Source organism: Danio rerio, chromosome 16 (genome assembly GCF_052040795.2).
Source record: "Danio rerio strain M-AB ecotype USA chromosome 16, GRCz13ab, whole genome shotgun sequence".
Taxonomy (NCBI): domain Eukaryota; kingdom Metazoa; phylum Chordata; class Actinopteri; order Cypriniformes; family Danionidae; genus Danio; species Danio rerio.
The window spans coordinates 46,148,037-46,252,500 of NC_141036.1; the positions used below are offsets into that span (position 1 = coordinate 46,148,037).

At 36.7% G+C, this 104,464-nt stretch overlaps 4 protein-coding genes and 4 long non-coding RNA genes across 11 annotated transcripts; 4 read left to right on the top strand and 4 right to left on the bottom strand.

Annotated features, from left to right (window-relative positions):
* Positions 1-1,113: 1,113 nt before the first annotated feature.
* On the bottom strand, positions 1,114-22,050 carry ndufaf6 (NADH:ubiquinone oxidoreductase complex assembly factor 6). Of its 2 annotated transcripts, none has more exons than XM_087287815.1 (9): positions 21,829-22,050; positions 20,016-20,115; positions 19,777-19,899; positions 17,694-17,750; positions 17,401-17,503; positions 12,314-12,447; positions 7,947-8,048; positions 5,269-5,325; positions 1,114-1,309 (listed from the first exon to the last, which is right to left on the bottom strand). In XM_087287815.1, the coding sequence occupies exons 1-9, from the start codon at positions 22,008-22,010 to the stop codon at positions 1,181-1,183; spliced, it is 987 nt and encodes a 328-aa protein (XP_087143941.1). In that variant the 5' UTR covers positions 22,011-22,050; the 3' UTR covers positions 1,114-1,180. The 2 variants fall into 2 exon arrangements, with proteins under 2 accessions (XP_087143941.1, XP_087143942.1); XM_087287816.1 differs by having other exon boundaries at positions 20,012-20,115.
* A 213-nt stretch (positions 22,051-22,263) lies between these two features.
* nagpa (N-acetylglucosamine-1-phosphodiester alpha-N-acetylglucosaminidase) lies at positions 22,264-56,058 on the top strand. Of its 3 annotated transcripts, none has more exons than XR_015510583.1 (11): positions 22,264-22,456; positions 30,447-30,929; positions 36,908-37,047; positions 37,195-37,303; positions 40,782-40,910; positions 40,985-41,184; positions 43,054-43,101; positions 43,312-43,440; positions 43,597-43,728; positions 50,478-51,647; positions 51,785-52,806. XR_015510583.1 is itself a non-coding variant. In NM_001109715.3 (11 exon segments), coding segments are annotated over 11 exon segments (1,761 nt in total). In that variant the 5' UTR covers positions 22,316-22,370; the 3' UTR covers positions 54,343-54,989.
* LOC147840382 (uncharacterized) lies at positions 37,623-40,358 on the bottom strand. The gene is made up of 2 exons (XR_015511994.1): positions 39,797-40,358; positions 37,623-39,514 (listed from the first exon to the last, which is right to left on the bottom strand). It is a non-coding gene; the product is annotated as an uncharacterized LOC147840382 (long non-coding RNA).
* Positions 55,846-65,351, bottom strand: LOC141378301 (uncharacterized). Its single transcript, XR_015512018.1, has 4 exons — positions 64,113-65,351; positions 64,020-64,048; positions 57,529-57,917; positions 55,846-57,415 (listed from the first exon to the last, which is right to left on the bottom strand). It is a non-coding gene; the product is annotated as an uncharacterized LOC141378301 (long non-coding RNA).
* Positions 65,352-65,370: 19 nt separating this feature from the next.
* LOC147833456 (uncharacterized) lies at positions 65,371-66,602 on the top strand. The gene is made up of 2 exons (XR_015512015.1): positions 65,371-66,493; positions 66,548-66,602. It is a non-coding gene; the product is annotated as an uncharacterized LOC147833456 (long non-coding RNA).
* An 11,649-nt stretch (positions 66,603-78,251) lies between these two features.
* Positions 78,252-87,377, top strand: tp53inp1 (tumor protein p53 inducible nuclear protein 1). The gene is made up of 4 exons (NM_001080036.1): positions 78,252-78,436; positions 81,085-81,413; positions 85,738-86,086; positions 86,691-87,377. Exons 2-4 carry the CDS (start codon positions 81,290-81,292, stop codon positions 86,941-86,943), a joined length of 726 nt encoding a protein of 241 aa, NP_001073505.1. The 5' UTR covers positions 78,252-78,436; positions 81,085-81,289; the 3' UTR covers positions 86,944-87,377.
* LOC147833457 (uncharacterized) lies at positions 85,471-101,677 on the bottom strand. Its single transcript, XR_015511985.1, has 2 exons — positions 101,570-101,677; positions 85,471-86,049 (listed from the first exon to the last, which is right to left on the bottom strand). It is a non-coding gene; the product is annotated as an uncharacterized LOC147833457 (long non-coding RNA).
* ccne2 (cyclin E2) lies at positions 93,416-103,429 on the top strand. Its single transcript, NM_001002075.1, is given in 11 exon segments — positions 93,416-93,434; positions 94,354-94,394; positions 94,482-94,554; positions 94,662-94,712; positions 96,888-97,036; positions 98,210-98,345; positions 98,440-98,586; positions 100,255-100,485; positions 100,573-100,684; positions 100,771-100,928; positions 102,406-103,429. Coding segments are annotated over 10 exon segments (1,179 nt in total). The 5' UTR covers positions 93,416-93,434; positions 94,354-94,380; the 3' UTR covers positions 102,514-103,429.
* The last annotated feature ends 1,035 nt before the right edge of the window (positions 103,430-104,464 follow it).

Below are 104,464 nucleotides of genomic sequence, written 5' to 3' on the forward strand. Positions count from 1 at the left end.
GTCTTGTCACCTAACAGAAAGAATGTACAGCATGGAATATAAAGTCATGGTGCAATGGGAAAAATAATTAATATTGTGTAAGACTCTCTTGCCAAAATGGAGAAAAATCCTTGAGGAATATTTCCAGCAACTTGTTGAATCTATGCCACAATGGATTGAGGCAGTTCTGAAGACAAAAGGGGTCCAACCCAGGACTAGTAAGTTGTACCTAATAAAGTGGCCGGTTAGTGTATGTGTGTGTGTGTATATATACACAGGGATATTTTTTCCTTGCATAATGTAAATGTGTTTGTAAGTGTTGTTATATGTCGTTATTGTTCCCCATTTGAGTTTGTAAATTGATACTGTTAACCAGTATTTAGTGTGGTTTGATCGATGAAAATGCTATTTAATATCTGGTGTAAAAACTTGAATGGCCCAAGTGTAAAATTACATTGTGCATATACAAAGATTTTCTGCAAATACAATAGTTCTAACATCACTGTAAATATTCAGAATCTTACACATCCACTGAACTAAAAGTTAGGCTCTATATGTAACTGAACACAATGTTTGCATGTTTTTTTCTTTCCTTTAGAAATGTGTCTGAATGAGTTAAGCGCAGCAAAGTAGAGCGGCAAGCTTCCAGCAAAATATTCTCTGCAGCTGAAGAGCAGTCGCAAACAGCCAGGAGTTGTTTTCCTGTCGATCAGATAAGAGCTTTTGTGGCAGAGGGATGAATGTTTTTTTATGACTAAATAAATCTCTTGATTGTGTCACTAAAAAATGGCACCTTGCTCCACACTTGAACATGCAATGGGAAACAGAATTGATAGACCTTGCCCCTCAGAAGAGGCATGTGACACATCCCTCACTTATAAATATGTAACACTGTTGTCAATTTGTTCACAAATGCCTGAAATAATTAAAGAGAAAACTGTTAAAATATTTGCTTCAATTCATGCCACCAACACTATTCAAACACTTGAACAAATCCAAACCAGATTCTATCATCTCCCAGAATGTGTCTTGCTGTTATTTGTGGTTATTTTCTGTACGAATACTAATTATTTAATAATCAAACACTTCTTCTAGCTGTACTAGCATGAAAAACGACAGCAATAACTGTCAACAGTAGCTTGATCATTTATTGCAAGAGCTTGGTTCGTTTGACAAGGAGCTCATCTTAAAAAGCAGATGATCAATAGATCTTTCTCCATGACCGTAAATACAGCTGAAGGGGCAGTGTTGGATTCCTCTTCTGTAGGCTGGGGTGAAACACGTCGAAATCGACTTTCCTCACTCTCTGCAGGTAGTCCTCCAAAACAACCTGAGGCACAGAACACAAAGAAGCTCAAACAAGCTTAGTTTAATTACGTCTGAGCGAGCCTAAAGGATGATACATTACTGAAATGCTTTAAAAGTACTAAGAAGAAAGTGAAAGGCAAAAATCAATCAGGTAATATAATATAAAGTGGTGCCATGTCTTTTTAACATATGTATATAACAGATTATTTAAATGATTGAAATATCACTTCAGAAAAATACAAATATGTGAATCTTGTGGAGTTTAATTGCTTCAGTAAGGTCTATTGAGTTTGTACAATATAGCAATGTATTTTTTTATCATCAGAATTTTCATCAATGTCAAAGGCCTGGAAAACTTATACCATACATACACTCACCGGCCTCTTTATTAGGTACACCTTACTAGTACTGGGCTGGACCCCCTTTTGCCTTCAGAACTGCCTTAATCCTTCGTGGCACAGATTCAACAAGATGCTGGAAATATTCCTCAGAGATTTTGGTCTTTATTGACATGATAGGTGCTGCCGATTTGTCGACTGCACATCCATAATGCAAATCTCCTGTTTCACCACATCCCAATGGTGCTCATTTGAGTACAGTGAACTCATTGTCATGTTCAAGAAACCTGTTTGAGAGGATTCGTGCTTTATGACATGGTGCGTTATCCTGCTGGAAGTAGCCATCAGAAGATGCAACAATACTCAGGTAGGCTGTGGCGTTGACATGATGCTCAATTGATACTATTAGGTCCAATGGTGCCAAGAAGATATCTCCCACACCATTATACTAGCTTGAACCATTGATACAAGGCATGATGGATCCATGCTTTCATGTTGTTGATGCCGAATTCTGACCCTACCATCCGAATATCGCAGCAGAAATCGAGACTCATCAGACCAGGCAATGTTTTTTCAATCTTCTATTGTCTGATTTTGGTGAGCCTGTTTGAATTGTAGCCTCAGTTTCCTGTTCTTAGCTGACAGGAGTGGCCCCCAGTGTGGTCTTCTGCTGCTGTAGCCCATCTGCCTCAAGGTTGTACATGTTGTGTGTTTAAAGATGCTCTTCTGCAAACCTCAGTTGTGATGAGTGTTTATTTGAGTTACTGTTGTCTTTCTATCAGCTAAAACCAGTCTGGCCAATCTCCCTTGAGATGGTTGTGCGTGAAAATCTCAGTAGATCTACAGTTTCTGAAATACTCAGACCAGCCTGCCTGGCACCAAAAACCATGCCACGTTTAAAGTCACTTAAATGACCTTTCTTCCTCATTCTGATGCTTGGTTTTAACTGCAGCAGATCGTCTTGACCATGTCTACATGCCTAAATACGTTGAGTTGCTGCCATGTGATTGGCAGATTAGAAATTTGCGTTAACAAGCAGTTGGACAGGTGTACCTATTAAAGTGGCCAGTGAGTATAAATCAACTATTTAAAAAATGTAATGCTTTTTCTCATTTAAAATACATTAATACCCAGTGCAAATGAGGGAAGTGATGCATAATTTAAGCATCAACAATTCTGCATAAAAAGTAAAAAAATCAACTAGAGGTACAGTAGGTCAAACGTGGTGCAAAACACAGTATTATATTCTCCCCAGGTCCAGACTTTGAGATGCCTTGTTTATATCAATAAACAATAGTTTGATGGAAGCGCAAGAGTTTTATTCTGTAAAAAACAATTCCCTAGATGTATGTTACTCTGTTTTCTAGTTGGGTACTTTCCACAAAAGCAAAAAAACTAGACATAAAGAATGTATATGAGCTGTGTAATAATTTACTAACGTCAAGCTTAAAAATAGAAAAATGGTTGGATGCAGCCGACTCTAACAAATACGTATTATTCAGTCACAAGACGCCTTTAAGCAGCTGTTATCTGTGAATAATATACTTTGTAATGTTGTAAGGGACTAATCAGAATCAAGTATTCTATACAGGTCTGTCACAAGACCAATTTTTTTCTTATACACTATATTGCACCAAATTACATTGCGATAAATGATATTATTGTCATTAAGACCATTGTATGCCACTCCCTTTATAATGCCAGAAGTACACTCTTTCAAAGAACACATAATATTTTATTCTGAAGATTATTCATTTAATTTGTCATTTTATCGATTTAATAATTGGAACCAGAATGTAAAAACGTATATATAAATATAAATCAATAAATAATAACAATAATGATAAATGTTAACAAAAAAGTGCAAAGTAAAAACAGACCTCGCATAAAAATATACTATAATAATTTATAATAAATAATATAAAAGTTTTTTTTACTATACTGACACTGACACCTCCAATAGAAATTGAGATGTTGTGCAATCAGTTAAAATATTGCTGATATTGCTTTTTTTTTTTGTATGGACAATATATATTACATCATCAAAAAATGATTGAGGTCATGGCCATGTGTTATGTAATAAGCTGATATATTGATTATTGTGACAGGCTTAATTCTATAAAACTTTTTAATAATAATTCAAAGTTTCTGGATAAAGGTGTTATTAGTTTCAATGGTTGTTACCAGGTAATAACATCAACCCAGGCTCATTCGATTTCGTACCCCTATATACATTTCTGGAGAGCGCCGAATACATCCCAGGAGCTACGTAATTTTGCCATTTTTGTTTTCGTAAATTCACCAGAGGCTGTCGTGTATGCTTTTTGAGATCTCAAATTTCTCTCGCGATTGCCATTCACGCCTGCTCTTCTCACCTAAATCCACCACAGGCCACTGTCGACTGACTGACCAACCAACCAACCCATACCCCCACAAACACCCTCCCCTAAACCCAACCGATAGTGTTTTAAAAAGCACAGATTGACCAGCACTCACTCACTTCCCTAAACCCAACTGACATTGTTTTCAAAAGCAATCAAAAAAAAAAAAAACAGCAGCCTGATTTTTACCACGTTTTCAGATTTTTTACAAGGTTCTAACCCTGTTATTTGTTTTTTGTATTTTTGGCTTTTTTTGTCTTTCTGCCTCCTGGAATCATTTTCACCCTACTCAAACCGCGTCGTCCTCTCCTCTCTGCTTCTCAAATCCTTTGACATACGCGACGAGACACTGGAAAAAACTGGTGCAGCAGAAAATGCACTCATACGCTCCTCTAGCTGCCATCTCCAGAAATGTATATAGGGCTACGTTTCCAGAATGAGCCCATGTTGTAACCAATAATGTACTTTGGAATGTCATAACCGACCAATCAGAATCAAGTACTTCTAAGACTAATTTGTTTCCCACCATATGCCTTTAAGATGATGATTTGTTTCAGAAACAAATGATTGAAAATGATTGACCTCGCTGTTTTAAGTCACAGTTCAGGAGAAGAAAACACATGTAGGCTTACTGACTGACTTATTTTGAGTTTGCCATTTACAATAACACCAAAGGGTTCAAATAATTTCTCCTGCGACTGTGAATGAACCCACACAAAACACAATCCTCAAATGTCAATCCTTACAGTAAAGTTCTTTTGTGAGCGCACAGTCACGATTAACACCAGCCAAAGCAAGTGGAGCGCAATGTGTCACTAAAAGACCTGCGGGGGAAAACGGCTATAAAGAATACGAATGACAGCTAGGCACAGGGACGAGGAAATGAAAGTAGGAGTAGGACATTACAGTCAAGGAAAGTGAATAAAAAATGCTTTATGGGCCATTTGCTTCACAGAAAGCATTTCACCGGCAACCAGGCTGGAATTGGACTGAAAATTACAGACTGCTCCCCTATGCTTTCCCTCGTATTACGCCAAGTTACTCCCTCAGCTCTTTTCACGCGGGCATCCCTTAAGAGAAAAGACTGTAAAAGCATGAAAAAAAGCTTAAGAAGTGTAATCAGAGCATGAGCTGTTTGCGGGAGTCATGTGGGGCGATGAGGATCCGCCTCTTTTAGAAGCAGAATGAGGATCAGCCATGAGCTTCTGTGTCACATCACATTTGTGTGGCGTTGGGAGAAGAGAGAAGCTGAAATTACTCACCGTTTGTAGGAAAGCAGGCATGGCTGAATGTGGAACGCTCTCTGCAAATGATCTAGCCTGTAAGACAGAGTAGTAATGAGTCAAGATATCAAGCTTATATCAAAAAAAGACTATGACGATTGTGCTGTGTGATATATTTACAAGCTCATAATTACGTATAAATTCTATTTTTATGATATGCTTATTAATGCATCCATTTATTGGTTCCTTTGTTTGCGACGTGAGATTATTTTCATCACAATTAAGTACATTTTCCACATAATACATTTAATGGGGTGCTTTAGCCAAAAATGAAAATGAGAAGTAACTGTAGGTTTTTTCTTGAGTCCAACATTATAGATGATTTTCAACTGTGCTCCTTTGGTGATTCATAAAATGCTAGAAAGTCACAAGCTGCTGGCACTTTGAGTGGCAATACAGGCAAAACTAAATAATACTGGCCATACCCTGCTGATAATTTATAATTCAAGTTGAAATAATGAAATATACCTACAGAGTAAAATATAAAAGACAATTATAAATGCATATTATAAAACCCACCCTGTTCAGACAGTACATCTCTGATGTACTGATTCAAATTAACTGATACATCTCTGTCTCATCAGAGACAGTACATCTCTGATGTACTGATTCAAATTAACTGATTAAAGTGACTCTCCAGTAAAAAAAAAATACTGATTTATATGAACTGATCAAAGTTATTTTCCAGTTAAAATTTCACTGATTTAAATGAACTGATTAGTCCAGTTAAAAATTCACTGATACATAAGATCTGATCAAAGTGACTTTCCAGTTAACATTTCACTGATTCATATAAACTGATCAGAGTGAATCTCTAGTTAAAAATTCACTGATTCAAATGAACTAATCAAAGTGACTCTCCAGTTAACATTTCACTGATTCAAATGAACTGATCAGAATGACTCTCCAGTAAAAATTTTACTGATTCATAAAAACTGGTTAAAGTGACTCTCCAGTTAACATTTCACTGATTTAAGTAAACTGATCAAAGTGACATTCCAGTTAACATTTAACTGATTCAAATGAACTGATCAGAGTGACTCTCCAGTTAACATTTCACTGATTCAAATGAACTGATCAGAGTGACTGTCTAGTTAACATTGCACTGATTTAAAAAAACTGATCAGAGTGACTCTCTAGTTAACATTTCACTGATTCAAATGAACTGATCAGAGTGACTGTCTAGTTAACATTGCACTGATTTAAAAAAACTGATCAGAGTGACTCTCTAGTTAACATTTCACTGATTCAAATGAACTGATCAGAGTGACTGTCTAGTTAACATTGCACTGATTCAAATGAACTGATCAGAGTAACAGTCTAGTTAACATTTCACTGATTCAAATGAACTGATCAGAGTGACTCTCTAGTTAACATTTCACTGATTCAAATGAACTGATCAGAGTGACTCCAGTTAACATTTCACTGATTCAAATGAACTGATGAGAGTGACTCTCCAGTTAACATTTCAATGATTCAAATGAACTGATCAGAGTGACTGTCTAGTTAACATTTCACTGATTCAAACGAACTGGTCAGAATGACTTTCCACGTTAAAATACCTCAAACAAATGACCATACACCTTCATTGCCAAAGTAACTGCTCTTGTTAAAATATTAACACATTTTGCCTTGAGACATTTGTTTTTATATTATGCGTTTATACAGTATTTGTCTGCAAACGGGCTTAAGGGGGGCGCAGTGGGTAGTACACTCACCTCACGGCAAGAAGGTCGCTAGTTCCAGCCTTGGCTGGGTTAGTTGGCATTTCTATGTGTAGTTTGCATGTTCTCCCCATGTTTGTGTGGGTTTCCTCCGGGTGGTCCGGTTTCCACCACAAGTTCAAAGACATGTTATAGGTGAATTAGGTAAGCTAAATTGGCTGTAGTGAAGGTGTGTGAATGAGTGTGTATAGATGTTTCCTAGTGCGTAAAACATATGCTGGATAAGTTGGCGGTTCATTCCGCTGTGGCGATTCTCGTACATTATCAGTAGAGTATGGACATTATTTATTGAGTTTAATTAATTTAATATTTATGACTTGTGATTTTTAAATTACAAAGGACTGCAGGTTCAGCTAAAAATCATTTATGGCTAATTAATCTTAACATGTTTTATGGAGAATATGTGCTTAATTGTCATGTAGTTAATCGCACATCACAAACAAACATATCAATAAACAAATGCATTACATAGAAAATCTTTGATTCTTAGATTTTTTGTGGGGGCAAAATGCTAAATGTATTCAGAACTCATCCAAACATTTAACCCGCAGTTACATAAAAAGTATCAACTTCCAGTTTTGCCCTTGCTCGTTTGTAATATTTTAACCGTGGCCCGACTGCACTGAGTTCATTCGACGGTAACCTTGATTCACACCGCCTGACCAAATATGCAAATTGAGGTGAGTAATAGCTGACGAAATCTCTGATTAGCGTTTCCTCCAGATATTACCTGGAACACTCTGTGGACTTTAATAATTTCAGTAATGAGGAGAGGGCAACATTTAAGGGTCATACGAGCTGCTGGTGGAGGAGGGGTGATTTCACTTCTGAAAATTAATCAAGTTGCATAATAGCATGCAAAATGCTTGAATTCTTGAGCAACATACAACACATTTCCCATCTGAGCACAGATAGTAATATAGCTTTTCATACGTGTTGGAGATGGACATGGGCTTGGCTGGCAATGTCATAAACCACATCTCTGACGTTCTGGTCCCTGCTGCCACGGATGAAGTCCTCTTGGGACGCTCCATGCTGGGTGAGAAACAGTGAAAGTGCATTATCAGTAAATTTTAACTCATAGATAGAAAGGGGAGGATGATGATAACAGAATGCTTTCTTTATTCCTGCATATTTTAAGGTGAAATATAATAACACTTCAAGGGATTGCTCTTTATCTCAAAATGGAAGTACACTAATTTAGCAGTTGTTCCAATATTGTTGAACAGACAAGAAGATATTTTGAAGAATGTGGCCTTCTATTCCTATGGAATTCAACTAGGCAGCAACAAAATATTTTGTTCAGCAGAATAAAAGAAAACACTCAAAAAGAACAAATCTCATATGAAGATATATTGATGTAACATTTTGAGGGGAAAAAAAGAGAGATAGAGAATAATTTTTGGAGACATTTATTTTTTGCAATGCATTTACGACTATTATAAGAAATTAAAAACAAAATAAAAATAAAAAACTCACTACATTAGACACTTTTCTAAAGTCCCAACAATGTCCTCGTTTGATTGGTCTAACTCCTGCAAGAATACACTCCTTGTACCCAAATCTCAACACCAATTGTAAACTGTATGGCAACCATTTCTGGATTTCCTCAAAACTGATAAGTGCTACTGTTTGACAATGATTTATTTGATAAATTGATCACACTTTGATAATTACATTTGACAATATGATTTCTTTGATTGGTAAATACCCTCTTTTGTTTGTTATTTATTCACTTTAATTTATTAATTTTTATTTTCTGATTTATCACTGGGGTTGCTATGTGTGTATTTCCTTTGTGCTGGTTTTGTATTTAACCAAGAAAAAAGGCTTAAATAAATACATAATATGTATATGTATTTATATGTATGCATATATACATATACACAGATGAAGTCAGAATTATTAGCCCCCCTTTGATTTTTATTATCTATCTGAAATATTTCCCAAATGATGATTAACAGAGCAAGGAAATTTTCACAGTATGTCTGATAATATTTTATCTTCTGAAAAAAATCTTATTTATTTTATTTCAGCTAGATCAAAAGCAGTTATTAATTTTTTTAAAGTCATTATTAGACCCTTATTATTGGACAAAATTATTAGACCCTTTAAGCTTTATATTTTTTGATAAGAAACAAATCTTCATTATACAATAACTTGCCTAATTATCCTAACCTGCATAGTTACCCTAATTAACCTAGTTAAGCCTTTAAATTTCACTTTAAGCTGTAAAGAAGTGTCTTGAAAAATATCTAGTCAAATATTATTTACGACCATCATGGCAAAGATAAAATAAATCAGTTATTAGAAATGAGTTATTAAAACTATTATGCTTAGAAATGTGTTGAAGAAAATCTTCTCCCCATTAAACAGAAACTGGGGAAAACAACAAACAGAGGGGCTAATAATTCAAAGCTCACTTATTCACTTATCAGTAGCATAAGGTTAATAATAATTCATTATTTTACTAATAATTTTGAAAATTAGATTAGAAAAAAATTAGAATACATTTATTTTAATAAATAGTTTTACTTTATCGCTATCCAGTGCAAATAGCAATCATTTTCTGACTTTCGTATACAGTTGAAGTCAGAATTATTAGGCTTCCTGAAATATTAGTAATTTATTATTTGAAGTATTATAATCCATTTATGCCACCTCTCCTTTAAAAAGTGTTTTGGCTTGCTTTGATGGTTTGCGTTTGTGCTTTTTGCTAGTGTTTTCAATAGTTTTGATATCCCTGTTTGTTGATATTGTTTGTCCTTATTTAATTTACACTGTGCTGTTGTTTGAATTTTGTTGCTGTCTGTTCTTACCCTTCTGTTACCATTCCTTTCCTACCCTCGTGTTTGTCATATAGGTTAGAAAGGTTGGTAGGTAAGTCAGTCAGTCAGTCAAGTGACATGCATATCAACACGTTCGTTTACTTAGATCAGGGGTGCCCAAACTCGGTCCTGGAGGGCCGGTGTCCTGCTGTTTAGTTCCAACCCCAATCAGACATACCTGGGCTAGCTAATCAAGCTCTTACTAGGCTTTCTAGAAACATCCTTGCAGGTGTGTTAAGGCAAGTTGGAGCTAAAATCTGCTGGACACTGCAGAGTTTAGACACCCCGGCCCGGGCCTACATTAGGTAAGGGCAGCTGTGTCCAAACTCGGTCCTGGAGGGCCGGTGTCCTGGGGAGTTAAGCTCCAACCCTAATCAAGCACACCTGAACCAGCTAATCAACTTTTTTTAAACTGCATTTATTCCAACCGAAATAAAACAAATAAGACGTTCTCCAGAAGAGAAAAAGTGTCTTAAATTATCTTAAATTAGTATGCTGGATGAGAGTGTGAAAAATCTGTATGCAGCACATAACAGATTCTGTGTTTACGACTGCATCTCAAGACTTCTTCAAAGAAAATATTTGCTAAAATTACACTTCTTTATATTTGTGAGCATCTCGTTCCAAACAGAGATATAAAACCCCTCTGAGTGTATGTGATTGTGCTGCTGAAGGAACACTGATAAATCCATGTGATCAATAAACAAATACTGCAGAAGCTGCCATTTAGTATCTATTTTTAAAGGAAAATTGTTCCTCAAACAAAATCTGGATGGCAAAATAAAAGCACTAGCAGGTAAACAGCAGCATGAATAACCAGGTGTAATTGTAAGCTATCATTACTGATCTGTCCTGATTCTCGAAAGTGGCATTTTACAGCACACAAACTGTGACAAAAACAGTCCTTACAGTCTATCTAATATAAAAAGCACACACAAGTACAACCTGTGCTGTAATAGAAACACATTTGGCTAATCTTGAAAGCACTTGCACATTGGCATTGTTTCCGTTCTGACGGTAAATATTCTTGCAATGTAGATAAACCTTCAAAAGCTTTTGCTGTCTCCTTTAATTCAACATGAATTACTGAATTATAGGTTCACAAAACCTAATCCAAACTGTACTGTCTCAATGTTTTTAATTCAATAAAGGGAGTTAACTAGAAATGACTACTAAAGACAATAAGTAATGCGTGTCAATCAAACGATTAACTATGCAGCAGCAAAAACAAACAAACAAATAAATGTAAAAAAAAAAGAATAAATAAATGAATGAATGAATAAATTAATTAATAAAAATAAATAAATAAATGAAAGAAAAAAATTAATACATGAATAAATAAATAAATAAATAAATAAATAAATAAATGAATAATTAAATGAATCACTAAATAGATAAATAAATAAAAATGAATAAATGAATGAATAAATATATATTTTTTAAATTATTTATGAATAAATGAATGAATATATAAATAAAGAAATAAATGACTGAACAAATAAATGAAGGAATGAATAAATTAATGAAAAATAAAAAATTATAAAAATGAATAATTAAATTAAAGGAATAATTAAATAAATAAATGAATGAAATAATAAATATGAATGAATAAATAAATAAATAATAAAAATGAATAAATGAATGAATAAATTAAAATAAACCAATAAATAAATAAATGAATGAATAAAATGAATGAATGAAAAATAAAAAAATATAAAAATGAATAATTAAATTAAAGGAATAATTAAATAAATAAATAAATGAAATAATAAATATGAATAAATAAATAAATAATAAAAATTAACAAATGAATGAATAAATCAAAATAAACCAATAAATAAATAAATGAATGAATAAAATGAATGAATAAATAAATAAAGTAAATATTTAAAAAATAAAGGATTAAAAAAACAAACAAATAAATGAAAAAAATAATAAATAAATAAAAATAAACAACTAAATGAACGACTAAATAAAAATCAACAAATAAATGAATGAATGAATGAATGAATAAATAAATAAACGAAAACAGAAATGAATAAATAATTGAATAAATGAATGAATGTTCAGGTGAGTAACCTCAGAAATCAAACAACCTGTTCTCCAAATTTACAGTGAAACAACAGCGCCCCCTTTTGGCGAAGGCGCGTTTATACCGCAAAACAATCAACGTAACACAATTTGATCTTAATACTGTACAATGACTCTAGCTGAGATTAGCGGAGGATAAACGACAGATCATATTCGTTTCTTTTGTTACACTAAAGCCGTGATCGTCTAAATCCCGATTCTAATGGCTTGTTCAGGCTGCAGTGGTGGACAGATGGCTGAAACAAAGCCCATGGGTTTGGGCTTAGCAGCTGAGAGGGCAGTGGGCAGCTTCACAAACAGCACATGGATTGTGTTTCGTCCTCCTGATGTCAGGAGCATGGAATTACAGGCAGCTTCAGAGATGACGGCAGATGTGCTCACCAGCATGCAGATGTCCATGGGCAGGTAGACCTTCCGCCTGCTGCTGTTAAATGGGGTCGCCCGCAGACAGGTCAAGATGCCCTGGGCTTTGCCAATGTGGCTCGCGGCGTGATCAGCATGAACATTTTTCACACCTATGTAAACATATGCACAAAACACACACCTCAATGAGACCATTTCAACTGATTGGAGTTATATTGATGATTTATAAAGGTATCCCTCATGATGGATAGATGGATGAATGGACGAACGGATGGACGGACGAAAAGATAGACTGACGGATAGACAGACCGATGGATGGATAGAGAAAGACGTATATCTGTCTGTCCGTCCTCCCATCTCTATCTATCTATCTATCTATCTATCTATCTATCTATCTATCTATCTATCTATCTATCTATCTATCTATCTATCTATCTATCTATCTATCTATCTTTCTATCTATCTATCTATCTATCTATCTATCTATCTATCTATCTATCTATCTATCCATCTATCCATCTATCTATCCGTCTAGATAGATAGATAGATTGATAGATAGATGGATAGATGGATGGATAGATAGTTTGGTTGGTTGGTTGGTTTGTGAGTGAGTGTGTTTTTAAATTGATTTTAAAAATGCTTGAGAATACGATATGTCTTTCTGTGGCTGTCAAATTGCTACTTCTGCATTGTAATTGTAACACACTTCTGTGTTATTGTTTTATGTGAGCAGCTCAGATAAAAAGCATTTTCAGTTTCAGTCACCATTAATGTACATTTCAGAATACAAAATATGTCAAACATCTCCCGAATATTGTAATGAAACTGTCTGTTGTCAACAAAAGAGACACATTTCAAACAAGTTTGCTTTTGTTTTTCGGCAAATGTGCATTGTTGGAAAGCAAAAAAACAAAAACACCACAAATGTTTTTGCAACTTTACAATTACAGTATTAAATATGAAGGACAATTATTGTAACAGTAATAATAATTATTATTATTATGAGATGATATGTTATCATATGAGATGACAGTAACAGGGCACCGATTATGAAAATCAGACAGAACTGTGTCTACAGTAATTTTGGAGTGATATAAACCCAACGAGTCTCTTTTTTTTTTTTTTTAAATCTCCTGACATTAAAGAAATCCAAATCCCTTCCATTTTGAGGCCAACCGTAATTTGACATAGGAGGGCGGTTTCCCTGCCCACTGAATTGACTGACATGTCTGAATAGTAACGTGTATAATCATATCAGCAAGACAGGACACGCGCAAAGCAACTGGGATTAAAAGATCTGTTTAGCTCGCTGTGATCATCAATCAACATCAAATGTGATCAAGAGTGAGTTTTACAAATTTAAAATGCTTTTAAAACAGTGCATGTGTGTAATGAATTACATCGATTTTACAGTCTTTATCACCGCAGCCGCATGTCAGTACAATTATAAAAGAAGAAGCTTCAATCCCGGTTTGTGGACGTTAAATCAGGTTTATTTTGTAGGCTAATATAACGGATTTCCACACAGCAGTGGATATTAATGTGTATCCTGTCACATTTGCCATGCAAAAACAGTGCAAAGTTAAATGCATGCGGTGTGTGTGTGTGTGTGTGTGTGTGTGTGTGTGTGTGTGTGTGTGTGTGACTCATTGTTCTCATCGACTCATTAACTCAACAACAAATACAACAAATAATCATTGGGAAAGTTCTTACTGTAGTATTTCTCATAAACATTACGTGAGATCTGCTCCCAATATGTCTGTCTCTGTGCTGATTATCTGACGCAGCCGAGATTGAGGCACACTTTCTGAGAACTGCCATTAAAGTCACAGGCAACAAAAACAGCTACAAGATGCTCAGAGCTGACAATTACAATATTCTTAAAGGTATAATAAATACTCTGATTGTGTTTTGAGCTGAAACTTTAGAAAGACATTCTGGAAACACAAAAGACTTATCTTAAATTTTAAAAAAGGGGTAAAGTAGGAGTCCTTTAAGACATTTTTAAGACCATTATGAAGGACATTTTAGACTCATAAAGGGCTAAACGCTAAGGAATCTTTCAGATGGCCAGATGGAAAAGATTTTATTTGCCCTATCAAAAACAATTTCAATATAATAAATTTAATAATACAATAATAATTTAATAATACATTTTGTTTTAGCCAAATATTTAAAATAATGTGTAAAAACAAGCAAGCTCTACTTGTATCCATACACTTTTTTCCACAACATAAACTTTCTTTAAAATAAAAAATAATAAACAAATTTTAACAAAAAAAACTACAATAAACTTAATCTACACACAATAATCTGTCCAGGTTTGTGTCCTCAGCATTAAATTCATGGATAACTTTTAAACAAATGTTATTGTAAACAAAATAATTAAACATTATGGTAAATAGAGTTAAAAATAAGTTTTATTGAGATGAATTGTTGTATGGGTCTTGGTCAGATTGGGTAGAAATACATGAACAAAGGAAAATTAAGACCTGTTTAAAAAATATTTAAGACCAACAACTAGTGGTGGGCCGTTATCAGCGTTAACGCGAGACTCTTATCGCGCGATAAAAAAAAAAAATCGTCATTAATCTATCCTCAAAGTTGGGTTTGGGAGCTGGGTCTATTCTACGCAAGCCGTGATGACTTTCACCTTGATATTTTACTGCTGATGTATACCAGACTGGTGAGCCGTATGACAAAAAAGTGCCCTTCCGAATCAAATCAGCAGGATGCTTGACTTTAACTGCAGTTCGGCAGTTTCACATTCACTTATGAACATTTCATTCATGCCCCTGTGACAAACTGGGGTATAATGCCTGTTTCACAAAGCAAGCATCAGTGGCACATGAGCAGAGCGTGAGCAGCGTGTGTGTTTTCAGCGTCCATGTTAACAGATTAGAGCTTTTATACAGCACGCAGCAGCAGCGCGTCAGAGCGAGGCGTGAACGTCGCCGAAGCAGCAGTGCAGCGATAGTTTCAACGCTGGGTCTATTTTTGACACGCTGCTCACGCTCAATTAAAGTGAGTGCATTGATAATGACCAAAACACATTGAATGACAGTAAAAAGTAGCAATTTTACCCAATAAATGCATCAATAATGTCAAATGGTTTATATATAGTCATTCAAATGAACTTAAAACGATTAAAAACTTTTATTTTTTACATTTATTTTTATAACTTTTATTACATTTATTTAGGCCCGAACTACAAAACCAAATGTAAAACAATTTTTGTATCAGTTTTGCTTAAGTTGCACACTAGTGTTGTTGGAGAGGGGAAATAGAATATTTACGGGATTTGTAGTCCATAGCGAAGTGTATTGTGGGTAGTGTAGTTCGACACACATGCTGGATTATGTGAGCTCGCTGTGTTCTGTGCAGCTGAGCAGAGAAAGAAAGTTTTAATCGGCTTTGTTTTATGTTCACTCGAGTTATTCCTACCGGGAGCTGTTTGCTCTGTGAATCTGACAACACGAAAATAAGTAAAAGAATGGCATGCATTGGTTACTTTTGTCCGTCTCATCCTCTGCACGAGCATACATTAACGAGCTGTTATTCTGCCGCTGGACATCACTGAAGCGGAGAAAGTAACACTAGTTTGATCATGTATAAATATCATTATAACTATATTGTATAAATATTATTATAACTAGGTCTACAGCAACCGGATAATCAAAAAACTTTTAAACAAATGTTATTGTAAACAAAATAATTAAACATTATGGTAAATAGAGTTAAAAATAAGTTTTATTGAGATGAATTGTTGTATGGGTCTTGGTCAGATTGGGTAGAAATACATGAACAAAGGAAAATTAAGACCTGTTTAAAAAATATTTAAGACCAACAACTAGTGGTGGGCCGTTATCAGCGTTAACGCGAGACTCTTATCGCGCGATAAAAAAAAAAAATTGTCATTAATCTATTCTCAAAGTTGGGTTTGGGAGCTGGGTCTATTCTACGCAAGCCGTGATGACTTTCACCTTGATATTTTACTGCTGATGTATACCGTAAACCGGATAATCAAAAAACAAATGAAATGATATCACAGGCGATTGTCTTCTGACTGTAGACACTTCTCATATAAGTTAGCTTGAGAAGCATACGGTACTATTTGATCTATAAAATTTGTAAAATAAACATTTGCAGATTAAAATTTAGATTTTGTAATTTAAGACATTTTAAGACTTTAAGGTGCCGTGGACACCCTGAGTAGTCAACATTTGAAGTAAATCAAAACCTTTCATAAAAGTTGTCCGAAAGCTATTGAACAACACCTATTCCTGTCATATAGGACAATTTAAAAAAAAAACTTTTTGACCCACTTCAACTGATGACTACTGTGTGTGTGTGTGTGTGTGTGTGTGTGTGTGTGTGTGTGTGTGTGTGTGTGTGTGTGTGTGTGTGTGTGTGTGTGTGTGTGTGTGTGTGTGAGAGAGAGAGAGAGAGAGGGAGAGAGAGGGAGAGAGAGAGACAGAGAGAGAGAGAGAGAGAGAGAGAGAGAGAGAGAGAGAGAGAGAGAGAGAGAGAGATAGAAAGAAATAGAGAGGGAAAGAGAGACCCTGGATCACAAAACCTTCATAAATGTAAATATTTGGACATTGAGATTTATAATGTCTGTCACCTGAAAGCTGATTAAATAACATTCTAGAGGATGTTAGGATAGGACGATATTTGTCAGAGATACAATTATTTGAAAATCTGGACTCTGAGGGTTAAAAAAGAAAATCTAAATATTGAGAAAATCACCTTTCATATTTGTCCAAATAAAGCGCTTCTCAATGCACATTACTAACTAAACATTGAGTTTTAATAAATTCACAGTAGTAAATCTACAAAAAAATCTGCATGGAACTTGATCTTTACCTAACATTCTGATGATCTTTGGCATAACAAATTTTAACATTGACAAAAAAAGAAATATGTGCCGAAAATCAGCATATCAGACCTGGAGTAAACAATTAACTGAAAAAGCTAAAATTAGAAATACATTAAAAAGAAATCATCAATTTTATTTTAATAAATAAAAAAACTGCCTGTCATACAGATGAATGGCTACTTTGCAACTATTGCTTTAAGCAAGCGATAAAGAAAAGGCAGCTCACCGAGTGTTTCCAGCAGCAGGTAAAGCAGAGAGGACTGTGTGTTTTCTCCATAGGCTTCCAGATCCTGAAGGTTCCGGTACGCTCTGTCCTCCATGTCTTTTTCCTTTTGAAAACAGAATGCTTTAATACCACTGCCAGAGGACAGACAGACTGCATAATGTGCCTCACTGAATGACAGATTTCAAAGTAGAATTAGCCATGCATGTCTCTCAGACAGCTGTCAGAGTTAGTTATTTTAAAAAGAGATTTGCATTAATTTCTTTACTGGTATAAATATATAATGAATAACTTACTCTTTCAGATACAATTCTCAACATCCACCTCCTTGTCAGTGTGTGTTTCCTTACCGCCTGTGAACACAAAGCAGTTAAATGTAGTAAAAATAATAATTTCTTACAGTTATATAGTGCTTTTATGGACACTAAACGCGCTTTACACTTTGGGTGGAAATCTCCTCAACCACCACCAGTGTGCAGCATCCACCTGGATGATACTACAGCAGGCATATTGCGCCAGACAGCACACCTGCTGATTGGTGGAGAGGAGACAGAGAGATGAAGCCAATTATAATATGGGAATGGTTAGGATGGACAGAGGCCAGTGGGAAAATTTGGCCTACTCTTTTTTAAAGGACATCCTGGGGTTTTTAACGACCACTGAGAGTCAGGACCTCGGTTTACCGTTGCATCCGAACGCTCACTGAGCAGTATACAGTCCCCTTCAATATATTAGGGCGTTAGAACCCACACAGACTGCAGGTTGAGTGATCCCTGCTGGTCCCACTAACACCATTACCTGCAGCAACCAAGCATTCCCGTGTGGTCTCCTATTCAGGTACTGACCGGGCACAGCGGAAGAGGATGTGAGAGTTGCAGAGAGCTAGCTACCGGCAGTATATCAGAGATCAATATTTTCACGAATGTTCAGGTCCTAATAACACTTTAACAGTTTAGAAATTGGCTCGATGTATGGACAAGTTTTTCATATTGTGCTGTACATAAAAATAAGAAAATTGCTGCACAGGTTTGAAACTGTGAGGGTATAAAAAAATTTTTTTGGATCAATATATTTTTGTAAAGTTAATCAAGGCTGCATTTATTTGTTAAATATAAGCTAAACATTAATATCATGAAATATTTTTTTTACAGTTTGATACAATAAATTATATTTAAATATATTATTAGTAATTAAATATATATTCCTGTAATGTCAAAGCTGAGTTGTCTCCAGTCTTAAGTGTCACATGATCTTTCCGAAATCATGATTTTATGAGAAGTTATGAAAAGAGTGAAACATGAAGAATAAGCCAGGGGTGGATTCCTAAAAGCAAGGTTAACGTACCATCTGCTAAACCCTGAACTCTGGGTTGATTAACTTTACTTACGCAAGGTATATTGGCTCCAGAATTTCCCCTGGGATTAAATTCCGTCAACTCAGAGTACGCTAATCCTGAAAAGCGTGTCACAGCCCTTCTTTCTTCTTCTGTCGTTTAACGATGAGTCACACTCATTAAGATTATCACCACTTTACTAATTGATATTAAATTGATTGATTGATTCATTTTTTTTTTCAGCTTAGTCCCTTTATTAAGTTGGGGTCGCCACGGCGGAATGAACCGCCAACTTATCCAGCATATGTTTTTACACAGCGGATGCCCTTCCAGCCGTAACCCATCTCTGGGAAACATCCATACACACTCATTCACACCCATACACTAGGGACAATTTAGCATTCAGCATAGCGGATTTATCTTCATCTTAAATCATTCATTCATTCATTTTCTTGTCGGCTTAGTCCCTTTATTAATCTGGGGTCGTCCCAGCGAAATGAACCGCCAATTTATCCAGCATGTGTTTTACTCAGCGGATGCCCTACCAGCCGCAACCCATCTCTGGGAAACATCCACACACACTCATACACTACGGACAATTTAGCCTACCCAATTCACCTGTACCGCATGTCTTTGGACTGTGGGGGAAACCGGAGCGCCCGCAGGAAACCCACGCAAATGCAGGGAGAACATGCAAACTCCACACAGAAATGTCATCTTTATAAAACATTATTTTATAATAGTGTTTTATTGCAAATTTATATTAAATATAAAGAAATATATTAAGAAATACACACATGTATAGCTCCAGAGCTGGTTATGTTTGAGTTGCAAATTAGTTTCTATGGTAACATATACACCCTGAAAGCTACCTCAGTTTTTGAATCTGAAAGCTGAGGTTATTCACTTGCACACCATTAAAAATGTATCCAGGTATTTCGCATAACCTGTTTTCTGCGATACCCCCATAGCTTTTATAATGAGGCACGTTAAGTATATAAATTGTGAAAAGCCCTTTTATTTTATAAAGAAGAGTGAAGACTCACCCTCCACAGTTCTGCACTGACAGGCTGTGCTGGAGGGTCATCTCTGTAAATATCCTCCACGGCACTCTTCCAGAATTGCATTCGCATCAAACCAATAGTTTTGTGAGAAACGGAGTCTTTGATCTAAAAGAAAATAAGCAATGTTAAAGCAAATACAGATGCTTCAACAGTGCATGCACAATTAAAACTTAAAATAAAAGAGTCTGTGCATTATTGCACTCATTAGCTGGAATACCTGCCTGTGCCAGTTCTACATTAAATGCCCTCAGTGCCAGTGCAGAGCGACGAGCAGCTTCAGGAAGAAGCAGTGAACACAAAAACCCCTCATAGTCTTTCTTCCTATGAGTGAAAGTAAGATGTCAGTCCCCTTAAAACCAGCATAAACCATTATTTTATATTCGTATCCCCTTAATGGGCTTTGTGATAGAAGAGTTTATCTTTTGTGAGTAACAAATTACAAATACTCAAACTGCTGTAATCAAGTAGTTTTTCTCAAGAATTGTACTTTACCAAGTAGTTTTAAAAATGTCTACTTTTACTTTCCCTTAAGTACATTTTTAGTGCTGTATTGATACTTTACTCCACTATTTTCCTCCAACCTGCAGTCACTACTTTCATTATTTTTTTGTCTATGATGATTGACAAAGTAGATTCCAGTCCAATCAAATTGCATCACACAGAAGTTTGTTTAGACTGCATGTCACTGATGTGATGATGACGGATGCTTACTGTATGATGACTGAAATGGACTTAAATAACTAAATGCACTACAGAATGTTTTCAGACACAAAATGCATGTAAACACATCAATCTTTCAAAGTGTAATGCTCACTACTCTTGAGTTCTTTTAAAAGGGCTGCTTTTTACTCATACTTTGAGTAATATTTACAACAGAAACTTTTACTCTACTAACACTAAATTTTTGAGTAAGTAATAGCACTTTTGCTGGAGTATGATTTTCAGTACTGATAATCTTTGATTGTCATAAAAGATTATCAAATAAACTTGCTGTGTGTGGCATCAGAAGCACAACTTAACAACAAAAAATGTATTAAAAAATGACTGGTGTGCCTGTTAAAGGGCTAATATGTTTCATATATATATATATATATATATATATATATATATATATATATATATATACATACATACATACATACACATACACACACACACACACATATATATATATATATATATATATATATATATATATATATATATATATATATATATATATATATATATGTCAAGTGCTGCACCCATTAAAAAACAATAATGAAAATAACTAGTGTGGAACTTTCTGACACACTATAGTTGACAAAAACACATTCTTTAAAACAAGGTCTAATTATTTCAAGCAATAAGATCAAGTAATAATGAATAACACATTTTAAAGTATTTCATAACCTGTCAAAAAGCTTTCAAACTATTTAATTTATTTAAGCTCAATATATTTTTTTATATATTATTTCATAGATATTTCAATCTCTGGACTAGGGCTGGGCTGAAAAACAATATTATATCAAATCGTGATAATATTTATGTTGATAACAATGATAAGCTCTGGACTTTCTTACTTTATATTGCTTTAAGAACTAAAATGTGATATTAGAGATGTACCAAATTTTTCGGCCACAGAAAATTTATCGGCTGAAAGTATGTTAATTTTTGTGGCTTTAGTCATTGTTGAGATACTCGTATAAATCTGGGAGCATTAACAACTTATATCGAAATATATATCGATACTGTTCAATATGGAAAATAATTATCAAGATTGCATTTTTGCAATATCACCCAGCCCTACTCTGTACAGTTAAATCTTAATTTTAGCCACAACAAAAAAGTAATTAGTGTATATGTTGTCTTTTAAATTATTTTAACTAAATTATATATTACATACTTTTTAAATATACATCCAGATTAATATTATTCTGGTTTTCTGGGATATTGTCTATAGGTTTAACCCTGACTGTTTTGCATAAATTGCAGATTTGTTTGCTTCCATGTAAAACTATATAAAGCAAATGAACCTTTTAACTCAAAACTTACCTTACTATGTCAATACAGTACTGTTCATTGTGCTGTCGTGTCGAGTTTGTAACAGCTCTTGTGCATTTGATCTCTGTTTGCCTCTGTAGACAACGGGGATTGGGAATATTTACATGGAGCGACTTTTTGGTGGTAAATAATCCATTCTTTATGCTGATGCTGGATGCCATAGCACAGCTCATGCATCCAGTATCCTTGAGCTGTACCTCCTCTCGCGTGTGCGTCAAATAACAGCTCCTCTGTATTCAAGGAACGCCGACAGTCCGTTCCGTTTCCATGTAAACAATCGGTTTCCATCCGAACCGAATTAAGATCCGTTTCTGAGAAAGATTTATTATTTTTTTTCCACATAAGACGTGATTATTGCTCATTAGAATGCGATATATAAATAATAACGTGTTTTTTAAACAAGTAAATCATTGACAGTTAAATCACGTGGTTCTCATCATATGACCAGCACACATGCAAGTCCCTTCATTGAGGAGAACGGAAATAGTCGGGACAGTAACTTATTTCATTTGAATGTTTTGTATATATGTCTTATGGCAAAGTGCTTCGTGTATTTCGATCTGTTTTTCCTGTTGCTAGCATGTCTTGGAGTGTGTTTGTGCCAGTGCAAAGATATCCGGTAAGGATTTGTGTTATGTTGCGCAACAATAATGATAAAAATTGATTAAGTTGTACAATATTTTCATATTAAGAAGAAGAATATGAAAACTGTTGTATATTTTTTTATTACTAACTTATTTGCAAATCTCTTGCAATTAACTTTCTGAATGATTCTGATATGTTTCAGTTTCATTATCGCCCAGTCTTTGTCTAAATGTTGTAAGGATAATATACATGACATGACATGTATGTTTGAAATGTAATTCATAACATTTTTATAACATTTAACATTATAATGTTTTTACTTTGTAATGTATCACAAAAATTAGGCTGATCTTAGTGACAAAGAACAAGCAGCAATCATGCTTTGGCCAATTATCAGGCCTACAAAATATTTTTGCTGAAAATCTAGACTTAACCTTTTCTAAACTACTTGTAATGTTGAAATGAATTAATCAAATAATTCAGTCTTTAAAATTAAATTACATTAAAACTGTATTAAAATAAAAGTTGTATATTTTTAATATGACAAGTTTTTAGATTAATGTTGTGATAGGGTAGACTCAAGGGTGTGTAAACAGTAAACAAAACAAACAAATAAATAATATTTAAAATACAGGGTGATTCAAAAAGAATACCACGACTTTGAAAATCTGTATTTAAACAAAGAAACATGCTAAAACCTTGGGTAGTTAATCAATGTGAAGAGTACTTAAAGTTTTTTTTTTCCATCAAGTTTATAGATGTTCAGTATGACCTCCTCCAGACACCCGAGTGACATCAACCCATAAGTTGTGGTATTCTTCTCTATTATCATTATTTAAATAATTATATATATATATAACTAAATGCACTACAGAATACTATACTTTTTTTATTACATTTTTATTTTTTTTTAAGCAACACAGAGCAACATACAATTTCAACAACAATTATAAAGACAAAAAATAAAAGCAAACAAACAAAAACAAAAAACAAAAGTACAAAAGACAACATATTACATCAGTTCCTCCAGTATTATACATGGGTCAACAATGTTACACATATATATCTGGGCCAGTGGGCACAGGCAACATGGTGATCTTGCAGACGATGACAGGGTTATAACTTTAAACTGTTATCCTGGGCATTTAACAAATAATTTAATAAGGGTTTCCAGGTGGCTTCAAAGTGGGCAATGCTATCAGATAGATTGTGTCTTAGTCTCTCCAAATGTCAAGTGCTAGAAAATTCTGAAAGCCAGGATTTAACAAGTGGTTTTGATGCCTTTTTCCATAAATAAAGAATAATTTTGTATTTATTGTTACATTTAGAGGAGATGGAGGGGTAGAATTTATTAAGCTTTACCCTAGAATAATGAAGCCGATGTACCACTTTAAATTGGATTAGTTGGTGCCTTGAGCATGTATTTATGACCTTGATAGACTTTTCCCAGTCCTCATTAGTAATTTGAATGCCTGTATATATATTTTTAATAAATGTTTTATAATAATAATAATTATTATTATTATTTTTATAGACTTTGTAATTCACTTGATGCAACTAGTGGCACAGGAAACTGACTGGAAAGTAATATCAATGTTGATTAGCATGCAGAAAATGATATGAACATAGTATAAACCACTATCTTTATTGTTGTGTGAATGTTTTAATAATAATAATAATAATAATAATAATACATTTTATTTATATTGCATTATTCTCAAACTCAAAGCTTTTCCTTTAGTGGATAGATATATGTTGATAGAGAGATATTTACATATTTTAAATCCTGCATATGTATGTAAATGTTTGTTCTTATGCAGTGCTTGGCATAATTGAGTACACACCATGTTGGAAATGAATATTTTTATCCATTTCTCAGTGAATATAGGCAATGTATTTTGGTGCATTTAAACAAAACAGATTTATTAAACAGATCTATTTATTAAAATAATATTTTAGTCAACAAACATATTTAGAAATTGCAATGTAATACAATTTCATTCAAGCAAAATATTGCAAAAATAAATATAACCTACAAAATTAACATTTTTTTTTTTTTTTGCTTCTCTTAATTTATTTCCTCTTTTAAATTTGTATTTAATATATTTCTATAGCATATACCTTCAGGTGTACTAGTTTTTGGACTGTTATCGTAAGTTATTTTGTTTGATAAGCTCCAGATTTGGCTTCAGTACTGACTAATTTAATGTATATGCACAAATATAATATTGTATAGCTTCTTATTAAAAATATGAATTCAAAAGATAGATTTGTGAGGGGTGTACTCATATATGCTGAGCACTGTAGGTCAGATTTTTAAGCATCAAACAATAATTTTCATATTTTTAAAGAAAAGTTTAACAACAGCATCCCCTGCTGTCTGTTTCTAAACTTGTGGCAGAAGAGTGGAGACTAATTTGCAGATCAGTAATTAGTTTTGTTTGCTTAACTTAAAAAGCACCGTTTGTTTAACTAAAGTTATGTTTTCATCGGGTTCCTTTGCATACAAGCACTTGTACTTCACTTCAACTGAATCTACAGTGAGTTTGCATCCTGCATTTGCATGGCGTAAGAGGATCTCAAAAACCACACACTGAACCCATGCTTGCATAAGCATTGCACAACTGAACATCTGCTGCTCCTCAATTGATTTGTACACTATTCTCAGATAATATTATCTGAGGTTTAGACTGAGAAATATGCAAAACAGCAGGTGTCTTTCAAATGTGCTCGTGCTGCAGAAATCAACCTTGAATTTGACTTAATTCCTAAAGAAAATTCACGTCACAGTAGAGCATACATCATTTAAATACAATACAAAAAATTGCACTTCATACAGTATCCATTAGTTTTTAAGCATCAAATAATTTTCAGTAAGCCAGCTCAAACGCTTCTTTACTAATACAAAATCGCTCTCGTTTAATCGTTTAAGATCCGGTTTCTTTAAAAATCAATGATCTTTATAGCATGATTGATACGCAATATAAAGCGAATCTCAGACTGGACAAGAAGCACTGAATTAAATTAACTTTCGTTGTTCTGCACCATGTCTTTTAAATATTGAAATGTATTTTACCACTAAATTTTTAATGGAGTTCCAGCACTCGCCTGCTGTTCCTGACGGCGCTTGCGCTTTTCGTTTGAACACTTGAACAAACCAAATAAATGCTTAAGTCTATTTAACTGATTCTATTTTAATTAAAATACATTATCGGTGCTGTAAAAGGACCCATGTGAATTTAAAAAATAGTTACACTAACCATTCACCAGTTTATCAGTGGCTGAAAAACCTTTGCTGTGCATAAAACAAAAATAAAAAAAATCTATAATTTCATATTATGCAACAGATACTTTACTTTATATTTGATACTATATTTTAATGTATATCGTCATCAGGATATAAGATAATTTATATTGTGATGTGAGATTTTCGCCCTAGTCCATTTACAATTCTAATGGTTCCCTGGCCTATAACTCCGGGGCTGAATTAATCTTGAGCTGAAAGAGCAAACATGATTCACCATATTGACTATTGTCAATCATTCTATCTTGTGTTATCTCTTCTATAGTGAGTAACACACACAACAAAACCGAGGAGAAAGCACAAGATTGAAAAAGATGGCTTGACAAATTAGTCAATATCATTATGTGCTTGGGGCAGTTGCAACAAGACTTATTCCTTTATTCGGGAATCAGCTAGAGTGATGATATTCATACTACATATTCTCAGTTAAAACCTGAAAGTAATTGGTCATAGGTAGGCCCACAGGAAATCTGCGTGCGCAGAATTCCGCAGATTTCCACAGATTTTTAGTCCATCATTAACTATGTTTTTTTTACTTGAGTAAACGTATGTAACTTTATATTTATTCGGTTTTTAAAAAGATAGTATTTTTGTTTCACTTATTAAGGTTTAGTTATGATACCAAAATAATTCTGCAGGAATCCACAGATGTTTACCAAAATTCTCAGCAGAAATAGCAAAAAACGACTGCAGATTCCATCTGGCCCTAGTCATAGGTGACCAACTTTAGGAAAGAAAAGGTATTTTTTAATGTTTAGGGAAAAAGAAACATTCAAAAATCATTATTTATTTGTATAATTTAAATAACTGTTTTCTAAGCTTCAAAAAGGTGAAGCAATCAAGTGTTAAAGCTAATGTATCTACCTAACATATAGTTTAATCATGGTTGACAGAGTTGTTACAGTTGCAGCATGCTTACCCTTATCACAATATTGATTTAAAAGCTTGTCATATTAATGATGTACAATTTGTATTTTAATACAGTTGTCATTTAATTTCAAAGATTTATTATTGGGTTAATTCATTGCATCATTACAAGTAGTTTAGTCAAGGTTCAGTCTAGATATTCAGTAAAAATATTTTTCAGATTTTTTTGTAGGCCTGATTAATGACCAAAATATGGTTGTTGCTTGTTCTTGTACTTGTCTGCATTTATATGGCCAATTTAACAAATATAACCAATTTACATTTAGTCTTTTTACCTACATGAAAAATGTTGTTATTACATTTTGATAAAGGTTGCAACTGTCCCTGTGTGTTATTGCAACCATCCCCTGGCTCAGGGGCAGTTTCAATATTTGACTTTGTCTGTTCAGGTTTAAGTTTTGCATATATTATCATATGTACACATATTATAGCAATATGGGTGGCTGTCTGATAGATGTGGGTTTATTATATAAAAAAAATTTTGTGACCCGCCATCTTATCCATTAAACGTTTTACGCAGCGAATGCCCTTTCAGCTGCAATTCACCGACCATTGAACTGTCCCCACCAATAATTTAATCCACTTAAAAAATTTTTTAAAAATCTAATTTTCAACATTAACCTAGACTCTCAGAAAGGGTTCAGTCACGTTCTCTCCTTGAGTCCTCCCGCCCCAAAACACATATGAACATTTTGATTGGCTGTGCCAATCAATAAGGTGGTCATAAGGAGCTTTTTTTTCAACGAAAGTGTAAGTCACAAAACACAAGTTCACCACTGAATGAGTCCATCATGATAATGCCGTTAATGCTAGTGCTTTCCTTCGCTTTAATGCATAGTCTAACATTATAGCGGACTGATATAGGCTAGTCTGTGAAAACTAACTGCAGAATAAACAGTTAAAGTATATGATCCAGTTCTCATAATCTGTAGCATGTCCAATTTCGTTGAAACAGTTTGTCAGACAAAATACAGCCTGTGTATAGTAAAGGCATAATACTGATATGAGACGTGTTGTATTTGCACTATTATTAAACTATCCGTCAATAAACATTATTTTAACATTACACTATCAGGCCTGTAGCAGCTTTTTAAAAGGTTGGCTATTTGTTTTCTGAAAAACTGAACCTTTTTGCAGTTATTTGCCTGATTTCTATGAGGTATAAATATTGCATATTTATATTAGTGACATTTTAAGAACTCATTTTTGCTGTAATATCTTGTTGGATTGTTACCATAACCACACTTTTTGATGTAACAAAAAATATTTCCAACCATTTTGTCAAATTGCTTATCACACTATTTTACTATTTTCAATGTTTATTTACAAATGTGCATTTAAACAGTTTTAATAATAAAATAAAATAATAAAAAATATGAAAAGATTCTTATTTTTAAAATACACATTTATAATCATCTATCCTTACATTTTTAGAAATCTGTTAAAACTTGTTTTAAATTAAACACTGAAGCCTACAGGCAAATAACAAACTGGCCAGTACATTAAGCTTTTCTCGGTCAGAATGTAGCCATTTGAATAATAAGAAAAAAATAATAATTATAATTATATAATTAATAATAATTATTCAACTTTTGGTCTTTCGAACCACCAGAACCCCGTCTTGGCTAGGGACCTGAAACGTAATAAATTGTATGAAGAGAGGATTAATTAATATATTTTAAGCAATTAAATAAATAATTGTGTGTGTGTGTGTGTGTGTGTACACACAGGGTGGGCCATTTATATGGATACACCTTAATAAAATGGGAATGTTGGTGATATTATAGTCCTGTTTGTGGCACATTAGTATATGTGAGGGGGCTTGTAAATAACTCATGAAAGAATAAAGATACATTAAAACCAAGCACAACATTGCTTTTCTTTTGAAATTCTCAACAAGTTGATTAAGGTGTATCCATATGAATGGCCCACCCTGTATATACACACACATGTTTGTTTTTGTTAAAAGTGGGGACATTACATAGTTTTCCATTCATTTTATACGGTCCAAAACGTATAATGTATTGCCCTCACCCCACACTACCCCTAAACCCAACCATCACAGGAGACTGTGTGCAGCTTTACTCTCTGATTAAACTCATCCTGTGTGATTTATAAGCTTTTTGCAAAATGAAGACGTCACCAATGTCCTCATATTTCACCTCCTTTTTGAAATACCTGTGTCATACCTTTGTCATTATACAGATTTGTGTCCTGATATGTCACAAAAACACGTACACACACACACACACCCGTGCTCGATTCCCCCATCCCCGCCAATATCAATTGCAAACCTACGCACTTGGTTTATTCAATTTCCCTATAGCACATGCCTTTGGACTGTGGGGGAAACTGGAGCACTCATAGAAAACCCATATGAAAATGGGGAGAACATGCAAACTCCACACAGAAATGCCAACTGACCCAGCCGAGACTTTGAAACAGCGACATTCTTGCTGTGAGTGCCAACTACTGAGCCACCATGTCGCCATGCCATGAGTATAGATTGTTCTTGAAACAGTTTTTGTCTTCATAGCTTTGCATTGCCGGCAGCTAGCTCTCTGCATCTCTCACATGGTCGCCCATTGAAGCTAAGCAGGGCTGCACCTGGTCAGTACCTGGATAGGAGACTACATGGAAATGCTAGGTTGCTGCTGGAAGTGGTATTAGTGAGGCCAGCAGGAGGCGCTCAACCTGTGGTCTGTGTGGTTCCTAATGCCCCAGTATTCACCTTATTCTCAGCTGTCGAGCGGGTGCTGCCATTTGAATCTTTTTGTCTCGTGACTTCCAGTCACATTCACTTCCATTCATTTTTTGACGTTAACAACTGCTCGTTACGCTTCTTGATGTTGCAATTTAATATTTTCTTATTATATTATGCTACTTGGTCTTTGTAGTCATGCAAACATTTGTTTGTTGAGCATGTAGTTTGGCCATTTTCTGCCGTTTATTATTCCTAGTCATTTCTCCCTAGTCAGACTGAATCGGAAGTTCTAAGACAATCGCGAAAACAGGTGCACTTCCGCATTTTAGAATAAGGTCAATAGTGACGGGGACTCTATACTGCTCAGTTGGCGCCGTCTTTCGGACGAGACGTTAAACCGAGGTCCCGACTCTCTGTGGTCGTTAAAAATCCCAGAATGTCCTTCGAAAAAGAGTAGGGGTTTAACTTCGGCATCCTGGCCAAATCTACCCACTGGCCTCTGTCCATCATGGCCTCCTAACCCTCCCCATATCATAATGTCTCCTCTTCACCAATCAGCTGGTGTTTGGTGCGGTCTGGTGCAAAATGGCTGCCGTCGTGTCATCCAGGTGGATGCTGCACACTAGTGGTGGATTAGGATATTCCTTCCCCATTGTGCAAAGCGCTTTGAGTGCCCAGAAAAGCACTATATAAATGTAAGGAATTATTATTATTATAGCTGCTCTTTTTAATCGGCCTTTTCAATGTTACATTCAGTGCTTGTTCATGCTGAATATAACTTTGTTAATAAAATCAATAATTGGGAGTTCTGTACATGGAATAAATGGAATCCAGTCATAAACAAAAAAATAGAAACTCCAATTCTGGTTGAAACCTAAAGTTGTAAATATAAATTTGCACAGCTGAAAAATCAGGGAAAAAATTAAGTCAATATAATAATTTGGGATTGCATCGTGACTCAAATGTTTAAGTCGCTAAAAAGATTCCCACCACTTCTACACATTCTCCAATTTCACCTAACTAGCTTAACACAATTCGTTCATTATTCCTCTGATTTAATCATGTTAATTTTCCTCATTTTCTTGGCAGACATTCCTCGGATGACGACCTCTTGTTACCCTACACCAAATCCCACGGTCCATCTCATTCTCACCGCTACGTGAGGGACTGCCAGCCTGTCGCCCACGGCACTGTAACCCATGAAACCCAGGCAGCAAGCAAACACTCCAACTCGCCAGTGTTGGAGTCAAATATATTCATCTCGGACATCACAGACGACTCTGGCACTCACAGATGGGTGAGCGGGCACATCACAGAGGTGCACGACCCACTAAGATCAGTGTCGGTTCTTGAACCAGGAGGCCCTGGAGGATGTGCGCGCAATCACAGAGAGCTGGTGGAGGTCACTGCCAAAACTAGAAAGTGCCTGGTTGCCCAGAACGGAGGTTACTTTGACACTCATACCGGACAGTGTTTAGGGAATATCATAAGTGATGGGAAACTGGTGAGGAACAGCGGAGGAATTCAAAACGCTCAGTTTGGCATCAGAAAAGATGGGACACTGGTGTTTGGGTAAGCACGCAGCCCACAGTCTCTCTCTCTCTGCAGTCTTTCTCCTGGCCCTCGTGATGTTTTGCATTACCACAGGGTTTGTTTTTGTGTGGAGAGCCAATAACAATACAAAATTGAGCTAGTCTTTCCTGGTCGGGAGCTGGTGTACTTTTGACCTCCCTAAAATGAGTTGAGCTTTTCTATCTGTAGTGCACACTTAAAAGGATAATTTAATCAAAAATTAATACATTTAAATGAATTTACTCACCACCCTGACATGAGTTTGCTTCATCAGTAGAATATTAAGCAAGGCAAGTTTATTTATATAGCACATTTCATATACAATAATAATTCAAAGTGCTTTACATAAACAAGAATAAAAGAAACGAGTATAAAACAATAATAAAACAACAGTAGAGATAAAAAAAAATATTAAAAAGTGTTAAAACATGTTTTAAAGGAACGAAAAAGTAAAGAAAGACACTATAGTGCGATCTGTCGGATGTAGCACAGTGCTCATTCAGTATAGGCACAGCTAAACAGATGTGTTTTCAGTCTTGATTTGAATGTGCCTAATGTTGCAGCACATCTGATCATTTCTGAAAGCTGATTCCAGCAGTTTGGGATGTCGTAGCTGAAGGCAGATTCACACTGCTTTGACTGAACTCTTGGAATTTCTAATTTACTTGATTCTAAAGATCTGAGTGATCTGTAATGTATTGAGTTCCTAGGCCATTTAGTGATTTATAGACACGTAATAACACTTTAAAATCTATTCTGGATGTAACTGGGAGCCAGTGTAAAGACCTGAGGATAGGTGTAATGTGTTCTGATTTCCTGATCAGAATCCTGACAGAAGTGTTCTGGATTTAAAGAAATTCTTAGATGAAAACTGTTCTTGGTTATTTTTAAAGTTTATTTGGAACTTTGAGAGTTGGAAAACGTATAAAGTCAACACATATTTAATGCCCATGGCTCTGGAGTTTTGACTATACTTTAAGGTCTTTTGAAGCAAAACATTATTACCTGGTATTGACACCCTTGGCAATCATCCTGAGTACATTCACATCTGTCAAGATTGCAACTTTCTTGATGTGTAATGACATGTTGAATGAAACAAGTGAGTCAAAGATTCATTGACAAAGACAGAACTATGCTGCCACCTGCTGGTTATAGTAAGATGAAATAAAATCAACTTAATGTAAATGTTTTTTAAAAATGACAAAATATTGGACATTTAAGGTTAGAAAATAAATAATATTTAGAAAAGGCTATGGAAATAAATTAAAATCATACATTCACCGGCCACTTTATTAGGTACACCTTACTAGTACTGGGTTGGACCCCCTTGTGCCTTCAGAACTGCTTTAATCCTTTGAGGCATAGATTTAACAAGGTACTGGAAATATTCCTCAAATATTTTGGTCCATATTGACATGATTGCTTCACACAGTTGCTGCTGATTTGTCGGCTGCACTTCCATGATGCGAATCTCCCGTTCCCCCACATCCCAATGGTGCTCTATTGGATGGATTGAGTCTGGTGACTGTGGAGGCCATTCGAGTACAGTGAACTCATTGTCATGTTCAAGAAACCAGTCTGAGATGATTTGTGCTTTATGACATGGCGCGTTATCCTGCTGGAGGTAGCCATTAGAAGATGGGTACACTGTGGTCATAAAGGGATGGACATGGTCAGCAACAATACTCAGGTAGGCTGTGGTGTTGACACGATGCTTAGTTGGTACTAATGGGCCCAAAGTGTGCTAAGAAAATATCCCCCACACCATTACACCACCACCAGCAGCCTGAACCGTTGATACAAGGCAGGATGGATTCATGCTTTGAATGTCCGAATGAGCCTGTGTGAATTATAGCCTTAGTTTCATGTTCTTAGCTGACAGGAGTGGCATGCGGTGTGATTTTCTGCTGCTGTACCTATCCGCCTTAAGGTTGGACGTTTTGTGCATTTAGAGATGCTCTTCTGCACACCTCGGTTGTAACGAGTGATTATTTGAGTTACTGTTGCCTTTCTATCTGCTATCAGCATCAACGAGGCATTTGCACACACAGAACTGCCTCTCACTGGATATTTTCTCCTTTTCGGAGCATTCTCTGTAAACCCTTGAGATAGATTGTGCATGAAAATCCCAGAAGATCAGCAGTTTCTGAAATACTCAGACCAGCCCATCTGGCACCAACAACCATGCCACGTTCAAAGTCACTTAAATCACCTTTCTTCCCCATTTTGATGCTCGGTTTGATCTGCAGCAGATCATGCTTAAATGCATTGAGTTGCTGCCATGTGATTAGCTGATTAGAAATTTGCGTTAACGAGCAGTTGGACAGGTGTATCTAATAAAGTGGCCAGTGAGTGTATATTGCTTAGTTCACCCAAAAGTGAAAATGTACTCACCTTTATTCTGTTAAAGACAAGAGAAGATATTTTGAAGAAAGCTGAAAACCAGTAACCATTGACTTCCATAGTAAGCAAAAACAAATACTCTGGAAGTTGATGGTTTCCAGTTTTCTATGATGTATCTTCTATTGGGACTATCTTTTATTGAGTTTTGGGTTTAATAGAACTTTTGAATTTAATAGCATCAAAAAGCTAAACAACAATACATTTCATATTATTTTAATATACATTCTGTAGTTTTATGTGTTGCTTTCATTATAGTGTGATCCTTTTATTGTCCATACATTTATCAAACAAAATGTAACATTACAATTTAAAACTTAAAATGAAGTTAACCGTAAAATTATGAAGTCTACTGTAGTAAAATTAGACAAAAGAATGTATACAAAAGTCCCCTGAAAGTGATTAAAATAGCATGATATGTCCATATTCTATATTTAATCTGTGAAACACAAAGGAAGATGTTTAGTAGAATGTGTGTTCATTTGTACAATCTGTTCGCATTAGCATACATTCGTAAACACACAGACGTTTCCTCCACTGCAGGCTAGTGTGTCAAACCTCAATGTAAATACGGGTGCAGAGTTTGGAGGAAGTCGTGGGAACGTAGGGCCCTTAGAACATCTGTTTCCTAAAATAGAAACCTTACAAAAACACAGCAAAATTGCATAACGCACCAGTGCCCTTAATAATAGGCAGTACTTTGGAACTACATGTACCCGGGGTGTCTCAGTCTGTCATTCATTATGACGCTAAAGGTCTTTAACCGCAATGTTCTAGTGTAAGATAAGGTGTTTGTTTGGAAAATTTGGACATTCGTGTGGATGAGCTTAAAGGAATGCAAAACAGAGTCATAAAATATGAAATGGTTCATGTGGCCTGCCAGGAAAACAATGGGTTATTTACTGTGTGTGAAGTTTTTGCTGACAAAAGAATTAAAATATAGTTTTTATAGTTAATATAAGGACAGAACTTCTGGATAAGCGTGTTGTTAAAAGGATAGTTTACTCTATAATGAAAATGTACTCACTATTTAATCAGCCTTAAAGGGGTTTCTAAATCTTTATGAGTTTATTTTTTCTGTTAAATATAAAATAAGATATTTTGAAGAAAGCTGGAAACCCGTAATCGTTGACATGCATAGTAGGAAAAACCAATACCATATGGAAGTCAATGGTTATCCATTCCAGCGTCATTCAAAATACAATTTAGTGTTCAGGAGAAATAAACTTAGACAGGTTTGTGATGACAATTTAAGGAACACTAAATGCTAAAAAATGTTCCCTTTTATGTGAACTATCCCTTTAAAAGATAAAAATGTTATGGATTTAAGTACCTGTTAGCTTCAAGCACGTAAGCAAAACTAAAGATATAATGTTTATATACACATTTACATTTACTCTGTTAAAATAGGTGTATTTTTAATTCAAATGCTTGTCTTCTTACACTGAAATAACGTCAGGCTAGCTGTAATGAGATCAAACGCAAGGTCTTTGTGCATTTGGTTGTGCTAATATTTATACTTTACTGCTCTTCCAGACAATTATTGCCTTTTCAAATCATTTTGTAAAGGAAGTACCTGGAATTTATTAGTTTTGAAAATGCCTTTATTGCTTTTGTCCATAGTGCAGTCTGTCAGGTGTTGTTTTGCTGGGCTGTAGTGTGATGTACAATACTGTTAAAGGGGTAGTTCACCAAATATATTCGAAATGTTAGAAACCTGAAAGCATTGACTTCCATGGCATGAAAAACAAATACTATGGAAGTCAATGGTTACATGTTTTCAACATTATTCACAGTATCTTCTTTTATATTGTGTAAATGATTTTAAGAATTAAGAATTTGGGAGAACTTTCTCTTTAACAACTTTGCAGTTTGTAAGACTCGTTTCAATTAAATAATTCATTTTAAAGGAAATGAATGCTTTTATTCTGTTATTAAGTGCCAGATATTTACAATGTCCAATTTCTATTCCAAATACATGATGTTAATTTTATGGTTCTGTTCATCAATGGACCCTTAAAAATGTTTTATAAGTTAAGTTTAAGCTTGCAGTTTGTAAGGTTTTCTTTATTAAATAATTTATTGTTAAAAAAATTATACTTTTTAAAAAACACTTTACATTTATGAATAGTGCCAGACATTTACAATGTTAAAAAGTAATTGCATTTTGACTGTTTTAATTAAAAAAACTCAAAGAATATATATTTTTTATAGTTAAAGTCAGAATTATTAGCCCCCCTGTTTATTTTTTTTCTCCAATTTCTGTTGAACGGAGAGATTCACATTTCATACACATTTCAAACATAATAGTTTTAATTACTCATTTTTAATAACTGATTTATTTCATCTTTGCCAAGATGACAGTAAATAATGTTTTACTAGATATAATAGCTTAAAGGGGCTAATGATTTTGATCTTAAAAATGGTTCTTAATAAAATCCAAAACTGCTTTTATTCTAGCCGAAATAAAAAAAATAAGACTTTCTCCAGAAGAAAAAATATTATCAGACATACTGTCGAAATGTCCTTGCTCTGGTAAACCTCATTTGGGGAATATTTAAGAAAACAAACTAAATTCTAAGCGGGGCTAATTATTCTGACTTTAACTATACTGTATATAAAAATGCAAATAAATGAATAAATCCACAAATCCCTGCATAAATAACAATAAAGTAATAATTACGCAAATGTGTGTGTGTGTGTGTGTGTGTGTGTGTGTGTGTGTGTGTGTGTGTGTGTGTGTGTGTGTGTGTATATATATATATATATATATATATATATATATATATATATATATATATATATATATATATATATATTAATCTACAAACTCCTGCATAAATAAATATATAAATGTTAAAAAATAAAAATAATTATTTAATCGCACTAATAGTTATTTATATATTTATTTATGCAGGAATTTGTAGATTTATATACATTTGCGTATTTATTACTTTATTGTTTTATTTATGCAGAGATTTGTGGATTTATTTATTCATTTGCATTTTTATTTATTTATTGTTTTTGCAGGTTGCGTCCTCCATGCTATAGAACTCATAACACTACTGGCCAAATTAACTAAACATGCTTACCAGTTAATACCAGTATCAATATTAATACCAGGTGTAAAGCCTTTAAATTGCACTTTAAGCTAAATATTATAGTGTATCTTGCAAAACAACTAGTAAAATATTATATACTGTCATCATGGCAAAGACAAAAGAAGTGAGTTTTTTAGAAATTAGTTATTAAAACTTTGCAAAATTTTTGAAAAAGAAAAAAATTCACAGAAGGGCTAATAATTTTGCCCTAAATATTTTTATTATTATTATTTATTTGTTCATTTAACGGTGTTGACCTCTAACCATAAACTTTAGAACAGTAATGTAAGGGTAATGCTTTTGAAATGTTTCAAATGAGGCACTACAGCTAAAGAAAAAAGAATCGAATTTATCATTGTACTTTTTATACATATTCTTGCCATTTAAAAGTGTCTTGATAAAGTATAGAATCAAGGCCACATCACCCCATCTTACTCTCTCCCTCTTTCTTGTGTTTTGTGCTCTGTATTTTTGTAGTTACCTGTCAGAGGATGACATTCTAGATCAGGAAAACCCCTTCGTGCAGTTGATCAGTGGTGTGGTGTGGCTGCTGAGAAAGGGTGAGATCTACATCAATGAAAGCATCCAGGCAGAATGTGACAAAACACAGGAGACCGGTAAGATTGAACAGGATCCCCTCAGAAGTGCGATTATATAATAAATGTTGTTTATCTACTTCTTAGTCCTGCTGCATTTAAGCACATGCATACTCAGAAGCTTAATAGTGAAGTATTGAATAGAATATTGTCAACTTTATGTTGTAGGAAATTTTAGGCACTTTGTGGATGTAATATCAGCCCGTACGGCAGTCGGTCATGATAAGGAGGGAAAACTGATCCTCTTCCACGTCGATGGTCAGACGGATGTACGAGGGTGAGAATGGACTTTGACCCTGAGCTGATTTCAGCTGTTTATCGCTGTAAACATTGATTCTTACCCAGAAAAAAAGTCCAGAATGATCCTGTCCGAGATTTATTTCTCAAAAAGACAAATTAGAACACTTCTTTATGAATGTTTTCTTTTTAAATTTATCGATGATATTTTGAATTCAGTTTTTATACAGCACAACTTTATATTTTTAATTAAGATGAAATGTTTCTTAAGCAGCAAATCAGGAATTTTGTAATTAGTATTCAACGCTGAATACTAATGTAATGATGCTGACATTTTAACTTCCCTATCATCGAAATAAATTATTATTTTTACTGTCATTTTGATTTAATATATTCAGCATGGGTGCAGCACAAGTTCAAATTAGTCAAAAGTTATCAGTACCTACAGTTGAAACCAGAAGTTTACATACACTGCACTGCCTTTTAGGTAAGTCAGGATTATCAAATTTTTTTCTGTTATGCTTAATAGCAAAATAATGAGAGAGATATTTTTTAGAAATTGTTATAACTTTTCTTAAAAGTCAAGTTTACATACAATAAGATTATTATGCCTCTGAAAAGGCTGAGATGATAGTGAAAACGTTTTGGAAGTTTCTGACTGGCTAATTGACAATTTTTGAGTTATTTGGAGGCACAGCTGTTGAATAGTATTGAAGGAAAACCTCAAACACACTGCTTCCTTGTGTGACAACATGGGAAAATCAACAAGCCATAATCAACAGAAAAGCCTGATTACAAATTGCTAAATTACACTGGGTAAAAGAATAATTTTTGGAGACATGTCCTGTGATCTGATGGAACTAAGATTGAACTGTTTGGCCATAATGACCAGTGTTACAATTGGATGACAAAGGAGAAAGCTTACAAGCCTAGGATCACCATCCCAACTGTGAAGTATGGGGGCGGCAGCATCATGTTGTTGGGCTGTTTTGCTGCAGGAGGGAATGGTCCACTTCACAGCATAGATGGCATCATGAAGAAAGAACATTATGTAGAAATACTGAAGCAACATCTCAAGACATCAGCCAGGAAATTAAACCTTAGCCACAAATGGGTCTTCCAAACAGACCATGACCCTAAGCATACTGCCAAATTAGTAAAAATGTGCTTTAAGGACAACAGAGTGAATTTTTTGGAGTGGCCATCACAAAGCTCTGAACTAAATCCTATAAAAAATTTGTGGGCAGAGTTGAAAAAGCTTGTGCGAGCAAGACAGCCAACAAATCTGACTCCATTACACCAATTCTGTCAGGAGGAATGGGCCAAAATTCCTTCAAACTATTGTGAGAAGCTTGTGGAAGGATACCCAAAACATTTATACAGTTTAAAAGAAAATATAAACCTAAAATAGTAAACGTTTAATACAATTTACCCTCAGACATTTTTTTTTACAAATGGTTATGTTCCTTTTGTGCATGTAAACTTTTGGTTTCAACTGTAGGTACTATTTTTGATAATAATAACAATTTTAGGACAGACTAACAAAGTCCTTATTGTCCGTGGAAATTAGCTAAGATATATATTAATAGGACTCTGATGGTTGGTCTTTAAAAGGCTTATGTAGAATCAATTTGAGCCTTTTCACTGATTTGTTGCTTTGCTTTTTTAAAACAGAAGAACTCACGGTTTAAGGTTTTAAATAACTGCAGCAAAGTATTAGGGGTGAAAGTGCCTGGGTTATCCATGTTTTATGAAATTCAGGTGTTAAAGAATGCATCCTCTTTTGATTCATTTCAAACCTTTCCCACAGGATCTCAGTGTAAGGTCCCTTTGGCAAGGCCAACAGATTTAAATTTTCATTTGTTCCTTGTGCTATTGATTTGCTGACTTTTAATGAGTAGCCGCTGTTTTTAGTTCTATTAATGTAGTGTAATGTTTATCTTAAGTGTGGTGTGGTATATACAGTTGAAGTCAGAATTATTAGCCCCTCTGTTTATTTTTTTCCCTAATTTCTGTTTAACAGAGAGCGGATTTTTTCAACACATTTCTAAACATTATAGTTTTAATAACTCATTTCTAATATCTGATTTCTTTTATCTTTGCCATTTTGATATTAAATAATATTTTACTAGATATATTTCAAGACACTTCTATACAGCCTAAAGTGACATTTAAAGGCTTAACTTGGTTAAATAGCTTAACTAGGCAGAATATGGTAATTAGGCAAGTTGTTGTATAACGATGGTTTATTCTGTAGACCAGGCGTGTCCAAACTACGGCCCGCGGGCCATCTGCGGCCCGCAATCAGTTTTGTGGCGGCCCGCGAGGCTTTTTATAAATATCAATAGAATCTGGCCCGCTATACAAAAATGAACGTAATTCAATAAATAACCACCGGGTGTCGCTATTACATGCATTCAATTAAGCAGCAGTTCATATATATATGCGCGTGTCTGTGTGATGTATGTAAAATTTGGCCCGCGACAACGTTGTATTTTTTGCATCTGGCCCTCGGCCCAAAAAGTTTGGACACCCCTGCTGTAGACTATCAAAAAATATATAGCTTGAAGGGGCTAATGATTTTGTCCTTAAAATGGTGTTTAAAAAATTCAAAACTGCTTTAATTTTAGCCAAAATAAAATTAATAAGACTTTCTCCAGAAGGAAAAATATTATTAGACATACAGTGAAAATTCACTGGCTTTGTTCAACATTGTTTGGGTAATATTTAAATAAAGAAAGAAAAAAAATTCAAAGGGGGGCTAATAATTCTGACTTCAATTGTGTGTTGTAGATTCATTATGCTGCAGAACAAATCACCCCAAAAGGGCACAATAAAATTTCAAAATTCACTTTATGTTAATTAATACATTAACAATACAATAAACAGGAACAACTTACAAAAAAAATACATTAGTTAAAGCATAATATTAAATACAACAAGCATTTTGTTTGTTCCACTATTAATCTTTAACTTTATTTAATTAAAATACAACTAGTTAATGCATGAACTAGCATAATATTAAATGATAAAGAACTTTACATTTGTTGCACTATTAATCTTTGTTCACTTGATTTAAATAAAATCAAACTATTCATTGTTGATTCATGTCAGCCCAGGGTCCGTTTATTAAGATTAACATATACAGATTTTAATTTGCCAATGTATTTGTTCAGAAATTAGTTAACTAAAAACTAAACCATAAAAGGTTTACCAAAACTATTTTAAATTAAAGCTCACTTGTTATACCACTTTAATTAAACATACATAATATCTTTAAATAAAATACTTTTATTATGAATCACTAATTAGCATATCAATCATGTTTGTGTATTCATGGATGAAGCATCTCATTTATGAATTCTCCATTTTTGCAGCTTAGTTTTCATGAATTTCAGCTTTGTTTAAAAAATATATAACCACAGTGAGAATGGTCTGGGCGCATCTGCAGTTCTGGTACAGTTGAATTTTTAGAGTTGTGTGCTTTACACGGGTTTAGTAAAGCACTGTCTTTGAAGGATGAACCTCTGGCAGGTGGCAAAGTTTCTAAAGGATCAGAATGTCATGAACGCTATTAATCTGGATGGAGGCGGATCAGCTACTTATGTCCTCAACGGATCCCTGGCTAGCTACCCTTCAGACCACTGGTGTGTAAATACAACAGCCAAAATATACATAAATGAGCTACAATATGCACCTAATATTTCTGTATTAATTCCAGCAACCCTTCAAAGTGGCGCTGCCCGCGGGCCATATCCACTGTGCTGTGTATTCACGAGAGACTGTGCCAGCCGGAGGACTGCAGTGGGCATGGGCGATGTGTGGAGGGCCAGTGTGTGTGTCAGCATGGCTGGAGCACGCCTGGATGTGCCAATCTTACATGCCAGGCTGAATGTGGAGAACACGGGATCTGTACTGAGAGTGAGTCACACTGTCTATTGGACTAATATTACATTATGGGACATTGTGGTAACACTTTGCTTGAAGCCTTTAATGTAAAAGTTTATACCACATGATGTTAAATGCTTGATTCAGATTGGCTGAACATTTATAGGGCATGCAGTTATTTTCAGAGAAACACATAGCTTTATGATTTCCAGGAAGGTCTTGACAGCACTATTTCTCTATCATGACGTTGAATAATTTAAGTTATTTAATTCAAAAAATAAAATATGTTATTAATAATAAAAATTATTAATATTATATTTAAATTATAAAAAATATAATATTTTTTCTATTTTGTTTGATTTATTTTAATTTTATTTCTATTTTTTAAGTATTTTATTTCTTATTTTAAAATTAAATTTAACAAAAATAAATTTAATAAAATTAATTCTTAGTATGATATTTATTAGGAGCTATTTCTACAACAACTGAAATACAACATGTGAACAATGCCTTCAAAATGTGACTCCAACTCGGGTATACATTATTATATAATAATTAAATGGCTCATTGTCAGTTATTCCTTACATACTTGTGCAATATTTCTGTATTCTTATGAACATAAAATACAATTAAATAATAATTCTAGCCATTGATAAACTAGATTATAATAAAAAATACAATAAATTCCCTGTTGCATTATAAAAATAACACATTATAATTGCACTAATATTACATTATGGGACATTACGGTAACACTTTGATTGAAGTCATTAATATATACAGTTTATACTACAGGCGGTTGAGAGAAAATTAACAGCTATTTCCAAGCAGGTCATGACAGCATTGCAGTACCACCTCACAATGCTGAAGGATTCAAATTATTTAATTCATAAAATAAAATAATGTTAAAATTATTAAAATTATTAATACATATATTTATAGTTTTATTTCATTTTATTTCTTTTCTATTCTGTTTTGTTTTATTTCTTTCATATTATAATTAATAAATATTATTTAATTTTATTTACTTAAATATAATGCATTTAAATGTCGCATTGATGTAAATGTACTCTAGTAATTAAATGGCTCGTTGTCAGCTATTCCTTACATTCTTAAAGCAATTATAGTGTCGAATGATTTAAGTTATTTAATTCACAAAAATAAAATGTATTTAAATTTGTTTTTAGATAGTAACATTACATAAAAATATATATAAAATATGTTTCTGTTTTATTGTATTTTATTTCTATTTTTATAGCTTTATTTCTTTTCATTTGTGTTCTATTCTCTTTTATAAATTAAATTAAATTAAATTTAATTTAATTCAATATAATTTGCCTTTCAGCCACAACCCATCTCTGGGAAACTAATTTAATTTAATTTAAATTAATTTTATTTCATTGAATCTAATGCATTTTAATTTAATTTAATTTAATTTAATTAATTTAATTTAATTTAAACTGGGTGCTCCGGTCTCCCCCACAAGTCCAAATACATGTGCTATAGTTGAATTGGGTAGGCTAAATTGTCTGTAGGGTATGAGTGAAAATGAGCGTGTATGAATGCTTGCCAGTGCAGGTTGTAGCTGGAAGGGCATCCACTGCGTAAAACATATGCTGGATAAGTTGGCGGTTCATTCCGCTGTGGGGACCCCTGATTAATATAGGGACTAAGCTGAAAATAAATGAATGAATGAATAAATGGCTTGTGGTCAGTTATTCCTTATATATGTAATGTTTTGACCATGAAATTGCCAGCTATTTTCAGAGAAATAATCAGGAATATAATGTGAGCTAACACTGCTTCTGTTAAAGTGAATAAAAGCAGATTGTTCTACTGTTTGTTGTTTTGTAACTCTCCTATCTCTCTATCTTTCTCTCCTATACTTGATTTCTTGAACAGACGGGTGTGTTTGCGATGCTGGATGGATGGGTTTATACTGCAGCCAAGGTAAAGACTACATCAGCTTGGCTGTCATACTGGTTCAGACTATCAAATAAAGCTGACCGGCTATTTGCTGTTAGACTCTTATATAAGAGTTCTGTTGGTTGCAACATATCTGCTACAGTCAGCAATGGTCATATATTGATTTTGGACCTGTAAGTTCATCTGAAGTGCCGTCATACTTCTACGTTGAACTGTCTGTGTGTATGTTTGCAGTATGCACAGCAGGTTTGTATGGCGATGGCTGCAATCAGACATGCACATGCGCAAATGGAGGCTCATGTGATCCTGTCCACGGCCGGTGTACCTGTCCTGCTGGCTTCCATGGAGACTCCTGTGAGCGGGGTGTGCAGTCTAATCTCTAATGTACTAAATTGGTGTAAATGGAGTCAAACTTTGCAGACTTGACCTGAGAGTTATCTTACATGTTATAACAAACCATAAAAAGATGTTTTTAATTTTGCAGCAGATAATCTCACTATGCTCTCTTTGCGTTTCCAGAATGCCCCATTGGATTCTATGGGCTGAATTGTAAGCAGCTTTGCCAGTGCCAGGACATGTGCCCATGTGACGCCGCCACTGGAAGCTACAACACCACATACCAGGGAGAGAGAAACATCAGCCTTCACAGAGGTATGATCCAGCTCCTATTAGCACTCACACGACATGCAAACAACACATTCCTGGTGTGACGTCTCTATAGATCAGTGGTAATGTTCACACTTTCTCAGCACATAACTCTCTCTACTTATAGCTTCAGCCATCAGCATTCCTCATTGTCCTTCTATATGTGTGCGTCTGTCCAAACCTCTCTACTGTTGAACATGGCACGCAACTTGACTGAAATATGAGCCTTCTTTCACTGAGCCATGATTTGCTGGAGCTGATTTTCACAAGTGCTGTTCATTTCATTCATCCATTTAATGCAGTAATAGTGTTTTTAAAAAAAGAATTGATTTATAGTTGAAAATAAGTATTGAACACGTCACCATTTTTGTCAGAAAACATTTTTCTAAAGGTGCTGTTGACTTGAATTTTCACCAGATGTTGATGACAACCAAAGAAATCCAAATATGCAGAGAAAACCAATCTAATTAGGTTACAAATGAAGTTATGTGTAGTAAAATGAAATGATGCAGGGAAAAAGTATTGAACAAATGAAGAAAGGGAGGTGTAGAAAGTCAGTGAATGTCCAGACAGCAGCCGAAATCTCTTAGAATTTCTTCAGCAACCATCTGCCATTCCTCAGTGTAAATTAATATGTAAATGAAAGTTGCTTCAGTACAACATCTACATTATCAGGATGATGAAGATGAAACCTGAGTGGACATTTCAGCAAGATAATGATCTGAAACACATCAAAGGAAACACTCAAATGCTTTCAGAGAAAGAAAATCAAGCTGTAGAATGGCCCAGCCAATCACCTGACTTGGATCCAATAGAAAATACTAAATAAAAGTCAGATTTGATAGACGAGATCCACAGAACCATCTAGACCAAAAAAACTCACACTTGACCAATGCATGTAACTTCATTCTCCATATGAGAGGTGTCTTGAAGCTGCCATCATTAAAAAGCCTTTTATATAAAGCAGGGGTGCTCAAACTTTTTTTTTCTGAAGGGCCACAAACCAAGCTTGATTGAGGCTAGTGGGTCGAATGGTATTTATAGTTAGCATGGGTAATTTCCAAATTTTTTTTTTTCATAATGTTTAAAAATGACTATAAATCATTGCTTTATATTAACTAATACAGAATTGTATATAATTTTATAATGAACATATTACATTAAAAAATAAAACCTCATTGATAACAGAATTACGCTAGTTTTTGCCTTGATTTGCTCACCTGTCGAGTGGCAGTATTTACACTTTTTTTTTTAATCTGATTAATTTACAACATTTAATTCTAACATTTAAATACAGTTTGCTTATTTTGTAGCTCAGCAATAAAACAAACAAAAAAAGGTTACGTCAAATTAGAAATAATGATCTCTGCATGTGTTAAAATCATTTGTCCCCAACCCTTTTCATCATTTTCACTGTCAGATGGGATGGTGGGCAAAATCAAAAGGTTACAATGGGCCAACTTTAGCCCTACTCTGAGCATCTTTGATATAAAGTATGAAATACATTTCAGTTGTTCAGTACTTTCTCCTTGTGTCATTTCATTGTTATTACACAATTCATTTTTCAGTTATTTTTTGTTTTATATTTATGTTTGTATTGCTTGTGTTTTTACCAAAATCTGTTTCAATTCCATGTCAACAGCTCCTTTATATATAAATATCATTCCCAGGAAAAAACATGACGTGTTCAATACTTATTTTCCCAGCTGTATGTGTTTGTGTAAAAAACTATTAAAAATAGGTTAAAGCAACATAAAAACATTTGTTCTCTTGACTTTTTGTCTTTACATTTTTTTAGTGTGTAAACTAATGGGGATTTCTGCAATTGTAATAACTCATCAAATTGTTATAATAGGCATTTACAAAGCGCTGTAATACTTTAAAAAAAATCATGAGTGCAATATATATATATATATATATATATATATATATATATATATATATATATATATATATATATATATATATATATATATTACTAAAAAGTAGTAATACATAAATACATAAATAATTCAAATGAGTAGTGGCTTAGACCTGACAACAGCATTTCTTCTGTCACAATTTATTAAGCAAATATTATTGTCATTCTTGGTTAAAAATAACAAAAGTGTTTCATGATTTCAGAGGTTTATATTAATTTTTAGGCTAAACTATGTTTTACAGAGTGTCCACAAGGTTTTAAAATGTCATAAAATGTCTCAAATTTCAAAAACAAAATTTTAGGCCTTGAGTCTTAAATTCGCTGAAATATTGGGTTGTAGATCTTAAATAATTGTAAACATGTTTTTGTTTTCAACAATCCATCTCTATTAAACTTTTAACAAAACTCTATTTATAACTCTATTTACAATATGGTTTCATAATCATCTATACAATAACATTTGTTTAAAAGTCCTCTGTTTCACATTTAATATTCCATTTTTCTAGTAACTGTCACAATACATTGGAAAAAAACTGTCACAGCTTCCAGTTCATGTGGACTTTAACTGCCATTGTTTTAATTTTGTAAAAATGGAAATGTTGCTTTATTCTAAAAAATCAATATCGCATAAATAATTAATGAAACGCAAGCTCTTTTTTTTTATATACTTTTTAATATTTCTAAATTTCCATCGCTGTCTATTCACAGTCACAAATTCAACTACCCTACTGAGACTTGCATGCTCACACATACTCGCACACACATTGTCAAACGGTGTGTGATAAACAAAGCTGCCGGCTGTTTGCAGAAGAGCTGCTGAGAAAAGAGACCCTGCAGAATCACAGTCTACGCAGCAGCCCTTCATGTTGCTGATGACCTCTGTGACAGAGAAGCTATTTGTGTTAAAAAGAAAAAAAAAACTGTCAGCTCATTTTGTCCCAACTCTCTGACCTCTGTCATTTAACGTGAGAAGAAGATGCATCCCCAAGCTTCCCTGCAGAAGAATAATAAAGCCCAAACCCCCTGTGTTCAGCATCAGCCCTTCGCTTGACACCTCGGGCTCATTATGATCCAAATCTGCCATCTGCTGAGCACGTGAGGAGCTTTCTGCTCATCTCTGCCTGTCTTCGGTATGACAGCCTCCTCAATTATTCCCTTCACGTGAAGGATTTCATAGCAGGAGAATATTCAATTTATTCTTTCCTTGATCTATTGAAACAATGTGACAACTGTAATGTTCTGAACTCCAAATGTCATCCCAAAAGACCATATTTTGCAACTTGTAACTGGAAAAATAACTTCACTTTAACAAGGTTCATTTTTCAAATATGAAAAATGTCCAATTCCAAAACGTTTTTTTAGGAAACACAAGTTAAATGAAATCGTCTACACTGTTGTATGTCCTATTTGAAAATCTAAATTGATTAAATTGATTAAGGACAGTTACAATTGATTTTCAACAGCATAATCCTCCGAAACCACATACTAGGAAATTTGGCCAAAAATACGGAGGATGATCAATGTTGTCAGGTGACTCTTCTAATTTGCGTTCTGTTCTGCAATAACGATGATCCAAATGTAATTCCTGTTTTATATTTTTAAATTTCATAGCTTCCAAAAATCCAAAAAGGCCTTCATATTGATAAATAATGTTATGACTGCTGTATGAATGTTAAGTTACTGCTTTTTGTTTCAAAAATTAAACTGTTTGACAACAAGCAGGAAGTGTTCATGGGCCAATGACATCACCACATTGAAATTGTCTATATACTGTATATATACAGTGCATCCGGAAAGTATTCATAGCGCTTCACTTCTTCCACATTTTTTATGTTACAGCCTTATTCCAAAATGGATTAAATTGATTTATTTCTTCAAAATTCTGCACACAATACCCCATAATGACAATATGAAAAAGAGAGTTTTTGAAATTGTTGCAAGTTTATTTAAAATAAAAAACCTGAAACATCACATGTACATAAGTATTCACAGCCTTTGCTCTATACTTTGTTGATGCATCTTTGGCAGCAATTACAGCCTCAAGTGTTTTTGAATATAATGGCACAAGCTTGGCGCACCTGTCTGACATTTTTTGCCCATTCCTCTCTGCAGTACCTCTCAAGCTCTGTCAGGTTGGATACGGAGTGATGGTGTACAGCCTTTTTTAGATCTCTCCAGAGATGTTGAATAGGATTTAGTTCTGGGCTCTGGCTGGGCCACTCAAGGACATTGACCGAGTTGTTGTGAAGCCACTCCATTGATATTTTGGCAGTGTGCTTTGGGTCATTGTCCTGCTGGAAGATGAACCGTCGCCCCAGTCTGAAGTCAAGAGTACTCTGAAGCAGGTTTTCATTCAGGATGTCTCTGTACATTGCTGCATTCATCTTTCCCTCTATACTGACTAGTCTTCCAGTTCTTGCTGCTGAAAAACATCCATACAGCATGATGCTTCCACCACCATGCTTCACTGTAGGGATGGTATTAGCCTGGTGATGAGCAGTGCCTGGCTTTCTCCTAACGTAACCCCTGGTATTCACTCCAAAGAGTTCAAATTTAGTCTCATCAGACCAGAGAATTTTGTTTCTTATGGTCTGAGAGTCCCTCAGATGCCTTTTGGCAAATTCCAGTCGGGGGGTGGCTTCTGTCTAGCCACTCTACCATACAGGCCTGATTGGTGGATTGCCGCACAGATGGTTGTCATTCTGTAAGGTTCTCCTCTCTCCACAGAGGAATGCTGGAGCTTAGACAGAGTGACCGTAAGGCTATTGATCACCTCCCTCACTAAGGCCCTTCACCCCCCAATCACTCAGATTAGATGGTCGGCCAGCTCTAGGAAGAGTCTTGGTGGTTCCAAACATCCTCCACTTACGCATGATGGAGGCCACTGTGCTCATTGGAACTTTCAGAGCAGCAGAAATTTTTCTGTAACTTTCCCCAGCCTTGTGCCTCGAGACAATCCTGAATACTTATGTACATGTGATTTTTCAGGTTTTTTTTTTTTTTTTTAATAAATTTGCAACAATTTCAAAAAGTATTTTTTTCACATTGTCATTATGGGGTATTGTGTGTAATAATAAATAAATAAATGTAATCCATTTCGAAATAAAGCTGTAACATTAAAAATTGTGGAACAAGTGAAGCACTATCAATACTTTCCAGATGCACTGTATATATAATATGGATATGTGTGTACAACTTTTTTTTTTTTTTTCAGTGCTCTACTTTTGTGATGGGCTCGTGTATTGAATATAAGAGCACACAACCTCTGATAGGTGAAGTTTGTCTCTCTCTCATTGGTTATTGGATGCATGCTATCAGAAACAGCCCAATTAGGAGTTGTAAATATAAAACATGCTTTGCGATTTTGAATAAGGTAGGCTCTGACTTTACAGAGTAGCAAAATAATCTTAATGACACCACATGATTGAGGATTTTACAGAAGAAAAAAAAGATGGTTTGACTTAAGCCATGCACTCTGATCATTGGGGCATTCCCAAAACTGTCACTCTATTTACATGCAACAATATATATATATATATATATATATATATATATATATATATATATATATATATATATATATATATATATATATATATATATATATATATATATATATATATACTTTAATCTATACATACACTGTAAAAAATTTCTGTAATTTCTTTACAGTGGCACTGGGGTGCTGGAGATAAAATGTAAAATAATGGCCAATAAATTACAGAAATTTACCTTTGAATAATGGACATTCAATTATAGAAATTTCTTTACAATTTACAGGGTTTTTTTTGGCACCCCAGCTGCTGAAAAAAATTTTAAATTACAGATTTTTTATCTGAATTTATCTTGATGTGTCTTTACAATATAGTTAATTAGAAAATTCACTATTTATTCACTCTGCTATAACAAAATCTTTGGCTATAATTCGAATGCTGTATGGCCTTCTTCGTTGGACTACAATTTTTTTTTAAAGCTATGCTTTTTGGGACACTATAAAAGGCTGGGTTGTTTAAACACAACATTGAGTCAAATTTGAACTAAAACAAGACTATCAAGTCCAGATCACTAAAGACAGGCAAACTAACTTGCAGTTGCGACACAACAGTGTTGCCGTATTTACTTCAGAGAAGAATGTACATGGATTGTCTTTTGTATTTTTCACCATTTTTTCCCTGGTGAGCTGCAGTGAACTGTGATGCTAGACTTTAACGTATGCGTAGTCATGCACAGACTAACATCCAGAACATTTGGAAGATACAAGTATATTCTGGTATCATTCTGTGATACTTTCACTTCTTTTTAATAATGCTGGTTACCATTTAGAATTATTATTAAGAATGATATGAGCAGGGCTAAACCTGTTCTATTGACTCTGTGTCAGTGTCCAATATGAATAATGAATAATTTAGTTGTTTCAATGGGAATCCACATGATCATGGCATGATGATTTCTCTGTACACATTGTGTAAACTAGCAGCTCATCAGGATTTACACATTGAGCAATTATTAAAGCCGCCTGTTCTGCATGTGACTTCTGTGTCAGCTAAACTTTTAATGTTGCAACTTTTTATTTTTATTTTTATTTTTTATAAAAACGCATTTTGATAAAGTGCTTGTACCTTTATGTCTAAAGCCACAATTGGGTCAAAACATTTCGATTTCATGGACAGTACTGATTTAATATTTTCTGCTTTGTTTCCACAGTTTCATGTGAAGTTAGGAAAGGGGTGAAAGGAGAAATATGCTCATGAGGGAGAGTTGTTGTCGTAACAGGGCATTTTATAAAAAAAAAAAGGAAAAAAAAAAAACATTGTTTTGTTCTCATATCTTTCAGCTGGTCACTGCTTGGCTACCCAGATGTGGAGGGAATGGAGACAAGAGGAGGAAGCTCAGGCTCCCAGACCCTATTTATCAGAGTAAGTGTTCAATAAAACACACACACACACACACACACACACACACACACACACACACACACACACACAAACACACAAACACACAAACACACAAACACCAGTCAATATGTGCCCCTTTGCTTCTACTTTAGATATAAAGTCTTCACTTCTTTACACATTTTATTAATTTATACAGTGCTTTCCTATACAAAAATTAGGTGTTTGGTCATGGGATTTTTTGTTTTATAGATTTTTAAAAGTGTAGCATTCAGTTATGTCAAAACAATATAATAAAAAATGTTGTTCTTTAAGCATTAAAAGTGTGAATGCTCAAAAATCTGAGCATAAAAAACCTTCTTAAATTGTTAAAGTGTAACAACACATTAAATATTATATTGGATGTCATCAAATGGTTTGTTATTTATATCAAAAAATATCTTTAAACAAACTTTAGAGCTGTGCTTATTTAAACTTATGCAATTTATTTTTTAAATAAAACATTAGAAAAAATAAAACACACACTTTATTTGCATTTTATAGCCGTTTTATTCTACTAAATTCCCTTTTGGTCAATTTTATTAGATGGAGACCAGAATGCAACATCTAATCTTTCACCCACATTTTAATCAATGTGAAGTATTGAGTTGTGGTCTGAGGGCAGTTGGCATTAAAGAAACAAATCAATTGTGTTTGCGTTCAGTTGAGATTAGCGAGCATGCTTAAATCACCACGACTGATCAAGTTTAACATCAATTATAGCTTATATCTTGTTGTTTTTTTTGTATATCTTAAAGCAGAGATGCCCAAACTAGGGCCTGTGGGCCAAAGTTGGCTCAAGGTAACCTTTGATTTCCATCTGAGAAGAGAGGGAGAATGTTGGGGCAAATGCAGACATTGAATAAACAGAGATTGTCATTTGTTATTTTAACATTACCTTTTTTTTTGTTTGTTTGTTTGTTTTAATCGTTAGGCTACAAAAAAAAGCAAACTGAAATGAAACCTGTCAATTAAATGTTGTGGATGAATCAGATTTTTAAAAGTGTAAACACTGTCAATCAAAAGATGATCCATGAGCAAATCAGGGAAAAGGCTGGTGCATCTTAACTTGTGTATTCAGCATGGAACGCAAGTGTGTTATAAATGGGATTATGTTTTAATTGTAGTACGTTCTGTTAAACAAAGTTGTGTAAATTAACTAGTTGCTTTACTTTTACTTTCCCTTGTGTACATTTTTTGTGCAGTATAGGTACTTTTGCTCCATACTTTCCTTCAACTTGCAGTCACTACTTTATTTTTCTTATCTATCAGGATTAGAAAAATCAGTCCTGTGATTCCTGTCCAATCAAATCTCACATAAAAAGTAATTCGCATCATAAGGAAATTTCTCGCAGCAAACTGTTTGGAAGCATTAAAAGTGTCCAAGAAGATGTCCAAAATTTTTACACACATTGAATCAGAGACTGTTTAGTTGCATGTCACTGATGAGAATAGAACGGATGTTTACTGTATGATGTGTGAAATAGCCTTAAACACCCAGCAGGCACAAGACGTCAACATAACGTCAGATTGGCATTGTACCTCAACCTGGAGATGTAGCATTTTGTTTGGTAATGAAAATCTGTTAACATCAGAACTCAATGTCAGGCTAACGCCATTGTCCAATGTTCAACCTAAAAATCAACTAAATATTAACGTCTAATGATCTCACAGCTTGGCATTGTGTGGACGTTACCACTATGACGTTTATCAAACATTGAATTTTGGCTGCCATACCTAACGAATAAATGTCAGTGTTTGACGTCAGTATGGCGTATGTTGGCTAAACGTTGGATTTTGGTCACTTATTAATACAACCTAAAATTAACCAAATATCAAAGCCATTTGACATTGTTGTTGGTGATCAAAAAAAGATTGTCCTTAGACGCTGGCTAGGCATTGAATTTTGGTCACCACCTGACGTCACAACCCAAATCTAACCTAATATTAACATCTTAAGACGTTATGTGCCTGATGGGCAATAAATAAATGCACTAAGTTTACGCACATCCACAAATTACATGTAAACGCATCAGCTTTTACGAGCATAATACTCACCATTCATTACTCTTGAGTACTTTTGAATGGTCTGCTTTTTACTCATACTTTGAGTAATATTTACAACAGATACTTTTACTCTACTTTCACTACATTTTTAGGCAAGTAATGGTACTTTTACTTGAGTATAATTTTTTTTGTATTCTCTCCACCACTGGTTAAACATCATTTGGGAAAAATGAAAAAGAAAAAAAATTAAATGGGAGGCTGATAATTCTGACTATATACAATAATTCTGATATATATATACTGTATTATTAATACAATTAAATAAATGTTCTATATATTTTAAATATTAATAAAATAGATTATTACCATGGCAACTTTAATGTAAGGGTGCTTTCACCCCTGTGAATCGATTCATTTGTTCTGAAACAGAGATTACAAATGTTACATTGTTGCTCTTTGCTCTTGGTGCGGTTCGCTTTCACATTGCAAAGTTTCTAATCGGACCAAAAGAGCTAAAACAAGTCACGTGTGAGTAAACTCTCCTCACATTGGTCAGAGTGTCAGGGTTTATTTTGCAGCATCCTGCTCAGCTGTCAGGAGAGGTGGTGGTTTGATGGTGATTGACAGGGTGCGCGCGCGCGATGTGTCTAAGGAGAGATGTGGTGGGGAGGGGTGAGAAGGGTGCGCGACGTAGCCTATTTGAGGACCGGGAGGGAGACGCGAGATTACCGGGAGATCATCACTCGTTTGCGGGCATCCGGAGACTCGCGAAACTTCCCGCCCTACTCGTAATTCTCTCTTCATATAGCCGTAAGCCTATTACATATCCATAAAACACTGTGATATAACCGCGCTCGGATCGGATCGCTTTCTCACTGTAATCGAACCGCTCCAGGGTTCGTTTCAATCGAGCCGAGACCACCTCATTCAAGCGATCTCGGAGCGATTACTTTGGCGCGGAACAGAGCACGATTGCCCTGTTCACATATGCCAATCGAACCGCGCTAACTGGGCAATCGAGACACGTTCCGAAACAAAAGTGTAGGTGTGAAAGCACCCTAATATTTTGGTTTATTTACCTTCAGCCCTGCACCCTCAATCATGTTTGATTTTTGGCTTTTCACAAGAAAAAGTTTGGGCACCCCTGCCTTAAAGTAACAGACATGGGGCCTAAAAATATCTTATCTCAACCTACTTGTCATTTAAACCATTCCCTATCTGCATGTTTGAACTAACTCAATTATTGCCATGGAGAAAAAAGATCACTCTGACAAATTCCAGGCCTGTGTTTAGCAGAACAGGCTTTCTGACAAGTCTGAACCAATTGCCCCGACTGTACTGGTAAACAACTCAGCGGCAACAGAGTGGCACAGATGAATTTATTAGTCGGCCCGGCCTTTCACATGCAAGTAAGGGATTGTGTAAAGTTGCCATGGCTGCATTGGAGTGCTTTTGTGGAGGCCGTGGGCATCGGCGGTGGAGTCAGAGGTCAAAGTGCAGCTCCTCACCCTCCGAGTGTTTTGTTTATGTGTGTGCAGACAAAGCTGGCTGGTTGTCTGCTCAATCCTGGCAACGTCGCTGCTGGCCAGCCTCACTGGTAACCTTATCCAGACGTGCAGAAAATGCAAAGCGCGCAGGCAGAGGGCGGACTACTCCTACTTGCCGCTAGGAGAGATCAACGGGGCCACAGAGCGAGGAGAGATGAAGTCTGGGAAAGTTCTGTTTCAGCAAGGGGACTCGGATTCGCAAGACTCTTCATGATGTGTTTGGAAAAGCATGCATGAGCGCGGGTTCATGCAAGTGTGCCATCCAGCAGAGCAGAGCAGCAAAAGCTCTCATTAGTCTGGGGTTTGTTTGCTCACGCTGGGAATCTATGAGCTTTTGGAAAGGCGTAGGATCGGCGTGTTCAAGTAGACAATGAGATGGGCGTTAGTGTCCAAACAGCTGTCTGCGCGCTCACATTCACCCCTGCTGAGCCTGTAGACGCCAGCCAACTCTGTTCATAACATGCCAAGTGCCCTGATTGTGCAGTTTGGACACTTTCAAATGAGCTGCTAGCGATGTAAGAACCAGTTTTTCATGTATGTGTAAAATAGTTTTTCATTGACCTCAATGAAGTCTATCAGTTTGGTCTTGAGGCGAGATCCAGGAAAAAAAATAAAGAGCAATATCACCACAAAGCCTTTTTTGTTGAGATAACGACAGTTGTTCCACCTGTTTCCATAGGACTAGACTACTTTTGAACTATGTACTTTTTTGGCACAATCCTTCCTGCAGGAACTTGCTGAACTGCTATTTTGAAACACAGATTTATTGAATGTTTTTTTTTTTGCTCTTCAGAGGTCATTCAGTTCATTTTGATTGCACCGTCAGCCTTTTCGTTTCTATAAACTGTCAGCCTTATCGGGGTTTTGTTGTGTGTGTCGTCTTTAAACGTGCCACAGAATCTTGACATGAAAAAAAAGAGGCCTGGATTGTTTTCAAGCTCTCTAGTAAAGCAAGAACGCACAAAGTTGCTTTGTTCTGAAGCAATAAATCCAGGCTTTCAGAGGACATTTGTCAGCTTCTGTTTTAGCTCTGAACCATGAGACAAATGTTGTGGAAGAGGAACATTTACTTGGGTTAGTAGTTCCTGTGCGGTTTCCTGTTTACCATCAAAATAGATTTCGACTTGATTTAAGAGTTCGAACACAGAGACAAGGGGAAAGATGAGTTTTAATAAAATGGTCAAAATATTCAAGGTCGCATTACACCACAAATCAAATTTATATTATGGCTATTATGGACGACTAATATTTGTTCAGATCCTCATATCATTTTAATTACAGTTATGCACATTTTCTCAGCTTAGATTTAATGGAACAAAACTGATTTGCAGAAAAATATTTATATAAATTAAATTGAAATGGTAACTAATATACTGTGCTTGCAGTGATTTAAAGGCATAGTTCCAGGGCCGGATTAACCAATGGGCATTATGGGCACAGGCCCAGTGCCCCGTGTGCACTGGTGGGCCCCTGCGAGGGTGGGAAAAATGCTGATTTTGGAGTGTCTATTTAGGCTAAAAGCAAATAGCGCACCTCGTTGGAATAAGATAACTGAGTGATTTTTGCCCATCACCATTTGATTGATAGAGACAAAATAACAAAAGAGTGCGACACACAGCAGCATGAGTGGCGTAGCTAGTAAAGCGCATGGCAACTTGTTTTCACTCGATCATGAACCCGATTCGAATCCAGCGTCTGATGAACTCATTTTTCTCCCCCCTCCCCTCCCCATCCACCACCACATATCCGATTTTGCCTACTCTTCATCACGAGGAAGACAAGTAGGAATCATTAATTAGTGTGTTTATTATAGAAGAATCAGATTCATTGAACTGGATTGGAGAGGTGTTATATCAAAATCATATGCATTATGTAGAAGTTACACATTTAAAATACCTTTAAATATAAATTTTAGAACTGCTCCAGTGAATTTGAACAAGTATTTTAAATTCATTAATTTTCACTAGTTGTATTGATATTTTTTTTTTTCAAAGTGTGCTTTAAATGCTTTAAAAATAAGTTCAATCTCTGTAGACTAGAATTCTTAATCCGGGCCTGGATAGTTCAGAACCTCATATCTTCTTAATTAAGCACATTTTCTCCGCTCTGTTGTTAAAACAAAATTGCTAAGCTTAAAAACATTAAATAGTAATGAATATACTTGGTGATTTAAAGGGATAGTTCACCCAAAATGAAAACTGTCATTATTTACTAACATTTGTACCAAAACGGTAAGTTTTTTTAGTTGAACAGAAAATGAAGAGTTCAGAAGCAAAAATCTGAAGGTGCCATCTGCAATTTTCTTCTAGAATGAGCATTTTTCTAAGCCTCTTATATTGGTGTTCAGTTATTTCATGTTAAAGGCAATGAAAGTAACATATTCTTTGCTATAAAAGTGAAATTACTGAACCTACACATAAGTGCTTGATGCTCATTTTAGGAGAAAATTTCAGATGGCACTTAGAGGTTTTTGCATCTGAACTCTTCATATTTTGAAAAATGTTTCCAACATTCTCCAGAATATCTTCTTTTGTATTGTACAGAAAAAAAAACTGATTTGGAAACACTTGACAGTGGGTAAATGATGAGTAAATTTGGTTGAACTATATCATTAAATGAAAAGAAAACACGTAGATTTATATCACAAATTTAGTTATGTCATAAAATACAATAATAATAATAGTCTTATGAATTATTTTAATCGCTAATAGGTAATACCCCCCCCCCTTTTTTTTTCGTTATTTTGAGGTGCAGCATAAGCTTTCACATGAATATTTTCCCCCAGACTGTTGTGTGATTATTTATCAAGCTAACTACCTTTTCATAGAATGAAAGACGTTTGTTTGCAGCATGACACATTTGACTGTTTATTAACTTCCACGCGGCTCGCTGCCTGCATGCTTTGCATATAATCTTCACTGTGATCGACCTTTATGCTGATCTCCTTGTAAGTGTAAACCAGGCGGGGACAAAGATATCCAGGTTTTTGATGTAGTTTTTGATTTCAATCTAATCAGTGCAGATACTGCACAGGATAGAGAGGGTACTTGTTCGGTCATGATGCTAATCAGAGCGTCCGAGGCTGTTGATTTCGTTATTTCCCAAAAGAAATTGCCATTGAAAGATCCTGCATAATGAAACATTTCAGTATTCCTGCAGTTTTGTATTCATTTAAAGATGCCATCGTGAATTTGATTGTTGTTCGATGTTATTTTGTTATTAATCTATCTTATTCAGAACATCTGATTGCTGTCAGTGCAATGAAAACAAATGATTCATTGCATTTGCTCATTTTTTTAAGGTAAGTGGTTGCAAACTATTTATATAGGCTAAATTTATGAAGTTAAACGTTACTTAATGTAATTTGTTTGTTTAAATTCAGCCTATATAAATTGTGTACAACCACTTACCTTTAAAAAAGATTAAATTCAATGAAGCATTTTTGACATTGAGGTTAGTTATAGTCTAATATACATGCCTGACCTGCTAACCAGAGCGTCTCTTCTGTCCTCATAAATAAAGGTCAGGATGTTTACATTGACCTGTTTAAGTTCCTGGAATTGATGACCTTGTATATAATTGTAATGAATGTGTAAAACTAAATGAATATGAGATTGTTCTTTGTCTAATTATTTTTATATTGCGTACAAAATTGTGCACAAAAAGACTAGTCTTATAATACTGAACATCCTGCCAAAATATTATCTAAAATCCAAATTTCTATCTTCAACGCTTAATTAGTTGATTCAGTTTTGAAGAGCTATTTCAGCTTGTATAAACATTGTTCCCCTTCGGTTGGGGAACTTCAGTGCCATGAATGGGAGGATTCGTATCAGAAGCCGCTTATCTGGAGAGTATTGAACGGGCCAATGAATGAAATTAATTGGCAGCGTAAGCTTGCGCAGGTGTGCGACATCTGCAATCATCTCAGCATATAAGCACACCTGAAGCCAGCAGACGCCATCCTTTTCGCTTCAGATCCTTTCTGAGTGAGTCGATGAGGGTTCCTCTTGCTGATCAGCACTTCAGAGCGAACGAGTGTGTCTCCCGGTCCAGAGTGGGTCTTCGCGGTGGCAGACGGTCGAGCTGGGTTACTCCCTTGCCTGCGGTTCTTTGGGTCCGGTCCTCCAGAGCGGTGCGTATAGTTGCAACTTTCCTAAAAGAGCAACACAGTCGTGCAGCACGTCCTTTTCAGGATGGCGCTCCGACTGTGCGTTTCTGGATGCGGGGGTTTCCTGTCTCCGGATGATGGACACGATCACTGCATTGCATGTTTGGGGGTCCAGCATGTTAATGCGGTGCTCGCGGGCGGTTCATGTCGTCATTGCGATGCCATGACCGTTGCACAGCTAAGATCGCGGCTAACTTTCGCAAGAGAGCGAGCCACCCCAGTTGCCTCCTGTTCTAAAAAAGCAGCGGGCGCTCGGGCAGATCTGAGGGTTTCAGCGGGAGCTAATCCGCCGCCCACGGGCTCGCGGACCTCTCGCTCCTCACGGCGCTCCATCCAAGCTTCGGGTGGTGAGAGTGATCCGTCTAACCAGATGGTAGCTCTCACACTCGCTGACACCGGAGATCAGATGTCCTCCGCGGCATCGGAGGGTGGGCTTTCACTGTCCGACGAAGATCCGGACCCGCTCGCCCCCTCCGGGCAGGTGAGCGCTGTCAAATCGGATCCTGAAGCGGACATGTTAGCCGTGCTTTCCCGGGCTGCTTCGGCCGTGGGGTTGGAGATGGTTTATCCCCCAGCTCCGCGGCCGGACCGACTAGATGGGTGCTACGTAGAGGACCAGAAGGCGAAGCCTTCGAAGCCTCTCGTCCCCTTCTTCCCGGAAGTGCACAGTAGGCTCACGCAGTCCTGGAGGGCACCTTTCTCTGCCCGTGCTGCGAGTGCCTCCGCCCTCACCGCCCTTGACGGCGGAGCTGCCAGGGGGTATGAGGCGATCCCGTCAGTGGAGCGCGCTATCGCGGTCAATCTTTGTCCGCGCGGCGCCTCTACGTGGCGGGGTTTGCCCCGCCTCCCGTCCAAAGCCTGTAGGTTGTCTGCCTCCCTCGGAGCCAGAGCTTATAAGGCTGCGGGCCAGGCTGCTTCTGCTTTGCACGCGATGGCCACCTACCAGCGCTACCAAGCGCAGGCGCTGGCCGAGCTGCACGAGGGCGGGTCCAACCCAAGCTTATTACATGAGCTGCGCACCGCGACCGACTATGCTCTTCGGACTACTAAGTCCGCCGCGTGTGCGCTGGGGAGGACGATGTCCACACTTGTGGTTCAGGAACGCCACCTCTGGCTAAACCTGGCCGATATGCGCGACGTTGACAAAGTTCGCTTTCTTGACTCGCCCATATCCCAGGCTGGCCTGTTCGGCGACACTGTCGGTGAATTCACCCAGGAATTCAAGGCGGTGAAAGAGCAGTCGGATGCGATGGGCAATGTCATCTATCGGCGTGGCCGTAAGCCCGCTCCGCCCGCCGAGCCATCCACCTCCGCTGTTCCTCGCCGAGGGCGCCCGCCAACGAGTGCTGCCCCGCCCCCGCCTGCGCCTCCGGCCAAGCGGGCGCGGCGTTCACCTCGAAAGCAGGCAGCCCCTCCTGCCCAGGGCGCCGTTAAGTCCGGTAAACGGACCGCGAAGCGTCCCTGAGACAGGCCATCCGGAGAAGAGGAAACTTGCTCTTTCCCCGCTGGAGGGCGGGGCCCCGATAACAACGGTACTTTTCAGTGCCACCAAAACATCAGTAAAAGAGCACTTTTTCCCTTCCCCGGATGTGACTGCATGAGTTCTGCCAGTCCGGGACGCGCTGCCTTCCGGCTCGCAGACTCTACGTGCTTCGCCAGTGGCTCACGAGCGCTGGGGGGACGGTCTCCCTTCCCTCAGCCCTCCAGCCCCCTCTCCGGAGTCAGGGTGCGGAGCCAGAGCGAATCGCTCTCCTCCAGCTTTTCTGCGGGACCCTCGTGCTTCCCGGATCAGCACACCCACTCCGCGCTGCCCCACCGCTGGTACGTCAGCGATTGTAGCGATGACTCCATTAGCGAGGGCTCTGCCTGCCTGGTTAGCGCGGGCCAGCCCCTCGCGGTGGCTCATACGCACAATCAGACTCGGTTACGCGATTCAGTTCGCGAAACGGCCCCCCAAGTTTACGGGCGTGTATTTCTCCAGGGTCAACCCCCTGTCCGCCCCTGTCTTGCGAGAGGAGATTGCTGCCCTCCTGGCGAAGGGTGCAATCGAGCCGGTGCCTCCAGCCGAGATGGAGAGTGGGTTTTACAGCCCATACTTCATCGTACCCAAAAAGAGCGGTGGGTCACGGCCAATCCTAGATCTGCGCGTTTTGAACCGCTGTCTGCACAAGCTGCCGTTCAGAATGCTCACGCAGAGGCGCATTCTCCAATGCGTTCGTCCTCGGGATTGGTTTGCAGCCATAGACCTGAAGGACGCGTATTTCCATGTCTCCATTCTTCCACGCCACCGCCAATTTCTGCGGTTTGCGTTCGAGGGTCGAGCGTGGCAGTACAAGGTCCTCCCCTTCGGGCTCTCTCTGTCTCCGCGGGTCTTCACCAAACTCGCGGAGGGTGCCCTAGCGCCCCTTCGGCTCGCGGGCATTCGCATACTCAGTTATCTCGACGACTGGCTGATTTTAGCCCACTCGCGGGAGCAATTGATTGTGCACAGGGACGAGGTGCTTCGGCATCTCCGCCTACTGGGGCTTCAGGTCAACCGAGAAAAGAGCAAACTCGCCCCCGTGCAGAGGATTTCTTTTCTTGGGATGGAGCTGGACTCGATCACCATGGTAGCGCACCTCTCCGAGGAACGCGCTCGCCTGTTGCTGAACTGTCTGAGGGAGCTCGACAGCAAACTAGTGGTCCCACTGAAGTTCTTTCAGAGGCTCCTGGGGCATATGGCATCCGCAGCCGCCGTCACGCCGCTCGGGTTGCTCCATATGAGACCACTTCAGCACTGGCTTCACGATCGGGTCCCCAGACGCGCATGGCACGCGGGCACACACCGGGTCTCGGTTACTGCGCTGTGTCGCCGCGCCCTCAGCCCTTGGAACGACCCCTCGTTCCTACAGGCCGGTGTGCCTCTAGGACAGGCGTCCAGCCATGTTGTTGTTTCAACAGACGCTTCCAACACGGGTTGGGGGGCCGTGTGTCGCGGGCATGCGGCTGCGGGCCTCTGGAAGGGTGCCCAGCTGCATTGGCATATCAATCGCCTAGAGCTGTTGGCAGTGTTCCTCGCTCTCCACCGCTTTTTACCGGTGCTGGAGCGGCAACACGTGCTGGTCAGGACGGACAGTACGGCGGCGGCGGCGTATATCAACCGCATGGGGGGTATGCGCTCTCGCCGCATGTCTCAGCTCGCCCGCCGTCTGCTCCTCTGGAGTCACCCGCGGCTGAAATCGCTGCGCGCCATTCACGTCCCAGGCACGCTCAATCGTGCAGCCGATGCGCTCTCACGACAGCTGTTACGCCCTGGAGAATGGAGACTCCACCCCGAGTCTGTTCAGCTGATATGGGCGCGATTCGGGGAGGCCCAGATCGATCTGTTTGCTTCCCCCGAGAACGCTCACTGCCAGTTGTTTTTTTCCCTGACCGAGGGCTCTCTCGGCACGGATGCACTGGCCCACAGCTGGCCTCGGGGCATGCGCAAGTATGCGTTTCCCCCAGTGAGCCTGCTCGCGCAGTTTCTGTGCAAGGTCAGGGAGGACGAGGAACAGGTTCTGCTAGTTGCGCCCCTTTGGCCCAACCGGACCTGGATATCAGAGCTCTCACTCCTCGCGACGGCCCTCCCCTGGCGGATCCCTTTGAGAGAGGACCTACTCTCTCAGGGACAGGGCACCATCTGGCACCCTCGCCCCGATCTTTGGAACCTCCACGTGTGGTCCCTAGACGCGAGGAAGACTTAGGTAACCTACCGACTGCGGTGGTTAATACCATCACTCAGGCTAGAGCCCCCTCCACGAGGCGCGCCTACGCCCTGAAGTGGAGTCTATTCACTGAATGGTGCGTCTCTCGCAGAGAAGACCCCCGAAATTGCCAGATTAGTGTTGTGCTCTCTTTCCTTCAAGAGAAGTTGGACAGCAGGCTGTCGCCCTCCACTCTCAAGGTTTACGTGGCCGCCATCTCCGCTTATCATAGCGCGGTAGCTGGCGGCACCGTGGGAAAGCATAACCTGGTCATCCAGTTCCTTAGGGGTGTTAGGCGAATTAATCCATCTCGCCCCCCTCTCATGCCCTCTTGGGATCTCGCCCTCGTTCTCACGAGTCTGCGATCCGATCCCTTTGAGCCACTCGAATCAGTATCTCTAAGTTTTCTGTCCCTGAAGACAGCTCTGCTGGTTGCGTTGGCCTCCATCAAGAGGGTCGGGGACCTGGAGGCATTTTCGGTCAGTGACTCGTGCCTGGAATTCGGGCCGGATTACTCTCACGTTATCCTGAGACCCCGCCCCGGTTATGTGCCCAAGGTTCCTACCACCCCCTTTAGAGATCCCCGGAGGAGGCAGACCCAGCCCTTTCTTTACTTTGTCCAGTTCGCGCTCTGCGCATTTATGTGGACCGTACTCAGAATTTTAGATCATCTGAGCAGCTCTTTGTCTGTTATGGCGGTCGGCAGCAGGGAAGTGCCGTATCGAAACAAAGATTATCCCACTGGATTGTGGATGCCATTTCACTCGCTTATTCGAGTCGAGGTCAGCCGTGTCCCCCGGGAATACGTGCACACTCCACTCGGAGCGTTGCATCCTCTTGGGCGCGTGCACGCGGCGCCTCTCTAACAGACATCTGTAGAGCTGCGGGCTGGGCGACACCCAACACATTTGCAAGGTTTTACAATCTGCGAGTGGAGCCGGTTTCCTCAAGGGTATTAGGTAACCCTTTGGTGATTGAGGAGACAACTCGGTAGGGTGTTGAAACACGCTTGCTGCGCCATTCTCCCTAACACGGAGGTACGTGCGCCTTTTTTATCTGTCAGTAAAGTTCCCCGTCAGGTGAGCCCTGCAGATTCCTCCGTGGCCCCCAGCACTGACTCAGCGGAGGAGTCACTTGCTGGCCCACTACGTTGTAGGTCTGCCCGCTGGTCAGCCCGCGTTTTGGGTATAGGTGCCTGCTATGCGTGATCCCCACTAGGCGATCCCATATGCTTATTCCGCCACGGTTAAGTCCCCCCCCTGGGCGGACCCGTGTCTTCCCTCTCCGCTAACCACTCTTTGCTATGCGTACTCCCCCTTTTTAGGGCTAGTCCATAGGTAAATTCTGCCATCTATCCCCCCCTTGGGTAACGGATGGCCTCCGCAGCGTCCTCCCTATCGGGATTGCACGCTTCCCAACGTACTGTCGTATTTCCTAGAATTATCTAGATGCTCACGACTTCCCAAAAAATATATCTAAATCCGTAAAACTTCTGTTGAAGTAGGATAAATTAGGGCCAGGGACACGTTGGAGGACCGCGCCCCCCATGATGTGGGTGCGTCACGCTTGCTTGACTATCTCCTCATCGGGGGTGTTGGTAAGGTGCAGTCATTATGGCGCTTTCCATATTCTCCCATTCATGGCACTGAAGTTCCCCAACCGAAGGGGAACGTTCGAGGTTACAGAAGTAACCCTTCGTTCCCCGAGGAGGGGAACGGAAGTGCCATATTCCGTCGCCATAATGACTGTCCCTTAGCTGTTTGAAAGTCTCTTCAGCTTAAAAGGATGGCGTCTGCTGGCTTCAGGTGTGCTTATATGCTGAGATGATTGCAGATGTCGCACACCTGCGCAAGCTTACGCTGCCAATTAATTTCATTCATTGGCCCGTTCAATACTCTCCAGATAAGCGGCTTCTGATACGAATCCTCCCATTCATGGCACTTCCGTTCCCTTCCTCGGGGAACGAAGGGTTACTTCTGTAACCTCGAACGTTACTGTTTTGTATTGTTCACACCGCTAATATTCTGATTTTTGTTTGGAGAATAGAGAATTCATCGGGTCATGTAGCTCAAATTGTTGTCATTACACAGATATTAAATGAAAGTCGGTTCTTCCAGGGAAAAGTAAAAGCTTGTTTTTCCTGGTGTCCACAAGCAAATGTGTGTTTGACTGATATGATGGTACAAAAAAGACGACGTGGATTGATTGTTGTTTCATTATATCTGAAAGTGTCATCCTGCAGTATTTGTAAAACTTGTTGAAATATGTTGCCATTCAATCTGAATAACAGAACCTTTATCTTGTTAAAAGTTGTTAAAATGGGATTAAAAACCACATCACTTTGAACAAACAGCTAAAATTCTAATAAAAAGTGTTTACTTTGCTATTAAATCATTGATCGTCATTGATTTTTATTATTTTATGGAGTCATTCTTTTGACACAACTCAAATAAGCTCTGTCACATTTTGCAGTGTTGTGGTCAGCCAACTATTTCAAAAATTAATTTTCCCACACTCTGTATTTCCTTTTTTTCTTTTTTTTTCTTTTCTTTTTTTACAGTTTTAGTATTTTCTCAAGTCCTAAAAACACAACCGCATTAAAAAAAAAAAATTTAAGAAAAAACATTGTGCAACTTAAAGGCCCTGATATAGTTAAAGCAAAAAAAAAGAAAAGAAAAAAGAACTAATTAAAGAAATTAATTATTATTTTTGGGTTCTCACCTTTAATAGATAGGACTAGAGAGTATTGACAGGAAAGCATTGGAAGCAGAGAGAGGGGAAGGAGGGCCACAGTACGTCGAGGCGGGAATCAAACTTGGGTCGCCGTGAGCACAAGAGTGCATGTGTTGACACCAGAGTTGGGTGTAACCGTGCATTCACACATGGGCTTCAGCATCAAACCTTGACTGAGGGCGTATCTGAAGTTGGGGCTGATGCGATCGTCATAGCAGCGTCAGCCAATGAAATTAGTCCGCAATCGGCTACTGTCTGAGCGGGGTGTGGAGAGGTAAGCATGATCGAACACCCAATGAGGGGGGAGAGCATATTCAGAGCCTGGTGGCTAATCGGCAGGCCAATCAGAAATAATGAATAACACCTGTTATTCTTGTAATTGGGCCGGAGAGACACCACTCTTAAGGAGAACAAAAGGAGATAAAAGAGCACACACACACACACACAGCTACGGTGTTGTGGTGGCTAAAATTGCAATCAATAACAGGTGTTATTTATTATTTCTGATTGGCCTGCTGATTAGCTGCCGGGCTCTGAGCATGCTCTCCCCCCTCATTGGGCGTTCAATCATGCTTACCTCTCCACATGGGGGATTTGCATAAAGCAATTTTGCATTTGCATAAAGCAATCTGATTGGCTGAAGCAGCGCAGATTGATCCACAATGCAGTTCAGCAAAGCCTGACGTCACCCATTCAAAGAGAATGGGAATCGTTGGCGCTGACGCTCTGTGTGAATGGGGCGTAAGGCTTTCCTCTGTAACGCATACTGTATTCTAATTACATTTTTGAGGAACGCAGTAATGTAAGGAATTACATTTTAAATTTGTGTAATTTGATTACAGTTACTAAACTCAATGTAATAGCTTATTTTAAATCATGTTTTCTGCTGAATATTTGGTTGCAAACAATTTATATGGGCTGAATTTAAACAAGCAATTAAGTTGAACATTACAAATATTTTTTTTTTCTTTAATTTCAGCCCATATAAATTGTTTACAACCACTTACCCTAAAAAATTAAGTCAGTCCAATGAAGCATTTTTGACATTGAGGTTAGTTATAGTCTAATATACGTGCCTGACCTGCTAATCAGAGCGTCTCTTTTGTCCTCATAAATAAAGGCATGGATGTTTACCTGTTTAAGTTCCTGGGATTGATGACCTTGTAAATCAAATGTTATTGCAAGATAAAATTAATATGAGATTTTTCTTTCTATAATTTTTGTATATTGCGTACAAACTTATGCACAAAAAAGGCTTGCTTTGCAACACTGAGCAACCTGCCAAAATAATATCTGAAATCCAAATTTCTATCTTCAACACGCTTAATCAGCTGATGAAATGAGCTTTGAAGAACTATTTCAGCTTGTATAAAGATTGTTTTTGTACTGTTCACGCTGCTAATATTCTGATATTTGTTTGAATAGATCATTCATCAGGTTGTTCCGTGGCTCAAATTGTTGTTGTTGCAGACTGTAAATGAAAGTCTGTTCTTCCAGGGAAAAGCAAAAGCCTTTTGTTCCTTGTGTCCAAGAGCAAATGTGTGTCGAAGAAAAATATTACTGATATGATGGTATGAGGATTAAATGCTGTTTCATTATATTTGACAGAATGTTTCTCGTTTATTTTGTTTCAACATGTTTAATTTAATTCAAATCGTGGATTTGTCAGTAATGTTGAAATGCCATGCCAGCCTGCAGTATTTGTAATTATTCCTTAAAACTTGTTGCAATACATGGTATGTTGCCATTCATCCCGAATATAACAGTGTCAAAATGGGATTCAAAATCAGATCACCTTTAACAAACAGTTAAAATTCTAATAAAATTGTTTACATTGCTATTAAATCATTGATTTGTATTGATTGTAATTGATTTTTATTTTTTTCTGGAGTTTTACTGTTTTTCCTTTTGACATGACTCAAATAATCTCATGTTTTGTAGTGTTTTGGTCAAAGTTCAACCATCAATTCATTCATTTACTTTTCAACTTAATCTCTTCATTGATGTGAGGTCACCACAGCGTAATGAACCACCAACTTATCCAGCATGTTTTTACGCCGTGGGTGCCCTTTCAGCAGCAACCCATCTCTGGGAAACATCCACATACACTCATTCACACTCATACACTACACACAATTTAGCTTCACCTGTACCACATCTCTTTGGACTGTGGGGGTAACCAGAGCACCCGGAGGAAACCCAAACGAACGCAGCGCGAACGCCACACAGAAACGCCAACTGACCCAGCCGAGGCTTGAACCAGCAACCTTCTTGCTGTGAGGCGACAGCGTTACCTACTGTGCCACTGCGTTGCCAAAAGTTCAACCAACTATTATAAAATAAATTTTTGTCACACTGTTTTCTTTTTCTAAGCAGTTTTAGTTTTTTTCTCAATCCCTAAAAAGGAATAAAATAACACTACAACTTAAAGGCCCTGATAAAGTCCAAGCAAAAAAAAACTAATTTTAGAAAAAAATGTTTTTCACCTTTAATGAATAAGACAGTGAAAGTATTGACAGGAAAGCCTGGGGAGCAGAGAGAGGGGACAGATCAACACAGCATCTCAAGGTAGGATTCGAGCTTGGGTCGCTGGGAGCACCAGGTTGCATGTGTCAACACACTAACCAAAACACCATTATGCCATTATTGTTGTATGTGTAATAAAAAGACATTTTATATATATATATATATATATATATATATATATATATATATATATATATATATATATATATATATATATATATATATATATATATCATGGCAAATGCTGAGTTTTTTAAGCTCTGAAGCATTTTGGAAACGCTGAAATTGCGTTTGGTTTTAAAATGCAGCTTCTCTGTGTCAGTGTGGATGGGGGAAAACAGACACATCTGAAAATGGAGGCATGGCTGCAGACATTTGCTACCTGATTGGGGCTTTTTTTCTCACTATTAGGTACAGAAAGTTCATTCTTGCACCCTTTCTTTGTAAGTTCAGACTTGGCAAGTTTGATTTGAAAAACAACTCTTGAGGACACGTAGGGTAAATCTTAAAAGGGAACAGTGTAGTTTATAACCTCATTCAAATGACCCTGGCTACGTTGTTAATCTTAACAACAAAATCAAAACAACTGCCTATTTTTATCTTGATATTAACAATTTAACAAACACCAAAAATGTTAAGGCATCAGCTACACATTTATATGACCGTCATCATCACTGTATGCATATTTATAACAAATGGAGTATAATAAAGCTGCCTCCTTTTATTTTAAGTGAAAATTTCTAAACACACCCTCTCTTTAGCTGAATATCAGTTTTAATAATCAGTAATGGCCATTATATGAGTATCAAGTGCAATAAGTTTAAACAAATGTGGCGAATCAGTGTACGTGTTTGCATAAAATAATATATTAACTTATCTTTACACTCAAAACACGTTACCTGAGAACAAGTAATAGATTCAAAAGAACGAAGCGTGGTTAAATAAATAACAATGTTAATTAAATATCATGTTTAACCACTATAGTGAGATGAGATCCAACGGTAGATCCTTGATGAACTGTTCAATGTGCGCTGCCCTCACCTGGGGAGGTGTGCTTAAAGCACCTGCTGACTGCTTGGAGCTCACACGTCCTAAGACACTGCAGCGCATTTAAGAGTGTGTGTGGTCACATGATGTGCTTTTTCGGTGGTCAACAGTGTGATCAAAAAATTTTTCAGAACTGCTAAGTGAAACGCCATTGTGGACGTGGATCGTCTTCTTTCTAAAACGCCAATTTAAAACTAAAATGTATTATTGTAAACGAGTGTGGAATCAATGGAGTTGTCATCTTTATTACATTTCATGTCCCCTGCCCAATAGAAATCATGTTCATGAAAGTAGTAAAAACTTCATGGTAGTATGAAGCTCAGTATGGCTGAAAGCCATTAAAATGAAACGAGAAAAACAGTGAAGCAAATAATGATGAAAGACGAGTGTGAAGCGGCACATAAAAAAAGCAGCGCATCTTTTATTATGCCACAGTTGACAGCTTCCAGTTCATCCACCTGTGATCACGTGGGGATAAACAGCACTGTTTTATCATATACATACATTTAAGGTTGTTATGAAGCTGCTCTGTGTAGTCTAATAAAACGTACAACATATTAAAGCATCTTTTGGTGTTTTATAATAAAAATAATACCTTTTATTTCTAGGCGCCTTTCAAAGCACTCAAGGACACCTTGCTGCAGATCACAAGCACATCATAAAAATACAAGCAGTAAAATTAACAATAAGCGTAAAATTAAACCCGCAAATTATTAAAAGCTATCCTAAACAAAAACGTTTTTATCTGATATTTAAAATTGGAAATAAAGTACATCTGGCAAATGTGCAAAAGCAGGGAATTCCATAACTTTGCTGCTGTACAACTAAAAGCCCTGCCACCAAATGACTTCATCTTCTGCTGAACTGTTATCTGTCCCACACTTTAAGATGATCTCAGTGAGCGTGAAGGAGAGTACAAATGAAGAAGATCAGATAGTGGGGGGCCAGGTTATGAAGGGCTTTGAATGTTAAGGGGAGGATTTTGTATTGTATACGATAGTGAACAGGGAGCCAGTGAAGGTGAAAGAGAATTGCAGTAATGTGATAAGAAGTACGCGAGCAGGTAACTATCCTGGCAGCTGAATTCTGAATTAACTGTAGTCTATGTAGTTGTTTATCAGGATTTATTATAAAGACATTTCAGAAATAGATGTCATTAGCATGGCCAAAAATCACACACTGTTTCACATAAAAATCACTTATTTTTGTAGATGAGAAAATTCTACAAAACATTTGGGATAATAAGTACATAAGTCAGTAAAATATAATTATTATTACTATATTATATATTATATTATTTTAATATTATATATTAAAATATTATACACATATTTATTATTATTATTATTTTTTGCTCATTTATTGTTCTTTTTGCGGGGTGACTTCTGGCTTCTTACTGGGATTTTATGCAAGCTTGTAATTCACTGCATTTTTATTTGTTATTGTATATCTTGTAGCGCTTTAAGTTGAATAAAAGCTCATCATAAATAAAATGTATTATTAGTATTATTCATATATATTAATAGAAAAAAAATTACACATTGTGCTTTTAATAGCTGTCTCTGTTATTTTAGCTGAAGGTTTAGATTGTTATTAAGAAAGCGTACAACACTAAATGTTTCTGTAAGCAGTGTTCCTGCCATTGCTAACAGTAAACCTGCTGCACAGGTAATTCAAATTTATTTTCTCCAGGAAAAAAAAAAATCTTCACTGCAGGTATACAGTATCTACACCTTAAACCACAACTATGTAGAACAACAAAGAGGTATCTTGCTTTACCTTCTGTGACATTCAGTCTTCCTCATTGTCATGTTTTGAATTCTTTAAATTTCCTGCTTTAACTCGAGGAATCACGCCCTCAAATGTTTACTACATCTTTATGGTGTATTACCTACTGCTTATTAACTGTGTTTTTTACGAGTCTCGCAAATAATGTGGCCCTGAAAATAACAGACAATCTTGCACAGCCATAAGACCTGCAGGTTCTGACTGACAGGATGTCAAGGCTGACGGCTCAGTGACTCATCCATCTGTGTTCCTTACATGATGCAATCCTCTACCCAGATGTCCCACTGTAAGCTGCTTTGCATCATTGTGCACTTGATCTCTCTCCAGCCAAACATGAACCTTTAGATGTGCTTTAGATGCCTAGAGTCTGCATGTGGAACGGCTTTTTTTATTTCCATTTATTTAAAAAAGATAAGTAATGTGTGGCAGTGTGATCACATTGGGGTCTTCAGATGTTGCAAGTGAACTGGTCTAATGTGGTTAACATTTAGAAACTTGTACATACACTCTAGACATCGTGGAATTGTTGACAACTTATGGCATTAAATATTGAATCTAAATTGATTAAAAATTGTTTGAGGCTTTGAGAAAAGTTTTCCAGGTTCAAGAATTTGATTTTAATTTGCTGTTGTTGCCATGGTTACTTACACTAAATGGCTGACCTGATCACAAACCCAAAGTGGACCAATCAGCTGTCAGCCACTTTGTTAGGTACACCATACCAAAAGGGGGCTAGACCCCCTCTTGCATTCAGGACTGCCTTAATCATTCATGGCATAGATTCAACAAGGCACTGGAAATTTTCCTCAGAGAATTTGGTCAATATGGACATCATAGCATCACGCAGTTGTTGCAGATTTGTTTGCTGCACATCCATGATACGAATGTCCCATTCCACCACATCCCAAAGGTGCTCTATTGGATTGAGTTCTGGTGACTGTGGAGGCCATTTGAGAACAGTGAACTCATTGTCTTGTTCAAGCCAGTCTGAGATGATTTGCGCTTTATGCTGTGGTTATAAAGGGATGGACATGGTCAGCAACAATGTGGCGTTGACACAATGCTCAATTGGTACTAATGGGCCTAAAGTGTGCCAAGAAAAATCCTCCACACCATTACACCAGCCTGAACCGTTGAGACAAGGCAGGATGGATCCATGCTTTCATGATGTTGACGCCAATTTCTGACCTTACCATCCAAATCTTGCAGCAGAAATCGAGACTCATCAGACCAGGCAACATTATCCAATCTTCTATTCTTCAATTTTGGTGAGCCTGTGTGAACTGTAGCCTCAATTTTCTGTTCTTAGCTGACAGGAGTGGCACTCAGTGTGGTCTCATACTGCTGTAGCCCATCTGCCTCAAGGTTGGACATGTTGTGCGTTCAGAGATGCTCTTCTGCATACCTCAGTTGTAATGAGTGGATATTTGATTTACTGTTGCCTTTCTATCAGCTCCAACCAGCCTGTCCATTCTCTGGCATCAACAAGGCATTTGCGCCCACAGAACTGCCGTTCACTGGATATTTTCACTTTTTCGGACCATGCATTCTCTGTAAACCCTAGAGATGGTTCTGTGTGAAAATCCTAATAGATCAGCAGTTTCTGAAATACTCGGATGACACACATACATACAGTTGATTGGTCCAGTTTGGGTTTGCGATCAGGTCAGTCATGTAGTGTAAGTTACCATGGCAACAAAAACCAGTTAAAATATACACATATAAATACACCCCTCAAGCATATTTTTTGCTGCAAATTAAAGCCTTTTATATTAAAGGTGTTTCAGTCAAAATGTACTTTTATTGCTAATGTATTTAGATAACATGAATTATAATTATTTATTTATTCATTCATACGTTTTCTTTTCGGCTTAGTGCCTTTATTAATCAGGGCTCACCGCAGAGGAATGAACCGCCAACTTACCCAACATATACACACTCATTCACACACATACACTACAGACAATTTAGCCTACCCAATTCACCTATATCACATGGTTTTTTTTAAATTGTGGGGGAAACCGGAGCATCCGGAGGAAACCTGCGCGAACACGGGAAGAACTCCACACAGAGATGGCAACTGACCCAGCCGGGGCTCGAACCAGCAACCTTCTTGCTGTGATGTGATTGTGCTACCCACTGCGCCGCTCTTATAATCATTTATACTTTATATATTAAAATAGTTCTGTATTGTCAATTATATATAAATATAAATGATAAACTGGCTTTAAGCTTTTAAAATGAAAATCCATTGATTTGCACTGATAAATTAATATTTGCTTATTTAATATTTACACTTCATCAACAGTGTTTATTTCTCCCTTGTCATTTTAAATGGATCATATATCTGATAATGATATCTGTTAATCTTCAAGAGAGAAGTGAATTGCTGACTCTCTTGCAAGAAATAAATCACAGAAAATACAACTAGCAAAATATTCACAGAATTGTTAAGATGTTGATTAAAGTCTTCAACGGTGATTCCCATAAATCACTTACTGCTGCTTTAACTTGAAACACTGAGTTCAGCTCAAATTAACCAGTGTAACTCACAAAATTAAAAATATGGATGTGTCCAGAAAGTGTCCAAATACTTCTTTTTTATTACTATTAGAACTCTAACCAAATGTTTATCTTAAAAAGCTGTGCATTTGTCATTTCATTTGAAATTTAGCAGTTGCATACCTTTTGGGGACACTGCACATTTATGCAATGTGTTTGATTTCTGGGTCTGCTTTGTTTAACCTAAGTGTCAGGTAGGAAACTAGGCCATTTTTCCAGAGAGCATTTTTTTTCTGTGTACTTAATGCGCTCTCTGATTAAACTCTCCAACACATTCCCCTTTTACCTTTTACTTGCGTCAGAAAAAGAGGCTCTGGAAATGTCAGAAGGATTCTGTGACATATATGAGTTCAGTCGTCCATGAACACTTAAGTTACATCAAGAACTAAAGCTGACCACTGAGAATAAGATGACAACTTTGTATGTGGAGTTGAAGTCAGAATTATTAGCCTCCTGTATATTTTTCCCCCAATTTCTGTTTAACAGAGAGAATATTTCAACACTTTCTAAACATAATAGTTTTAATAACTCATTTAACTGATTTCTTTTATTTTTGCCATTATGGCAGTACATATTATTTGACTAGATATTTTTAAGGTATTAATATTTAGCATAAAGGGACATTTAAAGGCTCACTTAGATTAATTTAGGATAATTAGGCAATTCATTGTTCAATCATGGTTGGTTCTGTAGATCAAAATATTGCTTAAGGGGGCTAATAATATTGGCCTTAAAATAGTTTTAAAAAATTCAAAACTGCTTTTATTTTAGCTGGGGAAAAAAACAAATAAGACTTTCTGAAGAAGAAACAAATATTATAGGAAATACTGTGAAAAATTCCCTGCTCTGTTAAACATAATTTGGTAAATATTTGAAAAAGAAAAAAATTCACAGAGGAGGGTGAATAATTTTGACTTCAACTGTAAGTGTATGTTGTTACTAGCCTCAAATGCGTCGAGTTCATTATATCTAACTTGATGGAGGTTTGTTGCACAACAAGTTTGGTACATGCCCTAAACATTAACAGAATTACATCAGACAGTCAAAGGGTGGCCTTCTGGACAGCGTACGGTTGGGTTTATGATGTTTTTGTTTATATCAAGAATTCTGTGAAATCTTCATGAACAATATGTTCTGATTTGACAAGCATCAATTCAGACAACAGATCATAAATCTTGGGACAGTTTGTGGGAATTATGCATTTTTTGCATAGACTTTTACATGATTTTAAATTTTAATGAATAATCAAATCTTTTATGTGGATAAACAAATCTCAAAGTTTTTGATCAAGTCTAAACAGATCTAACTTCATTTAAAAACAGTTTGATTTCCACAGTTGCCATGAGTGTCAGTTTTTGAGACAAGGCCTGTGGAGGTCATGGCGAGCTGTAGCTTATCTTTATGATTTAACCCAGAGTGAGCAGGTGCGGCCTTGTTTCGTTGAGTAAATAAAGGGCAATATCACGAAAAAAAGGGTGAAAAACATGCTGATGGCGCATGAGAATGCTGATTCACTCTCACGTCATCTTGATCCTAGCAGGAAAACACACTGTTTGGAAATCTGGTGATCTCCAGCAGGGAGATTGCACACTGTTGTGATCTGTGAGTGGAAGTGAGCTGATTAAATAGGAAAGGAGAACATTTTTAAAAGCTGCGTCAGAGACAGAACTTTAAACCAGGAAAGAAAGTAGCATTTTTTCCATCCTGATGAAAAGGTCATCTGTCTCATTTTCAAGGGAAGATCGGACAAAGGGTCCAAAAGCTATTCTGGGCAAAACTGATGTGTATGTACTCTCAGTTATATACTGTACAGTAATTGTGCTTTAAATGCATCTACACTGTAAAACCCAGCAGTCAACTTTATCATATGAAATGAGTGTAGTTAACTCAAAATTGACTGAACGTTAATTCTAGTCATTTGGAAAGCGTTTTGAACTTAGTGTTGAAGGTAATGGAGTTTAAATGGAGTAAGTTCACAGTACAGTAGTTTTTAACTGAAATGGTTTGTAGCAATCGGTTTCCTCAAACGGTTTGAGTTGCCTTAACTTATTGGGTTTTACAGTACTCCGTCGGTTTGAGTTCTCTTCATTTATTGGGTTTTACTGTGCTCAAAATACTTTGTTTACTCGAATGGGTTAAGTTCACAGTACTCATTAGGATTAGTTTTTAAACTTAAATGCTTTGTTGTAAATGGTTTCCTTAAATGGTTTGAGTTACCTTAACTTTTTTCTGCAATAATTAGCTTAAATTTACTTGTATTATCTTTCATTTTCTAGATATGTTTGATGACTAAAATATTATTTTAATAAATGTATCTGTTTATTAAATCTGTTTTATTTAAATGCAACAAAATGAATTGCCTTTATTCACAGAGAAATGGATCGAAATATTCAAAAAATATTAATTTTCAAAATGGGGTGTACTCAATTATGCTCAGCATTGATTATTGAGCCTTTTGAAACTAAATGATGGAACTGTGTAAAAAAACTGAACATTATTATTGGATTATTACCTAATTGATGTGCCATCCAAAGGCATGTGTATTGATTTTGTTTTATATATGTTTTTTATACTCTCAAAATGCCAGACGTTGTTAAAAAATCCTCTTTAATCTTACACTGAAAAAAAAAAACAGCTACATCTGAGATGTCCTGAAGGTGAGAAATGAAAAGTGTTTTATGAGGTGAACTTTCGCTTTAATGATTCTCTCTGTTTAAACTCACTGGACTGATAGATGATGCAATAGCATTTTTAGTTTGCTTAACATCTGATGGGAAAAACATTTGCAGCTTGGATAGCCAGCCTTAGGGTCAATAAATTAACATAAACTTTTCAATTTTGGGTGAATTTATGCCTTTAAGTTATATCTGTGTATGAATGATGTAATCACGCATTTAGTTTGCTTCAGATCTGCTGATTCACCAGGGTGTAGTCCTACGTCCTTTTGTTCAAACTAGTGTCTTGGTGGGGGCAGAAAATGGGTCTTAAAACAGGCCTCTCTTACCAAAACAGGCATCTGAAAGGTGCTGAGGGGGATGGAGTGTTTTGTTAAAAAAAATAGTGACCTACATCCTCAATAGGGAGATTTTGGTGTTTTGTTCTGGAAATTTCCACTAAATAGTCTAAAGGGCTATAAAAAAAATAAAAATAAAAAACATAGCCTAGAATTTACAGTTTTCACCAAAAATACATTTTTTAATCTGTTGGACTGTCTTGCATCATATTACCGACCATTCTTTTCTAATAAAAAACAAATTCATATAAGCTATTATGTCTGTTTATGTTGTTGTAACCCACATCATAAAACTATGGCAGGCCTGTAGCCAGCCTGGTGAAAAGGGTGGCTCTTTTTCCCTTTTTTTTTTTACAGTTTTTTTGCTTCATTTTCTATTTAATTATGAGGTTTTAATACTGCATTTAGATACATTGGAAGCACTATTATTATTATTATTATTATTATTAGCTTATCAGATGGTCATCATACTACACTTTTTGATGTACTAAAAATATTTTTTTTATTTAGAATACAGAAATATAAAGAAAAAAACTTATTTTTTTATTTATTATACTTAAATGTTTTACCTTATCCTATATCATTAGAATTCATTCTTTATCTGTTAAAGTTTTAAATGAAAAACTCTAGCCTATTGTAATTTGTTATGCATATAACAAACTCAGCAGCACATTCAACTTTCCTCAGTCAGAATTTGGATATCTGAATATTGAATAATTAAAACATAATAATAATAATAATAATAATAATCATAATAATCATAATAATAATCATAATCATAATAACAATAATAATAAATGTAGAATTTTTCTAGCCTCTCTTGTAAAAGATAGTACATTTGAAAATGTATGAATTACAACAATAGCCAAATTATTATTCATTCAAATATTTTCTTTTCAGCTTAGTCCCTTTAATAATCTGGGGTCACCACAGCAGAACCCATCTCTGTGAAACCTCCATACACACTCATACACTACGGACAATTTAGCCTACCCAATTCACCTGTCCCAAATGTCTTTGGACTGTGGGGGAAACCGGAGTACCCAGTGGAAACCCATGCGAACGTAGGGAGAACTTGCAAACTCCACAAAGAAACGCCAACTGACCCAGCCGAGGCTCGAACCAGCGACCTTCTTGTTGTGAGGCGACAGCACTATCTTCTGCGCCACTGCGTCACCCCAAATTATTAATATTTAAGGTTAATATGGTCGGCTTTTGGTGTTTCACAATTTTGTATTGGTCAGTTTTTCTTTCAAGAATAAGGTCCAAGACTTCGAATAAAAGTTTGTTGTAAAATGCCTTTGCTATTTAACAACAATACAGTAGGTCAGTGGTGAAAGATGACTTCACTTACGTCAGATTCTACTTGGTCTTAAAGCCTTTGATGGGTTATTTTCACAATTTATGATGACTTAGCATTCAAAATAGTACCAATGAGCTCCTGTATGGGACAAATTCTGGACCTTTGTCAGTGGGGGTGGGCCTTTTGAACCAACCAAACCTCCCTGGCTACAGGCCTGTATGGTGCGGCTCAATATCAACTTCGATATAAAATGGCCCTGGGAGTAGGTATGTTGTTGTAAGTAAATAAATGCAGGTCATGGCTTTTGTTTAACACAGACTGCACATTATCTGATGCTGCTCTGTTTTAAACAGTTTGTTTATAATGTACAAATTACCAGTTAAAAGAGTTGACAGCTATTAAAAAACATTTTATCACCGTCTGCTGAAAAATTTCAACCATTTCACTTATGCTGTGTGAGAAGATCCATGATTGGATGTCCTCAGAAAAGTTTGTCATTTATTTGATCCAACTAGTTATGCATAGTTTAAAGTTAAGCGGGTATTATGTAATACTTATCAGACCATCTTAAATAAAAGTATTTTAAGTACAGTTGAAGTCAGAATTATTAAACCCCCTGAATCCCCCCGTTTTAATAACTCATTTCTAATTACTGATTTATTTAATCTTTGCCAGGATGACAGTAAATAATATTTTACTAGACATTTTTCAAGACACTTCTATACAACTTAAAGTGACATTTAAAGGCTTAACTTGGTTAGTAAGGTTAACTAGGCAGGATAGGATAATTAGGCAACTTATTGTATAACGATGGTTTGTTAAGAGGGATAATAATTTTGTCCTTAAAATTTTTGCTAAAAATTTTTTAAAACTGCTTTAATTCTATAGCCAAAATGAAACAAATAAGACTTTCTCCAGAGGAAAAAATATTATCAGACATACTGTGAATTTTTTTTTGTTCTGAGAAATACTTAAAGAAAAAAAATTCAAAGGGGGTTGAATAATTTAAACTTGGTACAACCCAACCTATTAGGCGACAGTCCTCAACATGGAGTGTTCTGCCCGGTCTTGCCTTTTCAGGGGATGAGGTCACGTGCGTTAGTGACAGTCAGTCAAACACAGGGGCGCGATTTCATTGGTTACTACGATTCTGGCAAGCCCCGCCCATGGGCTGTCCTCGGCGACGTAACGACCGATCAGCTGTTAATTTTCCACAACAATAACAAAGGGAGCAGTTGAGACCTCGGAGAAGAAACGAAAAAGAGCCGACTGCGAAACTCCGAACTAAAGGGTCCACAAACTTTGAATTTCTTCCGGGAAGAATTATATTTATATATTTTTATATATCGCACGACAAATTATCTACCTCAACCAGTCGAAGTGATCTGTTTTTGTTCTTGAAGTCAGCCCTCTTCCTGTTTACATTACTTTTTGCCGCAGGTGAGCAGAAACCTCTTTGTTGCCGATCGGTAGACTTTCCGTATCAATACGTTGAAGAGACGCTTTGAATTAAACTTCATCAAAATGCAATCAATAACGTTGGAGAAATGCTGGTGAAAAGTTTACATGTTAAACAAAGAAAAGGAAAAAACATAACGTTATACTTGCTATGCATTTAAATATATCCACGTTCTGTATTACTGAACCTGCCAGAGCCTGCAGGCCATTGGAAATGTTCATTGTTTGTTTCTGCAGTGTGAGCATATTTGGATTTTACGGATTAAGCTTTGTTCAGCAGAGCCAGTTGAAGTGTTCGGGTTCGCGTTTTCCGCCCAGTCGGTCGGTGTAGGGTTACACATCCCTTCCCGATCAGTCTCTCTCGGGTCAATAAACCATCATTCATGGCAAGCAAATGTAGATTTCTGGCAGTATTAAACTCGATGGTGCATGCTCTTCCATTGCATGGTTGCGTTATTAACATTAATAATCCATTAACAGTGTAGGACAATAGTTAGAAAGGGATCTGTTGTTACCTTGAACTCTCTTGTTTTGCTGCATTCCATAAATAGCGGCTTTGATGCGGGTTTGTAAACGTTCACATTAAATGTTTTACATTTTTTTCAAAACAGTTTGGTTTTATTCAGTTGCTGGGCCTGCGAAAACATCATTAACCAAAGAACATACTGTACTGTACCACCTATAGGATGGTGTTATGCAATAGTACACTGCAATAATGCATAGCCTGTGTAGGGATGTATGTTTCATTAAACCAGGAAGGTTTTAGCTAATTTCCACAAGATCTGACATGAAAATAAAGACCACTTAATCTGATTAAAGAGTTTTTTATTCTATTTTTTATTTTATTAATAGATTATTATTTATATATTTTCTTATATTTATATAATATATATGCAGTTGTAAAGTTATGCTTTTAATCCATTTTTTAAAAGCATGGAACATGGACGAGTGCACATATTATTAAATCGTTTAAATTAAATTGTTTAACACCTGAAATCAATTCAATAAAATGGCTTTATTTTTGTTCTAGTGTACACATTATGCCATTTCTAATATTTTTTTAGTGTGATAATATGCGATGTGATATAGTGTGAAGTATGGGACGATAACCGTTTTCAAGGTATACTACGGTTTGAAAAAGTCAAGGTTTTAAAACCGTCAAAATGTTTTGCTATACCATTCCAAAGGTATGTGTAAGATTTTTTTATTTACTTTTTTGGTTTTTTTTTTTAGAAAAACAGTATATCCAGCAGAAAAGATAGACAAAGATGCCATTTAAAAAAACAGATGTCAATGATTGATTTGAATTATTTAGCCTGACATGTTTACTGCTGCAAACTAAGTTAAATGTTTCTTAAATTAAAATATATATTGTTTATAGAAGGGAAAAAGTTTTTGTTTTTACCCAGACATTTAAACGCAGTAATCACAATACCGTGAAACCGTGATATTTTCATTCAAGGTTATCACACCGTCAGAATCTTATGCCTAGTAGACATATAGGTTTTTGTTTATTTTAATGCTAGCATCTGAAATTTATTTAGTTTTAGAGCATCTCCCATTAAAATGCGATTAAGCAAGCATGTACACTTTTTTTCTAGAGTCTTTTCATTTATTAATACCAATATACTTAGAAATATATTTACTGCAATCTCCTAAAAAATGCAAAACTGAGCTCGTCAGCTATATTAATTTCAATCCAGAGCTATGAAAATGTGACCTCTGAACAATACAGTTTTCCTTTGGCTGCTGACACAAAGCCGCTGCTTATCTCTGCTTGTCAGTCTATAATCCTCTTTTTGGGGTTTTGAAGGGCGCTTATTATATGTATGTGACCCCATAATAGCTCCCAACCCCCTAAACGCTCAAAACAAAGGCTGCTACACCACAACTATATGAGCAGGTGGAAGGAGTATGAATTGGTTTTCTTGTTTCAGTGGTGCAGTGGGGTGAAGAACAGCTTGTAGTCCTTCACTTCACAGCTGTCTCTCTTTGTTGTAGCAAGCAAAACAACACATAAGAGTACCCTCGTGAGTCATAGTCCTGAACGAGGCTGGGTGTATCTGTACAAAGATCAGTTTTCACAGGCATCAGCTTCGCGTGAGGAGGACAAGCGGTATCTGTGACAGCAGAGACACTTTAGACTGCTTTGTTTTGGCTGGTCTGTTCTCAGGAGTATCTGTCTGTCTTTATGTCTTTTGACACCTGCAATTTAAGGCAAATGACAACATAAAAATGGTGTGTTGTCCTGTGTTTTAATTAACAATTATCTCACGTTAGATGAGTAGCTGCTTGCGAAAAATGACCTACAAGCAGATGGAAAAGTTGTACTATAAGAAATGATCCAAGTACTATTTGGAGAAGGGTTAAAACTACAATGAGTGAGAAATATTTTGACCATGACAGTTTATATTTGATGGTTTTATAAGGACTGATTTATTTATTCACCTCAATTATTTTTATTTAGTGACTAATATATATTTCTGACCATTGCATGTTGAAGGTTTTATTTTAATTATAGCCAAGTTGTGACTTTGATGCCTTGATTTTGTTCAGAGAAACTGTATTCTATTCTGTATTTTCCTTAATAACCAATAAAACTGTTAATCACTATCTTGCTTGTCTTCCAGGGCCTGTTTCTGTTTTGCACTATCAACAAGAGGAAATGGCTGAACTTCAGGTGTTTCACAGTTGAGAAGGAGTAACTAATGCACTTCAGCACCTTTATCAAGAACTCAGTGAGCGGCTCCCGCAGCTGATGACCAAAGAGCCCGGCCCTCGCCCACCCCCAGCAGGACCGTCCTCCAGCCTCACGCCTCTGCACGGGACAGCAACATGTTCCAGAGGTTCACCAGCGTCTTGTTTGGAGACTCCCTGGAGGAGGGCAGTGGATGTCCTGCCGATCCAGACTTCAACGAGAAGGAGGAGGACGACGAGTGGATTCTAGTCGATTATCTAGGTCAGATATCTTTCCTGCATTTCCTGTTGTTGATCAGTGAACTGACATTTGTGTTGTGGAGCTTCAAACATGCGGATGAACAGGCTTTTAGTTTGCATCGAGAAAATGTTTCAATTAAAAAGAAACTGATTTACTTTCTTAGTGCATATTTGTGATCATTGCTTAAAGCAGTGGTTGCCTAAGTTGGGGTTGTGAGACAATGAAGAAGGAGGGGGGGGTTGCTTGGTGATTTACAAAAATATCATATATTTATTATTAAACTATTAGATTTACCTTTTTTATCACTTTATTTTGATGGTCCGTTTGTTGAATTTAAGTTACATTGCATCTACATGCCAAGAAATTCTCATTAGATTTTAAGTAAACTGTAGGGTTGGGGTTTGGTTTAGTGTAAGTTGACATGTACTTGCAAAGTTTCTTATAGTCAGTTAAATGTCTATTGAAGAAGCAGTATCAGCAGATATTAAGCAGACAGTCTACTAATACTCAAATGGACCATCAAAATAAAGTGTTACCGTTTTATCCATAACCTGCAGAAGATAAAAATAGTATTTACTAGTTACATGAAAAACAAAATGCAAATAAAAAGCTATTCTTTTTCCATTGGATTGCCACCCCTGTGGTTATGCTAGAGTAATGACACCGCAGTATCGTTAGTTGCACATCTTTACGGCACTTACATACATTAAAAATTAAGGCTGTGACTGAACAAATAGGATGATCTCCAAGTGGCGGTCTCCAAAATTAAACAAAGAAAAGTCTTATGCTGTAAACATTGCCCCATTCTCATTAAACAAGGTTAATATTAAATTAAACAAATGAATAATAACTATAAAAAATATTGTATGTATGTTAGACAATTGCACTTGTTTGTGTTGTCAATATGCTTGTGTTTACATAGTTCCAGTTGCTGTGTGTGCATCATTGTGTGCAATGTTTGTATATAACCACCTTTGAGGATAGTGGGGTTCATGAGTCACTGGAATTGTTATTTTGGGGGTCGCGAGCTGAAAAGCTGGCTTATAGCAGTGTTTCTCAACCACGTTTCTAGAGGACAACCAACACTGCATGTTTTAGATGTCTCCTTTGTCACACTCATTAAAGGCCTTTCAGTCTCTGAATCAGGTGTTTTTGGTTAAAGAGACATGAAAAATGTGAAGAGCTGGTGGTCCTCCAGGAACGTGGTTGAGAAACACTGGCTTAGAGGGTCATTTCACCCCAAAATGAAAATTCGATCATCATTTACTCACCCTTCACCTTTTCAAAACCTATCTGAGATTCTGTTGAACACAAAATATATTAAAATATACATTTATTAGCAAACTGATTTATTTATTTATTATTATTATTTTTTTTAAAGTTTTTATAACAGCTACTGGGACCAGTGGCCTCATATAAATTCATATTAACTCATGAAACTGCATGCCGTGATTGACAGTGATAAACATAGCAGTGGACGGGACCAAAATATAATATGTCAAAATAGAAAGGTTAAGGCACCCTCACATTTTCCAGAAGCACTCTGTGCTTTTATTCTAGAACAGGGCCTGAGAACATCACTGTTTATATTTAATTACTTTAACTAATAGCCAAGTAACTATTTAGGGCTTGTTTTAGCAAACACATTTTTAGATTTCAGGTCTTTTTCATAATATCTACGTTAAAATCTTACTTCTACATTTTCAATATGCAACGTCTAATTATCTGTTTGCATGATAGATGTAAATGCAATCGCATTCATCAGAATTCAGTATAATTTCCTCCTCATGCTCTGTGTAAACTGGGCACGCATACATCCTCTTATGTATGAGATGACCCTAGTGTACCTCAGTTGATACAGATGGCCCAGTCTGCCGGAGCCATATTACAGATTCTGTAACCCCTGGCACAGACGCAATGCCCTCATTAACATGATGCCTGCCCAAATACAGGCCTTCTCATATTGTGTATGTGTGTGAATATTTCAGGTGCAAGGCAATCTGACTGCCCCAGTTCACCTTTATTAGCAGAGGGAGGGAGGGAGAGATGTTTATGGGCAACAACGCTTTTAGCCTGTCAGACAAAAGTGTCTACGGTGGGGTCTGAGGTAAAAATAGGACAGATTAAGTTACCATTTATGCACATTACACGGGTGGGCCTTGAACATGGAGCGATTATAAACATAAATCTTTTGCCTGAAGGCTGAGGAGGACAAGATGAGACTGGAGGTTAAAAACATTCCTCTTTTTTCACACCCGTGTAGCTTGATGGAAATATCGGCGAGTACTTTCCCATCACAGTGAGCGGCTTAGAGTTTTACTGGCTTCTCAGGGACGCTGAACAGTGGTGTAAGAAGGTTAAGATCCCTGAGTTGAGAAAGTGTTCGATGTCATCTGGCAGGACTCTGCAAGACTACTGATAAACAAGGTGTGGCCCTGTGAGGGAAGTCACGAAAACATTAGTGTTATGGGTGTGGATGCTTCTGGTGACTAGTCGGTCTTGTGTTACATTTAATTTAAATATGTGATGTTATCTCTGTATGATTTGATATATCACATGTAAAGGTTGTCAGGTTTCTGTTGTGTTTGGTTAGTTCACTGATTGGATTGTGCATTCACACCGCCATCTAGAGGCCGCTGGAAGTTTCGCGCTATTGAGTGTCTGTCCAAAACACAGCTGTTTACGCCAGTTTTGGTTACCTGCCAGGAGCCACGAAGAGCACAAATAGAAAAGTGGTGTGGGCAAAATATTTACTTTCTTGGTTTCTGTCTACACACATGATTTTTTTTTCATAGAACTTGTGAAACCTTTGATTAGATGTCGATTGACATTTGAGACATTTCAACATATGTTTTCAGTCCAGTAATTCCATTGAATTTAGCTTCTCTTCTCTGATCTATAAAAGGAATCTTGTAGACTTTCTCTTTGGATTTGTTGCAATTTCTTTAAAAACATGTCACGGCCAACAAAGCAAAGTTGATTGTGTTGTTGTAATGATTGTACTTGCTACAGTAGGTTATTCTAGATAGTTTTGCTCTGTTCCAGGCTCATAGCCAAGGGGTTCAGGAGGATCGAAAGTTCAGAATTTGCCACCTATAAGAGCTCGTTTGTCCTTTTTTTAACAGTATGCCTTCATGAATTGTGAAAATAACCAATAGAAGGCTTTTAGACTAATTTAATTTTAAATTATTCAAATGTACAAATTCTGACTGAGGAAATGAGCTGGCCAGTGCGTTATTTGCCAATAGGCTTCAGTTCTTAATTTAAAACAAGTTTTAACAGATTCCTAATAATTATTATTGGTTTTTTATGAATGACGATAAATTTGTACTTTTAAAAAAGTATTTTTTCATATTTCTTTTTTCAAAAATGTTCATTTAAAACTCTAATGCATTATTTATAAAATTGTAATTATGTCGTTTAAAATGCATATTTGTATATAAACACGTTGCGGTAAAATAACATGGCAAGCACTTTGACAAAAATGCAGGAAGTATTTTTGTTGCATGAAAACATGTGGTTATGATCGCCATCAAACGGGCTAATACAGCAAATTTTGTGCTCAAAATGCCACAAAAATGCAGTATTTGAACCTCATAATTTAAAGAAAATGAGGCGAATAACCTCAAAAAGGTCCACTTTTTGAGAAAAAAACAACCCTTTCAATAGGCTGGCTATGGGCCTGTGTTCCAAGTATTCTTTATGATATCCTCTTCCCTAAATATGACTTGGATCATCGTTATATTTAGAATGCATCAAAAATGAACAGTACGCCTTTTCTCAACAATCCAAGTAATTTAAAGGGATAGTTCACCCTAAAATGAAGTTCAAGTGAAATCAAAATTTACAATCGTTATTTTTATTCGAACAATTAATCAGTTCAAATTAATCTACTGAAATGTTTTTGTTTGTTTTGGTCATTTTAAATAAAATCTGACCATTTGCTTCTGCGTTTGTAGTGGCGGTCCTTCTCTGATGATGTCAATTTGACAGCTTCAGCCACAATATTTTTGACCATGCCCCCCTTACTGATAGTTTGAAATGATGTAATAATATGTAAGCAGAATGCTCCGCCCCCTACTGAATGTTTTGTTTTATTTGTAATTACATCAACATACTGAAACAAGTCTCAGCAATTTCCGATTCACACAGGTTTGAAGGTTGTGTAAATAAAACATTACTATTTTATCAGAGTTAAGACCCTTTTCATGTCATTTTACAGCATTTTCACATTTAACTCATTTGAAACAATACAGTCAATTCCCAAAAGATAAAATGAAACTGTTTTACTCACAATATATGCCACAACTTTCTATAACATCCTCTCTGTCGTCTGTTCCTGTAGCAAAGGCCTGCTCTGGTGCATGTGGAGATGATCTGGAGGTTTGCCATGATGACGTTGCTCCGCTTGACCCTCCCGTGCGCTGCTCCTCCTGCTCCTCTCTGGATTCGGTGGCAGACACTGATGCAGAGGACGGCAACTTCTTGCATCTGGAGGCCACGTGTGGGCTGGAGGAGAGCTGGTTCATCACTCCTCCACCGTGTTTCATGGCTGGAGGCAGAGCTCCGGTCCTGCTGGAGACAAGTCCTCTGGAGAACCTACTGATCGAGCACCCCAGCATGTCCGTGTACGCCGTTCACAGCCCTCGTCAGCGACCTGCCAAGGACAGCACCCGTGAGCCATCCATTTTAAGGTAAGGGGATGATTTACTTCGTTTTCTGAAAAAATAAAGACTCCAACGAAGAGTTTTTGCAGTGATGCCATAGAACAGGGATCACCAAACTTGTTCCTGGAGGGCCGCTGTCTTACAGATCTTAGCTTCAACCCTAATCAAACACACTTGAACAAGCTAATCAAGATCTAACTAGGTATACTTGAAACATCCCGGCAGGGGTGTTGTAGCAAGTTGGAGCTAAACCCTGCAGGCACACCGGCCCTCCAGGACTGAGATTGGTGACCCCTGATATAGAAGAATAGCATAAATAGTAATAATAAAAACAATGTATTATCATGTATTATGTTATTGACAATAGTGTACGATCAATAATTATCTATATCGATTTTATTGGCCAGCCCTTCTGTTAAACATGATAATAACATGGTAATGCAAACAGATTGCTTCAGTCTAAGCCAAAAACCATTGACTAACAACCTCTGATCTCAGTAAAGCTGTCTTTTCATTTGGTGTTGTTTTTGTTTTTACACTCAGAACCACATATGATACTCTGTTTTTTGTTTGTTGGTTTTTTTTGTATAGTAAATCACAACAGTTGAAATCTGACAATTTTTCTTTGTAGATCTGAAGTTCAGCGCCGGCCGAGTCATCCTTCTGGATGTTACGCAGCCGCTCTGGTCGCTGCTCATGCAGGGTTTCTGGAGCAGACCAAGAACGGCCGCTTGGCGCAGCGTATTCGGGACAACGTTGATCGGCAGCAGCTGTCTCGCAACGCCTTGCGCCGCCTCAACCTGCTGCGTGATGGCGGAGCCAGACAGGCTAAAGCCACCGGGGGCTACGTTCACCAGCCGGGACAGAGGCAGTTCAACTACTGAGACGGTCCCCACTGCACTCCCCGTCCCCTCCTGCACGCCGGCCCTCCACACTGGGAGATTAGTCTTTCGCCAGAAGGAACGGAGTCTTTAGAATCAATGCCATAGGTCACTTTAATTCACGGCAGGTTCCGGTCTTCCTGAATGTGTCTGCGTCATGTTTTTCCTGTATAAGCTCCATCTGTTCGGTCTTGCGTGTCATGAAGAGTTGACTAACCAAGTGTTTTGTTTGAGTGGGATTGTGCTCAGTGCTGAGCATGTGTAGGCAGCTTGACACTTTCGTTGCCTTTAATTGCGTTGCTTTTTATTTGAAAGCCATACTCTGTCCAATCACTTCATCAGCAGCACTTATCTTGTTAGGTTGGAACCTGCCTGTGATTCTATATAGATCAGTGCTTTCTTCCTCTTTATTTTCTCTCTCTCTAAAAAAAAAAAAAGAAAAAGTTAAATATACTTGGGTTTATTATCACTAAAAGCCTTGTTTCCTTTGTAGATTTCAAAATATGTAAAATATATTTAAAAAAAACTTCCAAAATATTTTCAAAAGTCAAAAATATGGAATATATTACATATCAGTATGAAGTTGATAAGAGTGTATGTTATCTGCGTAGACATGTAAGCTTTTTCCCCTCCCTATTTTAGTGACTGATTTGATGTATGACTGTGTAGTGCTAATTTTCCAATGGATGAAAAAAACAACAACAACAACAAAAAAAGGCATCAAGTGTTGTAATGTTATTTTTCCTGTTTGCTCTATTATCTGCAGTACGTCTCAGGGTCATCACTGTTCACCTTTGCTCTTTGCTAAAAATGCAGAATACTTGCAGACAGATACTTGTCTCTGTACATACTGGAGAATCTCTAACTTTGTCAATGTGTATGTTACCGTGTGGTAATGATTTAAACATAACATGCGTCTCGCGCTTTTGAATGAGCGACACAATTGAGGACTGTGAAAACGAACTTTCTCTTAATTGACTGTTAAAACCTTTGATGACGGAGTGAAACTGTTAGCGTTTTTCTCGATGTAGTGTCTTTTTTGTGAGATATGCCTTTTCCATGCATTGTTTGACTAGTTACACGTTGTGTTTGCTAAGCGAACTATTTAAGGTAGCAACGGACTTCAGATTCTTCATGTTATGTTTGTTACTCTTTATTCCTTTATCACGGTGTTGTAAATTTCCGGTGACACTGCCAAGGTAAATGTCTCCCCTAAATGAATGAAACTGAATTCAGTAACATTATGCACATTATGTGCATGATCAACTCAAGGAAAACAACCACAGCTTCTCCTCTTTTGCTTTCTGCAGACTGTGTTGAGCATTTTTTTTCTCTGTGGACGAAGGGAATGGAAGGGACAAACGTTTCTCTTCATATTCCTTGAGTAATACTGGAGAGGCCTGATTTTTTTTTTGGTATTCATAACAGGGATTTCAATTAGCCTTGAATTGCATTTGGGGATCATGTGCCTTCCAGGTGAACAGTATGACAATGCATCCGTGAAGAACTTGAAATTTGTCCAAAGGGACACAAACAAATGTAATTTTACTATGCACAGAGGATTACCTTGTCTCTGTGAGCCACTTGCTCTGTCGACTTTTTACACGAAATGTAGCAAATGTTCTGTTTAATGTGTGAAGAATTTTTTTCTGTGGCATTGCAAATTTTTAGACTATGCTTTGTTTTGTTTTCTAGTTTACTGGAATGATACAGCACTTTGCCAAAAGTGTAGGGTTTTAGCGTTCTTTTAGCATTGTTTATTTATCTTTATTCTTGAACGGATATGTTTTGGATATATGTCATACACAAACTGTTTTATATTAGTATAATTTGCAAATAAATTGTTCATTTCATATGTCCTGAAACCAACTATTTGTCAGTATGTATACTCTCTTCTCAATAAATGTTTTAATACAAGCTAACATTCCCTTATACCTTTTTCTATTAGTAAAAAGGGAAATACTTTAGTAAGGCTGTATTAGTTAATGTGAGTTAATGCATTCACTAACAGGAACAAACAATGAACAATACATTTATTACAGTATTTGTTCATGTTAGTTAATGAAAATATAGTTGTTCTTTATTAGTTTGTTAACTCACGGTGCATAAATGTTAACAAGCATGGATTTGGATGTTAATAATGCATTAGTCAATGTTAATCTATGATTATTAAATGCTGTATCAGCCATAATATTCATGTTACAGTTTTGCTTGCACACGTTTACAAAATGTCACCTTTTTTTTTTTTTACTCAGCACACTATTCCCAAAACTGCACATAAAAAAACGTAAATGCCTCACATCTCTCCATTTCTTGAAAAAGCGTAACGAGGGCGAAGGGTTGGCCACCATATTATAGATCCAGGCTCAGAAAAATAGCTCTAATCTTTTCTAAAGGAATTTAGGATTTAGAAAATGTGAATATGAGGGTAGGTAAATACCTACAGATTTTGGATGACAACCTACAGATTGTGGCAAACCAGTTTTTTTGGGACCAGAACACCAATTTACAGGCCTAGACTACAGTAAAGCAGTGATTGGTTAGTGATCAGTAAAGAAATGAGTGCTTCCACATTTGAGGTGTGTGTGTGTGTGTGTGTGTGTGTGTGTGTGTGTGTGTGTGTGTGTGTGTGTGTGTGTGTGTGTGTGTGTGTGTGTGTGTGTGTGTGTGTGTGTGTGAATAAGTGTTGCATTTTATTGGTTGTGTTTGGATAAGGAAAACAAGTAGCTTCCTGTTCGATTTTTTGTTTTGTTATAGGTAGAGAATTGTGAGTAGTGTTTTGAAAAAAGGAAACTGATTGACCAATTGAAAAGCTGAGAAACAGCTTCTGGTTTTGGAGATTTGCTGTATAGTTTTGCATTTTGAGTGAGAGGTTTTAGAAGTTGTGTGACATGAAAAGATTTTGTGTGTAAGCAGTTGAAAAAATATGTTAAAAAATGAAATCTTATTGTAAAGTGTGACCATAAAAAGGCATGTTCTGCAATAAATCTGTGTAATTTAGACTGTAATGTAATCACCTCACTAAATAATACTGAAGTGTGTTTCCACAACGAAGTCTTTTAAGACTCAATACCAACCTGTAACTCAACCCAATTAATCTCTCAAGAATCCCAAGCCATGATTAGTGCAATCCTATTCACTGTACCCATGTGGGTATTAACCTTAATATGGTAGATTTCTACCTATACCCATTTAACCATGCCCTCCCCTCCTTCTGGATTCACTGGTGAAGCCTGATAATACAGGCCCATATCCTGCGAGGGTTTGGGTGGTTTGAAAGACCCACCCATGTCACAGTGGTGCAGTGGGTAGCATGATCCCCTCACAGCAAGAAAGTCGCTAGTTTGAGCCCTGGCTAAGCCAGTTAGCATTTCTGTGTGGAGTTTGCATGTTCTCCCTGTGCTTGCATGGGTTTCCTCCGGGTTCTCATGTTTCTCCCACAGTACAAAGACACGCGACATAGGAGAATTGGGTAAGCTAAATAGACCGTAGTTTATGTGTGTGAATGTAAGAGTGGATGGGTGTTTCCCAGTGATGGGTTGCCACTGCTTTAAACATATGCTGGATAAGTTGGCGATTCATTCCGCTGTGGCGACCCCTGATTAATAAAAATACTAAGCCGAAAAGAAAATGAATGAATGAAAGACTCACCCCTCACTGACAAAGGTCCAGAATTTGTCCCATACATGAGCTCATTTGTCCTATTTTGATTGCTATCTATGCCATAATAAATTATGCACATAAAGACTTTAACACCAAGCGGATTCCTGTATTGGCTGTTGCTTCAGAGTGACTGAGGAAATTTAAATGTGCTGGCCAGATTTAAAAAATAAAACATGTTCTCATAGTTCTAAATTTTTAGGAAATGTTTTGGTACATCATAACATGTGGTTATGATGACCATCCGACAAGCTAATTCAGCAAAAATAGTGCTTAAAATGTCACTAAAATCCAACCTATTTAAAATTAAACAGAAAATGAGGCGAAAAACTTTAACAAGGCTCACTTTTTAAGAAAAAAGAACCACCCCTTACACCAGGGTACCTACTGGCCTGAAGCCAAAGTCACATAACTGCCCAATGCAAACTGATTGATTTATATCTGTTCTGATATGTATGCTATGAATCTGTATTCATCCATTTCTGAATAATGTGTATTGCATATAAAAAATAATTTGAGGGAAGGATTAAATAATTAGGCTGGCCCATGTTAATTTAAACGTTTGATGGGGGGGAAATACTTTATACATTTGCATGCAAAGGTTTAAAGAATTGGAATTTTATAGATGGCATTTTCATGACAAAATAGATAGGATCTTGTATATACACGTTTAAATTTGGTCCTTTTTATATAAATGTATGGCAGAGATATTTTATAGATTTTATTCATCCTCTGTGTGGCTACTGTACAGTAGTATATACACTCACCGGCCGTTTTATTAGGTACACCTTACTAGAACCAGAACAGCCTAAATCCTTAATGTCATAGATTCAACAAGGGACTGGAAATATTCCTCAGAGATTTTGGCCCATATTAACAAGATAGCATCACGCAGTTGCTGCAGATTTGTCGGCTGCACATCCATGATGCGAATTTGCCTTTCCACCACCAAATGTGCTCTGTTGGATTGAGCTCTGGTGACTGTGGAGGCCATTTGAGTACAGTGAACTCATTGTGATGTTCAAGAAGCCAGTCTGAGATGATTCAAGCTTTATTATATGACGTGTTATCCTGCTAGAAGTAGCCATCAGATGATGGGTACACTGTGGTCATAAAGGGATGGACATGGTCAGCAACAATGCTCGGGTAGGCTGTGGCATTAACAAGATGCTCAACTGGTACTAATGGGCCCAAGAAAATATGCTAAGTGTGCTAAGAAAATATCCCCCACACCATTACACCACCACCACCAGCAGCCTGAAGCATTGATACAAGGCAGGATGGACCCATTCTTCCATGTTGTTGATGCCAATTTCTGACCCTACCATCAGAATTTTGCAGCTAAAATCGAGACTCAGACCAGACAACAATTTTCCAATCTTCCCGAGAGATGGTTGTGCATGAAAATCCCAGTAGATCAACAGTTTCTGAAATACTCTGACCAGCCTGTCTAGCACCAACAACCATGCCACGTTCAAAATCACTTAAATTACCTTTCTTCCCCATTCTGATGGTCGTTTTAAACAGCAACAGATCGTCTTGACCATGTCTACATGCCTTAATGCATTGAGTTGCTGCCATGTGATTGGCTGATTAGAAACTCGAGTCAAAAAGAAGTTGGACAGGTGTACCTAATAAAATGGCCAGTGAGTGTATATATTTGTGTTATATGTATTTACCTGCAAAGGTTCTCTAAACAATTCACTTGTCATACAGGTTCAGACAAAATAGGGGCTTTCCAGATGGCAGACATTAATGAAGAACAAGGGAGACGTTATTAATTTATATTTTAGCACGTAGCAACACTTTCCCTCATCCCGGATGTGACGTTTTTAACATACACAAAGGGTTGAGCGGGATAGCAGTTGATTTCGCGCCACTCTCACTAACAAAAATGGAAAATATTGGTATCTTATTCTTTAAAAAGGTTTAAACATATATTACTTACTCAAGTGTTTTAGTACGAAAGCTGTCAGGACCAGCAGACAATTTGAACAGAGCTGTGTTGTTTTTCCGGAAATAAACGCGGTTATGGTCACATGATGTGCCATTTTTATTGCCAGGCTCAGATATAAGAAAGTAATGTTGATCTGGGGAACTAAAATACATACAGACGTATTGTCACAAAAACTGTACATGACCATGACAGAACGAAGAGTATTTCGATGACAACTATTGCAAAATGCTTTCGGTTAAACAATTCAAAGCTTGAATTGTGAAATACAAAAATATTAGGACCGTATTAATTGTCAGATTCATTTTTAAATCCCTTTTACTGGCTGTTAGAACTGCTGATCTGTCGTCTCGTGGGTTTGTTTACAAGAGCACGTTGTTTCTCGTGAACAGCGATGATTGGTCAGACTGAATCTAAACCCCGCCCACGAGGAGCTGTCAAACGAGGTAGCGAATACCTCGAGTCAAAAAACGCTTTATAATTCCCATAATAGCTATAGTTAATACACAAAACTACTGGCATATGGTGCATTAGGTCCACGAGCCCCGGATTCGTTTAACCGGGAAAGCAGGAAAGCGCGTTTTTTACATATTTAAACCAAAGGTCGACGCGGCAGAGCTTAAGTATGGAAACCACGAACATTAATACAAGTTTCTCAAAAACGAGCTATGTATTCTTCTTTTAGTTCATGTAGACTTTTAAAAGCAACACACAGCAAGCTGTCTGGTCGTTTGTTGCTGCTCAAACACGACGGTATATATGTTTTTTTGGGTTGTTTTTAAAAGCAGAAAAGAGCGCGACGCATGCGCACTAGCCGCGAGCCGCTGGACTATATAATGCTTGGCGCCATTCATTTCATTCATTCGCACTGGACACTGCGGTAAGGACACACAGTTTACTCTTCTTTTTCTTATAATATTTCTAATTTTATCTTTACTACATCGAAATCATGTTACAATCATGCTGTAACAAGGAACCGTGCAGCTGTTTATGGTGCCTTTTGCTGGAAACGGAAGTTTATGCATTTCAACCGGCACATATCCTAGAAAAGACAGTATTTTCCCACGAGACTATGTTAAAAGCAGCTGTTTTTTAGTTTGCTGGAATATCGAAGGAGAAGCAGAAACACATTTTAAGGCCCTTCGTTGTATTTATAGCCAAAAACTTGAACGTAATGTCGTCGGAGGGGGGATGTTGCTGAAAGTTAGCCAGCTTTGCTAGGCGCCAGATTAGATCCTTGTATGTACGTGGACTTGTATGTCGCAGAAATGAAGCAAATATCAGCATTATGAAAACTTGTTGGGATTTTCTACACGCTGAGGAATCACTAAAGCAGCATTTGTTGGTTAAAGTGGTGTTGAATGAGCTTTTAATCGATCTTTGATGGCTTTTGTGGGGGCAGCTGTAGTCTCCCGCTTCATGTAAATTGGCGCGGACTGTCCTTTTATAAACCAACAAAACAGGATCATGTATTTCTGGTTTCAGTTAAAACATTAGGGGAGAATATTGCTACGCATGTTGACTTTGCATTTGGTCTTAATGCCTTTAGATTTTAACAGTTTAATTTCAATTTCGAATGAATTACAGAAGTGGTATTTCTAGTCATGTTTGTACAATTACATAACGCCCTTTGATACATAAATGTTTATTATTAAGCCTTTTTATTGCAAATATTGCTTTTAAATGCTATGTATTTTATTTTGAGGGGTGTACGACATGTAATAACGCCATTATTGATCGTTTATTCAGAAGAAATGTTCGTTAATTACGTTGTAACGTTGTATGTTTTTGGTTTACAGGACAAAAGCTCATCATTTGATTAGAAAATGTCAAGACGCAGGTAAGAACTAATATTAATATTTATTGAATGTCAAACGATAATCATAATAATAGTACTTATTACTCAATATTACCTTTGTTTCAATAGTACCCGCAACACATTACAAGAAAGAAATGAAAATGCACCACAACAAAAATCGCAGAGGAAAAGAAAAGGCGAGGTGAGAGATGGTTTTTATTTTAATGTTACATGTTACAAGTACAATGTAATGTGTTATACATTTCCAGTGTAAGTACATATTAAAATATTTACCCTTATTGTCTGCAGTGCAATAGAAGAGTCCCATCAGCAGCTAAGAAACAGCATTATGAAATTCAGGTGAGCTCATTTATATGTTCTTTAATATAATATGACATATTTAATTACATTATTGTGGTATTATACTAAGGTACGGAGTGCTTTTAATAGTATAAACGTTATTAGCTTGTAACTAGCAGCCTGTTTATCATCCAATAGTTCAGTCATGCGCAGTAATTGTGTGTCACTGGGTTAATCAGCGCGCCATGACGTCATGGCTGGAACCTCCCGCGTTTGTGTCCTTTATTCACCAGCCCGCGAAAAATATATAATCCTTCAATAAACCGACTAGGAAACTAACTCGTTGAGCACGCTTGTGATTTATAGTTTTTCCTTAACATTCCGTTTTTAAACTACTAAGGAAAAAAGTTGAAATGTAAAATGTTTGATAGCTAAGCTAAAGGATATTCCTGTGCAGTATACTTCTAGTATAGTGTCATGCTATGTAACGTTATGTTTATAAACATTATTGGTGGCGATCCTCCGTTTTTATAATGATATTTATTGTGAATGTATTTTGTACTGTTACATATTTTTGTGAAAGCAGTGACGCATTTTGCTTGAGAATTTTTGGATTAAAAGCAAGTTCATATTAACAGTATGTTTGAAGTAGAAATATTTTCTATCATTTAAATGCACTAACTTAATTTAAATGATAATAGTCATTGATTAATAATTTTCCCTTGTAGTACTACTTTGGAATTATAATATATCAGCTTTCCACAAAAGCACTTTTTTTCAATACTGATAATCGAATGTTTCTTGGGCATATTAATGATTTCTGAAGGATCACGTGACACTGAAATCTGGAGTAATGGTCACTGAAATTTTTTGTTTAAAAACAAAATATTCTCATAGAAAACAATCATTTTAAATCAAAAAGCCATTTTATAAATTACTATTTGTAAGGAAATCAATGTTTCCAAATCGTTTTACTGATAATGCAGTACTTCCCACAGGTTAGAAATGTACTTGTGGTAGCCAGATTGAAAGACGGCTTTTCCCCACCAGGTTGCTTTATTGGAATGACAATTTGTACAGTATTGCCAAAAGTTTAGATATGTATAACTAGGCTTTGTAGTGCATTAACATAATCAAATTAATAAAATATACAGCAAACAGGAAATAAATGATAGAAAAGGATTAAAAACAGACAAAATCTCTAAAATAATATATTAATTATAAGTACGTTATTTAAACAATTAGTTGTTTAACCATTTCTAATAGTGTACAAATATTATATGGCAGTTTAGATTGTTTCATTTAGTTTCTTCCGAGTATAAAGTAAAGAGTGAATTATTTAATGTTTCTCTCTCTTTCACGGCTGTGAGATTCTCGAGGTCTTAAATGTAAAAAAAATAATAATAAATAAATTAGGCCATAAAAAGTCTTAAATTGACTGAAAAATTGTCATGTAGGTCTAAAATCATTTTAAACTGGTCTTAATTATTCTTTGCTTATGTAAAGCTTCCCAATTGATTTAACACATTCAATCACCAACAATACATCTGAATATAATAAGCTGAATAAACAGTCTGATGTGCATACATTTAGTTTATAAAGACTTTGTTGTTACTTTATGCTTAATAGTCATTTTGTAAAAAATAAATGCATAAAACTAGGGTCTGCTTGTTTTGAGACATTTAAAATATGGAACTAAGAAATAACTAATTAGCATTATAGGCAACACAGATTAGATAGGGCAAGTACATTCTTTTTCCTTAATACACCATTTAAAAAAAATCTTTAGCGTTTAGCCCTATAGAAGCCTGAAATTTCATTCTTTGTGGTCTTAAAAAGTCCTAAATTTGACTTTGTGAAACCAGCAGAAACCCTCTGTGTGTGCGCTGTCAGCTGCAAAGCCAAGCGAAAGTAGGTTTAAAAAAAAAAGGTAATGAAAAAACGCACACAACTAATCGTGGGTGGATGTAAAAAAAAAAAAAAAAAAACTTAAGTGTAAAAGGATCATAATTATAGTAGAAATATATTAATATACCTGGGTGGTCGCCAAAGTAAAGTCTTTGTGTGAGAAGCACTGTAATGTATATAAATAATTTACACAAAGTTAATTAAAAAGTAAAAGCTCTATCCTGAGTAGTTTTAATTTGCTCATACCTCATGCTTTTCTGTCATTTTGGTTTGGTTAAGGTCTATTTTTACAATCATAATGATGACAGTGTATGTTTTGTTTTCTAGAACCGGTGTTTTGAAGGTGATGTTAGTGCCAGTGTCTTAATCGAGACTCCACAGAAGGAAGTTCAACAGGAGACCAGTAATCTCTCTGGATTCAAGCGCTTTAGATTTAAGAACCTCTTTGTGAAACCCTCTCCACTGCCATGCCTTAGGTACGACCAGATCACAGTGTCATGTCAATTGAAAAGTAAAAGTAAATAATAATGATAGAATATAGCAGGGCTCGAAATTGCGACCATTTTGGTCGCATATGCGCCCGAAATTTTATCTATGCGACCTTGAAATATATTTGGGAGCATTTCTGCGAGTTTTTAAAATTGTAGTGTGCGACCAATTTTTACTGCAAAATGTTCAGCACATGCGCGGATTCGGGAGACATTCACGCAGAATGCATCTCTAAGCTTTTTGTCTGCACTTGAAACGCGAAACGCAACGCTCGGGAATGGTTTAAAACAGTTGTCATGTCGACTTGCTGCAGTAAACAAACAAGTCCGTAATGCTTGCCCCACCTTCGCGCTCTTATTAGCCCACCACTGCTCTAGCACTGAACGCGAATGATTGGATAATATCAGCTGTCAATCACTCAGTGCCTTTTGACTCGGATGACAGAGAGCTACTACCGCGAAAAATTGTATAGCGCTGAAGATGAGAATGAAGATAACATAACAGATTTTGTTTTAGAAACCATGGCATCTACAGTTGCAAAAAATGACACATCTTACTAGTTATACCGTTAACACGTTAATTCAAGCAGTGCGTGCAGGGCCGGTGAGCGCTCAGTGTATGCTTTGGTCACTCAGTTATGTTATAAAAATCTATTTTCTTGTGATAACGGGATTTTGTTGAGACATATTTTCCTCACGCTTGCATATAACGTTATATATGATTTTTTTTTTTTTTTTTTTTTTTTTGCTTGTTAGTTTGATTAGTGTTGATTTCAAATACAATCAATATGTTTGTATAAAACTTGTTGTAACGGTGCTCATAATTGGTGGGTGCGACTAAATTTTGGCTGATGCGCCTAAATTTTTAAAGTTAGGAGCACCGGTGCTACCAAGCAAAAAGGTTAATTTCGAGCCCTGTATAACAAACACAAAGTACAAATAATACACAATGAAACCGCCTACTTTGGCAACATGTATTATCCTTTTTGCTCCTTTCAGGAAACTACCAAAAAAGTCAAAAGAGTTTGGCTTGTTTTATCAACACTAAATCTTTCCTGAGTCATGTAATCTTTATTTGTTATCAACACTGAACTTGTGTTTGCCAGAAAACGTTTTGCTGAGTGTTTAATGTTTAATATAATGTATCTGTTGTTCTAATAGCTGGGCCAGTTCTGATGATGTGTGGATAAAGATGCTGAACAAGGAGCTGAAGTATGTACACGACAAGAGCTTCATCCAGCAACATCCAGCTCTGCAGCCCAAAATGAGGGCCATTCTGCTGGACTGGCTCATGGAGGTATGCGTTTGTTTCATAATGTTGTAGAAACCTTTAGCTATTGTAGACTTCTGGTTGTTTGTGTTTAATCTGATGGTAAATTCTTTCCATGCAGGTCAGTGAAGTTTACACACTCCACCGGGAGACATTTTACTTGGCTCAGGACATCTTTGATCGCTTCATGCTCACTCAGAAAGACATTGGCAAAGATCAACTGCAGCTCATCGGCATAACCTCACTCTTCATAGCCTCAAAGATAGAGGTACTTTAACATTGACCATTCATTTCATCTTTATTTCTGTAGCACTAAAACAATGTAGACTGTGGCAAAAGCAACTTAACAGATGAAGTTTTAGTCAATTAAAACGGCTTCAGTTTAGTTTTCACACTTGAAATTTAGTTCAGTGTAAAGTAAATGTCACAAAACACTGAAAAGCAACTCCACACGTCCCAAAACTACTAAATCTAACTTAAATCAGTTTAAGAGAAGTAAGTTTCTCTCTGAGGTCCATTTACACTTGCTGATAAGTGTCAAAGCACAATTTGTCCATTCAAACAGCCATAAAAGTTATTTTCTTGTTGTTATATAATGTACTGCAAGAGTACCAAAATGAGTTGTTCTTACTTTTTACAAGTTCATGCTTTTTGCAAACTATGAACAAAATTGCACATGCAACTATATCCTTTTATTTTCAGGCTTTCCAACTTGCTCATAAGTAGGGCCAGGCATGATCTGCAGACATTTTTTGCTATTTATGCTGAGAATTTTGTAAAAAAAAAAAAAATCTGCAGATTTATGTGGAATCATTTTAGTACAGTCGTTACTAAAAACTTTACATTTGAAATAAAAAACAATAAGTTTTTAATTCTGATTAAATGTTTATAATGCAAATCCAATTAGATCCACTTAATTGGTAAACAAAGCAAATTTCTCATATATATATATATATATATATATACACACACACATTATATATATATATATATATATATATATATATATATATATATATATATATATATATATATATATATGTGTGTGTGTGTATACACTAAAAGACAATGTTATTTTACAAACTGTATTGTAAATAAATCATATGAACATTTTCATATTATTATACATCAATAATATAAGTAAAAATAATTAAACAGCAGGATAAATATAAATTTACACAAGTAAATACACAAACTCAATGATGAGCTAAAAGCCTGCAGATTTCTGCGTGCGCAGACTCCGTGTGAACCTACTCATAAGCCACATAAAAATGGGTTTGTTCATTTTATAGTGACCCTAAATTGCATTTACACTAGAGTGTTTTTCCTTTGAAAGCATTTTAGGATTAAAACATTCATCCAGACTGACGTTTTAAAACACCATATATGACTAATAATGCTCACTTGACATGGACATTTGCTGGCATACATACTCAGTGTACTGGTTGGAGCTTGGTGAATCAGGAAACATTATGCAGTGCATAAGACCAGTCTGAGAGCAACTGTGCACTCCAAAAGTTTGCATTTCAGACTGTCCACACTGAAACATAATATTAGCACTTGCAAAATTAAACAGGCTCTTTAACATTTTGTAAATGCTCTAGTTTTCCCAGGTTCAAGATGTCAGAGTAGTTGAATATCAGGCATAACAATAAAAATATGTTTTAAAACAAATTTGCATTAGTGTAATGGCATCTGAGAGAAGAGAAAATAGTTTCTATAAAATCTCAGTACAAGTGATTACAAAGAGATGCATCTGGATGTTAATACTAAATAAATATGATATTGCGTCTCCACTCAACTTGTATTCAGATCATTGAAAATGAATAACAGCAGGTAGAAACAGGGCCTAAGATTTAATACTGATGATATTGTCGTTCTTCAATAAACTGAAGCATAACAATTGTGTCTTTTATTAAATCTATCTGTTTAACAGGAGATTTATCCACCAAAGCTCCAGGAGTTTGCTTATGTGACAGACGGGGCCTGCAACGAGGAGGAGATTCTTGCTAAAGAGCTTGTTATGCTGAAGGCCTTAAACTGGGATCTCTGTCCTGAGACAGTCATCTCATGGTTAAAGCTCTATTCTCAGGTGGACTCTTTGAAGGACGAAGCTAATTTCCTTATTCCTCAGTTCTCGCAGGAAACCTACATCCAAATCACACAGGTAAGAGGCCAAATCAGCTCTGTAAAAGTAAACTAAGTTGCTTTGGTAGTTACTATGCGTCTTCTAACTCTTCAATCCTCTGTGCAGTTGTTGGATCTTTGCATTTTGGACATTAATTCTTTGGATTACCAGTATGGAGTCCTTGCTGCTGCTGCATTTTGTCACTTTACTTCATTTGAACTGGTCCATAAAGTATCAGGTGAGCTTGGGTGTATTTAAAGAATTGTTTTTAATCACTCAAGTGTGTGTTGCATCAGACTTATGCTAAGTATTGTTTCTCATCAGGGCTCACATGGGACAGCCTATCAAACTGTGTGCGGTGGATGAACCCATTCATGCGGACTGTACGGGAATGGCCCAGACCAGAGCTGAAGGACTTCAAGAAGGTGAAGACGGATGATCGACACAACATACAGACTCATGTGGACTACCTGACCATGCTGGTGAGCTCTTTCCCACTGCCTCAATCAAGCTTCACAAAATACACAAAAGCTGCAGCTCATTTTCTGTCACATTGTTCTAATTTCATTCAGAAATAATGTCAAATCAAGTTAAACTGTCTTTTAATTCTCATCACTTAATTATCAATAACTATTATAATATATAACAGTTTAACAGTAATCAGAAAAAAAGAATATTTAAAAAAAAACTTCACTATAAACATTTATTATAAAAGCCAAACCCAAACAAATGAAAGGAATCTAGCAACGTGTGAAAAATTCACTCTACAAAGAATACAAAGGTGCATTTCTTAGCTTTAATAACTTTATGTAACGTGCTTTGGAATATAAAGGGACTTTCACACTGATGGTGATGTGATAAAGCAAGGCGAATCACTCTCAAACTGCTTTCATGCTAAACAATTCTAAAATTCACGTCTGCAAAAAGGTCGTGCCAACCGCAGAGCACTTTTGGCAGTTTGCCCAAGATACACTCGTCTTATCTTCTGTGGTTTCTTTTCTTCCATTTGAATCTAATTTCTTTACATTTGCCTCTAACCTCATCCAATACCTAAATTTGGTACTTCTCCAGAAACACAAACTTAAATATCATGCTTATGACTTTAATTAATTATTAAACTTACCTCTCATACAAACTCCTTTTCACAGTGATTTCTTGACACAGAACTTTTTTGTTGTTGAAGGTTTAGTAGTCGCATGCTCTCTTTCCAGACACCAAAAGTAACAAACACTACTGGAACATTCTTCTTCAGCATATATACTGGTTTTCAGAACTAATTTCTGTACTGTAGCGCCACCAGGTCAGCTTTTGTGCAACTGCAGCAGCTTCAGGCATGTGATCTAAAGCTCAGATCTAACTGGGCGGCCATTTCATGACAGGGAAAATTTGTGAAAACTGGTCTAAGGAAACAATCCTGATGCGAAGACATCTGCGCAATTTATCCACGCACTACAATTATATTTCAATAAAATATAATGTCCACCCAGCTGGTTTTATCACAGAATAAATGACAGCTGGCTTAATGTCTTTATGTTTTTTCTTCACTCTCCTATTGGTGAAGTTTTTTTCTCTCTCTACGCTGTCGCCACTGGCTTGACTTGGTTCAGGATCTGAAAAGCTACTCATCGATGAATTTGCTCTTCAGTGTTTGGACTCTCAATAATGACTTCAAACCACACTGAACTGAGCTAAACTGAACTGAACTTAATCATTAAAAACTGAACTGCCCTGATCCAGTTACTATGACCATTTATGTGAAGCTGCTTTGACACAATCTACATTGTAAAAGCGCTATACAAATAAAGCTGAATTGAATTGAATGTCCAACTCAAGTATTAGAATGAGTGATTTGAGCCCAAACCACATACATCTGTGATGAGAACTCTCAGCTGAATGAGATTGAACTCAGAATCCAGTGTTCCAGAAATCATGTGTTAACTCTCCTGTTGTGTGTTTCAGAGTGAAGCCCATGATCGGCAGCAGGACAGTGTGGACCGCATGTCTCCAATGGCTGTAGCAGGAATACTGACCCCTCCTAAAAGCACTGAAAAGCCTGCTAACGCCTGACGAGATTGAGGAGAACATGCTGTAGCAAGACTAGCAATGGGAGATCTTCCAGACCAGCACATCCAGACACTTTCAGCTATGTGCGGTACGTTTGGAGGAAGTTTTGGAAATGAATCCAGGAGCTCTCAAACCTTCAGACATTGGGTGAAAATGAGGGAGAAACCCTAGTTTGGTTTCCCAGAGCAGTATTTAAAGCACTCGGAAAAAAGTGCCTTCCATCGAAGAGTGGAAACAAATCCATTTTTCTGAAGCTAGAAAAGAAACATTGATGTATGCCTGTTCTTGTTGCCAGATCAGGGTCTCTGCAAATGCTGCTGCTTCATGGATCTTGTGTTACCATTTATGTTGTGTACATATGATTTAATTTTATTGAGTGTGTGTGTGTGTGTGTTGTGGAGTGTATGTTCTGAATTTTAGCGTTAACGTGGTCCAATGCCAACCCGTGGTGCTAACGCTGCTTGTTAAACAAGGCGACCCTGTTCAGCGAGCAGAATCGGTTATCGGCTTATTTCCTTGAATCATCATTCCCATGTCTTAATTATCCTCCTGCAGTGGAAGACTTTCCTGTAAAACTTGACCCATCAGAAGCGAGTTTAACCAAACAGAGTTGAAATAAACTGTATTTATTTCATTTAGCTAGATTTGTGATATTTGAATTGCAATTTTGTTCCTCAATGCCAAAGGCATATTTAAGAATTTGAGGTGCTTGCTATTTATGAATGAAATGCCTTTTGTTTATAGCGCAGCTTGATTTTATTAGACTCGAGCCAGCCTTTTGTTTTCAACATTTTTGAATAAGAACAGTGTAAAAATGTACTATGAATTGTACAGAAGATGTATATGTGTAAAAAGTAACAATTTCAACACTCTGTAACGTGTCATTTCTAATGTGAAGTTATTAAAAAGTAAAAATACAGACATTTTGTTTGAGTTCCTGTGTTAAGACCAATGGAAGGGTCATTCATTCATTCATTTTTCCTTCAGCTTAGTCTCTTTCAGTGGTCATCACAGTGGAATGAACCACCAACTATTCTGCCATGTTTTACGCAGCCCTTTCAACCACAACCCAGTACTGGGAAACCCAAGGGGAGGGTGAATGTGTAAATAAGTTCATTTAATTCTTTGAATTAAAATAAATGTACGCTGATTGCTAGAGTCGTGTGAGGCCATTTCCCTTCAGCTCTTCTCTGTAATGTGAGGCTGACGGGGGAGGCGATGGTGCACCTTTTGGCAGAGGGAAAGGGAAAGCCACTAAAAGCAACATCTACATTGCAAATATCCTAATGAGGTGTTGAAGTGTCATTGTTTTGTCTGAGCTGTCGCTCTCCTCACCTCCACATAAACTGACAGGAAAGACAACAAAGACAAACTGCTTTTGATATACAGTGTTTTGGAGGATATATATAAAGAACTGAAAAAAAAAAAAACGTAACCGGGTCATTCCTGGCAAACGGTAATATTTTAGTCCCCCATATTTTTAAAGTGGTTGTTTACTAAAATTTAATTTTAAAAGCATTTTTTATTGATTTACTTTGATATAGAATTTTTAGCATAAAAATAATATTTCTGTCACCCAACCAAGCTATTTGTCATGTCCCTGAGTCACTTCTTTGAAATTGCATGTAGAAAAAAAATATAAAATGCACACAACTATTTGTGTTCTTTTCTGGTGATAAATAAAAATTAAACAAAACATATAATTTTTAAAATAAAAACTGGCTACAAAGTAATGTCCCTCAATATAAACTCAACCCGTTAAGCCAGCAATCCTCCAACTATAGCAATTTAGACTCCACTCTTATATGACATCACAGACAGGATGTGACATCATTCAGCTCTCTTTAACAGCATGGTCCAAAAGAAGGCAAGATATATTTTAATTTATTTACATTTTTTGATGTTTATTATTGTTAGGAAGGGTACGGTCAAGCTTAACAATTTAACCCTTTAA

Excerpts from the sequence above, each read along its gene's own strand:
- ndufaf6 (XM_087287815.1), bottom strand. The coding sequence starts at position 22,010 with ATGAGCTGTGCTATGGCATCCAGCATCAGCATAAAGAATGGATTATTT. Across the intron at positions 17,504-17,693 it reads TGAGAATTGTATCTGAAAGA|GAAAAAGACATGGAGGACAG; the intron begins GTAAGTTATTCA and ends TGTTTTCAAAAG. Across the intron at positions 12,448-17,400 it reads CCTGCTGCTGGAAACACTCG|GTGTGAAAAATGTTCATGCT; the intron begins GTGAGCTGCCTT and ends ATGTTTACATAG.
- nagpa (XM_087286139.1), top strand. The coding sequence starts at position 40,783 with ATGAACCTCTGGCAGGTGGCAAAGTTTCTAAAGGATCAGAATGTCATG. Across the intron at positions 43,102-43,311 it reads GGGTTTATACTGCAGCCAAG|TATGCACAGCAGGTTTGTAT; the intron begins GTAAAGACTACA and ends GTATGTTTGCAG. Across the intron at positions 43,441-43,596 it reads TGGAGACTCCTGTGAGCGGG|AATGCCCCATTGGATTCTAT; the intron begins GTGTGCAGTCTA and ends TTGCGTTTCCAG.
- tp53inp1 (NM_001080036.1), top strand. The coding sequence starts at position 81,290 with ATGTTCCAGAGGTTCACCAGCGTCTTGTTTGGAGACTCCCTGGAGGAG. Across the intron at positions 81,414-85,737 it reads GATTCTAGTCGATTATCTAG|CAAAGGCCTGCTCTGGTGCA; the intron begins GTCAGATATCTT and ends CTGTTCCTGTAG. Across the intron at positions 86,087-86,690 it reads CGTGAGCCATCCATTTTAAG|ATCTGAAGTTCAGCGCCGGC; the intron begins GTAAGGGGATGA and ends TTTTCTTTGTAG.